Below are 122152 nucleotides of genomic sequence, written 5' to 3'. Positions count from 1 at the left end.
TATAGGATGGGTACCCACTGCCGAGCTATGCTCCTTCATAGTTAGCGCAGATGACTGTGGCGATGAGAGACTGGACGCTGTTTGATGCAAACAAATGTCAATTTATTGTACAGAAGCACGAGTTTATATATACTTTCAGAAGCTGCGCATTTTAAACAGACTGGTTCTTGAAGCTAAGCATTGCATACTAGGCAATCCCTGATTGGTGGTTAACTACCAGCAATTAACAGCAAGGTGTTACCTCGCCACCCTTGCCGCCATCCATCCCCCACTCCCCTATCCTCTCTCAGCATGACTCATCATGTTAATTGCTGTGTCTATTCACACTCCTTGTCCTCCCAGCGTTCGTGACCTACAAGCTCGAGCACATTCCCCTCAGCTAACCGATTGCCACGCATGGTCCTAATTTCCAGCCCGCTCCTGTAGGTGACTAGCTCCAGAGCCTGACTTATTTCTTTAAAAAAATCCCAACCAATTAAACCACACCTCTTCTCTGACAGTGGTGGAGAAGCATGCACAAAATTCAGCTGGAGACAGCTATGATCTAGGTACTGAAGCAGCTAGCGCCTTCTCTACACAAACAGAAAGCGCTCTATGTAGAGTTGCTCTTATTTCCGCACCAAGATTGATCGTCATATTCCTTTGGTACCAGCTGGGAATCACAAATTAATTACTACTTGTTTCAAGTATTATGGAAGTCAGTCAAGGCTTGGGAAGGTTATTTTTAAAAGAATGCCCATGTGTTTCCAAATAATAGATTATGTGTGACCATATGAAGGCACACGCACTGTATTTATGAAAGTACAACATAACAGGAGATACTAGCATATCTTTCCATGAAAATACTTAAGATCACTCTGTGAAGATGGTGCTGCTTCACTTTGTGATGATGCATCAGGTTAGAGCTACAGCTTTTCCTCGGTCTGAAATTGAAACTTGTGTGTTGCTTTGAGAAGTGGGTACTTAATAGTTCTTCACTGTATCTCACTTTGCCATGCAAAGATGAAGCAAAACAGTTCTGCTGGTGTTATCAGTGCTGTAACTCATGACACCTTTAAGCATGAGCCTCAATAAGCTTTCTGCAGCACAGATAAACACCCATGCTAGCTACTTCATCAATCCCACAAAGGATACCAAAAGACACATTTACTAAACTAAAAGCTATCTATCTGGTCAAAACTTACCAACCTTTGGCCAAAGGTTTAGAGTGCTGCACTGCACTGCAGCAGAGTATGCTTTCTGTAACTGCCAAACAGGAGATAATTAACAGGGATTGATAAACCTTTCACGCTAATAAGCCAGTTGCATTTGACTGAAATTCAATTCTTTTCTTCATGCAACTGGTCTATAGCCACACTGTTTCAAAGACACAAGGAAACATTAAGAACATCAACATCAGAAGTCTTCACTTATGTCTGATGCAAGACAGACAGACAGACAAACTCTCTGCCTAGTTCAAAACCATGATATTTCAGGACATGAGATGATGTGATGTGACAGGATTTCTGCATTCACAAAGGCCTAGATGGTGCCCAAGTTGTTCTTTCTATGTAGTCATTCTTCTTGAATAGCACTTTTTTTTTTTAAAATAAACATTCACATATTCACCATACATAGGAAAAGGGTGGGGAAAGAGCTGGAAATGTGTACTTTCTACTCCTTGTATAGGTAAAGCCCTAAATACATCAGATCTGCCAAAACAGTCTTGTTAACAGTAGCATGATCTTCACACAGAATCCTCACCACTCCTAGCATTAAAGCAGGGGTCCTCAAACTTTTTAACCAGGGGCCCAGCGTGCGGGTGAAGTGGCAGGAAGCCATCTGCGGCTGCTTGGTTTCCCCCCAACCCCCGGCAGGGCAGGGGGGTCTGTAAATACCGGGGGCCGGATTGAGGACCCTGGGGGGCTGTATCCAGCCCGCGGGCCGTAGTTCGAGGACCCCTGCATTACAGGAACAAGGAAATTAACCACAGAGAACTGCTGAGCTGCTAAATGCCTTGTTTTGCACGCAACTATCAAGAATGCGAGAAATTAAGGGAATGGTAGGTAAATACGAGCAAACTGTGAGAAAGCAGTTGAGTGAGAAAAGGTCTTTAATACTGATGTAAAACTTCATCTCTGCAAGTCAGCTGCTCTTTGGAAGAATACATTTTGAACGAAAGCTATTCAAAGTGTTCTAGTGGGAAGATAATTCTTCACTGCTGCAGAGAGATAGCTAGCTTTAGCTGCTCCACAGGAATAGAGTATCCAACAGTCCTAGACACACAGGCTTTCATTGCAATAATTTAAAAAAAAAAGAAAAAAAGCAGTTCTCAGATTCCAGGTAGTGTTACAAGCCTCTGCACTGCTAGCACTGGAAGTGACAACGCTGGAGATCTGGAAGACCAGCATCCTGAAATTCACTTGCATGGTTAGACTGAGCCCTTTTAGTGTGATCATGCTAAGCACTTCCTGAGACTTTAAATAAAAAAGCAGCAACAGATTGAGAAATGGGCTGTATCAAACACAAATTCACACTGAATCAGCTCTCCACTCTGCACAACTATCAATATAAATACATTAATTCTCCATATTGGCAATTCAGAAAGTTTTAAAACACGAAAAACAATTTTAATGAGCCTCTTGACATGCACAGTTCTTCCATATAAAGTCCTCCTTTAGGTTAGTACTTGGAAGATTTTACCTAGGTTAACTTTTATCCAGAAAATGTTAAAGGTTTGTTACTATCTAGGAGCCACTGTACATTTTCCATTTTTCTATCAGCAACTATTTAACTGAGCAGAACCTAGCCATAGAACAGACATCCATCCAACAGGCACACACAATAACAGCAGTATGGGAATTCAGCCATGTCTGTAAATTCTGGCTGCAATCCCCGACAACCTCAACCTGGACTTTTCTGACAAGGTCTCACAAAGCTGTATGCATTGTCATTAATAAAAGCCATTCCATTAATTATATCTAAAAATTTACTTTAAACCCTGAGGACTGTCAGATGGCATTCTAGCAAAATACTGAGACTTTACTATTTTTATATGCTACTTACTTTGAAAGCATAAGCATCATGTTAACACCACGCCAACGTGCCAGAGTGTACTTACTGAAAGTTTCATTTGTTTCCCAGCCTCCAGCTGTGAGAGGTGACGGTGCTTTTGATTTGACCTAAACCTCTAAGTGATCCTTAGCACTAATTCATGATTTCAGTTGAGAGTTCAGATTCTAATATTGCCACAGTGAAATACATTTTAGTTGTTATTTACAAGTGGAAACTTACTGTCTGCTTGTGCCTTACCTGCACTTTAAATGCAGTCAGCTTTTCTCACGTTTCAAAAAGTTTCTCTAAAAGTTCTTAAAAAAATGAAATAAGTTAGATAAATAACACTGCTTTTTAAACTATCTCAAAAATTATATCTATAAACTAGACTGTAAAATTATATACACCTTGCAGAAGATATCCCACATGTACAACTAAATCCCAAATATTGGAATAATTGTGTTGATTCCAGCTATCTGTTCCATACATCTTGGTGATCAAGTTCCCAGCCTAACAGCTGTTAGTCCTGACTACAACTAAGAAGGTAAAAAAGGGAGGTGAAATTCCTGACCAATAATATTCATTACATATGAAGATAACCCTAAAGCTTAATAAATTATGATAGAGGATAAACAACTAAGTAGCCAATAGTTTTCACAACAGCTGCAGGAGATAATGTGCAATTTCTAAAGCTTAAACACATTAAAAGTTTTCCAGTTCACAGGTTTTTATTCAAACCTCACTTCACTCTACCATCATCATCGGGAGAAAAAGAACTACCAACTCAACTATCCAGTGCTTAAATGACAGAGAAAATAAGGTGGTGTCATGGCTGTTTCTGTAACATACCTCTGACTCACCACAGCAGCAAAGCTAGTCCCTAATTATTTCTGATCAAGCAAATGCTTTATACTTAGATATCCTAGTGACTGACTGATGATAATAAAAACCTCAGTGTTCAGTGCAACTCCCAACTTGTGCTGTGGAAAGGTGTACACAGCACAACCATCCACTGTAAGGAAATAGCGTTAGGAAGTACCAAAAGGAGCAGCTGAAGAAACAGTGTTTGCTGTGACAAACCTCCAGAGCCATTTGCTTTTTCCTCTTTGAAAGTCATCATTTGCTACAGTGTTTATAATTTGGTGAGGGCAGAAAGGCTCAACCACACCAAACATCATCTCTCTCATGAAGACAAACTTTTATTGTTGAAAGTGTTAACTCAGCTCTCTGATAGGTTTTCCACTTTCTCCATATTGCAGTATTTCCCAAAGAACAGTCTTAGTGCAGATAACCAATTCCAGCTCTCTTGACTTCAAGGGAGCTGTGACAACACACCTAGTCAAGACCTGCCCCCCTATGCTTCCATGTTGAAACCGATGTAAGATAGCTGCTCTGACACATCAGCACCACTGTTTAGAAGACAGCACCAACCCCACGATAAAGCAGCTCGTCTGCTTTTAAGTGGGAGTTTAAACCTTTTAGATGGATTAAATCTCACATGTAGATAGCAAGTATGAAATTCATTTTTGAGAATTAAGTAACATATGAAATGGATCTGAGATGTTCTTAGAACACCAGGAGTACAATAAAATGGCAATTGCCCCATTTTTTGCACTCTTCTATAAGCAGCGCCTAATTTGCACATAGTGACCATTTGTTAGGTCCACCATTCTTCTTGCTTTCTTCAGTTTCCCACAAATCAATACTAATCTAGTCTTTAAGGTAAGGACTGTACTGGACATTCCATCTCATGGAGTGACCACCCTCCTTTGAGCAAACAGCTTTGAAGAAAACAGGAGCAGATGAAACACAAATCCAGTTTGTCTTCAGTGCAAAGCCACTGATTCTCACCATTTGTTTTAATTAAGGCTTCACCAAAAAGAAATATATAGTACCATCTTTAATAGCTGAAAATTAGCACACTCCTTTCAGAACAAATGGTCCGGGAGCGACTTTTGTGTCTCTACCATCAATTGTCTTCCTGAACAAAGTAGTATCTCACTGGCGGCCCTGGCAAATCTTCCTCTCCATCTGTTTCTGGAGCAAACGATACTGTCAAATCCACATACTTCTTATCAGCTGATGGTTTCACAAGCTTTTGCATCCTACAAGAAAATGAAGAACAGTTTGTTAACGTACCAGAAGGAGAGTTGGCAGTGAGAATTCAGGGCCAGAGTAGAATGAGCTTCACTGCCAGCAATGAAGCCCAACATACTAGAAACCAGCATGGAGAATAAGCCACCTTTTAATTTTGACACAAAAGCTGTTCTTCAACCATACAGCAAATGGTATGTCCTTTTCTTGATAGTCTTAGCCCATTAGTGAGGTATTACATTGTTCATTAACAAGTGCTCGGTACAAAAAAGAAGAGAAAATGACCAGTTTTTGATGGGATTCCTCAATGATGTAATTTCTTTTTGGCATCCTACTGAGGTACAAGGCAAAGTTACCTTTCTATGCAGAATTTTGGTCCATGAGGTAGAGTAAGTTCTCAGTCTACCAATAACATCTGGCTTTAATATATTATTAGGGAGAACCACTCCAGTGCAGACACTAGATAACAGTTCTGATGGAAAGTAGTTCTACTGGAGTTAAGACTTGTTGAGTTCTTGAATTTCAAAGGCGAATAGCAATAAGGGGGGAAAAACAGCCAGGGTCCGGGACTTCTTCCTTCATGACCACAAAGTAAATTTAAACTAGGTAAGCATGTCATGCCTTAGTGCAACTTCCTCACCTTTGCTCTCCACAGCCTCAAAAGCTACAGCTATTGCTGGAAGTTGCACAATAAATTACTGAAGTAGAAGGTCAAGCAACTTCACTTTAATTACGTATCTTTGGATATCAAAATTATTTTCTTGCCAGCTCTGAGCCCTAGTTCATGAAGCCAGCTCAAAAGCTAGGAGGCTGGGGGACAGTCCCTCATTTCTATTCCTCACAGATCACTCAGCCAGAAGGGAAATTCTCCTCTAAAAGCCGCCTTCCCCAAAGTACTTGTTCCCTTGGAAGAATACAAAGCATAGCCTCTTCTCAGTAGAGATACTGAGGTCATACCCATTTGCATAAGGAAGCCCCAAGGTACAGAGGAAGGCAGATAAATATGTCTCTAAAACTTGCTTTAAAGGAGTATGTTACCAGTCAATGCTGTAATTCTGAAATGAAGAGTCTTGCAATTTTTGTCATATTACAGCAAGAGAAAGAATTTTAAAACCTTAAGAAAAACCACAAAAGCAGGACCAGAGTTTGCTGTGCAAGTATCTTGTAAAGCTTTTGGAACTGTCTGTAACAGAACCCCAAGTTGCTGTAATTACATGGAAAGCTTGAACTGAGTCTCAGGGTAATACGAAAACCTGATATTCTCAAGAAGGCAGCTTCACACCATGTCTTTGACTTCATTACACACCCTACTCATTGAAAATTATTTATAGAGCTGTAAGAGAAGGAACGTAAACAACTTATTCTGAGACAGGCTGTAAATTCACATCTTAGTATGCCAGACACTCACAACGCAGTACCAACTTAAGAGGCTCTTCTCTCCCTGGAAGTTTGAAGTAGCTTGCCCACAACATAAACTACTTTGCCTGACATCACCTACTGGCAGATCCTTGAAAGAGTACTGATCAAATGCGTCTACTTGCTCTAGCAAAGCCTGTGAGCACTGACCAGCATATACTTCATCGGAGCTGTGAGGAACAAATTTTGAGTTAAAGGAGTTCAATCAACATATAAGGTAGAATTAAACCACACGAGACCTGACTGTTACTTTGCAAAGGCCCATCAGTCAAAAACCAATGCCCTGCCCCTACACCCTCCCACACTTCCACTTTGTTATACCCCAACCTCCTGTCACAAAGCACTACTGCAAAGCCTTGTGAATGTCATTTCTAAAAGGGCTAAAGTGAGCTAGAATCTCAAGGAATTACTATGAACTAAACAGACTTCCAGAAATCTCAATCTGCAACCAATACATTAAGTCCTTCCCAAGTAAGTGTTCTCATTCGTTCAGAGCTAAGTTGCTAAATATCACCATTAGTCTTAAACCAGATTAAAAAGGTTCGATTAGCCTTGTTCTGCTTGAACCAAGGTACATTCTTTCCCCCCCCAAAAAAACTTACTGTCAGACCTCTTTGGGTTTCTCATTCTGGCATTCATCAGTGAGAGCAGCATTTTGCAAGTCTCCTGTCCTCACCGCAGAAGTTAATTCACTTTGTCCCCCCACACCCCATCCCCCCAAAGGAAGATATTGCCTTTTTTCTTCCCCAAATATTAATGGCTAGCAACCACTTCAAAAGAGAACACTGCTGTCAGACACACGACCTTATGCCACAACCTGTGAACATCATTCATACACGCACTTGCCTCTGTCCATTTTCCAGTTATACTTACGTCAGCTTTAGTCTTTTAATATGGCCAGGCATCACAGGAACATACAGCATTTTGACTCCCTGTACAACCATAGTTGGCTCAATTCCATATTTCTCCTAGAATTCACAAATTAAAACTTACTAAACAACTAGGAGAGCTGCACAAGCGAGCAGTTGCTCCTAATACTACAAATAATTATTCAAAACCACAGGATTCCAACCAAAAAGATTGCTAATGCATGGACATTGGCAGAATTTTATTTTATTACAATACATTTGAGTTAATTGAATTAACAGTTTGAAAATAGGCTTGGACACATTTACGTAGAGACATTCCCATTGACACTAATTCTTTCTAGAATTACTCTGGTTTGAGCAATAACTTGATTAACAAAGCCCCAAACCAACAACCCAAACCAATAAAAACCTTTCCTCTCATCTTGTATTAACCCAGTACAGCAGATAACTTACTCTGACAGCATTTATGAAGTCCAACAGAGTAAAATCCTCTTTCCCATAAATTGTCCATCTGTCCCAGATTGTAAATGATATCCCATTTCTGTTTTAAATAAAGAAAGGTTGTTTGTTACTTTAGAATGTGAACTCAGACACTTCCTTTAAACATGTACTGGAGAACTACTATGTCTCATAGCAATTTGCTGGTTCACCTTGAGCAAAAATCTCTTTCCTCTCTGCTGCCATTTCCCCAGCCCTCTGACCTGGCTAAGCACACAACACAGGAAGAACTGTGAGCAAACACGGTATCTGGCAGTGAACTTACTGAGTTTTCAGACCTGCTGAAAAATAGCTCTGTATTGACTAAGATGCAGAAGTGTCTCCAGTCCGTGCTGACAGGATGTTTATTAATAACCATGCTGCACGTCTAACATCTAGATTTTTAAAGTCTCCCTAGCAACAGCTTCCACTGAAAACAAAAGCAAGCCCTTAAAACCACTATTTTTAAAATTAGGACAGAAAAGTATGTGCTGCATTCTCCAAACAGGAAGTTCTTGAGCAATGCATTATGGGACACCCTTGGCAGTAGTAAGAATATCACTTACATCTTTAGCAGTACATAGTAAATAGATAATACAGTTTGATAACAAGCATTAAGCGACTCATGATCTTCCAAGTTTAAAGAACAAAAAGAAAAAACAACCTCGAAAATCTGTAACGTTTAATTGGAGTACAACCATGAACTGTGTTTCCATCATAGTTCTGCTACGCAAGCACACAAGGCCTTCATCTGGTTATCTGGATTTAGTAACTGTACAGACTTCACACTTCTTGTAATGGCTCACCAAGTTCTGATTTCCAAGTACTGCCCTTCTGCTACTGTCCTTCCTACCTGATTTCCGTTCTTCTTACTTCAGCAGTTTCTGTAAAGACCATTATGGGTATGGCTAGGTTCAGAAAACAGTTCTTGTACGCCTCAGCTGGGTAACCACCCACAACTTTGATGAGTTCTAGTGCAACCTGCAGTAAATAAGATACCCACACTTCCATGAGACCAAACACAGGTTTTAGGTACTATGCTATCAACACTCATTTAGTTAAGAGGCCAGCAGCTAGAGAGTATCTCATTAATGAGATCAGCCTTTGTCCAATTGGCAGAGTAAATCACAGCTGGAAATGCAAGCCAATATGCCACAGAAATAAATTCTGTTGCTGCTAATGGGAATATTTAAAAAACTCAAAAGTGTTCCTAATGTAGGACTCTTCCAATATTGTTTAATTCAAGAAACCTCCACAAAGCATGCAGTATTGTTGAGATGCATGGATGTGAACTAATACAGAACAGATCCTTTGCACTGTTGGCAGGGCACTCTGACAGAAGTCATTATTAATTGCAGAAAACAAACCAAAATGTTTATCTTTCTAACTCCTCTTTCTGGTCAGCAAATGAGGAATAAAAGCAGCAAGGGCTTACGACATCTAGAACCAAGAGCAAACTTTTGCACTAGTACCTGAGAAGAGAAGATTATTAAGTTTGAAATAAACCCATTTGTTTAACAAGGCTCTGTCAGGGTAGTGTTAATCAGTATCTAGACAACAGTGGTTTTAGGCAAGGAACTGTAAGAGAAAGAAATATGAATTTTAAGCATCTTTAAAAGCATACTCACCAGGCCTGATACTGCAGCAGTAGCTGTTGCAATTGCAGGAATAATCTTTCCAGCAATGCGCTTTGTTTTGAACCGATCTGCTGGCTCGATGTTGTACATCTTGGCTCTCAAGTTTGATGCTGCTGTTACGAAATCTATATGCCCATTACTATCATCATCTTTTTCAAAGGAGATGGGCTTCATTTGCAAGTCACCTGCTCATAAAGAAAAAAAAAATAGCAAAAATTATTATTAGAAAATTTAAGATGTCCTACACATAAGCTATTAGGAACTAGAAACTTAAATTAAAAATTTCACATTCTGGAGCTTGGTGCCTTACTTACAACTTGTTTTCCCATGCTAGAAGCAGAAATGCTCCTATCAATACCAGTTGTTAAAGTAAGGAAATATCAACTGAGCTCCTTAACTTTACCTTCCTTGCAACACCAGGAATAGATTTTGAACAGTCCCGTAGATGTTTCTTACCCCACCTTGCTCTAGCTCTGTCCTGTGAGAATCCCCTCCATGAGCTTTATCTGTAGTCATTTCACTAGGGGCTCATTAGCATGGGAGACAGAAGTTAGGGCTGACACTCCATGGGATGGATTAGAGCTAAACTCATCTTTCTCTCCTGTGTTCATGGGCTAAAAATGCGTACATGTAGTTGTTGCCCAATGACCTCTTCATGTGGCCAGGCACAAAAATGGGATTTGATCACCCTCATTTTAACATATCTAAAAGATACTGAAGAAGATTCTAATAGCCTTCACAATTTAGGATAATTTCAGATTGATTCCTGTAAGTAGAACTCTGTCATGGTTTAACCCCAGCCGGCAACCAAGTACCACACAGCTGCTCACTCACTCCCTCCCTCAGCTGAGGGGATGGGGAGGAGAACTGGCAAAAAGTAAAACCCATGGGTTGAGATAAGAACAGTTTAATAATTAAAGTAAAATATAATAATTGTAATGAAAAGGGAGATTACAAAAAGAGAGAGAAAAATAAAACTGAAGAAAAACAAGTGATGCACAATACAATTGCTCACCACCCACCGACTGGTGTCCAGCCAGTCCCCAGCAGCGATTGGTGGCCCCCAGCCAACTCCCCCCAGTTTATATACTCAGCGTGATGTCCTATGGTACAGAATATCCCTTTGGCCAGTTTGGGTCAGCTGTCCTGACTCTGCTCCCTCCCAGCTTCTTGTGCACCTCCTCGCTGACTGAGCACAGGAAACTGAAAAGTCCTTGACTTGGGTAAGTACTACTTCGCAACAACTAAAACATCAGTGCGTTTTCCACATTCCCTCACACTAAATCCAAAACACAGCACATTACCAGCTACTAGGAGGAAAAATTCACTATTCCAGCTGAAACACGGATAAACTCTCAACCTTCTTATACGAGAATCATTTTAATTCCATCTGGGATGTAGCCAGCACCCTTTCCCTTAAGAGTTCAGTGCCCTGCTGCCAGCTCACCGTCATCAAGGTTGTACTTACATGCAAGTGTAACAGAAAACCCTAGAACTTGCAGGAATCTCAGAAATACAGAAGCATAGGGTAACGTCAGGCAATAAGGACAGTTATCTGCATGGCATTTCAGATAGCTTTAGATATCAGCCATCTGCTTCTTGCAGAATTGCAGAACCGCTTTACCCAAAGACCTGAATGCCACAGTACTGGCAGCGCTATTGCAAAATGTTACTAAGCTATGAAGCTAGTTTGCACTACTCACTTTCCAGAGCTTCATTGGATAGTATAGACTTCTCCAGCTGGAAAATAGCATTCCTTTCATCCTCACTGCTGACTGGAATATGATCAGGTTTTCTTGCAGTTTCATCAGTCTGTACAACCTGCAAGTGTGTGCAATGCTTGAGCAATAAAATAAACGAACTTTGTACAGCACAAGTGTGAAGTGCATTAGATTTCCTGTCTTCCTTGCACTCGTTCCTCCCCAGTTCAAGAGAGACATAGACTTACTCAAGCAAGTCCAGCCAAGGGCCACAAAATCATTAAAGGACTGGAGCATCTCTCGTATGAGAAGAAGCTGGGAGAGCTGGGATGGTTCAGCAGGGAGAAGAGAAGGCTCAGTGGGATCTTACCCATGCATATAAATATCTCATGGGGAGAAAGTACAGAAGGCAGAGGAAGATTCTTTTCACTGGTTTCCAGTGACAGAACAAGGGGGTATGGGCACAAACTGAAGCACATAAAACTCCATAAGAAACATACAAAAATACTTTAAAGAAAAAACAAACAAAAACCCTAACCAAAACTGTGAGGATGGCTGAACACTGGCACAGGTAGCAGAGAGAAGCTGTGGGGTCTCCATCCTCAGAGATATTAAAAACCTGATTGGACACAGTCCTTGCCCCTGCTTGAGCAAGGGGATTGGACTAGGCGGTCTCCAGAGGTCTCTTCCAACCTCAACCATTCTGTGATTCCGAGTTAAAATATTAGTTTTGTCTCACAAGTCAAGCATTCATGAGACAAGTGCTAACCCTGGGGAAGAAGATATGAAAACACCCTGGAATATTTGTTAATTTTAAACACTGACAAATACTAGCCGCTGCACAGTAACACTTCACTTAACTTTTGAAGGTAACACTTTTAAACTAAACATAATAATGACACTTCCTGTATATCACCTAGAAAGGAATAACAAATAGACACTAGTCTTGGATTACTTTAAAGTTGATGAGTAAAATATTGTTTTTTTATTAAAATAGTATAGATTAATAAATTTTAAAAAAAGCTTGCAGACTTACAGTCACACTCATGCATGGAAAATCATCTGCAAAAGGCAAAAAATCCCCACATCTTGCATTTAGCATCTGGTACATAGATACCTTTGCTATTATCAAGTTAAAACAGTCCTGGATGCCACACTCTTGTTTCCCCAAAACACATTTTAATTTGTGTTTATTACTCATCAGCATCAATGCAAGAATTAGTTGGAGATGTGGGACACTGCTTGCGGATTATTTTTTCTCTTTAAACTGAGTACCACACTTACTTTGTTTGAAGGTCTGAACTCTGGTACCTTCACAGCAGAAATAATCTTCAAAATAGTTTCCTCTGACAAATCCTGTTACAGTTTTCAAGAAAAACAATTTAAATTCACATCAACTTATAAAGGCCCCCATAAAAAGACTGGGTTAGGGATTTAAATAAGGAAGACTAAATGTAAGCAGCTGCTGAATAACCAGCACTGAAGGATTTATTGCTTTAAGAATCATTTTAATCAGTTCTTGGAAAGAATTGGCAACTGAACATCAGGCCAAAACTGAACACATAAATCAAGTTATGTGATAGGAACACTGCTGCAGTATGGATTACCTTTTCTGTGAAAGGAACACAGAACACCGTTGCAAAGAGTTTTGCTGCACTCACAATGAAACTGTAATGCCTGAAGAAAGAGGAAGATAATTATTTTTGTTTAGTTGTTCTCTTACTTCAGTTGCCCAAAGGTTTGTAATCATATCCAAAGAGATCATGAAAACACAGAGAAACAGAATTTCCACCCTTCAGCGCACACAGCACAAAACAGATGACAGATTTTGAGTGACTCAGAAGCCCTCCTCAAAACTAAGCAAAATTTGTTGAGTGAATTTATTTAACGAAAACCATATTTTCTCAACTTCTGCAGTCAAGAAAACAACTACAAACACATGACATCAATATGATAATAAAAAGCTTCACCTCAGAAATGTTTTGATATTTATCATGATCTCAGTTTTCATCCAAACTAAAAACAGCAATCCAAACAGTTTCTCAAAGCAGATGTAGATACGCAGCAGATAAAGGCTTTTCAATCCTTCAACCACATACATTTTTTAAATTATCTGTAATACCAAAGCCATCTAGATCAGACCCAAATTGTGATGAAGAAGAAAAGGGAGTCCCTCCACTAGGTTATTTTAGGTAGTCAATTTAATCTGGCACATCCTGCATTTCATGATGTGGGCTGATGGGGGCAGGGTGTATGACAGCAACAACTCAGTAATTCTGTAATCACACAATAAATGAAATGGGTTGTTTCAAGCCACCCTCCAATCCCACATCAGTGAAAGTTAAATAACCTGCAGTGGAAGCATGAGACAGCTCACTGAATTTACCACAGTGTAAGACTATGCACTAGTACCTATCAAGTACCAGTCCAGCTTCCAGGGCTATAAAGCCATTGCCTTGCACTTTCTGCTGTAGGGTGAGTTTTATAGGACACTAGAAAAGGCATCAGTGGCAGTACCATACTTACAAAGGATCGTTAAATTCAAACTTCACTGGGAAAGGTGGCCTCTTTGGTGACTGCCAAAACAAACCTGGTAAGAAGACAGACTTAAGATGAAATCCCAAGGAATCAGGAACAGCAACGCATGACGTACACCATGAATTCACAACAGGCACAAAAGGGCATTTGTACTTACTTCCGTCTTTTAATCGTGTATCAAGAGGAAATGAATGAAGGAGCTGAAGAGCCTAGAGGAAAAGCCAGAGTAGCTTTAGTAATTTGTCATATTCGGATTGACATGACCACACTAAATCAAGCCTTCTTTTTAGTAATGATTTGTGATGTTTTGATACAGTTTTTAAAACACTTAGATATGTAGTTGAAGTAACCTGGAGTTGGAAAAATCTAAGATGCCTGTGTATAGTGGGTTTGCGTGGCAAGGTTTTGGTAGCAGGGAGGCTACAGGGGTGGCTTCTGTAAAAAGATGCCAGAAGCCACAGACCTGCTGCTGGCCAAGGCAGAGCTAATCAGTAACAGTAGTAGCACCTCTGTGATAGCACATTAAGAAGGAGGAAAAAAAGTATCTGCAGAAGAGAGGAGTGAGAGTATGAGAGAGCAACAAGTCTGCAGACACCCAGGTTAATGAACAGGGAGGGGGGAGGAGGTGCCCCAGGCACCGGAGCAGATTCCCCTGCAGCCCGTGGTGAAGACCATGGTGAGGCAGGCTGTCCCCTGCAGCCCATGGAGCTTAATGGTGGAGCAGACACCCACCTGCAGCCCCATAGAAGACGACACACTGGAGCAGGTTTGCTGGCAGGACTTGTGACCCCGCAGGGGACCCAGGCTGGAGCAGTCTGCTCCTGAAGGGCTGCACCCCGTGGAAGGTATCCACACTGGAGCAGTTTGTGAAGAACTGCAGCCCATGGGAAGGACTCACATTGGAGAAGTTAATGGAGAACTGTCTCCTGTGGGAGGGAACCCACACTGGAGCAGGGGAAGAGTGTGAGGAGTTCTGCCTCTGTAGAGGAAGGAGCAGCACAGATAATGTGTGATGGACTGATCTTACGTTGTATCCCTGTGCCACTTGTGGGGAGGAGGCAGAGAAACTGGAAATTAAGTTAAGCCTGAGAAGAAGGGACGGCTGGGGAGGTGTTTTTTTCCAATTTGCATAGTATTAAACTAATTTCCCCAAGTTGAATCTACTTTGCCCATGATGGTAATTGCTCAGTGATCTCCCTGCCCTCATCTCGACCCACAAGTCTTTCGTTACATTTTCTCTTCCCTGCCCAGTTGAGAAAGGGAATGATAAAGCAGCTTTGGTGGGCATCTGGCATTCAGCCAGGGTCAACCCACCACACTACATCACGATGGAGAGCATAAAGACACAAGTACTGCTAGACAAGAGTGACTTGTCCATTTATTCACAAGACAAAGATGACAATGTCACCTCATCTGTCCAAAGTCCAAGCAAGATACTTAATGCAACAAGCGAACCGTTCCCCCCACCCTGTTGTCACTTTAGGATTCTTGCATACTGATTCACAATTGGGAACACAATGTTTTCTCAATGTGACAACTACCATCAGGGCTTCCATACACACAGATTTATGTTCACTAATACACATCATCGTGATCAAATCTTTCCCATAAAATTACACACACACTTTAAGCAACACTGTGGACTATATCTCAGAATGACTGGCTTTTATTTCAGCCAGCCTTTCCGTGACATCTTTGAGAAAATCAGGGATATGAAGATGAGTTCAGTGACAAAAGTTTAGTTGGAGAAACAAAAAGCCACTGTCCTTTAGGAAAGATATCTGATAATCCTGCTGCTCTGAAAAAAACACAATACCTAGTTAGCTGGAAAAATGCCAAGAAAACTGCGTGGAGACTACTAACAGAGCTACCAAGAGTGAGTTGCAACATTTTAAAGTTTCAAGTACAGTTCATTATTTTAAAGAGATGGAAGTGAGTGAAAAGACCCGGACACCTAGTTCATAGGGCTACCAAAAACTTTTGGCATTTAGGATTTTCTAAAATCCTCATCAGTCTAGCACCATCACATTTCCAGGTCTTACCTACCTTATGGCTAAAATACTTCTCAAATTTTACTCTTGATAGTTCCACACATTGAGTCCAGCTTCGGGGTCTCCTACTGAGCGTTTTAATAACATGAAAACAGCCTTCTAAGCTCTCCCCTGATTTTATTCTCTAGACAGAGAAGTAAATACAAAAAAGTTAAAACAGACAAGACTCCTCCCAATCCTGTCAAATAGTAAATATGTTTTTAGTAAATTAAAGGCAAAAGGAAAAAGAAGGTCACTTTGTAAAATACTATCCTTTATGTGACCCTGTCTACCGGGTTTTCCCCCAGGTGCTGTGGTCTGCTTGATTTACTTCCACCCAGCCCTATAGACATAGGCAATTATAGACTCACAAGAAAAAGTATTAAGCAATTTAGTCTTATTTATTACATAGTTGAATTCACTTGAAACTACATCTTCCCTTCATTTTTTCCAGCTGGTCGCACATCAGTGTAACATCTACTATACCCTTGCTAGCACTGCCTCAGTATTTCTGATATTTTTATATTATGTACAGAGCACGCATGAGCTAGAAAAAGCAGCGCACGCATGAGGCTTTGGCTCTTAAATTATGAGACACACCAGAAATACTGTTCTTATGCCAGACCAACTAATGACCTGGCGAAATAAGTCTTCAGGCTTTCTGAATAATGTCAGAAAATAACCCAAATCTCACTGAAATTAAATAGAAACAAAATCCATAAAGCATTAGTTTAAATCCTGCATATTACCCTGGCAACATTCCCCTACCTGTAAAACTTCTTCTGCAGACGGATAGGTTTGCCAGAATTTGTTAAACAGTGAAGGCTTGTGAGAAAATGAACTTTCAAACTAGAAAATAAAAAGAACAAATATGGCATTTTGCAAGAAGTATATCAGATCCCTGACCCTTCCAAATACACATTAAGTTATGCTGAACACCAGTAAGCTTATTCCCTTACCTTATCTCTTGCCCACTGTATCGTATGCTCAATGGCAGCTGGGAAAGACTTCAAGGTGCAAAAAGGTATTTCTTCTTCTGGTGGATCCCGCTGTAATTAAGGAGACTTGCATATAAATGCAGGCTTATTAAGGTTTATTGCTAATAATAGTACCAAGAATTTCTAGACTCTACAAGTTTAAAACTCCACTGTTTTAAAATACAAAGCGGCTTATTTATGCTTAGAACAGAATTTGTTTTATGAACACTAACATGTAACTTCCTGTTTATGAAGAATAGTCTAAACTCAACACCGGAAAGCAAAACTGAACTCTGAAACAACAGAAAAAGTTGCCAGCCAGCTTTTTCAAGATGTGCAGTTCGCATTCACATACACTCTCAACATGAAATATGCCCTTTCACTCAAGGCCAGAAAGATTCTTTGTGGACCCTAGCAAGGCTGTTAGGATGCTCAAAATCCTGTCTGTGTCCACATGACCATTTCATGGTGTTCTCAACCACTGAGTTTCTACCTTGTAAAGGCAGTTTCACAAGAACTTAAACAAGAAGGATACTGCAAGAGTTTGAAGGTTCATTTCCTCCATCCCCATTTAAACATAACTGTTATGTATGCTTGTAGAAACTGGCAGACTAATTCCTATCACATGGGCTTGTGTTTCTCCTACTTGCCTGTGGAGGTGATAGTCACCACGAACAGAATGAGCAAGCAGAATGCAGTTCCATGAAAGAAACCCACAAGTAGAAAACCAGTTTGCAATGCTATTGGGGGACTAGTTTCTTACTTAAAGGGAGTTTTCAAGGAACAAAAAAGTCAGTCCCTTGGAAATGCTTTAGAATTAGGACTTTTTCCAAAGTTTATGTTTCACGATTCATGCAGTAGTCACCTATCTGATGATTATACCTAGGCAACAAACATGGTATCTCCAGTCTGCTCAAATTTTATTTCCTGTGAGCTTTTCTTGAGAAACCAAGGAAGTAATTATTTCCTAGTAGTACTGTTCTTCAACTCAAATAGACCACTTATTTTAGATATGTAGAGGGCATTTTGAGACTAACTTCAGAAGGTAAGCATTGGTCTTAAAACACTTACGTGACTGTTATAGGACTCTGTCAGATGGGGCACAATAACTTCCGTGTGTCCTTTTGTTCCCATAGTTCCAGAGTCTATAAGAGGACGCAGGTTTGCTACACAACGACTGACATGGAAAAAGACACAGACTATCAGAATACAGCATAATCCCTACATTCTGGCCTTGCAGACATTACCAGTGTGTAACCAGAACTGACTCTAGGCTTTTTCAGAAGAGTGGAACACTTACACCAAACTCAGGAAAAGATTAAATAAGAAGAGCTATTTCAGGTTATATCAGGATACCATAAACCTGAACCTACCTGGATTAGGGGCATCAGTAATTCTTTTAAATGTAAACATTCCTACTTACTAATTTACATACATATTCCTACTCAACAATTCAACCTTAAGACTGCCACAGTATTCTCCCCCTCATACTTTGACAGTTGACAGCTATTAATTTCCAAGAACTTGCTCCAAGGCAGAATTTCTGCCACGTGAACAGTAGCAGCCACACAACAAGAGTTGGTTTCCACCACAAATACTAACCCCTTCATCCACCCAGCCAGCATTCCTATAAAGGAGCAAGATAAATCTGAGCAGCTGGCTATCAGATCTTGTAAGCAGTTGCAGATGAGGAAGATTATGAATAGAAAAACAGAGTTTACATACAAACATGAAAAGCAGCTCTTGCTTCATTTCCACAACCTACCTATCAATGTATCTCCTTGCCTCAACATTGTCCAAAGCGGTCACAATTACATCTTGCTTGGTATAGAATTCATCGCTGTAAGTGTTCTCAGTGGCTGGACAAACTTTATTAATGTATGAGTCAATCTTTAAGTAAGGATTGATGTTCAGGGTTGCTTCTGCTGCAGTATAGCTCTTAGGTTTCTGAAAGTATAAATACATATAGATAGATATCTCAACAATATTTAGATAAAGAACATCTGGGACACAAGTATTGACTTCATTTGCTGATCAGACAACAATTCACTGACAGAAATGTTAGTAAGCAAAACATAAAATAAAGGAATTTCTTTAATCATATACCTCCCTCACTAATTAAATATCTTATTAATCTAGTTTTATTTTTTATTTTACTTAAAGTAGTGCCTCAGAAACCACAAGATGAAAGTGCTTAAATGGTCAGAAGTGTATCGAGTTAACTGAAACCAATGCCATGTACTGCCTGTCATGCTCTCAAAATGATGTAAGAGAGGAGCAGTTCATGACTGTCAGAGGATAAGCCCATAAGTTACTGTGACTATATCTATGCAGCATAGGCAAGCACCTGTGAATAATCACATTACTGCAAGGCATTCCACACAAAGCCAATTTCAGAAGCTGAACTGAAATAGAGTTCTTAACCTACCTGACACTTCTAGCCATACTACATTCAATTATCTAGGGATCAGCACTTAGATCAGCAGAACTGAAGACTGTGGCTTCTGAAAGCTTGCAGAGTTCACCTTCCATTTATCTATCCATCCAAAATGTAATCTGTTCCCAGATTTGCTAGACATAAACATGAGGCAGAAAATTCAGCTGCTGCTTTTTGGGCAGGGGATTCCCTTTTCCCCACTGCTGTCAAGATCTGAACCACATCTATTTATTTTATGCTGCGTTTGCAAGTACAGGGATATTCTCTCTGCTGCTAAGGAATTAACAGTTTATGTACAACGCATTACTGAATGTACGGGTTTTTTGCCAAGCTATTTACCAGCTTAATGAAGACTGAATTAAGTCAGAAGACGGCAACTTTGGTCAAGTTCTATTAGCAGTGGCACTTCTGTTGAGAACACTTCTGCTACTGCTGTCCATTTTTTGTTGTTCTGTTTTGCTCTTCCCAAATTTCAATAGTATAGTAATGCATTTCTGGCATATTAACCCATGGCAGCTTCTTATACAACATAGCATTCCTCATCCAATTCTCAAGTTCCAGAGATTCCATTAGTCAAAGACACCAGCATAAATCAAGATCAGACCAGCCAATTGTACTCAACTGATACTAGTGATAAGTGGGATGCCAATGTAGTTCTAGGTATTGTTTTAAGAAATATTTCATTTTTCGAATATTCTGGATTTCATAACAGACTTTCAGTCTTTTCTGGACAGAACTACATACACACACAAGTTCAGCTATTGGTAGAGACACAGGATACAGAACAAGAAGTTTAATGAACAAGGAAGTCTACCTGTATGTGATGAGGTCGAAAAAGAAACTGTCTGTTCAGGTTTGACTTCTCTATCAAGTCTGGATCTGTAATTGTAACCTAAGTCAGAAGGGGCAAAAGCAACAGCTGGAGTTACAATTCAAGTATAGCACTGAGCAATAATCTTGATGAAATCTCTACAGAAACTTGTCAAAACAAAGCACTCCTGTTAGCATCCACTGTGGCTAACAGCTCTGCCTATACTGTCTGATGAAATTTTGTTTGAAAATCAAAATACAGCAAGACTGCTCCAAACATGTTCTGCTGCTAATTGCACTCTACTTCCACTCTATGCTGAGGCCATTTTACCCTCTGTGCAAAGATCAACCTGAAATAAGGCTTAGACTTTTAACATTTTTAAGCAGTCTATTGCAATATTCCTTCTCACATTACTTTTTGATAAGCAAAGTGAGGTTAACAGGTGACTTACCAATCCTTTGTTTCGCCCAGTGCCAACACCAAGAAGTGCAAAGTTTTTTAGCATTTCACAGCCTATCGCTCCACAGCCAACCTAAAGAAAATGACATTTTTAGTCAGAAATGTAAGTGAAAACCAGGAAGACAGTTATAATAGACAAGTCCCATTACAATTCTGGACCATTTACTCTGCAGTGGCATCAGGGCTGCTATCATTATTTTGAAGACAGCGGATGTTAGCTGTATCGACAAAACATTTGAAAAGTGTAACAGTGTCAGTCATACTCACCAAAAAAACATTCAAATCATGCAGTTTCTGGCACAAAGAGTCTCCAATACAAGCCCTCAAGGCATCATACCGATCTCCCCTATGCAGGCATAGGACACAAAAACAGAAGACTAGTAAGTTACCATTTATCATCGTAGTATCACTGATGCCAAACTGCACTTTGACATGCACTAAAAAAAATCAGACCAAGTCCCCAACAATTCCCATTCCTCCCATTCTCAGATAGGACACACATTCTCAACTCCAAACGTGTCCCTCCAGCAAACAGCACTGAACTAACTTCAAAAGATATCTTCTGTGTCTGCTTGAGACTCAGATGTGAACAGTACATGAAAGAGCAGATTGTAGTTATATTTACCGTGGGAGAAATTCTTCAGAGCCCATTTTTTCTAGAGGTGTTACAATGTCTAACATATCTATATAAAGCTGTAAAAAAAACAAAAACAAGAACAAAAAAAAAAAAACACAAAACCGAAAACCACACAATTAAAAGCTGTGGAAAAAATTAATGTTATTTTCATTTAAAAAACAAAGTAAGTATTTTTACGTACAACAGAGCATAGAAATTTAGAAGCACTAAATTTTTACTGTCAGTGGAAGATTATACAGCATTCAGTTCCCTACAGTTCAGCATTTTAGTGGACAGGAAAAAGCACCTGGACACTGGGGGGAAAAAAGCTCACTGAAACTTGTGCCGCAAGCTTTTTATTTCTAACAGGCATGTTACCACTCCAAATTAGGCTGTGAAGTTTTTAAATCTAACTTTCTTCTGCCATTGATCCTGAGAGTCTGAAAGCACTGCTCTTATGTACAGTAGCTTACACCGGCACCTGGACTATATATATCACACCTTTGCAGCCATGCTCTGAAAGGCCAACGCTCTCCTTGCTTGTGGGAAAAAAAATGCGATGTCTGAACCCCAAATAGGGGAAATTTTAAATAAAACTGGCTGCATTTCTATTGTACACACAAAACCATATTTTTTTTAAAATTCAGTCTCAAGTCTTCCCTCCTCCTCCGTTATGGAAGTTGCTCAGGCTATTTTGATCATACAGCATTTACACACAACCATACATTCCTAACATCACTGTCAAATACCCAAAACCAAAGACATCCTTACCCACTGTTGCAATGGAGAAAATTTTCCTGTTACTGCTTTCAAGACTTCTTGGCTAGCAACACCACCCACTGCTGCAGCCAGAGGAGCTAGAAATCCCTGAGCAGTCCTGGACAGCCATTTCACTATATCTCCATTCACCTGAGGCTGAAAAATAAGACATAGTAACAACAGATTTATCCTTTCAATCATGAAGTCAGTGCTTGACAGGTTCATAGATTATTGTTCTTCAATAAAAGACAAATTATTTCACTCTGACTAGCAAAAAGGTTTCCAGCCAAAACAGAGCCACTGTATAACCTGTACTTCTAATATTCATTTATCTAAAAAGTGGGTTCACATAGCCACAGGATTCAGCCTTTGTGTCAGGTGAACGTTTGGTTGCACCCATGCTGAAACACCATTCTGTTTCCTCACATGGCCTTCAGAAAGCTAGCTGATCCATCTAAAGGTGGATACGAAGACCAGAACAAGGACCAACAACTAATGCATGACCTTTAGGCAAGTAAACTAGTGCATCAAAAATGACTCATAATGACAATGATTCCTTACTTACCTTGTTTTCCAGTGTTTCACTTATGGACATGGCTATTTTCAGCATTTCCTCAGCATCTTGAAGGCATCTAGACACCAGGGTAGAAACAATATTGATCACTTAAACATTTCAGAGTCCTTCTAGAAACACAATCAACAGGAGAAAAAGCACTGGATACAGTAGGAAGAGTTTAGAAATTTATATTGGCTTTAACACTGAGCATTAAAGATGCATTTCTAAATGTTAGTTAGCTCAAGAGCAGGAGTCCCAGTGAAACAGCCCATGTGCAAGTCCAGTCCTAAGATTTATATTTTGTAGTAGTTTTGTCTTGTTTAACTCAAAATTATGGACATGAAGAACTACAGCTGAAAAAAAATACTGGAAGTGAAAAACAAATCCTTCAGAATTTTTTTTTTTAAATCCATAAACTACAGGATAATTCAGGAACCACTGAAACAACTTTCCCCTATTAACCCCACAATGTGAAAAAAAATGGAACAGAGAAGAACTTCCTCCAGAAGCATTTTCTATCTATCTGGGCCCAGAAAGTGCCATTGCTGTATTGGGAAAGCCCTGTTACAGACCCAGACATGCATTAGGTAACGTTTTTCATCTAGATTTCAACTTTTAATTTCTATGTCATCTATTAAGTACCAGACAGACAAAGTACCCTGCTGCAATCAAACCAGCAACTACAATAAAAGGAGAGATCTGTCTGATTCAAGGCTTAGCAAACACAAGACTGCTGCATTACCCGATGTTGGGTCCGCGACCAAAGTTCTCCTGGAAGTGGTTCAAGGCAAGCATGGCAATATGGATCTGCAAAGGGGCCTGTTAAGACAGCAATAGCTGTTGAGCAGTTACAAACATGAGAAAACTGAAGAACACAAAAGCAACTATTTGAACTCTTCTGTTTTCATTTCACTTCCTTGACTCTTAACAATACCACTCAAGAAAAAAATTTAAATAGCGTTAAAAAGTGAATTTGAAATACTTCACAATTCCAGTTTGTAGAAACACTGAAGTATTACTCAGTAATAATACCCTTCACACATATTCAGCACCCACTTCAATGAAGTCCAACTGAAGAGACTCCACAAGAATTTAATGCCGAAATTGGAAAATGCAATAATCTTCTTTTAACTAGAGATTAGAATGCCTTGCATTTTGCCAAACATCCTGAAGCCCAGCACTAAGGGTCACAAGTAGAAAATTACCTTACGTTATAAAACAAATAAAATTTTTCATTTAGTGACTTTTTTTAAGTTTTAAGATTTTACTGAGCCTGAGGCTTACATGCCTCACTTGTCCATAATATTTACCTAAAACTGTGTTGAGGCAAATACTACTAGCTTCCTCTCAGATTTTAAAAATACCTCTGAAAATTTTTTTCAAAGAAAAACTCTTAACTCGGGTTTTCCAACCTATGAGCACCTTTTTATTACTATTCCAGCTGTGATGTCAGTGTGATTTTTATCAATCAAGTATCATTGAATACAGGAAAAATCCTTGTGTCACTTACAAAATTTACACTCCTGTGAATTAAAGACTTAGCAAAACCTGGTATTTTAAACAGCAGAGGTGGCCGAGCTATGCATTTACAATATACTTGGTGCATATCATGGATAACAAGCCTCTAAAGTGATCTAAACCATAATGTATATTCTGTGTGACCACACAAAGTGATACCTCACTCTCACTTCATACTTTAAACTCATATTTAACTACTACAGAATAGTTAGGAAATCATACTGTTCTACACATAAAGCTGCAGATTACATTCAATGCAGTGTAACCATTAAAGCACTTACGCCCAAATCCCCACATGCTAATTACCTCAGGCTTGCTAAAATCTGCCACAAGGCATAATGGATTTGTTATCTGCTTCTCCAAACGTTCCTGGAAAAACAGATTTCATGAAAACAACACACCCAGTTAAGGACATGACAGTCACTGCTACTTGACAAAACAATAATCTTCCTGGAGAGACTAAGAACCAAATACCCTTTCTTACTAGCATTGCTATTACACTCTCCATTATCAATGCCACAAAAGATGCATAAAATAACCATCTACTGCAAGTTTTGACAATCAAAACTGGTCCAGGAGATGTTTCACATCATAGTGGCGAGACCCATCTCTTAACTGCTCTGAGGTCAGCTACCAGAGATTTTATAGGCAACTGGCTGCTTGCTTGTAGAACTTCCCCACTCAGGAAGAACAGGAAGCTACTGCTTCACAGAGACAATACTGAGCTGTGCACTCTCATATCAGAAGCAGCTAGTCCTTGCTCCCAGCTTTTTGGAAGAAAGTTTGAGGACAGTCAGGATCTACTTTCTGCAGGCCCAAAAATGTACACAGCATCATGTAGCTTGCAATCCCTCTTATACAAACTCATCCAACTGTCTCTTATTCTCAGAAGGCCCCCCAAGAAAGTACATATTTGCAGACGTTCATGAACTCCCCAGCAGTACAGGGATATAGGCTGCCCATAGATTTTTCTCCGTATTGGCAGGTGACTTGGAAGTATTTCCTGTTTTCTACAGTTTAGTAAATCAGTATCATTAATCTTATTGAATAAGATGAGTGTAAATCCAAATCACAGGTAAACAAATAACGTATCTGCTGAATTCTGCTTCGAGTGCTCAGACCACTAACATCAAGAACCTGGTTATGTCAAGCACACACTTACAAAATAAAACATCTTGGGTGTCTTCACTTGGACAGCTATGCCTCCATGTAAGTAAGGCTCCATATCTGATGTATCACCAATGCTGAAGGAATAAGGTGACACCACTGAAAAGAGAAGACAATAAACAGTAACTGATAATTAGAAGCGTCACTGGATACTACAATTCCGTATGCAATAAATAGGGGTTTTGCTAATGCCTTTTATGCTGTAATTTACTAGTGTGCAACCTTGCATAAACACAGCGGATTCTCCTACTAACAGGATTGTCCCCCTCTGTCAGTTTCTGAGCTAAAGTATTAGTTTCACAGTATTTGTTATGAAATATTTTTGAAGTGGCAGCAGATTTAACAAGAATTCTGATGACTGCAGCTTTAACAAAAATGAAGTCACTCTCAGTTTTATTTAGACAGTGCACAACCATGTCCAGTATACTGCTCCGGGCAGGATTTTAGCCCCATGACTAGAACAACAGGCAGTCAGAAAGGGTAGCTGGAGTATATAAGTCGCATTTCCTCTCATACCACTTGGTGTATCATTCAGATAAATCAAGATGACACAGAAGTTGTTAATTCATTGAAAACTCAATCCAAAAGCTGAGCCGTGATTAAGATACTGAACACAGTATCAGCACTAGCAAAAGGGTCCAGAGGAATCATGTTTCAAGGGTACTGTTTTTGTCTTAGACCACAAAATTAGTCAAACCACCCACACTCACCCACTCTTCTGCTCCAAACAGGCAGTCAGACCTGGGAATTGGGCAAGTTCCTGGTATCCAAAAGGAACCAAGTAGGATGCCTTGAGACATGCATGATGCAGACCAAAGCCGGGTAAACATGAATCATAAGAATCACTTCAAAAGCATGCTTAGTGATGTCAGTGCATCCCTGCACTTACACTGTTACCCAAAAAACTACAAGGCAAACAGTGACACACCATGTGGTGTTAATTTAGTCCAAAACTTTGACAAAAGCACAGGGACCCTCCAAAAAACGGAACAGTTTTGTCAGCAAACTAATGACAGTAACCTCAGAGGTTGTCAGCTCCTTTCTACTAGCTGAAGCGTTTCTACTGCACCTTAAGCAGCAAGATGAGTTTGGAAAGACTTTACTAAATGGAATTGGAGTCAAGACAACACTAGGATGACCTCTGGACCAGAACACAATTTTTTTGGTGTGAGCTCACGGGAGGTCTGCACAGCCCAGTACTCCTATGGTTACAGTAACTAACAGTACAGTGAACTAAAACAGGACAAAAAATAAACACCTTACAAATGAGTCAACAACAGTTTACCTGTTACTTGGTGTGTGGATCCATTTAAGCATGACATTCCATTAACTTCCCGAAAGGTTAAGAACTGTCCCGTTTCAAGCCTGTGTGGATGATTTTCGAGGCAAGTGACAATACCAGGATTTGACTGAAAGCAAAAACGGCCAAGTTAGCAAGGAGGAAAGTATCTTCTGTGAAGAAGCTATGTGTCTACAATAGCATGACTTTCCGCCTATTGAAACTGCAGCCTCTAACACTTCTAGCACCTCAGTTCTGCCATAACAAGGGAGTTGTCTGTGTTAATTTTTCCAGTCCTGTTATTTTCAGTTTATCAGTGTTCTCATAACACAGGCTTTCTCGTTTTTACCTTTTACAGTTTTCAGCACATTAGTAAACTCTATTTGTTAGTTCTTAGCAGTCGAATTCATTGTTCTGTTCTGAAGTAGTAACAAATTTATCTCCTTATTCCAAAGCAAAAATAGATTATATGTACAAAGAAATTTTCACAGACGTTAAGGAATTAAATCTTGCAAATGGCCCGTATTACTCCATGCTTCCTTTCCAACTGATCTCCTTAAAAAAAGACACCCCAAACTCATTCTTGAAAGTTAGGAAGCTTACAAAGTTGGACATCCTTAAATACAGTAAAACCACAGCCTCAAGTGGATTCACAAACAAACAAGCTTGAAATTCCAAGAATCTCAGACAACATCTCATCCTGTTACAGGACATCTTGCCAACCTCCCATGCACAGAGACCCCTCTGCTGTCTGTGGACAACTCATTAACACCTTGTGGTGCAGCTCAGGTTGTAACATAGTGGATTTGCAAGCAAGCTTGGCCTGTAAAATCTACTGCCATCCCTTCCTGAGCTCCCAGTATTAGAAAGATTTCAGTAAAGTAGCATAAAACTTAGAGTGGACTACATTATCTGTGGCATAGACAATTCAAATGAGTTGACCAGAGAAAATTCTTCTCTGATTTAAAGACAGAAGGCCACCTCAACCCTGTCCACAGGACAAGAACAGCCATTTGATGGTGGTTTTAGTATTGAGTTGTAATTCCAATCAGTTTTACACTTCAGAGAGTGGAAACAAGATACAACTCAAGTACCAGATTATGAATCACAGGAGATATATACAGATATATATTCATCCCTTGACTTGGCAGACAATCAGCACAAGTCATGAAACATAACTGTGTACTCTTTATGTAATTAATGAGAACAATCAAGTCACCCATTCCCTTTTAAAGATACCAAAGGACAGGCTACCCAAATCATCGTATCATGAGTTTTAATTCACCTCAAACCCAATCTGCTATACAAACCCTCCAGCTAGAAAGTTTGGTTACTATTACATCTAGACTGGAGGTATGACAAAAAAATTGCTACTGGATGAGTGAGGTTATAGTCTGGACTTCCAGAGTTGAGAGGAGAAGCTAAAGTTGTTTTCATTTATAAAACAATAATAAAATCAAATGGACATCTTTTCTAACATTCTGCACTGGAAATATTAGCAATAATATCCTCTTCTTGTAGCCTCTGTTTTGGTAGGTTAAAACAAACCCTTATATTTTCTTTTCAAAACAGGCTCTCGATCCCCTTGATCCTTGTAGTCCTCCTCTATATGTGTTGCAGTTTCTCATAAAAAAGGGCTATTTTCATGCCCATTTTGGGGTTTCCTTAGAAGACTTACCGATTCCCACACCAAGGCTATGTCCTTTTCTCCCCTACATCTCAATGTTATGACGTTACATTATAAGTAATGACCTGGAGGCATCAGTACACTCTACAATGTTAGCATGTCATCACTGACTGGTTTTGATGGAGACATCAGAACAAAGTAACTCTATTTGCCTCTGCTGTACTGCCAATTTGCAACGGCTTAGCAGGCTGCTGAAGTGAAACACTCTGTTTGGTCACATACTCAATAACAACTCATCATAAAGAAAAAAAAAAAAGAAAAGTTTAAGCAGCACAACAACTTCTATCCCTTACTTGTGTTATATTTGAAATGAAGATCTCCTTTGGTTCTTCTCCTGTTGTATCCAGCACTTCAAATTCATCACCAAAGTCACAAAACAAACGTGAGCATATTCCATATACATCTGCACTGATGAACTACAGAAGAAAGTAAAAGTTATGAGTATCCCTAAAACAGCACAAGCCAAAGGAATGATCTCTGACATTCAACCTTGTTCGAGGCTAGCAGGTTTAACTTCTATGGTGGAAACCTGCCATGTGCACCCAGGCCACTGACTATATAGCACAGCACTCATGACAGGCTTTGAACCCACATAAGCATTTCTGAAACCCAACACAAAAACCAGGGATCACCCCAGTACACAGTGAAATACTGCCATTCCTACTACTGTTACATTCAGTCCAAGTATGTTTTTTTCAGAACAATTATGAGTTAACAGTGAAAACTATTTCTTTAACAGATTATTTTTAAAACCAATCTATGGTTATCTGGGCTGGTATCCAGAAAACACCAGACACAGGTACAGACTAGCAGCATCATACTTCCAAAACTCACACTGCTCCATCAACATGCTGTCTGCATAGAACTATAAACCTCAACCAGCTTTCTCCATTTCCGGATAGAACATGTAGGTCCAAACGTTCACTGTACGAATTAATCAAGTGTTTAATTTTTTCTGTTACCTTAATAGGTGGCTGCTGAGTATGACAGAAGTCGTTAATCTTCTTCTGCAGCAACAGACTAACTTCTGTCAATATGACACACTGTGAACAAGAACAGAAATAAATTTAAGACACTCAAAGCAATCAACATCTTCAGGAGATGGAAAAAGTAGTACTAACAGTAAGTTACTCAGGTGTCCCGATTCCTTTCTGACACACATCACAGATGTGTTTTGAGTCAGTCTTCTCATTACACATTAGAACAGATGGGTTACCGTTTCACAGGTTCTGGAAACAAGATGAACAAGAGCAGGAACAGCAAATTCTCACTTTTTTTTTTTTAACTGCAGCTGTGAAACTCAAAACCTAATTGGAATATACTTATGAAAATAGTTATGGATAAACTCAGAGAAAATGTGGATCATTAATTCTAAGATTCAAGTTAACAAAACAAATACAAATGATACTCATCAGTGTGCACAAAGAAGTCTGCACAAGTCTTAAGTACTGGTGCTCAGCAAATTGAAGGCATAAAATTTCTGCAAGCATTCTTTTAAAGTTTAGGATAGTATTGGGTTATAAAGCATATGCACTGTATGCCATTCAGTTATACATGGCTTGTTATACCTGAGGCATTCAGAAACTTGGTGAGCTTGGGTATAACCGATACCCCACAGTAAAAGTTCCCAATTCAGACTGAGCCATGCACACAGGCAGCAGACAGGTGACTGAACAACTGAAAACATCCTCATTTCACCACAGAGGAGTTTATGTTTCATTAGATACATACAGAAATGATGTTTCTAATCATATAGCCCGAGTTTCTACTGCCTGGAATACTGCACACAAAATACATGTAGAACATATGTGGTATGTAGCTGCAACAAAAAGTGACAGGTTCACCTTCAAACAAACAAATAAAAAAATTGTATAGCAACCTCACTTAGCTATTTATTGTCATAGTAAATTCCATAGTAAATCTCATACGAAAGTGCTAGGAACACAAAACCACCATTTCAGTCTTGAAAAAAGCAAGCACCATTTCATTAGTCCAAACACAAGACCTACTTCCTTCTTTACATCATCTCAAAATGTACTGTAACGTTTGTTTTCAATTTATTTACTTATATTTAAAAAAAATAATAATTCAAGTTGTTTACTCTGAGCAAAATACCACATACAACTGCTTTAAGAGTGACATACCTGGTACTGCTTTAGAAAAGATAGATCTGTGGTTTCATCCAGCGGCACAGTTGATGCTGCTACATGGACATATGGATTGAGTTCTGCAATACGATGAAGTGTGGCCTCAGCCCTGAAAGAACAACAACTTGCAAGTTTTTTTATGCATCTACAAAATTGTATTTTCAATACAGAATTTCACACATGCCCTACAAAAGTCCCTCAGGAAGTCTCCTGGCAACAACCACCAACTCATTTATTCACACTTAAATTCAAGCAGGTCTGAGGAAAAAAAGCTCTGTCCAATACACAACAGGACTTACTGATAGTCTGGTGTCAGGACTGTTTTCTAGTCTCACACAGATGGCTGAAAAAACCCAAGGAAGAAAGGCACCCTGGCCACCACTATTAAATTTATATTACAAGCCCCCAGCTGCAAGAAGTCAGATGTTTGACTCAGAACTCCAGTCCAGACCTAGACTTCCCCTAATACTATCTGGGCATTGCACTCAAAGCAAATAATTCCAGAGAAAGGGTTTAACAACTATTTGAGATGTATTAGCAGCTCTTGAACAATGAACTGTTATTTTTGCTGCTGGTGAAACTGTTACTCCTAGTCAAGTACAGTTCTCCCTTTCCACAAAGACTTCACCAACCTGTTCCTTTGACTGGTAATATCATCTTCGTGGATGAAGAAGTTGATACCCAAATCCCATTTCGTGCACTGCTTGGTGTCATGAACTGTAAGAGCCTAAGAAAGTTCAGCAAAAAACTTGTTACTGGAAAAAGTGTACATGGTCATAGCACACAAAAATACAGACTAAGCCCCACATAAAATGCTGGAGGACCGCAGAAGATTTAGTTGTACCACATAAAAGAACAAGTTCCTCCAACCCCCTTTCCAAGAAAACGTTTACTGCTTGAGAGATAGAAAAGCATCTGCCATATACATTTCATTAAGCATTTTCCTCCCATCTTGCAGTGATGAGAGGATGACTTTTGCCACACTGCGATTAAGGGACAATTGTGAACTGTAAATTAATGCACTCCCGAAATTATAAACAAAGGTTTTTCTAATGGGAAGAAAAGAGTTTTTAAATATTTCTCCCCAGTAGAATTAATCCTAGCAGCACAAGGATTAAAACAGTCAACCATTCCAATGTCTACACAAAAGGATTCTGATGAATGACAGATTACGATAACATATTTTGAATAGTTTGGCTTTTGAGTTTATACCACTTCACTTAGGAGAGCCCACTTTGCACAAAAGGATTCAATGTCTGATCAGCAGCTGGCTAAAATATTACATGAGGTATTTCAGAGTGCAGTGGACATTAACGTGAGACTCCAACCATATCACTAGAACACCCAGATTATTAAGAGTTTTCACCCCCAGGTCCTCAAATGCTTTGTGATCCTTCTGCTGAAAGACAGCTTAAGAAACTTTAGATTAGCTATCTAGTAGCGTTGTCCCTTTTTCTCCTGCTCACCCAAGAATACCCAACAACAGAACTGTTTTACATACCTTAACCCCAGCCAGAATTATATTTTTGGCTGAAAAACAAAACAAAACAAAGAGAGAGGGACCGTTGCAGGTTTCTTGCAAATCTGTAATTGAATAGTTATGTGGGCGGACAAGAACAGTATGTCATTGCTAAGAACTTCCCAGCTTAAGGGTTTGTTCTCTTACATTTGGCTCAAGCATTCTACAGCACCACTGAAAGCAGAGTAACATGAGCAAGGTTAAAAAGGCTCCCTACGTTTGTCAGCTGTTCAACTCACAACTGTGATTACAGAGACACTAATGACAATAAACTGCAAAACCCCATGACTCTGTTGTGGGATCTGGTGCAGAGTACCATTAAAACCAACTGAAAGGGTAACACCCCAGGTAAGAACCAGCCAGCACAAGCCTTGCTCGCAGAGTAAGGGGAATTGTTAAGGAGTGTCTTGCACCAGGGCAGTTGTGCAATTGAGTGGAAGATGCATGTTTTCTACCCGTCCCTCCCCCATTTCCTACATCGGGATAATTCAGGCTATAGCTGTTCCTATATTACGTTGATTCTGATGCCTAAAGGAATACCTTTGATTATCCACCCTCAGCCTTCACCTAAGAAGCAATCTGGCCCATGGAAGCACATTTTAAAGTAAAATTTGAAATGTTGTTCTAGTAAAAAGCTTACTAACAAAAGTCCAGGATATTTTCTGTACCTGTGATGTTACTCATACACATCATACAAATACAAATTCACTCAGATACTTCGGACATGCTTATCACATCTAAAATAAGCTTTAAAAGTATTCTGGGACAGTATGTTTATACACACTTGTGCCTGCTTAAATAAATTACCTAACTTACCAATCTCCACACCAAGACCACCCATACCACTCAGGAATACGTGGGACTGAGCCATCTTCTGCATTGCTGTGTCTCCAAGAACATACCTCTGGCGGCTATAGTAAAGGTAAATCCCAATCAAAACAAGATACATATAAAAGCAACTGAAAAATTCCATTATTTCCAAAAAAGTTAACATATTTTCAGTTATTCTTTCAACCCAATCAGTTTCTAATCCTCAATACCACGTCCTGCAGGTGAGTGTGTGTCTCGTTAAATATGCACAGTTATATTTACCAGCCCCCCATTCAACAAACAACTGAGGACATAACATTCATGTATCTGAACTGCACAGCACTTTAGGAAATAAATATCCATTGAATGTAATACTTGCATTTACAATCCATAGTGAAACGCATTTAGTACAGACCTTTTAAGTGCCAGGTTTTAGAGAAGAGAAATAATTTTAAATCGGTGTAAAACCTATTCAGGATACTAGGAATTTTGGAACTAACTATTGAAACCAGAAGCATGCCAAAGAATTTCATTGTTATCAAAAATGTTCAAACCAGAGGGAGCAGCAGCTTTTGTAGTCAGATCTTGAGCTCTGAAACACTCTGTTTCCAACTATACAATTAAACCGTTCTAAATAATACCTTTTCCACTAAGGAAAAGTACAACTTTCATAAGACTAGTGCCAAAAAGTAAAGTGATACATACAACACAGGAAGCATTGCACTGAATTAAAAAGGCGGCTTTTATTTGTTTATCAAACAGGTGATTTATTTATTTTTAATATATAAAGAAGCTTTTCACTCCACCACGTTTTTCCAGGGACTATACTATTTGTTCCAGTACAGCCTCTGTGAATTATTGCTATGCCAAGTGATTTCAAGCCACTCCCACTAACAAATTAAAATCCAAAAAATAAAAAAATATTTTTAAAGAAAATCTACCAAACCCCCGACACCTTGAAGTCTGTAGGATAACAGAGATACTGGTGATGTTCATGAGGACAGAGAAGTATGGCAAAGACTGAGGAATAAATGAAATTATGAAGGAGATATATTACATAATATTGAGAAGAAAGGCAAAAAAGAAGGCAGTGAAAGAAGAGGAAGAGCAAGAAAGAGAGGAATAAATACTTTGTCAAAGGGGAAACCAGCTAAAGGCAGAAAGGAAATCCATATTATAAACCGAGGAAGTATTATCCTTCTTTTCCAAGAAAGCACACATTATTGATACTACTGGAATTTTGTACAACTCCATAGTATTTGCCTATGCTTTTTACTGGTGTAATACTAACATGGTCAGAAAATACCTGTTCTGAGACCAATAAAGTAACAGTTTTACAGCAAGAGGGATTGTATCTTCAATTCAACCAGTTGTCACTGTTAACTTTGTGGGTTCTCTTTCACTTGCTGAACCGTTTGGGGGTTTGCCTTACAAAAGGAGAGTCACAGCAGCGCAAGTACACACATCTTTACCTAACCAGCAATGCCTAAAAATCAGGTATTCTTACCTATACAAAGCATCGTCAATTTCCATAGAGTCTGCCGCCATGGTGCAATGTGTTTTGTTTATACTAGAAAGGCTACAAAAAGAAATAATCTGGTTACATTGTATGTAATTTCACAGTTGTCCCCCCCTGCCCACCCCATTCAACTCTTCAACGGAAGAACTGGAAAACAGAAAAAGTGATGTCACACAGCAATCACTTTGAACATTAAGCAGCCTATAGAACACCACAGCATCTAGGTAATTAAAACACATAGGAACCAGAAGACAAGGACCCCCAAACCTTTAATAAATGTTTTCAAAATACAGACATACTAATTTCCCTGCGGAGGAGAAGCAAGAATTTTGTATTTGCCACAGTTAGATTTGCTAAAAGTACAATTTCATTTTATATTAACAGCTCCAAGCTGTTTGAGTTGCATCTACCCGATTGCTGCTTTTTTTTGAAGAGAAGACAGGAGAACCCTGAATGACTAGGAATGGTTATTTACACTGTATTATTTCCATGTTAATTGAAAATCCTTAGGAGACAAGTTACTCTTTTAGCTAACCAAAGAAATCAATACCCAAAGATCCAAATTAATGCAACATTTAACTAAGTTAAAGTTAAACAGTTCAATAGGATTTTAAGAAAAAAACTAATTTATGCTATTAAGGCCTTAAATCATTAGCAAAGACTTTTTCATTGTTCAGTTACTTTAGTGATAACTAAGCACTAGGATTAGGAACAAACTGCCACTGGGCACCTTGTTTCTAGTTAGGCAGGCTGGGAACCGGTGCATCCTGGACCAGGCAGGTGACCGCAACCAAATACAGGATGAGCAAAACAGACTCCGTGTCTGACCCAGAACATCAGTTCTCATTACTACTAGGAAGGTGCATCTCTTATTTCAACTCCCTACAAACTGCCTTGGAAACCAGACATAGGTGACAACCCTTTCTCCTAAGAGACTTAAACGTAAAGGCTCTGACATACTAAAGACTTTTTTCTCTGACAGCATTGATATACCCTAAAACAGCTTTCAAGGCAATCTTGCCAAAAGGTTAACCCCTATTTACTGTTCAGATGGTTTTGGCAAACATTTTAACATTTCTGAACAGTGGCACCTGCAGCCTGTCATAACTTGGAGGCTATAACATTCTGACCTGAAATTTGTCCTTTTGATTTTTTAGGCTGAATTAGAAAGTGAAGTAGCACAAAAAGGGACAGTTACACTGAAAACAAGCCACAAATCTCACCAGTTAAGCTCTTCCTCAGTGTGGATACTAGCTCCTACACATAAACTAGCACACAAGACAATCAACATGAGGCACCTCCATCACAATCTACACCATCAGTCACTTCAGTGCAGCTCCTGTGCCTTCACACAAGGGCTGAAGACAAGCAATTCCTATGTTATTAGATCATCATAGGACCCAGATCTCAAGCCAGAGAGCAACACATCTCAGCTGTGAGCCATGGGCTTCAGTCCCCTGCTTAGGTAAAATCCTTCATTTCAGCCATCACCTGGGATGCAAGACTGGAAGTTCCCCTCAAAGCAAGCCAGTGCCATCTCGTAACAGCCCTGAACTATTCCCAAGCAGTTCCATTCCTCCACAAACAGCACAGACACTCTGGGACTGTCCAACATAAACAGATTGTGGTACTAAGGTAGGCAAGGTGATTCACTCCTGGATAAAAACACCCAGCTTTCTCTGCTGTGGTTGCTGACAGCCATCTCAAATCAGCATGCTCTCCAAAACAGCCTTTTGTAAACATGGATGTGTGATCAACCCACAGGAGAACCCTCTCCACCTGTATCACACAGACCCATTTGACAATCGTTCTTTCCAATATATTTATCAATTCCCTGTTCTCCTCCTGCATTCTCCGTTACAGCTGAGCTGCTGCCAGCACACTCATCAGGTACAGCAAAACACCTCCTTCCAAGAGTACTTAGTGCTACACTATTGTCAAGTGGCTCTAGGGCTAAGTTTTGTCAATGTATTCCCGCATCCAAGCTGTATTTCTCATTTTAGTTCAATTAGTATTGAATCTGTCTCAAAGAAAGGCAAGTAATACCGGGGGGAGGGGGCGGGGGGAGAAGCCATTCCCACATTTATGTTCTAGTTCTTGCCAGATGCTTGACGTTTATACACTTGCCTGTTTCCTTTTAAAAGCCAATGTCACCAGTTTTAATGTCAGGCTTCTATTTAACTGTGTAAGTAACATCCTTCATTTTCTAAAGCCTTAGCTGCTTGTAGGACATAACCTAGGGATAAACTGAGAAATGACGTGTTACCACCACGAAGGACTGAGATGCTCTGAAGGGCAGCGAAGGCACAGGAGCTGCAGCAGTGGGCAGGTTTCACAGCGTTTCTTACCTCCGAGCCAGCACAGGCTGAAGCAGTATTAATTACTTGCTGTTCAGCAGGACGGGATGGCAGGGAGGCCCGGATTCATCCCACCGACCCAGGGTTTCCAGAGGCGGATCCCAGTCGACGCAGGCTCGGCGGAGGGAGAGAGAGGGCGCCGAGACCCGCCGCTGACTGCCCGGCCGGGCTGAGGGGGAAACCGGCACCTGGGACCCACAGCGGGGAGCCGAAACAGAGCCGACCGGCGCCGACACCAACCCCACCGGCCCCAGCAGAACCAGACCGGCTGCAGCTCCCCACCTTGCCGCCGCGGCTCTCGGGGTGCTCCGGGGGCGGCCAGCCGGCAGCCCGGCCTACCACCGCGGGACCCGCCGCCCGCCCTCCCCGGCCCTGCGGCAGCCCGCCCTCACCACCGCGGCGGCCTGGCGTTGGAGCGAGGCCTGTGCGCGGCCGGCGGGGACGGGGGAAGAGGCAGGAAGGGGGTGGGAAACGGCAGCGCCGGTGCCGCGGCGCTTCCCCGCCTGCGCCGACGCGAGGGGCCGGGCTAAGGCCGCCCGCCGCGGCCCGCCTCTTCCCGCGGGGCGGCGTGGTGGCGGCTGCCGGCCCTTCGTCGGTACTCTGCGGGAGGCGAGTAAGCCGTTAAAAAACCCAGAACTTTCTGCCCAAGTAGTAACACACCCTGTCGTTACTAAATAAATAAATAAATCCCCGTTGGGTTCAAGCATTACCCGTTCAGACGCTCAAGGCCACTTCTGAGCCCAGCTCCTGAGGTAACTTGTCTCCACATCTTGCCAGGAGAGTGCCAACAAAATGTCACCTACCTCAAAAATAGGCAAAATTTCATTAAAAGGGGCTACAAAGTGAAGTCGCCAAATGCTAGAGAGCATTCAAAGCTGTAGAGGAGTAGAGATTTGGGAAGAAGTGGTGAAAAAGCAAGCCTTTTCTCTGTCCTGACCGGGGTTTGGGGAACTTGCAAGGGCAAGAGGACCCAAGTTTTTTCTTCTTCGTGAACACCCAATGCATTATTTTAGCATTTATCTCTAACAGCGATGGAGCAACCCTCCACGTCTTCCTCAAGATTTACACCTCAGTCCAACACGCAGCTTTTGTACGGAATTAGTAACAAAGTCTAAAAGTAGGTGGACAGCATTGCGTTGGTTCAAACGTGAGCTATAGTTCGGCAGGGTCAGGGTGAGAGTGCCTCTCTGCCCCACAGCTTTTGTCGCACACAGAAAGATGTGGTTAAATTTCAAAGAACCACTAGAGGCCACTAGACGTCTGAAATGCTGGGCTGAGAGAAGGGAGAAAGAGAGAAAGCAGTTCAGTTCTTCAGGATGCCCAAAGCAATCCTTACCAGTAAAGGAGTTGGCATTTAAGGCTGGTATTCGCTTGGTAGCTTTTTCACGTAATACATAAAAATCAGAAAATGCAAAATTCAAATTACTTCCATTATTTCAATAAAGTCATTCCAAAGAGCAGTGTGTGTACCCGATGAACAGAACTAACAGGAGTCCCAGCTATAAAGGGGGGGTGGGGGAACTGGAGAGTTTAAAGACAGCAAAAAATGTCAGCTTCAGTTTTGCCACTTTGCTAGTTTTTAGTTCTGCCAGTTATTTTTACCTTTAATTTTGTTTTTTCTTTCCTTAAAAATGAGCCTTTTTTTAAAAAACAGGTTAAACTAACAATTCTTATTTTTAAGAATTTACCAGTCAAATGCGTTGTGAAATATATATATAAAAAAATCTGCTACCTACCATCTTTCTGTTGTGGTCATTGCATTTTTTAGGATACCAGTCACTTTGATATGCAGTCATCTCACATGAAACAGATTTTGCATAGTAATAGTGAACACTGATAAGCCTTTTGTCTAAATGGAGAAACAGCAAGATTGGATTAATTCTCATAGAACAGTTTAGCAGTAATTAAGCAAATACTAACCATCAGTGAAACTGTGAATATGGGCATTCTAAGATAAATTGCCAAATAAAAATGGACAGATTCTGTTTACCCCAGAAGCCAAAGAACCTTGTTCCCAAATGCATTAATTAGTAGGTGTACTCAGGAGCCTTCCACGTTGCTGGTACCAAATAAAAAAAATATATGGGTTTCTCTCGTATTTCCCAAGACTGCAGAATTTGAAACATTTGGAGTCATTTGACTTTTCTTTTTCCCCATAGACTTCTCTTTTAAAAATTTATACGTAACTGTAGAATCTTAGTAAAATTGGTTAAATAAATTAATTTTAAATGAAATCCAAACTCCATATTTGTACCATGTTGAAGTCAGCTATGGCTTTTGAGATTGGCAAAAGCTGTGACACAAGGCTGTCAGTTTACTGACTTGCTGAAGCAATGAGTGATATGTGGCTGTGGTCAGGAGAAGACCACTACCTCTGGACTTGAGCCTACCCATGCCCAAAATCTCTGACTTCAGTTTATGTGCACTACTGTAGATTCATTCCACACACAGGTATTGAATACATCTTTAAACCCAATATTCTCAAAAGGAGCTGAAGCTGATAGAGCTGTAAATCTCCTTTCCATCTGCCGGGAATACCCCACCACTTGCACTTTTTAGTCTTCTATATTTCCTGATTCCCAGACACAATTTCACATTCTTAATGGGGGGTACAAAGTAGGGATGTGATGGATTTGTTTCCCTGATCTATTTAGTTAATAAGCAATTTAGCAGACAAAACTCTATGTAGTTTTCTCTCTAAAAATGTGTTATTTGAAAGACTAAGACCAACACAATTCCATAGCGCACAGGCCAGTGCAGAAATGACCATAAATCCACACCGACATCTTTCAGTGGGTTTCCAAACATCCTGCCATGGGCTATGGCTTGCCACCAGCTCTCACGGGAGCGAGGTGCTGGCTGGCAAGGCTTTGTCTCCTCTTTCTGGCACAACATGCGGTGTAGGAGTGCTTTGCTGGCTTGTTTAAAAGGACTCCAGCTTCCCAGTGGGGTGGGCCAAAGGATCTTATCACTTAAGGCTGCTCTAGCAAGCAACAGCTTCCTAGAAACCATGTTAATAATGTTGTTAAAATCCCAATCCAGATAAACAAGGGCACCAATTACCCAAGCTGAATCCACGCTGACGTGCAGGAATGCATTTCCAAAAGCAAGAGCCAGCTTTTCCGTGCTCGTGCATCTCTAACACAGGCTATGAGTTGCCAGATAAATATTCATTGGGTTAAATAACAACTTTTGGCTCTCGGTCTTTCTAATTGGTTAACAGGAACGGCAGATAGGGAACTGGAGTTTCTACAAGCTTTACTTACATAAGGAATCCTGGTGACAGATTGCTGTCATTCAATCAGATGTCCTCATATGATCAGGCCTTGTACAATCAGCCTCTTATTTCTTTCCTATTTATGCTCCAGGCTGAAAATTAGCATTGGGCAAGCTTCAAACAACCCAATTTGAATAACCAGAAGCCTAAAAGATGTTTCTCGATGCTTTAAATCTGCTTGAGAAATCTCAGGAGATATCAAGAGAAATCTCAGAGATAGGTCAGCTGAGTAGACCTCACTACAGCCAATTTCCAAGAATGCCATGTTACAAGGATAAGTTTTTCCAAGGCCAGAAGCAAGGCGCTGGATTCTTGGATGAAGCTCCAGATCCATTCTCAAATTTGCATAGTGCTAGCTTAACTGAAATTCATCTTTGAGTATTTTAAAAAAGAATATGTCCTACCTTGTCTTTGCTGAAATATCTGTAAAGCTCCAACTATTGTTAAAGGCAAAATTCCTAGGATGGGGAGTAAACAGAGAGCACTGCAGTTTTAGAATAGTCTTATATCAAAAAAGGAAGATTAGTCTATTTTGCATCATATACAATTTTTAGCTTGGTTATTATTATGCAAAAAAAAGGACAAAAAAGGAGCAATTGTTTTTAAATACATTTAATGTATTGAAACATATTACCTTTATATTGTTTAAACCCTTGCTAGATCTTATCATCAACAATAATAAAATGTTTCTAAAAATCTTTTATTTAATCATACAATGTTCTCTTATTCTAGGGCAGAAGACAGAGTCTTCATAAATAAAACACTGACATGGAGTATAAGACAAACCCAGGCCAGACAGTTTGCGAAAAAATTTGTGAAAAGTGCTTCTGGCTGGCTCAGGACTCCCTGAGTAAGGTAGACATTCTCCCACACACCTCTTAGTATTTGGCCTCTCACAAGAAAATCTGAAATAAAGGCTGCCTTTCTCATTTTAAATGCATTGTATATATACATGTCACTTACAGTGTGAGGTAGGAACCAGTTTATAGTGGTTGTATCTAATCCGGGCCTCACCCCCTCATCATTGCCCCTCCATTTGCTAGGCAAAAAAAAACCAGATATAAGTGCAAAACAAAGCCTTAGCTATCTATGACAGTAAACTACTGTTTCCTTTTGATTGCAATTCATCAGCTGGTTATAACGAAGGACACTTGTCATGGTTTTCACCTTCAAAGCAGTAAGAGGCACAAAAAACTAGATGTATTTTTTTTCCCAAAGGATGGCTTCAAAAAAGGGGGACCTGGACACTACAAGAAAACAGTGTTTCCAGGTGACCTAATCCAAAACTCCATGAAGTTTCTATTTTGTAACTGAACCTGGCCCAGAGTAAATTCTTAGTTGAAAAATAGCAGCAACTCAATAGTGCATAAATGACAAACTTCGTCAATAAATTAAGGAAACTGATTTGCTGCACTTAACTATCCTCCTAACTGTCCCAAGATCCTTTTCATTTTATAATGCACATGGACAATCAGAATAAAGTTTCTACTATTCCAAAATTAAAATTAATCTAAAACCTTCAATACACTTATTTCTTAGATAAGGCATCTTGTCTTTTACTGAAATTCATAGATATATAGAAAGACTGAAAGGAGCATAATAATAAGACTACCCCCTCCACCACCAAGGCTTCTATCCATAGGTAGACTTGTAATTGAGGGTGTGAGTTTTCAAGAAATACCGAGCATCTCATTCCCAGGGATGCTGATTATTGGACAGCTTGCACAGTAGGAAGGCTGAGGAGGGACCCAGTTCTGAGCAGAAGGGCAGGCAGGATGCTTCAGAGAAATTTTCAGCTGTAGTAGGTTCAGCTGTGGGGCTTGCAGCTTCTTTCGTGTCTCATACAGACTCCTGTGAGTTCTGCATTCACAGCCTAAGCAGTCCAGTGGCCGTTCAAAGACTGCAGGAGACAGTACTGGAGTGACATTTTGGATCCTCATATTGAAGACCTGGGCTCTAAGGAACAGTAGTAGTCACTGCACTGGACTCCCTTCCATCAGCATTCCATGAGATGTCATGCACAGAGGTAGGTAAAGTGCTCAGTTGGTGTATAAGGATTGCATTTACTCTGAAGTTCTTATCGGGACTGTTATTTAATATGAAATTACTCTTCAGCCTCATAAGACAGGACCATATTCATTCATGGCAGAGACAAATTCATCAGTGAAGCAAGACAGTATCACTAATCGCTTTCTTTGCAGTGAGGTGGTTTCCACTGGCTGGCATGACCTTAGAAAAGCACTCTATTTCTTGAATGAAGAAGGTAATTCCCAGTTTATTTGTGGTGAATATTTATTTTTCCTTTAGCACAAATTTCAATGCTGGGTTTTCTTCCAGGGACGTTGTTTGTGAGGACACACTTATTTTACAAACAAATTCGAGCAAAGCTCGTGTTTCTATATCATAAGTATATTGTGAGCGGAGCAAAGTAGATCTAGAAGGCAACTGGTACAGAGGTAGCAGCACAGTATTGTGATAAAGCACTTCAACAATAGCACTTTCAAGTAACTTGAACTTCACAGAATCCACAAAAAAAAATTCCTGTTACGAATGTGCTTCGAAATAAGATCAGGCTTTTCTCATTTCCCTTCCAACTTACTGCAAGCACAGAAATCCTCCTTTTCCTTAGCTAAGACCTACCCTCAGTCCTGGCTGACCCACTGTTAGCTCTCAAGGCTACTGAGCAGGGTGAGCATGCAGGGTCTCGGCTGCGGTCAGTACAGATGACAGTCTCTAACAAGAATAATAATCAAGGGTTCGCTTTGTTACAAACACAGCTGTGACAGCATTTGCTTCACTGGAGGAAGAAGGTTCAGCTTCAGACCTCAGCCATGGCTGAAGAAAAAATTATTATTTTTTTCTTTCCTGGAAAATGTTTGTATTTATAAACCAGGTAAATTGGTAGCTTTAAAATTTTTAAGTTTAATTATGTCAGTTCATAATTCCTGATAAGTGAGAACGTTTCAAGGCTCAAAGATGAGGCAAGCAATCTCCTGTGTTTAGTATAAATTCACAAGGGGTTAGGATCTCTGACTGCAAAGATAGCACTTGCTGCAGGCAAAGGTTGCTTCAATCAAAACTACATAGGAATATATATACTAAAAAAATAACCTTTCAGAATTACAGACAAATATGAGATACGTGTAGTTTATGTAGTTAAATTAATTTTTGATTTTGGAATTAGATGCCAGTTTTTGAGGTAATCCAGTCACGGAAATAAGTCACTCGTGTGTAAACTCCAGGTTTATTTGGTTTGGCACATTCGTCTCCCCAGCTCACTATTCCCACGAGGTACCACATCAGTCTAGAGTCTGGAGTAACCAGTGGTCCCCCAGAGTCCCCCTAGAGAAAGAGGAGAGGGAGAAAAAAAAAAAAAAAGAAAAAAGATTTCATGGATCAGAAGGGAAAAATACAATTCTCTTCATAGACAAGAGGGTGTGTCCAATAAGAGAAGAAAAGAAGTGGTGTTTCAAGAGCTGCCATTTGTGCAGAAACCAGGTTGTTCCTGAAACTTGAGTCTGAAGTCTGTGGCTTTTTCCTGTCTGCCATGAGACCTCCTGACCTGTCTCTGTGGCTGTACAGTTAAAAAACAAAACAAACAAGCAAACCCAAAAAAAATCCCCAAAACACTTCTGTTTTGTGACATGCTGCTTCCCAAGTGCCTCGTCTTCCTCCTTGTACAAAGTTGAGAAACACAAATACATGCAGCAATCTGACCCAACAAGAACTTTTTCTTTTTAGAGTAACCACTATTCTTTCAACAAATTTTTAGTCACTTGCAGCAACAACATTTCAACAAGGATTTAATCAGGAACTTCTAATTAGATGCTATCTCCTGAAGATGTTAGCCACTTTCAAAGGCTGAATTCAGACACTGTTAGTAGTATGACATAGTAATAACAGTTAAACTGGAAACCTTACAGGCTGAAAGGCAATCCTCACACAACAGAACAAATTCCCCATCTTCTGCCAAAATACTTTACTGAAACAAACAGCAGTTGCACCCTTGTCTTCAGGTCTGTCAATGCTGAGCCAGACAGGAACAGAGAAATTGAGCCTCCGCAACTTACTCTGCAGAGAGTTTTGCTTTGGGCCTAAATCTGTAGGACTGGAATTCTAGAAAGGGTCTGTTTACAACAGCACTTAGGAGAACATTCTTTGCAAACAGTATAAACAGAATTTACCTTTTAAAAGTTATCATTATGGGAATATTTTTTTTTTTTAACACAAGCGTTTCCTTGCAACATTTGCAAACCTGCACAACACAGGTATCCTTACCATTCCAATTACAGCTATCTTCCTTATAGTTCTCTTCTGACAGTTTTCCTTCAACTGATCCAAGTCTATCACCAAAGATCATATCACAACAGATCTGTTCTGAGATGATCCAGTCCAGAACTTAATTTCAATGAGTCATAGTGCATTTTTGCTGGCAACTTAACTGCTACATTCTTAAACTTTTTCCTTCCCAACTGCACAAATGTCTGGTCTTGGCTACTTGAGACATTTAATTTTTATCTCATATTTACTATTTCAGCTTTTATTATCTCTGTCAATGTCTTGTCATACCACTTTGCAAGCAAATTGTTAAGATTTACACACAAGAAATCATGAGAAGCAAATGGTCTTGTAGTGGCTATTCTGAGTTATAGAATAAGAATGTCATTTCATGCTATGAAAGATTTAAATTCTAAATATTATACTAATTTAGCTCTCTTAGTATGGGTTTTATGTGCTAAATTATATGTACTAAATGCTATTTCATTTTACAACATAATTCCTGTTTGAATGGAGCCTGTTTAAGGACTAATACACCATCAGTTAAGATCTGGTCAATCAGATACTGGAGATTATAAAGTTTTCCTTTCTAATTTTCAGCTACAGTTACCTGACAAGCATCTACTCCTCCTTCCAAGTATCCAGCACACAACATCCTGGGTGTTATGTCCCCATCGTACACTTCTTTTTTGTTGCAAGTGTTTGAGTCAATAAGTTTCACTGTTGCTTCCTGAAGAGCATTTGGAGTTGGACCTGAGGGAAAATACAGCTTGGATATCAACAGAAATAGGATACAGGTAAAACATTTAAGGTTCTCTTTATGGAGGACCAGCTTGACTTGGTTTAACGTGGAGGTTTTTTCTTATTGATCTGTCTAGATTAGGCCCTTGAGGAAAACACGTACTCATAGTCTCACTTAGGAACTGTACCATTAAGACAGAAGTAACGATTGCATGGGATGTAGTGCCTTAAGTGTAAACCCATATGTTTTATACATGTTCCATATAATACCGTGGAACACAAATTACCTAGCATTTGAGCAGATGATACAAAATGAAGACATCTTGGTTCATTGCTAAATCTGCTCTTAGCATGGCCTGATAAGAGTGCAAACTTGGGTAAGTCACCATCTGCAGCTCACTCTGCACATTTATCTGAAAGGCCACAGAGTTATCTGTAGCTTCTGGTTAGGGCTGGGAGAATATTTTTTTAGGTGCTATATAAACACATGCATGGCTGGACTGTCTGTCTTAAGAATTTACAATATGACATGAAAAGGCTGGAAAAAGGGAACAGTCTTCCTGTTTTCTGCTTCAGTGGATTGTAGCTCTGTCTGTCCAGTCTAATTTTAGAACAAGAAATGGCTGCTTATGATTAAACAGACCTATTGCTTATAGACAATGCATTAGGCTTGCTGCCATACAACATATGGCTACAGAAGTGATATCAATTCAGTAGCAGATCAGAGCCACTGTTTATGTAACATACAGGTCACCTGGTAGACTCAGGACTCACCATCATTGGTAAGTGCTCCCCAGCCAGTGATGACAGCATAAATATTGTACGGAAAAGTCTCAGATGGCTCAGGCAGACAAACACGGTGTATGCTACTTGTAAACTCAACTCGTTTAGAGAGCTGTACAAGTGCGATGTCATAATCATGTTCTGGGTACCGGTACTTTTCATGAATGATAATAGTCTTGACTGATCGTTTCAAGCTTGGTGGCTTCAAAAGAGCTCCAAAAGTAGCAGTCCACTTCTGAGGGTGACTCATACTGGAAAAGGTAAGAGGGCTGTAAGTATTTAGCTGTAAATATAAGTGTTCAAAACTTTAAACTTGGTAAGCACCTTTATTGTAAAGCTCCTTCAAGCCAGCTCCCTATTAGATTCTTAAGGCATCCATCACTTTCCATAACACTGTGTCCCATGTAATTGTGGGCTGCTGATAGAAGAGGGAAATGCTGCATTCCCTCCTCAACCATGGTCTCATACTCCTCCCCTGCTCCTTGCCCCTGATCTGGCCATTGTATGGCCACAGTGTAATCAAACCAAAAAGCTCCGCTGCTAGAAAACTCATCATCTCCATTAGTCTTTTTGCATTTTAATAATCTGTTCAATCAGCTGTTTCATCTTACATGCCCTGTAGCTTCACAATTGCCATGCTTGAAATAAAAAAGTGCTGGGAGTGCATGGCTGAATGGAACGGTAGGTATGTGGGATTATGCTTCTGGTAGCAGCCTGCAGTGGCGGCAACCTAATTGTAACATGAAGGAGCACCTTTAGAAACATTTAGTGCAACAGGAAACAAATACTCTGCCGTTTCAGTCACATTACCTTTTCTGCACTTCTTTGCTCAACATGCCAAATGACTATTGATTTCCACTCATACAATTGCTTGTTCTGCTGCAAAGAGTCAGTCTTTAATTTCTCTTTGAAACATTCAAGTGACAGGTCAGCTTAACCCTGGCTTTTGTCCTCCAAGGCAGAAAATTGTTCCCCTGGAAAGAGTCAGGGGAGCGATACAAATCCGGAAAGCCACATAACTTGATACACATGAGACACATTCTGCTGCAGATTCTAAGATGAGAACTTACTCTCTGAAGCAGTGAGCTGCAGATACAAGCCACGTATTGCTGATGAGTGTTGCACCACAGCGATGGACGTTATTGTATTGCAAACTAGCTTGCCACGGCCAGTCCCCAGTCTCTGCAGAAGAGAGTCCACCAACTATTCGCAATGATGATGATTTCGCCATTGACTTGACTGATCTATTCTGCCGTAACCCACAAACTGTCAAAGGAGAAAGAGTGTATTAGCTAGTTTTCTGTTTAGTAAATATGGCTGTGGAAAACATATGTAAAATTACACACCACATCAGTTTTCTAACAGTATTAACATCAATAAGAAATCATACCTTCCACCAGCCACCCAAATCAGAGATCTTCATGCACAACCCATTCTGTTAGAAGCCTGAATGAACAACTGACTATTATGGAAAGCCATGATGGCCAGCCATTCAGGTTTAGCTGTGTGATCAGCCCAAATTGGGAATCAAAACCTTCACCACACACCCAGGACATTTTCCTAATACAGGGATTGTCAACTTTGATGTCCCAGGTAATTTGTCATTAGGAAAAAACACAAACAAGGCAAAATCTAAGATGGGAATGATCAAAGCCATGGGTTTTTACCATGCATGCATGCATGCAGGTAACATCAGCAAGATGTCACCTGAAAACAGGCAACTGTGGGTTGTACAAATGCAAGTGAACCTGGAGCGAAACTTCAGGCAAAGAGATCACACTAACCCAAGCTGGAAATGACAAAGGCATGGATAACTCCAGCATGGTGAGCATCCATGACAAAAAGTATTATCCTCCAACCCCCCAGAGAAATGAAAATATCCATGATTTCAGCCACTAAACTCAGGATATTCAAGAGTAGCTGAAGCTCCCCTGTAGCTTTAGAAGCTTCCTCAATGGACAGAGCTGCTTCAGCTGTCTTCTCTCATGCAAACAGCACCAAATCCATCTTACCTGGACCAAGACCCACTAGTTTTCATCCAGGCCCTGATTTCAGCTAGACATTAGGAAAGTTGAGACAGGACTATCCCAATTCATTGAAAAAGAGACAGAGCTAAAAATTATTTACATAGTGACAACACAATCCAAACCATTGCACTGCCTGTCTCACACAGACAGTGACCCAGAGGGGGACAAAGCAGAAATCAATAGTATGTCACTGAAGAGCTGCCAGCCTCAGGGCCCTTGAAGTCCTCAGATGCAAAACACTAGAGCCACCCAGTGTAGCCTCTGCCCCTTTCTGCTGGGGTCTGCACAAGGTTATGTGAACAGTACCTCACAGTCAAAAGCAGCAGCAATAACACAGCAGATTGAAAGCTGTTCATAAATTTGAAAATAGAAGACAAAAAAAAGTCATACAATATTGAGAAGCTCAATTGCTCAGTGCAGAGTCTGCCCTGTTCTGAGATTTAAAGCCACAATGATGGAAATCAGCCTAATCTAAATCTACTTGTCCAAAACTTTCTGTGTGAAAGGAAAACTGGAGAATATACACTAATTAATAATATTGTCTGCACTAGTATGTTTCCCTCTGGAAAGCTATTGGTAATCCTCAACTACTGGTCCTAAAATTGCACAATCCTATCAACCACCTGAACAGTCAATGTTCAAAACTGGGGGAAAACTCACAGTTCCATCAGTGCCCCAGAACATCAGCACCTAAAACAGACCCCAAACCTGATGATATTTAATCTTCTATTACTTGACGGCCTGCTGCTAAGGAATGGACCAAACCTTCCCAGAGTTAAAAGAAACCCAACTCATAAGCAAAGATTTTTGTAATGATTGTTAAATCTCCAAATAAGCTGACTTCCTCCTCTGAAAGGAGGAAATCTCTAACCCAAACTACCTCAACCTAACCCCCACAGCAATACCTTGAGGAGACTAATCACATTGCCTTATATTTCCAGAAGGAACAATTTTGTGCTACCAGCCATTCCAAAATCGAGAATATTTTCATTGTAATCACAGGCTGATATCTATGCATTTCCTTATGGTCCTTCCTTCCTTCCTTCCAATGCATCCTGAGGAAAATGACATCTTCCTAATGTCTGTGAGCACACAGAAAGACATTACTCCAAACTTCTGCATGTGCGTAATTCTACCAGCTTTTGGGACACTTCTCACAGGCTGTGTTACAGGTCTCTGCTAGGCTGCCAGCCTTAAAGCACCAGTTGAATAACATGCTGGTGCATGTTCAGGTGTAAATCTCATCACTTAACGTGTGTATAGGAAAATAACAGGTAGCAAGGTGGAGATGAACTGTTGCACATCCGCACATATCCAAGTACAAGAATCCAGTGTCCAAGACAAGCATATATGAAACAGATTCTGCAGTCACTGCTTCAAGATGCAGTTCTAATGCTTCACTACAGGGATACAGAGGACAGGATGTCTGCCCTGTGCAGACAGGATTAGACTTGACAGAATATTCTATTTAAGCATATGTTTTAATCAATTTATAATAGAGATTTCTTCTATCTATAATCTGCTCAAATATAAAATGCACTCAAATCCATGATAAGGATTCTCCTGCCTTTAGCACATTATAGTACACCTTTCAGCTAGCTGTCTGGTCAACTAGCAGTCAACTAGACCAAGCAATTAAGTTCCTTTATTTATTGGAACTCCTCCTTGCTCACTCAGTTTTACTACGTACACCTAGGAGTCCCGTGAAATGTCTTAGCTTTCATCTAGAAACAATGGCTTAGCCTCTGCATGTCCAAATGCACGATGAAGCTGATGCAGTGTAAAAGCTCCCACTGGTACCAACAGCAGCTCCATCAGGGTAGTAAGTAAGTGTGTCCTGAACACTACAGTGCTCTGCCCTCTCTAAGTCCTCAGCTTCTTAGACGACATTTAAGATGCACCCTCCACCTTCCACACCAGGACTGCTGGAGGCAGAAGCACGCTATAGGCACTTACATAGCAGGACCTGCGAGTCTCCTCTCTGCCCAACTCTAGGGATTTCTATAGAGCCCTCAGCACTTGCTCCTTTCTTTCTCATAGAATTGCTGATAATAATAATAATAATAATAATAATTTACAGAAGGAATTTCTCACTGCAAAAAACTGAACGGGAAACTCAGTAGTGGGTGTAGACTTTTTCTAGAACTGATTTTAACCCCATTACCGCTATTTTCAAGCTAGTCTTCACAAGTATCCCAGAAGACACTAACAAAAAAGGCTTCCTTGTGACTGAGCAGGATCTCCATAAACACGTGGCTCATCTGTGTGAAGTACAAGGTCACATTCATTAGACAGAAGGATGAGAAAAAAGGCTTCTAAGGGCCAGGAAAAGTGCTCAGAGCCTATTAATGCTAATTAAAACAAACAGAGATTTCCTAGGTTTAAAAAGCCTTCACTTACTGTCATTGAAGAGGGCTTCTGCTCTTTTTGTGTCCATATCTGAAACAAACAAACAGTCAGGGTAAGGCCAGGAGAGACAAAAGGTTTCCCATCTGCATGGTTGTCCCACCCAACAGCTATTTGAGCCCAGGGCACTGCAGGAGGTATGGCTGAGGGGCCTGCTAGAGAAACCAGCGTAGCTCATGCATGGTCATGTTCTTGTGCTGGCTATTGCACACCTCTCTGCCATGCTGCTTATTGCTCTTCGGCCAGCCAATATCCTCCGAGGACCAGGCACAGGGTCTCCTCCATGCTGCTGAACCCTGATGTTTCTGGAGGGTAGTACAGACAAAACAAGTCTTGTATTACTGAACATCCACAATTTTGTTGGGGGGGGAATTTTAGAGTGGAAAGTTTTTAAGTTCCTTTTTTGTAAACAATAAACTGGCTACATTTTACAGCAGAGTGAGATCTGGTACTCACTCTGTGCTCTCTTCCAGATCAGAAAGCACAGACTTTACTGCAGCAATGTCAGATTAGAATAACAGTGGTTCATTCTATCTTATTGAGTAACAGAGTGTCTCGTACACTATAAATACTAAAATAGATAGTTAATAGCAATTTATTGCACGGCACAGCGGGTTCCAGCAATACATTCCCTCCTTTAATATGCATGTTGTATGTTTATGGACAATACAGTATGCTCATGCTGACAGTAGCAAGCACTGGCTCATGGTATAAGCCTGTTCCCCTTCTTCCAGAATGCTATTTTCACCAGAGCTATCATTTTAGTTGCCAGCAGTCAAAACAAATCTAAAAAATAATCACAAAAAATAATTATCACACTTTCAATACAATTTTTAAATTATGTAGTGATTCTTGTACAGCATCCACAACTTCACATTTTGCAGCTACATAGCCTTTCTCAGCAGACTCTTGTCCTTACCCACTTATTTAATTTCTCTTTTCCCTTTGCAGCTACACAGAATAATACCCTAGTTTTGGATCAAAACCACACTAAACCAGGAGGAGTCTCTTGAATGCGAAGGGCTCTGGCTCATCCTTGTCACCTGTTGTGTTTGTATCACTTGCATTTTTCTTGTGAGATTGACACTCCTCCTGGTATGCAGGGTGAATTGCATGTTTGCAATCCACTATTACTAGACATGTACTCATTCATTTTCTTAATATGATATTAAGCAGATTATGACAGAAAAATGAAACAAACAGAACTCCTGTGTACATACAGCTTGACTTCAGGGGATGTACAGAGCAAAGGCAGTGCTAGGGCTGCTGTATGTGCTTGTAGTCACTGCATCACTTTGTAAGAATGAAACCTGAGTTATAGTTGGACATTTATACAGCAACACAGTCTTATTCGCTATAAACAGGAACTGTTCACATAATAAAGATAATCGTTTTACTGCTGAGGAACAGCTTGCAAGGTCTCCTTTCAGTAAAAATGCTCACTTGAGCATTACTTTCTCAATTCCTATGAAAGAAGGAGGAAAACCCTAAAGTACAGGTACTTCTGCATTTGAGGAATGTCAGTTATATTCTGTGAGTTTCCATGGATAATACAGCAGGTTGCTGCCAAGATCCCTTACATCAAAATGTAGTAATACCAGACAGTAAAAGCTAGGCCAGCAGAGGTGGTGTAAACATCACTGTTTGCTAAGTTACGAAGGGAGGGGGAAAAAAATGTGTGCTGAGCTGTGCTAAGAATTTGGCTTCTTTACCTATATCTTTGTATCGGCAAGAAGTATTTGAAAAATCTGGCCCTGCTTGTTTATTTCAACTATGACGAGCATCCAATGTTTTCCTAGAAATTCATACAACTAGCTCACCATTGGAGTCACTCTAACATTTTGTAGCTGGAAACTGGTAAGAAACCAACAAACATAAATAACAATTAAAAAGCACCTTTTGCCTTCAAGTGCAATATTGATAATAATGTTTTTTTAGCTCCTCTCTGGGTGGAGAGACATTTACCTCATAATGCCTAATTATAAAGCCTGCAGTCAATTATTAACACTTACATTATGTTGCAAAGCTCATTGAGAAGACAAAAGGAGCAACCAACTTGTTCAAGCACAGTGCCGGAAGCAATTCAGTTGGCATGTTCTCACTGCACTGAGTTTTGCTGTGAGTCACACAGCTGTTCTGCAAGGCACCTGTCTATATCTCTGTTTGCCTTTTTACAAGGCACCTAGAAAAAAAGTACAAAACCCAAGTGGGCAAAATTTTATCCATTGCTTCCAGTTGAACCAACCTGCATATACATGGAGAAAGTCTTCTGCACCCACACTGCAAGTCCTCAATAGTATGTCTATACAGCTTTGAATTTTAGCATATTTTATAAAATATCATGACTATGCAGCCGATGTACTCTCCCACCCACCCACTGCTGAACGAAAAAGGTCAGTGACACCTGTCAATAAATTCAGTGTTGTATTCACCAGGGTAGGGGCACTGCTTTGCTTTAAGATCTGCCAGATATGGTGCCCTGACCATGTGTTCCACACCGTGAGCTGAAACACAAGTACTAAAGAAAAAAATGACAGCAATGGAGAAAACTTCAAAATAAAGGGAATTTTTAAGAACAGAAAGCAGGTCTGTCTGGCAACAGACCCGGGAACCCATCATGCAGATCAAGACAGGTGAGATTAAGTGCACAATAACCAGGACTCAAAACCAAGATCCCAAATCCAGAGCACACGTGTTTGTAAACCTGAACTAACCGACACTATTTTCAGATAAGCTGAGCCCACAGCAGATCCCATCAAAAAGAGGAAGCACTTTGGGTTACACGGTACTGCTGAAAATCAGGCTGCTTACTGGTTTACCTCGTTAGGGGCTTCCCTTCGTTTCTTACTAGCTTGACATTTTGGCCTGGTCAATAGCATAGCTGTTCACATTGTGCCAGCCAACATGTTGCAAGCCCTGCCTTGAAGCAATCTCTTGAAAGGCACGAGAGACAATTTCGCTGCCCTGCTCATTTACTAGTTGCCCTAGTTGTTTGCACTACCAAGAAAAAGCATCAATTAGTAACAATTAAATTGTCATATCTTGTCCCAGCCACATACAGCTGCAAAAATAGTTGTTTGTGCCACATTTAGGAAAACAGTGTTCAGGCTTCCACTGTAAACAAGAACAAGTTCAACTTGAACATGTGTTGCCTACCTGTAAAATGAAAGTTGCTATTTAATTGAAGTTCACCTAACTTAAAAGAGAAAACTAATATTTAAATTAAAATCACAGCAATCGAGGTTTAGGGACTCCATCTTTCAGAAGAAGGCTCTGTTCTCCAACTGGACAAGCATTTTTGCTAATAAAGTTATTTTGTATATTTGGAAAATGGAGTATCCTTAAAACATACTTAAATCATGGGTCTTAATTTCTGACTAATGAGAATAGTGACTTGCAGTTACTATTTAAGATTGACAATCTATCTAAATTTTTTTACTCCTCAACACATGTTTGAGGAAATGTGGAAAGAAAGGAAGAGTAAGCAAGAGCAGGAAAGCATCTGTTTTGGTAGTTGTTTATATGCAAGAGCCAGTTAAGGCCAGGATTTCTAAGGGAGTCCAGTGCCCAAAGCCCATGGATCTATTTGGCAACCATCTGAACATTTGTAGGTTCACAGTTAACTGCAGAGTGAATGTGACCACTTACCTCTGAGGGATTCAGAGATTCCTACAGAAAAAATGTGTTTGCTTTGCCATGTCTCTAAATAATATCAGTGCCACTGTATCAGAAGATCTAATCTTGCATCCACCACCTCATTTCATTTTAGCCACAGAGATCAGTGTGTATATTAAAAAGAAATTAACAGGTAGAACTCTCAGTGACATAAATGGACCAGACATCATATTGAAGTAGTACAAGCAAAGCAAGCAAGTGCATTATTAGGGGATATTATGCATTTTCAGTGTGGAAAGGGCCAGAGATGGCTGCAAAAATTAAAGATGAGAAATCCATTTTAAAAATCTGATACAGCTTTACCCAATTACGTAGTTTTTTGCAGGTGTTGATTCCCACAAGAAACTCAATTTTCTCTAAAGGGTTCCACCCTTGATTTTCTATATGTCATAATATAACTGCTAGCTTCAAAAACAAACTGCATGTTCTATCTTCTATTATATCAAGTTCCTACAGCATGCTTGTATAAGGGTTTTTTTTCCACTGAGAGAAGGCACAATAGACATTATCTTAAAAGGGGTATTAAGGGAGGAGATGATTTAAACATTAAAAAAAATTGGAAAAGTATGTGCTTCAGTATTAATAATACATTCTTGGATATGCATTTGAAGCACAGCTTTGTGAAATGCACCAGGGAGCAGAGGAAGCATTTTTCCCACTGCCTTTTTTTAACATTTTAATAACAACTTGCTCAAAAAGAGAGAGAATTACAAAATTCTCAGCTGCATCAGAAAACAGGGGGCTCACCTAGTTCAGTGTTATTTAGGGTAACAACAATGCATGCAGGCAAAACAAGGATCTCTGGCAAGTTCCAGTAGGTCACCAGTCTGGACACCTGAGAGGAATGTCACAGAGTGTATCTGTCCTGCAGTGCAGGCAGAGGTGGGGATAACGGCTCTACTCTGATACTCTTATTACATTAAAGACCATGAAGGCCTGAGGTACTGGGGTGATATGGGAATGAGAGCAGCAAAGAGCAGACTCAGTCATGTTCCATAAACTGTAGCCAAAAGGAAATGCAGGAGTTTCCTGAAAGATGGCAGAACATGAGCTTTGGGCTCAGCAGGAAAGTTATGCTCTTGTGTCGTTATGTAGTACACACAACCCAAAATGTCTCTCCACTAACCTTCCAACATTCTCACCGCTCTCCCAACAGGAATTACCTCCCTAGAGTTATGTACCCTTGTAGAAAGGAGTAGCAAAACATGGCTTAGATACAGGTGATGCAATTCTCATTCCTTCAGCAGGGGAGAGTAACCTGGTAGAGACAAGACAAAGGCTTTGTACCTCTAATTGCCCCTGCTGCCCAGCCCTTCCCTGCCTACTTATGTCCACTGGACCTGTCCTCACATCCCTGACTTCACCCTCCACCATCAACCACATCTTAATTCTGTCCATGAGGACAGGCAGAGATGCAGACTCCACTGCATACTTACAGCAACTCCATCTGGGCATCCTGCAGCCCAAAGAGGGCTCTGTGTGAGGAACTATGTACCAGTTGTGTAGCATGTATCCTAGCTGACACAGTTTTTATTTTCCTCCTGACCTACACTCATGACCTGCAATCAAGGTGTTACTACAGTAGGGGCAGCCCAAATCACTTGTAGCCTCTGCAGACAAGGCAGAGAAAGGGAAAAACAAGAATTGAGTGATGAAATTAATTAAATCAACTTATCTGGGTCATCTAAGAAGTCAGGCCAGAATGATTTCCTGCTTAATTCCTTCGTCACAAGCATGTCCTTGCAAAATATTAATTTAAAAATACATTTCAGTTCCTCCCATTTCAGTCAGCCTCTCTAGACTGTTGCAAATGCTGAAATGTACCATCTTGTGCCAAACTAATGTCCTCAAAGTGGAGGAACCTCAGATCTCTAGTGTATTTCCCAATGTACAGATGCATGTCCTGTTCCACTACCCCAAGCTGCTGTTGTAGCTGGTAAAGTACAAAAAAACCCAGACTGCTAAGTACATTTATTCCAGATGAAACGTTCCTCAGTCATCCAGGTCAGACATTCATCTACAAGTCTCCCACAGGAGACTCGATAAAGAAACAAGAATGTGTCTCCCAGGTTCTGCACTTTGTACTTGTAAGAGCTTTAGCAAGACCCAGATGCCAGATAAATAGAAACAGTAACAGTTGACTTGTTGACTCATTGCTCATGGTCAAAACCCTTGGCAGTGCAACAGGTGGGAGTACTTCCTACTCACTTTGAACAGTGCCAGTAATCTTGCAACCAGTTTCTTTCTGACATCAGAAGTATATTCCCAAAAATACATTTTGGGAAACTTCCAACTTACCTGATAAAGGCAAATAGTCTGGCAAGCTGCTCTACACTTTGCTTAATAGGGATCCAGGCTGTGAGGTGACTGTGTTTCTAACCAAGAACCCCTGCGGAAAAAAATTCAGCCTTGTAGATCTCTTCGGTGCCAGAACTACACAAAGGACAAACTGTGACACCTTCTTCTTTCAGTGCCAGTAGAAGAGCAAGTCCTAACGTGGGTGTTTCCAAGTCACACAACTTTGATATCTCATTTTGCTGGCCCTTGCACTGCTGTTCAGAGAAAACAGGACTTAGTTTGCTTGATTCTCCACAAAAAATATTTGGGCTTTCAGTGGCATTTGTACACAAGTGCAGAGACCTCTGTCATTCCTATTTTCAATCAAAGCTATAGCAGATGCCTGAAGATTCCACTGTCCTTGACCAGGGGACTATGAAGTCTAACTAAATAAGAAAGCAGAGACTTCAGTAATAACACATCTGAAGATACCCCGATACAAATGTATTTTTACAGCCCTATGTAAAGAACATCTACTGTTTAGCAATGATACAAAGCAAAGACTGTATTATTTTGTTTTCCTTTGAGTTTTGCACACTTGCTATTTTTTCACACCTGTATGATCAAGCTTCTCTTTTTGGGGAAAAAAAAAAAAAACCCCAAACCAACCACCAAAACCAAAAACAAATTGAAGCAATGAAACATTGTTAGTTAATATTTTATCCCCTATCCTCAGAATGAAGAGGCAAAGCAAGTTCTACCCCTGACCTGGCAGACTACTTGGTTTTGTACTGCTGCCCTAAACTGCAGCTGAAGATCCTAAATGTTGCACCCAATTTGCAGGAATTTGTTGGAGCTGATCCTCAAAGCAAATACTTTTGAGTGAAGTGCAAGCCGAGACATGGTGTTGAACAAGATGATTACATCCAGGGAGGAAGACTTAAGGAGATTCTCCTTATCAGACCCTGCTAACATGCAAATAAGTAAATGTAAGTAAGCACATGACTTGGATTTGTTCAACTAGTTAGCTATGCTTACTTATTAGCTAAACTAAGCTATACAGTGCCCCCAGATTAGAATCTTTCAATAAGGTGATTACAATGAACAGGTTAATGATTTTACAAGCCATTATAAAAATGTTCTCAGTTTGCCTCCAGATAAACAAGGTTTCCAGCTGGCAAAACCATCAAAGCTACAATGAAGCAAGATTTAGAAAGGTGCTGCAGAGCATGGGAAAAATCTAGTGCTTCGTAGCTTTCCTTGGTTTAAACACTAATGTTGGATAGGCTATTCCAGTACGAGAGACAAGTGGGAAATGCAAAACCTAGAAACTTCTCTGGACTTCCAGGATCTGTTGAAAATTGTCACTTCTCCTGGATGTGAGGAAGACGAGCTTTATAAATTGAGACCAGCATCTCCTCTAAAAGCACAGGAGTGCTCTGTTCTACACTCTTCACTTGAGTCAACCTAGTTTTCTTAAATAGCAGCACCAACGGGAGCTTGCCTAAGCATTATAGCACTGCTGAAATCCTATTTGCAAAGAAAGATCTAAATGGAACCTTTTATTGTTGTCTCCTAGAAATGGCAAGGTATTGTTTATGCTCCTTTGTGTCACTTCTAATGGTTGCACAATGCTAGTCCTGTAGTAAGTAGTAGACCTGTGTAGTCAGTGTTTTATGGTTAGGCTGGGAGAGCCAAGGAAAGCAACACCAAGTTTATCATGCAACTTCGATAAAGTAACACAGAGATGTCATCTTTTACTGAGACCAAATATTTAATGAAAAAATTGTGACCAATTATATCACTGATTTTTTTATTATTTTTTTTTTTTAAAGCTAGCAACTAGTGCATTACAGTAACAGTCCTGGTGCAGTTCAAGGTCAACTAAAACAGAGTTTTACCATACATTTACCAGACCGAATAAAAGCAGCTAATCAGGTAACTCAATGAGAAGATCACAGTCCTTTTCTAACAAGCATTTTTATATGGCTTCCAATTTTATCCTTTATGTAAGGCACCAAAGTAAACTGAAGCTTCAAAATTCATTAAATCATGACCTGAATGTCTTTAAAAAGAAACCCCCAAAATTCTTTGGATTTCTCTAGTTGATGCCCACATACTATTTCCATCTGGAAAAAATGACATATGCACTTTGCTGAACAGGAACTACTGGCATATGAAAAACACCACCGAGCAATGGTGATTCTTTGCCCAAAGGGATGTCACCTGTCACCCTGAGCCATTCCAATGGGGAAGACTGGTTGGCCCATCAAGAAACAATGGGTGTGTGACAGCTCATATTTTGAGTTTCACTGCATTGTTGCAATGCAGTGTGCCCAGTTCAAGCACCACAAGGCAGAACAAGAGGTTGCTCCTGGTCATTTCTGAGTGGGATGAGGTCTGGATCCATCCAGCATGGAATCTGGCCCAGGCTTCCTGTTCTTTCAACACAGCTGTCTGGCCTCTGCAGATCTCTGCTGGCTTGAGTAGTTGTGTGGAACAGCAACCAGCAAGTACCCACCCATATGCTGTACCATCACCCTTGTGCTTAGGAGTAAGCGGAAGGTTTGCAAAAAAAAAAAAAAAACAAAACAGAGCAAGTAACTGCCTCTTCCTTTCAACTAGCAAAACATTCTTGAAAAGTCTGACACCCAGACAAAATGCTGAATATCTATGACTGAAGCCAAATCAGAGACAAGAGCCTAAGCCTGCACAAAAATTCTCTAAACAGATCACAAACGTAGAAAAGGAGGAAAATTCACCTTTCAGTGCCTGTTTGGTAATTCACTAAATCAAAAAGATAGTGCTGTTAATTTTCATATCCTGCATATGCAGGTCTGCTTTGCAAAGAAGGGGCTGGAACCCCAAGCTGAGAAGTCACGTAAGTAAGAACTTTTTCCCTTGCTTTCCCCTTTTCCCTGGGGAATTTTCAAGCATTTTGATCATCCCACCAAATATTATTTTTTCAGTGCACTGGCTGTTTCCCCGCTGTCATTCAAGCATCATTTCTGTACTTTCAGGTTCCTCAGAGAAGCAAACATCTAGGGAATATATTTGTGTCACTGTATATTGAATCACTGTAGTGAGGCTCCTACTCTTTATCCTGATAGTAGCATAAGGTTACTACTGTAGTTTGGAGGGAGGCTAAGGCTGTACTGTGAGGCCACAGAGCAACTGCTCCTGTTCAGCCATACTTAAGACATATTTAAAAGACTTAGGTGGGGTTTACACATTGCCACTGATTTTGTTCTAACTTAATGAGCAGGAGAGACCATCATTCAGTTACAGCCATCATAAGAAGGGAAAAACCAAGTCCCATCAATCAGAAAAAGACAAAAACTACCTTTAAGAGAGATGTAATATACTTACTTGAGATGACAGAAGATCTGACATTTATTCGCAGGGGCCCTGTGTATTTTTTCAGGCCCCTCCGTAAGATCCTTTCAATTCTTTCTCGCAATGCTTCTCTAGAATCCGTGGAGGAGAACCAGAATGTGAGCAAAGCCTCTGCCATCACACCATCAGCATCTGGGCTACAAACCAACGAAACAGCCTGGTTACCTTCAGCCCATTTCTGCATTTCTTAGTTTCTATCTTAGCTCCTCTAGCAAGGACTATGTAACATAAAGGATTAGATACATTTTTGAACATTTTGTACATATTTGAGAGAAGGAATTGCCAAAAGAAATCCAAGCAAATGCTGAGTGATTAAACACGTCTTGGGCCAGAGGAAGGCATGGTGCTTTCTGTGAACAAACGGGCAGACCAGTATTGTAACGGAGTCTAAAAAGCAGTCACTGATGACATGCTTGGGACACAAGAACAGGAGGGAATGAACTGCTCTGAATGCAATGAAAAACTAGATATACAGCACTTTAGAAACAGGCAGATGGTTAATGGTATCTAGAGCAGGGGTCCTCAAACTACGGCCCGCGGGCCGGATACAGCCCCCCAGGGTCCTCAATCCGGCCCCCGGTATTTACAGAACCCCCCCGCCCCCCCCCCCCGCCGGGGGTCTGGGGAGGGAAACCAAGCAGCCGCAGATGACTGCCTGCCACTTCATCCGCATGCCGGCCCCCTGTTTAAAACGTTTGAGGACCCCTGATCTAGATAGAGACTTTTCAGGGCCCTGTACATACAAAGAATAAAAAATTCCAATCATCATCAAAAAGGTACTTGAGCAAAGGGGAGAGACCACACAACCCAATTCCACCACTGCAACCTCTTGGGAGAATGTGACTAATAACCTCACATTATGCAACAATAAATGAAACTCGGCAGCATATCCACAATCTACTTATCACAGTCCAAGAGATGGACCACAAAAGGGGCCTTTAACATCCCACTGAAAAGTACAAGCAGCAACCAGTCTGGGACATAAAATTCCACAGTTCTGATGTAAGATCAAAGGAAAGAAAAGGAAGAAAAATCTTCTAACAGGCTGAAGTTACACGTAGTAGTATTTATTTTTCCTGAAAGCATCACAGTGCAAGAGACTGAATGCTAAATGGCAAACACCTACAACTACAGAAGTGGCTAACCTGGCATAGTAAATCTTGCTCTGTGCTTGCAGATGGCTTATCCCTGGTCATTACAGAGGGAAGATAAGAGAACTGAGAACCTTCTCTCCTGTGCCTCCTCCTACCTGAGCCAAGAAACACTGGCACAACCCACAACAGTTGGAATCACAGTTACTTCATACAGGGAGGAGATAAAAGCAGGTTGCTCTGTCTTAAGCATCATCCTGATAGGAAAGGAAAAGAGAAGATCTTCCAGTTATATCTCACTGTCTTCGGAATTTTTTAATTATATAGAGGAAAAATAAGAAAATTAAAAAGAGGAGGCAAGTAGCTTACACAGGACTCATGCCATCAGGCTCTGATCTTCGAAAGGGACATGCACCAGTATGAAAGAGACATTCCTGCTATCATCAGTGGAGGGCAAATAAAAAGCCATGCGTTATGAGCACACCAAGGCATGCTGAGTGTTTCGTAGCTGAGCGGAAAGACACGTTCCTTGCCTGAAGGATCTCATAATTAAGACTGAGTAGCTAGACGTAAAGTTTCCAACAGGCTGTTTTTTCCCTCTGTGCCAACTTCAGCATGATTGCTACTCTGTTTATTTTCCAGATATTATCTGATCCATCTGTGGGTGTTGCTCTGCATTTCTGAGGTGTTCCCTCACCTCTCCCCCCACTCCTCTTCCTGTGCTGTGCCACACTGGAATTAACATCTCAACTCTTGCAAGCACACCACACCTCTTGAAACCCTCAGGTAAGTACAGCCCACCTTGAATCACTCACTATATAGAAAAGGTCCAGAACCAAAGACTCTAGTCGAGATTTGTTTTGTCTTTCTTATTAAGCAGTGGGCATTAATACTAATGTATTCAAGTGCATTAATAGTAAATAATTGTTTATATTGAGCCAAAAAATATGCACAGTACTTTCCAAGCAAATTCACAACATCGACCCTGCTTAAAAGAGTTTGCAGCCTGAGCATTGAAAGAAGCATAAAACTTGTATATTTGAAAAAGCAAACAAGCTTCGGTGCATACAAATCTTGCATTCAATGCTGCAAACATCACAGCAAATACCTCAGTCTGTCCTTGGGAACAAGAAGTAATGATCGGCCCCTCAGATCCTTGAATCACCTTATCTACACCTACAACGCTCCAGTCAGTATCAAAAAAAGTATTCCTAAAGCTACATTCAAATAACTACTTGTAAATGGGATTAAGCTAAAGTAGAGCAGGAGGCAGGATGTCACAAACTGTAGAAGAACAAGAAATACATTCACAAGAATAAGATCTTGAGGTTGCTATCATTAGTTTTGCAGCTTTAGCACATGATTATTAAGACTTTCAAGATTTACTTACAACGCTATGGGCTCTGTCACTTAGGAACAAGACCTTAGTGTTACAACAGACACTTCTATAAAAAAAGTAATTTTCAGCACTCAATGGTGGTCAAAAATCAAACTTTAAGTATTACTGGCAAATGAACAGAGAATAAAAGAGGGGAAAAAATTTGCTCAATGATAATCCCAACCACAAGTCTGACCCCTTCATCTCAAACAGCAAGGACAACAGACCCAAAAGAGACATGGAACAGGGTGACAATGTGACAAGGAAGTTTCTGCAAAGAATGCCTGAGCAGGCTGGGACTTGCAACTGAAAAAAAGAGCAGCACTCATGCAGTACAGGAGAGAAAAGGGATAAGATGGGAGTGTCTGACACCTCTAATTGCATGCAAAGGAGGGATAGAGGTCAACTTTTCACCACCTCTTCCAGCACAAGAACTAGGGTCCATTCAATAATCCAAAGAAGGTGGCTCTTCACAAGTAACTCCCTACACTAAAGGACTGAGGTGCATGAATTTCAGGAGTCCAGGGGAGACTGGACAAGTCCTTGGAAAATAACTCCGCTGGAGGCTGCTGCAACCGCTCCAGGAAATCCCAAGTGGTAAACAGCTGGAGGTAGGGAGCATACCAAGAAGCAGTTATCATACACATCTCTTGTGCTGCTACTGTTCCCTAGGCACCTACTTGTGCCCATTCTTAGAGGTGCAACAGTGACAAGTGGGATCTTCTGAATGAGCACAGCCATGATTCAGTTTTACTTTAAAAGCACAGTAGCAATACTAGAAGTAAAATGACATCTGCATTACAGTGAAGGAAATAGTTTTGAAAAAGGTTGGGTGTTTTTTTTTTTAGATAACTCAAATTATATCTGCTTTATTAGCTAAAGCTTGCTCCAGATCTGAACGCAAACTTGTATAGAATTTGGGCTAACTGAAGTTTATCTTCTGCATCAAGATCCAAAGAAGGTCATGGTTCACAATAAGATTATGGTCAGGTGGGGATTATGCTCCAGTTTTACACAAAATACACTTTACTGAATCAGATCAAATGGCGCTCTAGCTGGGCTTGGTGTACATTTCATCTGAGCTGTGTGCATTTATTATAATCTCACATACCTCACTCTGATTAAGCGTGAACGGATGTATTTTTTCCTTAAAATGGAATTGTAAAATGTCTTGTCGATCTGTTGAAAAAAGAAAAATATAAGATAACAACAAAAAAGGAGGGAAACTGATATATTGCTCGATGGAGCATTCAGAAAAAAGCATTCAGTTATAAACTCACAGCTACAGAGCCAAGAAATGTAATCCAGCCCAGCCTCTGGATAACATTTGCCACAGAACTCTCCTAAACTGTTTCCTAGTTGGCCTAAGGCACATCATAAAAAATTAACTCATTTTTCTAAATGTCCTATGACTACATCAGTGTGCCACTATAGCGCTGTCCTGTCCACTCCCAGGTGTAATGAGGGATATTTATAAGCATCCTTGAAACACACTGCTGCAATCCTCCAAAGCACAGCCTCCTAAAGATGGCCTACAGAAAGGGTATAGCGTGCTGTGCTCTGCACTGCACTGCACCTCCTGTTTTAAGTGTCCTTTCTGATACGGCACTTATCCTTGTTCTACAGAAATTTATAGCAAAACTACTAGTGATTTCAAATTATAACACCTCAGACACCCTTGTGATTTGCCACGTGTTGAGGGAATTGTCAAGCAACTCTCATCAGAAATCTAGGACTCATATGGAATCAATCCCCAAATGGCATCTTTGCTAATGCCTGCTTAACCACATCCTGCTTTAGGCTGAATGTTGTCTCAGGATTGCATGATGAGTCTGAGACAGCACAGTGTGATATAACATGGCATGAAATTCTGCCAGGAATCACTCAGGATCACTGAAGTATTGAGAAATGGCAAACTCACTAGTGAGTTATGCAGTTCCTCCTATCAGCAAGACCTAGTAAAATGAATGCATCCTGTAAACATCAAACACATGACAGGAAAAACTACATAGAAATGCTCTACAAAATCCTGCAAGTTGCCTTTTTTTGCAGTTTTCAGTCCATAAAGGCTGTCTGATTTAGCCGTCTCCAGATTTTCTGTCTTCCAAAGGAAAGAAAAAAAAAAAAAAAAAAGATTCTCAAGCATCTAGTACATTGAAATCTTTCAGATACAGAAGCAAACATGTAGGAATGAAATCTGGGGGTGATTCCTCCCAAAGAACACAAAGCCCCTCTTTCCAGCCTGTCATAAGGTGAAGCCTCATGTCATTACCCATTGTTACTGAAACAGAAATAATTTCAAGATGAGAACTGCACATTTTATTATTTTAAGCATACATTAGTAAGGAAAAAGAAAAGTTTTAATGGTGATGCATTTTACCTTGCTGTTACTGGCAGTTACCTGGAATTACTTAGGCCTTTGGAACAGACAAAATTCTATGGAATAGAAATATATCAACTGCAACAAGCTACTGTATATATGCAGAATGGGCTTTATCCTGTCACTTTGCAGATTGCCAGCTGCTACCACTGCATTTTACAAGGCATACAGTTAGAAATCAGGAATAAAGCATTTTGTTTCCTATAACTCTGCAGCCTGTTCCACCACCACCTTCCTTGTTTATTGGAAATATTTGTCCTCAGACAAAAAGTTGGGTGTTTTTTGGCTTTGGTGGGTTTCTTTTGTTTTTCTTTTTAATGGTAACGTTTGCTCATAGAGTTTGTCACAGTGTTAACTGCTTCACTGATGATTGTGTAAGTAGAAGCATGTAGTTAAGCAGCACTGCCAGATTTGTGGCATGCAATGGCATGTGCTGGCTTTCGTTGCACTGCCGCTGAGAACTTTTGAGATCTTCGGGACAGGGACTTCTTTGCAGAGTACTTTGCAAATAAAAGAGAGCCTTGAGCTGGGCTGAGGTACACCTCAAGCTTCTACATTGCTAAGAAGTAAAGCAAAAGCAAGCTGACTTTAAGTTTGGGACTGAAGAGGGCAAGAATTCACAATCCCTTGCAAGGGAGACTTAGGTTAATATGACATTCGTCAATCCTTTATCTCCTCCTAGCAGCTGTGTTTTCAAGCTATCTGCACTGTCTCAGCTCAGAGATTGCCAGTGGTTTTGCCACACTTTCCATCTGCATTTCTGTACCATATACAGGGATCCTTAATTCTGTCACCCATTCTCTTCTGTCTTTGCTACAGCCTGAGCAGCTCATGTGGTTATTTGTCTGTACTCCCAACATGTTCAGCTTTCTCCTTTTCTCCTCACCCTGGACCACTTCTTAGATATTCTGTACAGTCTGATAAAGAACACCACACGCTGCAGCAAAGACAAGTATTTCCAGTGTCATCTGACAAAACACAATGCTTCTTTTAAAAATAATCTAAAGAGTGCAAATGCAACTGAACTATCAGCAAAAGAAATTGTTTTCAGAAAATTTGATCCAAAAGGGATGTTAGTTATTTTTATGGAGATAACAGTAAGCATATGATTTAAAATCATACCAAAACTACTGGATTTCTGTCTTCCATTCTCTTTCAGGATTTTATATCTGAATGAGAAAGTAGCCACTTTTCTCTTTCTGTTGCACGCTGTCAATAACTTACTATTATCTGCCTTACTATTATCAATAGACAAAACAACAACAGGAGAGTGGTTTTGTTTCCTGTGATCCTTGCAGGGCCTTTAATGCCTTCAAACTTGACCTAGTATTTTTTACTTTTGTAATCTGCTGTATCTTATCAGTGAAGACTTGCTAGGCAAACTTCTGCACTGCAGCCCCTATCTCTCACCTGCTGATGAATTTGTTTGGTAGATATGAATCTGTCCTAAATCTCCTCTTTCCTTCGACAATGACTTTGGTAACCTGGATTATTACCAGTAATCTTTATATTCATATGGAGTTTATGTAAGAGAAAAAGATGTAGCAAGATGCCTTCAGATAATAACTTTCAAAGATTAATGTTCTGTCTCATATTTTTACTGTTTGTCTTCTCATTGGCCTTCCTACATGACCCGTGACACAACCTACTAAAATATTCATAATTTCAGAATGACCCAATATTCCTTGCTTCCCTGGGACCCAAAAAACCCCCAAGCTCTGGAAGTAGGTCACATGCAACAGGTGCATTGCTCCGATGTAGGATGGGGCTGACATGAGCTACGCTTGCCCAGATGTGTAGCTGGGTTGCCTGTGTCAGCCCTTGCTTTCTCCCACCACGCACTGCTTTGCCACTCCATGCAGGGTAACACGATTTATCAAAAAGGTTATCTTAAATCTAGTTTGACAGAATGTTCTTCTGGAATATTTGCTGAACTTACTGCATTACTTGCGTGGGATGTTCAAAAGCATTCAGTAGGTTTAGGAGCACAAATCCTCTTGTTGCTCAATACTATTGCTCTTTTGACTGCTGCCAGTTTAGTCCTTCAGCAGCTATCCTCATACTACATTCTTCTTCTTGCCTCACTAGCTCCTTTGGCTCTAAAGCCTATCATTAGTGATTTTTTAAAGCTTTTTGACTAAATATTAGTTGGAACATGCCACCTGGGTTAGCAACTCTCTCCAGTTTTGCAGTAATCATATCAAATGAATTACTACTAACAGAATTGTGTTAATTCTGTACCTAGCACCCAACTTGCTGGCCAATTTGCAGCTCAACCTGCTGAGACTCCCAGAGCTGACCATAATGCAAATCCAGTAGCAGCTCCCTTGAGAACCTGGGATATCTACTCCCCAGGTTTCAGCTGAGGGGTTAGTTAGGGGTTAGAGGGAGAGAGGGCAGGATAAAGACAGGGACAACAAAAAGTGAACCTGGCATGGTCACAAACCAGGATGTTAACATCATGCTCCCCTTAGAAACAGAGATAACAATTACTCACAGCAGCAAGAGCCCTATAGTCATGGTGCTTGCCCAAGGTGAAGAAAATGGACCTGAAGGAAAGTGAGTGTAATGATCCATGGGCCTCCAGCAAACCAGAAGATCAGAAACTTTCCCATCAGAAACCACAAATACCCAAAGACTGCATGTGTCACAGCAGGCAAGAGCAGTGTGATCCCAAATGGTATCACAAACTTCACAGAGTTTGAACTAACTGGACTGCTACAGCTGGGAGGTGAGTAAGCACTATCTGACTTTGCACTAACATAAGGAGCTCAGCTGGGTGGTTCTTGGAGGTGCTGGCTGCAAAAGCGAAATAACTGACTTTGTACAGTAGTTCCTAAAAAGATTGCTCTTTCGCATAAAAGAAATTAAGAGGACTAATACATGGGATAATGTCAGGATTTAAAGTACTACACTTATGCCTAGTGCAACCAATTTCAAAGACATGTAATGGCATGAGTTTCATTATAGCCATGTAATAGTGACAGCTGGAATTAAGGTCACCTAAGTATTCCCATTCCTACTCCCTGCTTTAAATTGTCCATAATTAGCTTCCTAAAACTTTCACACTACCATTGAAATTTTGTCTGCTTAGGGAGATTTTCTAACTTTTGGAGAGAAAATCAAGTTTACAGAGAAAAATCACCTGGGCTAATATCCAGAGAAAGGCTTTTGTGTATTTTATTTTCCAAAAAAAAAGTATGCTTTTCCCAGGAAAATTACTCTGTGCTTCTTATTCTTAAGCAATACTTAAAGGTAAGGAGCTGAAATACAGGAGAGAATAGCTCTTAAGAAAAGAATAGCTTTATGAAATCTAAGGAAGATCAATGGTGATGTATTCAGGTTATAAGTGTCCAAATGCCATCAGCCACCCAAGTTCAGTACTGAATTTTGATTCTTCCTTTTGACAACACCATGTTTTAAACAGCCACTCTCTTGACCAGCCAGATTTTGATCTCAGTGACACCAGTTCACATCTTGAATCACTTCATTGATTTAATTACCTGTAAACAACGCAGTAATTCTGGATTGTGGGTCTATAATTAAGATAAGATTCTACCCTTAATCACACACGATATCTATAACTGCCCTTTATTTCATTGTGAATTCCTTTTTCCAGCTCAGGCATCCATTTTCTTTGTGCACATTTTATAGCTTTTCTTGCCACACACTGGATCTGGATTACAGTCACTTATTTGGGGGTAGGGGTTGTGTCATCTTATGATTTTTCTGGCTTTGTATGTGCTTATTAGACCTTCTGCCATGATGAATCAAGAAAAAATAAAAAAGAAACATCAGCTTATACTTGAGAAAATTACATTGAATTAATAAGTCAAAGAATCAATGTTGTTGAAGGATCATTGAATTTAAGTTAGAGAAAAAAGTCAGATATTAGGCACATTGTTGATTACTAACAATTTCATCCTGGAAATGCATACTATTTAGGTAGAGCACACTGACAACACTACAATGCATCGACTTGCACTAGCATTTAGAAGTACTTTGTATTCTCCTGAATATATTTTTAGTTCCCTGTGCTACTGTGACTTGTGGAAACAGGAAAAAAACTGGAAACAAAAGTCAAAACAAGAACATACCTCAGTTTTTAAATCAATGCAGTCTATGACTATGCCAGTGGCCTTTTTCTTCTTTTGATTTCAAAAGGAATTTCTGAAAAAAGCATCACAAGTGCGATGCAAGTGCTTTCTGCAATTATTTCCTCTCTCTGTGTACAGCATTTCACGTATATCTTTAAGGCCACACCTGTATATATACATACTGACAGTCGAGTGCGTTGTCGAGTGCGTTGTCGAGCTCTAATTCCAGAGCCAAATAAGTCACCACACTGTCATCTTGGCCACTGTTACGCTGCCCTGTTTCCCAGTTGGCTGAATTACCGTGGAAAGATGCTTTCTGCTTTGTTTCTAGTCCCAGTCACCCATAGAGGGCACCCTCATTGTACCATACCCGTCCAGAGACAATGCTTCCTATCGTGAGAACCATTCCCTTAAAACAAAGATTTTAAAGCAGAAGTTGTCAAATGCTTACACTTATTTGAGGATTTTTTTTTCAAAATGCTCCTTAATCCTAAAGATCTTTTCTTTACATTGATAAAAGATGTGGGGTTTTTTTTCATTTTACAATATTATTTTGCAGAACAAGAGAAAAGGGAGAATATTATTTAAAAGTCTCTAAATATCTTTGTTTAAAAGGCTTCATTTCTCTGGCTTTTGTACTATTATAAATAAAACTGCCTTCAGTAAAGAACAAGAAAAAATTTCAATGAAAGTTCTGCTCTTTCACCTCATATCGGTACTGAGCAAGCACTTGAGGGAGCACATACAGAGCCTAGGAATCCTCCGGTTTAAATAAGGGTTGTGCTGGTTTTGGCCAGGGCAGTGTTAATTTTCTTCATAGTAGCTGGTATGGGGCCATGTTTTGGATTTGTGCTGGAAAGAGCATTGATAGTACAGAGATGTTTTCAGTATTACCGAGCAGCGCTTGCACAGAGCCAAGGCCTTTTCTGCTTCTCACCCCAGCAGCAAGCAGGCTGGGGGTGCGCAAGAACCTGGGAGGGGACACAGCTGGGACAGCTGGCCCCAACTGACCAAAGGGATATACATATGGTGTCACACTTAGCAACAAAAAGCTGAGGGAAGGAGGAAGGGGGAGACGTTCAGAATGATTGCATTTGTCTTCCCAAGTAACTTGTGCATGATGGAGCCCTGCCTTCCCGGAGATGTCTGAGCATCTGCCTGCTGATAGGAAGTGGTGAATGAATTCCTTGGTTTGCTTTGCTTGCGCACATGGCTTTTGCTTTAATTATTATACTTTCTTTGTCCTAACCCATGAATTTTCTTCTGATTCTATCCTCGGTCCTGACACAGGGGAGTGAGCAAGCAGCTGTGTGGTGCTTAGTTGCTGGCTGGAGTTAAACCACAACAAGGACTTAGGTTATAAACTTTGGTATCTGTATCTGAAAACACTACCAAATATCTCTTGAAGCTTATTACAACCAGGAACTTTCTTCATCAGTTTGGTCTGGGTGCTACAAGACTCTGAAAAGTCCTTGGAAATAAATATTGGGCTGCTGCAGGTACTGTAATTTTTCTTTCTGTGATCTGTCCAATTTATCTTCCATTTTCTTTTATTTCAGGGGTTGAGAGAAGAGGTATTTTAGGGGGGGTGGGAGGGAACAGCACACATACAGTAAATGAAGCTACATGATACTTGTAGATATTTGTACTTTTCAACTTGCTTTAAAAAAAAAAAGTCACATAAGACACCCTTGATCTTTAGCACACTCCCATTACTTGGGGCATATTCAGTTTTCATCTCTAAATTAGTCCTCACAGTCTGGTCTCCCAGAGAAAATAGTCTTTAGGAGTGTTTCAAAAACCTGCTGCCTTGGGGATCCTCTCCTACAAAACAAACCTCCTGACCCAAGGACCATAAGGCACTCATCAAGCAAGCCACATGCTTCTGAGTTTTACCTTAACACCCACATGGAAAGTGCGACAAACATACCTCATGTATAGTTCAAGCCAGCTTTGCAGATAGCTCTTTGCTCTGAAGTGATTTTGTATTTCACCTCACTCTCTCTCCCAAACACACACATGCACAGTTCTGTTTCCCAGGAAGACCTGAGTCATGTCTGACCCTAAAGAGGCCAAGTGTCATAAAACAGCGGTCTCATCTACTCACTCACTGCTGCCAGTCTTCAGCTAGGCTTCCTTTGAGTTCAGCTCAGATGGAAACCTTAGCCAGTACTTCACGCTTTGGCCTCGAAGATGTGGCAGTAAGCTATTCACAACTCAAATGATACGAGGTACTTACTGATACAGGGATCACTGCAAGCGTATCACTGGGTAGAAAGCAGTGCTTCAGTTACAAGCATCCTGTTGAAGGTTAACTCATCCACCAAACAAGGTTATCAGGTGTTAAAGCTCTGCTTCCCATGGAAGCACAAGTGTCTACATGAGCGTTAAGAGAGAACAAACACAAAGTAACTGAAGCGATGAGGATGAATAAAACCTGAGTGTGCCAGAGGAACTAAGTGGGTCCTTTCCTGATTACCACAGGCACTTAAAAAATTCTTTCCTGTCTCTAGGGATCTCTTTTTAGCTGCTAAATTGGCTTTATTGATTTGGCCTTTCACCTCTCTCCAGCTCAGCTCCCTGTCTGCACAGAGGAGACACCAGCGCCCAGCAGCTGGGAAACTGCAGGGCGCCTTGTTCATAACTGAATTGTGCTGAAGCAGCTGCAAATCTGCACCACTGAGAATGCAGGGCAAAGTGAGATCCCATTGCACCCCACTGGTGTCCTTCAAGGTGGTGGCACAGAAGGCACCTAAGCAGAGGCATTGGATACAGCTAACAAGCCCTGTTGGTGAGCCACAAAGCGGCAGGGACGGTGCAGAGCTGCAGAGAAGTACTGAGTGCCAAATACTGCACTTGACAGTCCTTGGGACCCTCACTTACCTTAGCAGCACAGAGAACAGGAGGTGTGTGTGGGGAGGGACATGCATGGCACCTGCTTGCCTTTCTGCTTCTCCCCCCTCGCAGTGAGAGAAATGTGTTAACAACCTTTAAAATCATCATCTCCCAAGGGACAAAACTGCCTACTTCATTAACAGCTCCAGTACAGGGACTCAGCAATAAGTCCTTAAACTGACTAAGAACAGAAACAGTCATCAGAACCATTCTGCAGTATTTTCCTGTGGTATCACAACTGCTTCTGCAATACTCAGTAGAGAAACTATTTCTAAATTAAACCAACACTAATTCAATTCTATCAGACAGGAAAGACTTCAAGAGCTGTATTCATTAAAAACTTTCCCCAACATCTGTACTTAAGGACACAGAAAATTCTCTTATTATTCAAAGTCACTGGAGCAAGATGTCTGTTTCTAAAAGAGAAGTCCTGACACACAGTACTGAGTCCTGAGGCAAGGATTACTTGATGACATTCCATCTCTTCAATAGAAATACTGGGATAGGCAGTAGTTACCCAGGGGATGTACCCAGGTAGCCTCTTAGTAGAACCCCCAAACACTCTGCCCAGATCCAGCCAGATAGTTTTGTGTTGGTTTCAGATGGTGGAAGGACGGGGGAGAGCCCAGATGCCTTGCAGATAGTGAGATGACAGGGGAAATCCATGCCCAGTCCATTCCATGGCTCAAGACACCCATGGAGGGAAAACAAACATCTCGCCTCTCCCCCAGCCACCCAATTAGCGAAGGAGGGAGCCATGCTACACTCATTACCTGAGAAGCATCCATCCACCCAACCCACAGCCTGGCTTACCGTCACACGGGAGCAGGAGAGAGTAGGGGATAATGGATGGGGCACAGCCCCAGAAGCAGAGGAGGGTACAGTGTCTAACGCAAGAGTCCACAAAGACACGTGGACTAGGACAGGGAGAAGCAGCCCAAGAGCAGGGCTGGGAACAGCTCTGGCCAGAGGAGGAGACAGGGAGATACTAGGTGCCTGGGAAAGGAGGAGGGTGGCATAAGCTGTCCTTGAAGAGGGGAAAGCTCGCAACATGTAGGAGAAAGTATCAGAAAGTTATTGTGGTGTGGTAAAAAGAGCAGAAAGGTACATTTGCAAATCACTGGTGGACAGAGTAAAGGCTGGTGTCTGTTTCTGTTGAGCAACCAGCCACGTACTGAAGGGGTCACATGCTGCAGCTACTTGGTATCCACTATTCCCACAGCTCGACGCTTGCCAGCCTTGAAGCTGAGACAATTCTCTTTAAGATGGACTTGATGAAGTACTCATTTCAAGCTCTCTTGAATGCATACCTCCTCCCCTTGAAGTCAAAGATGACTTTCCACACTAGACACAAAGCCCTTCCACCCTCCTCCTGCACACAGGGCAATTAGTGCTACTGCCCAGAGCAGGCAACTGAGATCATTTTAGTCACTCAGGTCTATCTAGACCCAGCTATCTCAGCTCCTTCCACGCTTTGGGGTGCCAGAGGGGCTGAAGAAGCAAAGTTTAAAGCAAGGCCTTGGAAATCTTTCCTGGAATGCTGTAGTAAGAAGGTAGTTAGAGCCTCCAAGATTCCTGGGAAATCCAAAAGAATTAATACATTTTTGGGGGGAAAAAAAACCCCAACCAAAACAAAAAAAAAAATCAAGTCTGGTGTAGGAGTTGCAGAAAACTAGTCAGTAAAAGTTGTGCAGATCAGCCAAGCATTATATGAACCCACTATAAAAGAGAGGCTCCCTGAAGAAGAAGCCATTAAGGCTGTGACTGTGCCCTTTTAATCCAGTGCAAGAGGGGACAGCCTGGCATGGTCCATTTTAGTTGAACAAGAGAAGAACAGGGTCTCGCCAGAAAAATGAGGAGGCTCTGGTGAGCTGAACATCTCTTTCCACAGAGGCATTCAATCAGGTCTGCTTTTTCAAGAGAGCACAAAGGGAACCCTCACAGACACTCGCAGGAAGCAAGGCAAGGAGAAAAGACCTTTCATCATCTATCTCAGTCCCCCCAGCTCCACCCCACAAGACATTTTCCAGACTTTCCAGTCAGCCCTGAGATGTTGACTGGTGCACCAGCTTCATCAGCTCTCTGGCACGATCTCCCTGCATTCCCTCCCACCTTCAATGAGATAAGAGAGTCAGGAATGTTGTTCACAAGATGGGTGTTACTACTCAACTCTGAAACCAAAGCAAACATCAGGACATCTTCTGCCAGTTCTAAGGAGGACATGAGATGACTTCTCTATGGGAGCAAAAACATTTTTCCTGATGAAACATCAGCTCTGAAAAGAGGTCCTTTCAGGGTTGTTCTGGGGAGAAACAAAGGAGGCTTCATCAGGGAGGGATCAGAGAAGGGAGCACTTGGCAGGGAGTTGCACTAACTCAGGTAATTTGAATGCTTCTGATTATCAGAGATGATTCACTTCTGTTCACTTTGCACCAAGTATTGTGAAAGACATTGCATTTATCTGCACTGACACTGACTCACTGTTTCACAATATGAGCTTAAGGTATTGTTACTACTATGACAATGGGAAGGCTTGGACATCCAAAACCCTATACAACAGCTGGGGAAAGACTACAGAGGATTTTGGTAAATCCAGACCAAGCAGAAAATGTGATTAAAAACTCCACTCTTTTCTCCTCTATTAAAAGAGATGGTGTGAAAACTCTAAAAATAAAAATGCAGATGTTCTGAGACAGCTGTCAAGAAGTCAAGAGGATAATTCTGTCTCTAGAGAGATTGCTTTGATTTTTATCACTACAAGCTGAGTTTTGCCTGTAGACAATCAGATTTACAAAGAACATACTGTTAGTCATTAGTGTATAGAGTCACTTTAAATAAGCTTATGGACAATTCTTAATCTCATACATCCTTATGAGACGGAACACCTGGAACTAAACCCGCAGAAAGTCAAAGTTTATGGCATGGACCATTTATATCAGCTGACCTAAAATTACAGCAAAGAACTCACAAAATTTGAGTGAGAGGTAGCAGTTAATGGCTGAATTAAAGACAGCTTTTAAGAAAAGTCACAGGAACAAAGGAAAGGTAACACAGTTCTCTGTATGTTTGTTATGGTGTTACTTATCAAGTACAATTAACTGCTCCGAAATAATGGTTCTCACTGCTCAACCAACGCTGGTATTTACTGTCACTACTGTCAGAAGTGCTTAGCACCCATAGAGGAGACAGGGTTTCTAAAGCATTGGCTTCCGTTCAAGCATCTAAATTAATAGCCATGCTCAGAGGAAATCTGACAGCATTGGACACTGTCTGAAAGAACTTCTTAGCTAAAACCAAATTTCTTGCCAAAGGAGCCACACTTTTAAAAAATGAAGAGGGAACGAGTGGAAGAAAGGGATACAACTTTACTCAATGAAGCGTTATACCTCAGACTTCTCCCCAGCCCTTGCCTTCCTCCTGTCTCAGCAATACACAATGTCTTCTTGGTCAGGTAGAACATTCCCTCTCCAAGGTCCTATATCACAAGGTTTAAAGCCTGCAATTATTAAGTAATAGTTGTCAAGTAGTAGCACCTAAGTAAATGCACCTTATGTAAGACTCTATACATACAGATATGCACCAGGAGCAAATCTTGGGAAATATGGTACGGTCCCCAGTAGGTAAAGAGGGCAGAAAGGAAACAAGTATAGAAAAAAAAAATAAAATACTAACATCTCCAAGGTCCTCAGCAGTGAAGCCAGAAAGAGATGCTAGCACTGCCAAATCCCTATATAGCACCCTGCTTCTCCAGAACAATATTCACCACAGCTCACATTTTGTTGTGGACAAATGGCACGGCCCTAAATTAAATCACAGTGGGGAGCAAAGCATTGATTGTCCTATTAACTGAGTATCTGTGCAAGGTTGCTAAACAGGTGGTAAGAGATACACATCAAACTCTGATGAATGAAGCACAAAAAGATACAAGTACAATCACATGCTTATTGCTGTAAAGAGCTGAACTCTGTAATTATCATCTGTGGGGAAGTGTCTCAAAGAGAAAACAAGAAAGGAAATTGCAGTGTGTCTATTTATTTCCATAGCTACTGTATGACTGAGAGCCACTCAGCAGCCTCTGCTATTTGTAGGAGTGTTTCCCAACAAAACATACCAAAGGTGCAGGAAAAGGGCTTGTGTATTGTTTTGTCAACACACGGCAACAGCCTGCCAGGTAGAGTTCCCCACCCCATAAACGAGAGGGTGTACAAGAATGCTTTCCTTAGAGACAGTGGGGCATAAATCATAAAATCAGGCTCAGGGCAGGGAAAGAGAAGACACACACAACTGACTAGTGATATAGGAGAAAGCTGAGATTATTGTCGATGTCTGCTTCGCCACTGCAGGGACAAAGAGAGGTGACAAGCTAGAACAAGCAGACTGGCACGTGCAAGACATCTGCCAGGTATGATCGTGACTCCCCATTTCCCAGGTCTGCTAACCATAGGGGATCAGGGTACACCAGTCACCTGTGGTCTAAAAGTGTGCTGCTCACATTAATGACTCTTCTATCACACAATCCTTAACAGCAAGGCACAATGATCAAAACTTACCAGTCTCTCAACCCTCTCACTCAGGTCTCTAAACCTTCCCGAGGACTGTCTGGACAATTCATTACTGTACTGGATGTTGGTGATTTTTACGTTGGCACTGTAATAGAACAGCTTCTGATCTGTAAGAGAAATAAGAGAAACAGGTAATACTGAAAGCACGAAGACGAATGAACTTTTGATATACACCTAGAGCTGACTGATATCTAGATGTCTAGGGGGTGGATGATCCTTCACCCGTATCCAACCCATTCAAATACAGCTTCCAAAAGCTAGAAACCCAGGAGCAAGAACTCAATTGAGTTAGGTGATCTAAGCCAAGTGGTGACAAAAAGCTCAGTTTCCCCAACAGTTACAATGCTGGCCAATAGCACTTTGGGCTCGCACAGGATCACGAGCTGCATCCTACTGGTCAGCCACCTTCCTTCCTGGCCTGTGTGCCCACTCAACGCCGAGCCCTGGCAGGTGATTGCTGGTGGTCAAGGCGAGGGAACAGTGAAACATCACAAGTCGAGACAAGCAGAAGGTTCTGTCACTCATGTAAGGGAGACCAGAAAGCTGTGTTGACCTCATCACAGATGTAAATCATGAGGAAGATGTGAAAGGAATGAAAGCAAGTGAAAGCCAACAGAAACCACAGCCATAAACCTCCCTGCAGGAAACGTTGCTAAGAGATCAGCAAAGATGCTAAATGAGGAACAAAAGAGCTCTAGAAAAGCCAGTGGGTTTTCCCCAAAAGAGCTTTAAACGGACTGATAAAAAGCAAACTCCCAGCATTGTGCAGCACAACAAGCACAAAGAAAATACACTAAACATAGGAACAGTGATTTGTTATGTGAAACTTACCATATGCCAGAAAATAAACTAAGAGACCGATGGTGATAGCTGCTGCCGCTGCTGTTCCAATAACAATTAGAGCTATTTTCCAGGGCTCAAGATGTCTTATTTTGATGGCTGGCTGATGAATTCTGGGGGAAAGGAAGAACAAAGGGATAAGATTAATGAGAGACACTTTTCTAATTATCCCTCCCAAAAATGAAGCTAAAGTTTTCTCTCTCAACATCAGCTGATTCTTCCCAGCTGTATTAATTGACTTCTCACCCAACACCCTTGAAAATGAAACCATGACTCAAGACTATTTTGAAATAGATGTTGGGATATGCCAAATTAAGTAGGAGTCCCACTATGCACTTTCTTACATGACCTCTGACTGGAAATCTGCAAGAATAAAACTTATTTTTTAGCTGGGTGAATTTTTATACAGCAGCATAGGCAGTTTTCAATTGGTTAAAAAAATCAGTCATCACAGACACTCTAGCACCTTTGCTCCCAAAAATGCTTTGTGCAATAAAATTGGGAAAAAGCATCCCATGCTTTGTGTAGTACATATCTACACATTTTCCAAGCTGCTCCATCCATTTCTGTCTGCAAACCAGAGCTGGACAAGAAACAGATTTCAGCCAGCCAGCCTATGCTTCCTGTTTTACTCAGGCTAAGTCTAAAAGCAAAAGACAAGCACTGCTTTAAGTAGTATTTTCTGAAGGGATGAAATGACAGGGCAAGGGCAAGGACATGTGAGTGGACCAGGGGACATGAGTAGGAAGTCTCACCAGTACTTCTCTCTGCCATGCTCTTAATTACACAGGTGCTAATCCACATTAACTCAAGGAAAGTCAGTAGTCTGCAGGTCAGTATTTATAGTTAGACAAAAACCTGCCTGAAAAACGTTACTCACAGCAAATTCTAACTCTACCTATACACTCAAAGACATCTGAAGATCCTCAAAGCCACTTTTCTATTATGTTATCAGCCATTACAAAATACAGAACAGGAAGCCAGAATTTGTGGCAAAGAGTCTTTCATTCTAGAACCAGCTATCTCATTTGTGCAGATATGCACACCTTCAGGTTAAGGTACAGCCTCCCCCAGCAAAGCAGGCTCCCAGGATCTCCTCCTGAGGGTATGAGGCATCTCAGTGAGTTCCCACATTCATAACAAAGTACATACAGCTCACTTCCAGAACACCTACCTCATGAGCCATAAGTTTAAATACATTAAAATAAGTTTAAAATAATTTGCAGCTGTGTGCAGGAATAAGACAGCAAGCACACTGTGCACAGTACATAAATATTGAAGCAGGTTCTGATATTTCATTCTAATGTCATTGTAATGCCTTACAGTTATGGCCTTATTATTTCAGCTTGGAAAACAACTGACTCAGGCTAAATATCGTGACATTTGATTGAGTGAAAATGGGAATACTCATTTGTCACTCATACCTGTTCTGACTTGTACTGGATCTCCTAGCTAGTGTCTCCTTCACTCCTGTTATCCTCTAAACTATTAATCTCTCATCTCCTGTGGTTTGCTTCAAAATGCATCTGTGAATCCACAGCAGAAAAGAGGAGGGGGGAAAAAAAAAAAAAAAAAAAAAAAAAGAAGATAGGAATTAAACAGTCCTGTTAAGAGATTAGCAGCTCCAAAGCTATTTCTGAGACTACTGTAGGAAGTTGCCTTAAAACTTTAACTGGAGAAATGAAAAAGATGCAGCTATAATGAGTCAGGACTCTGCCTCATTAAGAAGACTATTTCTAAATAGTAACTGTTAGCTGAAACCATAAAGTCAGTGGCGAGTTCAGCTTTAATTCGTCATGTGGGTCTGTTGGGGTGGGTTTTCTGCCACTCCAACTAGCAGTCCTTTGCATGTCTTGTACGTTTTGTAAATGTTTCTCTTACATTTGAAGTGAGACTAAGCTGCATGAAAAACCAACAAAACACACACACACTTAACTTGACACAACCTACTCGCATTCATTCTTGTAGATACTCTCATTTAAAAAGCAGTTGTCTCAATTAATCTACACAGAAGGAAAAACACTTAGAAGGTCTTTCAGCTATAATGAACCTGGGCTGGCACAGCCCCAGACCAAAATGCTGGGTCGGAGAAGCCCATTTGAAAGGCTGAATGCCACCTTTTACACCGCAGTCAGTGAGTGTGAAGAAATTACTACCTATCATATCAGTGAAAGAGCGGTTTCAGATCAGAAGTAACGTGGTCAGGATACAGTTAAATATAAAGTACCATATAAACTGAAACCTTTTCAGAATTCTTTTGTACATAGTATATAACATTTTTTTAATAATTCTTATTCTTTATTTCTTCTCTTTCAAGTTTCATATTACCATTTAGCAAACAGAACGCCCAGTCCACAATAGTTACTCACACATGTAATTTTACTCACACACATGACTTTCACTTAATTCATGAAACCTGTTTGAAAGCATCGTCTGAAAGAGGTACAAAGCAGACATCAGCTTTTAAACTGAATTTCCCCAGACAATAAACTGTTTGAGAAGTATCTGTTAGAAAGTCACTTAAGGAGAGAGGGGTGGGACTGTTTTGGGACCTGGGATGTCTTTTTTTTTTCCTTCTGTTTTTTCTGAATAACTGTCCCCCTTCCTTATAAATAATAGCACAGAATGACTGTTAAGGTTCACTCTCCTCTCCTAATTAATTTTTAAAACAAAAATTGGTTTTAAAAACATAAGGTATTTTTGAGTAAAATGTCCTTGGTTAGGTTGTTCCACCTGGATACTTCTCCATTTGAATAGATGTGCAAACTGAGCACACCAGGATGATTTCAAATCCAGGTTTTCAAAAATACCTGTGAGATAAAAACACAGATTGCTGGGCTGAACCTTTTCCATTCCCATTAACTTTGAGCTTTGCTGCTGCTTTGCTCTGTCTCCTAAGGTTCATTCCTCAAAGATCAATTATTTCATCTAATAACACATCCCATTGTGTAAAGCTGGACAGTACTTACAGGGATTCAATACACACAAGAGGAGTAACTATCCCAGAATTGAAACAGCTTTGATCCACATGATGACCCACCAGAGCCTGAAATACTCTGCAGAGAGCTGATACAAGTTCAACAGTGGGAATTTACTGTCACAGATAAAGAGTCCAGCAGTCCCTTACAACTCCTTGGGAACTATCTGCTCAACAGAGAGGGAACTGGGAGAGTAACCAAGAAAGGCATAGCAGGATTAAAAACACTCCAGGTGACAGGGTCACTGAAATCGTCCAGAGCAGAAATGGAGATTTTAAGCCTGAACAAAATACTAGCTGAAAGCCTTCCACTGACTTCAGCGGGCTTTCTGTCAGGGTCCCTTCTGCCTACACCCTAAGTGGTCCTCCCCTCTACCCCAGAGGCTCTGCTCTTTCCCAGACAACCATGCCTGTGCAGTAATTTTAAATACACTGCAATCAGGGACTGGATTTCATCTTTCTACAGAAGACTGTCAAGTCCCAGAGTAAGATTTGTCTGATTAGGAAGAGGACTGAAATATTTGCTGACAAAGAGAAATGACAAAAACTGATACAAATTGCCCACACTGACAACAATTTTACTTGGTTGTCCTCTCTTTCTTTCCTAATAATTTCTAACACTGTCTTTGCTTTTTCAATTGGCATTCAGCTGGAATTTTCCTAGAAATACCCTCTGAGACCTTTCCTGAGTGGTGCTAGGTGATTTGGAGCCCTACATTCTGTACTTGGGTTCCCCCCTCCATCATGAGCACAAAGAAGCCCGCCAGGAACAATTCCTCAAGAAGCAGCTCACATCAATAAACACAAAGCCAGAAAGATCCCTCCCCTTAAGCATTTTACAAGGTAGAAATAAGGAGGACATGGTTAGTTACGTCTATTGGCTTTTAGTAGCAGAGGAGCACTGGGGGAAAAAAAGCCAGTCTCAAAGAAAAATTAAAAATCTTACCTAATACCCAAACTTTTTTTTAAGGGTGCCATTCAATAAACAGATCATAAACTTCACATTAAATAAATCATGCATGCACTTGCCTCACTGCAGCCTGAAACTGTTAGTTTACAAAATAAATAAGAGTGTCTTTTACCTATTGGAATTTTGATTCACGTCTTGCAAAGAAGCAGAATTAAAACTGCCTTCTACGAGTCACACCACCTTCAGAGGAAAAGCCTCAAAGGTCTTCCTCACCAGGGCAGAAAACACACTCTGACACCTGTGGGAACTCTTCCATCACCTGCACTGAGCTTCATATCACAGACAGTGTGTAGCTAAGTCAGCATGAACCATGAAACAGAACACAGGACAGGCTCTGCTTTGGCATGCACGTACTGACAGTGTCTGGTCAAGAAAGGTGCTGACAGGACAGCATGACAGCCAAACCCAAAACAGTCACCTAGAGATGATCTCTTGTGGGCTATTAAATGTCCTTATTATTATTAAATGTTTTTAGTCCTGTAACAGAGACATGCTTAGACAAACAATTTTTTTCCATGATTTTAGAATGCATGCAGTACTTCTGTCTTGAGGTGCTTTGAGAAAAAAAATCGATAAAAAATACTATCAGCCTTAGCAGTTTACATTTCTGGCTGGATAATAAGTTTTTATGTATTTTATACATAATAAACAGTTGCTAGGTTGGGTAGATAAATATTGAGATGCTGTAATCTAGCAATGTATTTTCACTGAACAGCGATGGACAAATTTCTTCATGGGAGAAATGCTGCTGAAATTAGAGAAGGTTCCTCAGACAAGAGGTTCAGCTGAGACTCTGAAACCCCAGGCAATTTTCCAATGGCAGAGAAACTGGACAATTCCCATTTTAATTTCTGTATAAAATCTGTCTCCCCGTTACCACTAAAACATGAAGTTTTCAGATTGTCTTGTATCAGAAGCATGTAAAATTAAGCCATCCCAAGCTTTGTGTTAGCTTGACTTCATTCAGAATGAAGACCTCTAAGTAACCAGAAATATAGACATAGAAGGAGTACGTGATGGAAACAGAATTATTTGATTTTCAAAACTTACGCTGACACAAAAAGCCCAATCATAAAACTGTCTGTGAATAATAAAGACAGGCATTTCTGCAACACCGTCCAACAGGATAGCAAAGTCCATAAAAGCTGCTGCGTTTACACTGGAGCTCACTCAGTCAGTGAAGACAACCAGATTTTACGGCTTAGGAGGAGATCCTTTCTTACTCTGATTTTCCTGTCTAAAATGGTCAGAAACTGAGTGAAGGTGACACGGAAACACAAATGGTACCAATCCATACGAGTCAAATGAGGTGTGGTGTATACCAGAATCAAAAGTATTTCACTAGGGTTTCCTGGAATCAGGATCTGCTCTGGGACAAACAGCAGAACAGGTTTCTGTTTGGTACCATGCAGGAACCACATCTGCCTCCTGCAGTAATGAAGGTTAACTCCCACTAATGCCAATGGGACACGAGTGTCCTTGCACCAGGGCTGGCATCCATTTCCTGATACACCTCAGCAGTCTGTAATCTACACTCATTTTGCCCACCTACCGCATGACAAATTGGTGCAAGTGGCACTGCATTTCCACCTACATATTCACTTTTAGACTCGCATATGCACCACCAGCTACTCTGTAGCCCACCCTGCCAGGGCACAAGATCTTCACAAGGAAGTTGTGGGTAGGACACTGCATTTGCTTCCCAGACTGCAGGACACAGCACAACAGAGGAGGGACAAGACTAGCAAAGCTGTCTACTCCACCCAGTTTTCCTTAGCGGCTTTGCTTCCTGAAGGATTTTATGGAGCACACATTCCATAGTTTCAACTTAGCTTGAAATGTTGTGAAAAAAGGCATCCTAGAACTGGAAAAACCTAATACTGAAGCCCCACTCCTGCAAGAGACTGAGGCACAGCATGATGAGCTCAAACAGCAAGGCTTACAGCTCCACGCTCAGATCTACATGCCTGCCCAGCAAAGAGCTCCGGACATTTAACAGGTTACGCAGGGCCTTTGATTAAGACCAGGAAGTCCCCATCCTTTCAGAAATGTGTAAATATTTAATTATCCAACACAGATTTCCCCTAATGTACCTTAGATTTTATAATAACCTAAACAACTATTTAAACAACTAAATCCTTTCCTAACTAGAAGGCAACTAAACTCATCTCAGATGCTATTTAACTATCCTCTAGCACGCTTATTATTTAGACCACTATTGATATCAACAAGACGTGTTAACTAGATTTACCTCTAAGAAGAAAAAGGAATGGCTTTTCAATTCTGCTAGGCAGAGAACTCTCAAAAACTAAGTTTTCCCTCTTTATGTAACACATGCAAACTGGTATTCACAACTGATGGGGATTTATCCGTCACCTGACAGAGCAGCGTAGCTTTTAAGGTAAGGATATTAAACAGGGCAGAGACTCTTTGGGTATTGAACAGGGTACCACTAAAGAAGCACAGAACCAAAAACTGAATTCAGTCTTCTCCTGACAAAGTCAACACTGTATTGACTAAAAATGACATTGTCCTCATGAAATGTGGGAATAAAGAGTAAGTTTTATCAATTTAGAAACAATGTTTCTATTTCAGCATGTCCAGCAATTATTAAAAAATACCCAACTTCTAGAAATACTGAGGATGGAAAAAATAAGTAATATCTTGCAATCATCCACAGCCATCTACCCAAAGCAATGCCAGAGAGGAGACTAAGATTGTAGTATTTAGCAATTACACATAAAAATTTAGCCATCCAGTCAAATCATTAGGGTATTAAAAAAAAATATTTCAGATTCTTTTGGATTTTTCTGAGGTCTTACTTTTTAGCTTCAATTGCTGAGGCAACGATAAAAAACACATTCAAGGAAGACTGAGCATCTCTTATTGCCACATGAAGCCAGGAGCCAGAGCATCAAACAGAAATAACAAATTCCAGGAGGCTTGCTGTACATTTATGACCAGATCCCTGCTCTGACTCAAGAGAATATAGTAGACTATCACAGCAGCTAGGAGACTTATTTTTGTAAAAATACCCTGAACTTTGCAGCACCATCTCAAATACTGTTACAGTAAAACGAAGCTAAGTATATTCAGCATCTCTGACTGCACAAAAATGCTTTCAGACACAAAACATCTTGCCATTACTCCCTAGGAATCATGGCTTCTCTGTAGTGTTCTCCTTACGTAGTTATGCTGCCATCACCGATTTAACTGGGACTTTTTGCAGGGTTTGGGGGAAATAATATTGCAACTAGACCTGACTAAAATCCATGGTTTACAAAAATTGTGTTATTAACATTTGATTTTGACACAAAAGAGCTTCCTGGATTCTCCACTGCTGCAATAAAAGCCTGCTGGGGGCAGGACAAGACAATCACAGGAAGGAAAGGTGTCAACCTAAGACATCATATCATTTCTAAAGAGAAAGAAAATCTTTGTGCTCCTGGCCATGCTAGGAAAGGATTTCCTTCTGCATTTCTCACTCAAGCCACGTGTTATTCTTTTCATCCAGACCACAGTCTCCAAACCCTCCCTTTCAGCCTGCAACTTCCCTCCTGTCTATTGCCCCTTTTCAGGCTGCGCATTTCAGACCGATCCATGATGTACCCTAGATTTAAAAGGACAAAAAGAGCAGGGATAGAGCAATGGGGTCCAAGGTCAGGCAAGAGAAGATTTCTCTTCTGGATCTACATATGTCCTTGAAGTCCTAAAACTGTCCCATAAACAGTATCCTTTACTACCATAACACCTCCAAATCAGACTCACAGAGTTAAAAAATGCCACCTACTTTTGAAGATCCCATGGTAGGTCCCGGTAGGTCTGGTAGCCTTTCTGACCGCCAACCAAGGCTTGACTAAAGTCTGGACTGCGTAGTGAATGCTGCTGGAAAACACAGGAGTTGCATTGACTGGTGTGACGGGAAGGGAAAGGTGTTGAATGAAGATCCTTCATTGAGGCACAGCTGGCGCAACACCCAGCACCCTGTGGGTTATTGCAAAACGGGGGAGCGAACTTCAGAATAAAAACAAACAGAGGTAAGCATGGAGTTGATAAGGAGACCGTAACCGTCGGATCAGCTCTGCATCAAAGAGCTCCCCAGGCAGAGATGGACAGAGCAGATAAATTGGCACAGGCAAGAAGACTTGTTCTTCACCACAGCAGAACAGGAAGTACGTGAGATTTCCCTTTTCCAGCACTCCCTTTCTGTCCAGCTTGTATCCCTGCAGCAGGCCTTCTCCTCAGCAGCAGCACCTTCTACCATACACTTACTGTAAAACTCACATGGGAGAGGCTCCACACTGTCCGCAATGCTAAGTCGCTTGCCTCCCGAGATAGCTGACAGAAAGGCCGAACACAAAAACAAATACAGATATAAATTGCTTGGTCAGCCAAGCCTGATCTCCCTCGGTGCTCACTGCTCCACAGCTGTCCTGAAGTCTCTTGGCATCAGGGACATGACAACTATAAGTATCCAGCCTCCTAATTACACGTTAGTCATTTAATGGCTAGCGTAACCCCGCCTGTGGAAAATGCTTACTCTGTGAAAAGGGCCACCAACCTCCTTGGAATTCCCTTCTCCCAGCACAAACGTGATTCTTCAGAGCCAACTGAAAAGGGGAAAATGGCTATTCTCTAGTGAGAAATTGTGTACTTGCATCTCAAAACCCAAGGCAAAAAAGGAAAATTACCAGAAACCAAACTTCTGGTCTCTAGTCTTTGATATGCTTGGATTTTTTTGCCAAAAAGTTTGAAGCATTTGGTTTTCCAGTGCAGTCTCAAGATTTCACAACTTTATGGGAACACATGTTATCTTCCAGAAAGAACCTCAGCAACAGAGGGTAACAACCCCCCCCCCCCCCCCAAAAAAAAAAAAAACAAAAAACAGCAAAAAGAAAATTTCACCTAATTATACCAAGTCCTTTTCCTTCTCTCACTAATGATGCCTATTCACAGGCATTTCAATGCAATTACAGAAGCAAGTGTCTGGACATCCCATTGTTAGGACAGTGGGAAAAGCTGAGCACTGCTGCATGGCATCTATTTCTCTAACATTGATTTCTTCCTTTGCTTTGATCAAGTCAATTGCTGCTTTTTTTTTTTTTTTTTTTTTTTTTTGGCTTCTGTTGCAGTTACCTGCCTTACGTGGGGGTTTACTGATTGAATACACAGTTACCTCTTGAGTACTAATATCCTCCCTGGGCACCCCCCTCCCCTTCCCCCCTCAGCCCTGTCATCTTCTTTTTCAAGATTAATAAAACTCAAAATTAAGTTTGTGCACAACAGAAATCCCTGCTCCACCCAGAAACACACTCACACCCACAGGAACTCCAGCACTCAATGCAGTGCCGGAGATCGATTACAAACCAATTCAATCCAGGAGTCAAGAAATACCTTAGAATTCCTCAGGTTTTTTATTTGGTTTTTAATATTGTGTTCACAAAATCTGTCATCCTTACAAAACACGCTCCTAGAATAGAAAAAGCTTAATTAAGTTTGGGATGTAATGCAAAGAAGGACATAGCATTTCTGCCCATAATGGTTAGGCTGAGGCTATGCATAGTGGTCTGCCCACAGAGATAAAAGTTGGCAGCACTGTTAGTGGGTTACTAACATTAACTTCTTCATTAGTTATTAGAGACTGCTAATCAGATGCCCTAAGTACCCAGGCCAAGCTCACTGGGAAAAGGCAACCCTTGAAGTGTTTACCCTGTAAGTTGTACAGAATTTTCTCTGATGTGCTCAGAAGTTCAAAGGCCAGCTCTACCCTCCTGGGTCAGGTAAAAAACATATTCCAGCAGAATTAGGTTTTAGCAGGCAGCTAGAGTTTGAGACAAAAGTTACCTGAGATCTTGGGCTCTATAACAAGATTTCAAAGGGTCTTAGTAAGTAGCACTAAAGGAAGGGGCTTGGACAGTAAACTAACAAGCTTCTGGTAACTTTCAGAGCACACTAGGACAGGTCTTCCTGTTGTTTTTGTAATATCTCTGTTCATGCTCTGAAGTAATATGATTTTATTTCCTTACAATCAAGATTTTTTTGTGATCCTCCTAACAAAAATTGAAGTAAGTTGCTTTTGTTTTCAAATTAGTTAACCATTGAAGTGAACTATCCTGGAAGACAGTGGAAAATAAGGAAATGACACTTCTCTGTGTCAGATTATGCAAAATCAGTTTACACGTACCTGTCCCCCAGGAACAATGGTACAGACAGGCCAAGAAAAGACAATCATTACGGAACAATTTTCAACACAATAAATTAGCAAGTTGCAAAGTCCTTGGTATTACGGGGTTATTCGGTAAGCTAAGGCAGTTACTAATCTTTTTGTTTAACACTAGGGAAGCAGTATGGAAACTAGCTATCAAAGTGTGTGGTGGAAATCCAAGAACGTGGGTCCCCAGGATTTTGTGAAAGAAAGTGTAAGAAGATGTAATGACCATTCTTTCCATTTAACCCTGCAGTCAGCCCAGCTGGTCATACAGACTCCTTGCTTAAGAATGGTAATAATAGGCTACCTTGGTTTATGTTTGCATACTTACATAGGCTCCCTGGCTGTAGAGATGAAGAACACCTTTAGAGAAGACCATTGGCTAGCCCCACAGCAATAACATCTTTGGAATTTACAAGCAAAGATGTTTTACATAATTGTCTATCAGTTGCCCAACCTGGGCCACAAATTTTAGACCAAACACAGCAGTCAGTCATTACTTTTAAACTGAGAAGCCAATGTTCTTGCCAAAGATATTTAACAGAACTGACAGAAGCACTGTTAAAGAGCACAGCCTTAAACAACCTGAACTAATTAGACCTGCTTTGAGCAAGGGGTTTGATAAGATGACCTCCGTACATCCCTTCCAATCTAAATTACTCTGTGACTCTGTGAGCATCTGATAAGACCAAACTGGTATACTGCGATGAAATCCTTCTCTAGGACAAGTGCACTCATTTTCCATCAGCACACCTTGATAGGTCAGTTATGGCTTCAGGCTTCCCAGTCCTGAAAAACACAAAAGCATCTTGCATTTGGCCTTCAAAACTCAGTGGAAGCTCTAGATGATCTGCATTTCTTCACACTTTTTAACTTCAGCTGTGGAGATGCTATACAACTTCACCCTTTTGACAAAAAATGTCACTAGTTTATTATCCCATGCTTTCCTTTGCCATATGAAATTCCCAGCCATGGCTCTTAATAACTGATAAGTAGACAAACAAAACCAGAAAATCCACTAAAAGGATAGAACAGTTCTCCAGAGCCAATGTCAGGGCTGGGAGAGAAGCCAAGTCCTCTATCTTGAGCCCTGAAAAAGTCACTCAGGGCCATATTTTATTACATGCCCCTGCAGCTTTGAGATACTGAATGTGCAGAGGCTCTCGGAGAAAATAACAATGGCCTCAAGCTGAAGTATGCTAGATCCTGCCCTGGTTGGTTTCCAAATAGTCCCTCTTTGCAGGCCCTTATAACAGAAACTGCTACACCCGAGTTGCAGCCGGATAGGCCAGCCCAGAATACTGACAACGCCCTTAGACAACAGAAGTCCCCCACTGGCCAGAGTCATTAAAGAAGAATTCATAGCCCGTCACCCCATTCGAGGCAAAAAGGTAGCACAGATGTACCTGTTCTCTGCAGCTGTTCAGCCAGAGCTGCTACTTGGTACAGTTAAACAGGCCAGCCTGCATTTTCTTCCAGGTGTTACCCAGCAATCAGGCTAACAAGCGACTCTCTACATCCACTACACAAACCCTTGGCTCCCAGTCAAGATACACAGCATCTCTACAGAGACAGGAGATCTTTATGTAAATTGGACTAGGCCAACAAAGAAATAAGGCACATTAAGATAAAAATAAATCCTTTACAGGCACAGTACAAATTAAACAAAAGAACAGCAGCAATGTTCGCACATCAGAAGTGACAGAGAGACATCCTGGGAGCATTAACAGCAAGCTCTGCGGAAGACAACGCATTCAAAACAAAACCTTTCCTACATCTCTGTGTCCCCAGAAAACACTTACCTTGGGTTTGATTTAATATCATTTGTTAGCAGCTAACTTGCCTGGTGGAAGCCAAATGAAGTTTGGCTCTTTGAGATGCTTTCTGCCACAGCTATTATCTGTTCCACTTTGCTCTGCAGCAGCACGCAAGATCCTAAATGTGATTCTTGTAAGCCTGATATATCAGACCCAGTGTTAACATTCAAGGCTTCAGAGACTAAATTAGACATTATGAAAATCAAGCCCAAGACTTCCACCCTGCAGCTGTTTCAACTCTGGCTGTCCTTTCAGGCACAGTTCAGGAGCTAAGTCACTCTGACAGTAAAATGCAGCATGCTTCAGGCAGGACTACTCTGAACCAAACGAGGGTCCCACTTGGTTCGCTGCTTCCCTGTGAGACCTTCTGGCTGAGCTCAGAGCTCACTCTTGGGTAACCTGCTTCCCACCTAGGTGGCGCAGAAAGGATTGTTTTCCCTTCCGTGCCCTGCTATTTTCATTGATTACTCAATCAATGGCAACAGTGCCAGGCATGCTTGGGACAACAGCACTGGGTACTGCATCTAAGGGTCAAGCATGAAGACAACCGGGTGTCAGTCTTCCTTAGGCTGTCTGCCAGAGCATGCACCTGTCACCGAATCAGCTGAGAAGCCGTCAGCTCATCTGAGCCAGTACCCACTGCATAGCCACGGCCATGGGTCTTCCTCTGAAGCTGCTAGACACTTTGGGAGAACAGCATCAGAGAGTAGCTGAGGTGGGAAGGGAACTCTGGAGATGGTCTAGCCCAAAATCCCTACTCAAAACAAGGGCAACCAGACCAGGGTGGTCAGGATCACATTCGGCTGGGCTTTGCGTATCTCCAAGGATGAAGACTGCATAACTTCTCCTGATGACCTTTCAGTGTTTAACCACTCTCACAGTAAAAAAAGCTTTTATGTTCTCACCACCCTCTAGCATGGGAGACACTATTTCCTAGTACAGTCTCTCCATCTAATCTGTCCACTGGAAAAGTGATGATGCCAGTAACAGCTCCCCTTGGTATGCAAATCATTTCTGCCGGCCTGGAGAACAGTGCCAGATTGTCTGGGTCACAAGTCCAAAGGCTACAAACCACAGGTGATCCCAGGATTCTGGGGAAGGTCAGAGATGTGTGATAACTTCAGGCAGCTGACTATTCACTTACAAAGAATGACCTGTGGCTAAAACAAGCTCTGGATGCTAGGCTGATGGCAAGTCCTTCCTCAAGGAAGGGACTGCCCAGTGGCACAGCTGGAAGATGGAAAGCACAGGAGCCATAGCAAGTACAACCTTTCAGGTTTACTGGAGGGAGGAAGGAATGAATGCAGTAGCTAATCAAGAGAATCAGAGACATGCCACCTATTTCTTGGACCTATTCAAGCTTACATAAAAGAAAATAATTGCATTTTTGAATAACAAGTTCCCAAAAGCCTTTTCTCTGTCTTTATGGAAAGAATTTACTTACGTCTGAGAAAAAGCCACCAGCAATGAATAGCAAACAAAATATTTGTCAAAGGAAGCATAATTTAAGAATGAGTTAAATGAAAAATAAAACTTAGCCCTAAGATAAAGGCTCTTACACAATACGATTCACCCTCTAGTGGCTGACACAAGACCTGTTTGCCTGCACACAAATTTGTGTAACCTCTGGCTGGGTGGGTAAATTCTGTCCAAGGCTGGATGGCATTTTGCTCATCTAACAATTATGCTCTTCTTCCAGTTATGTTCTTCTAACAAGACAATGAAACCAAGTGGTTACAACTACATGAAGGCCAGTACATAAACACATGGCATAGGATCAGTGTAACACATTCTAAAACAAAGTACCCATCAGTTTCTTACTGTGACACAGGAAATTAACAAGTACATTAAACAGAAGGCAATTTTTTAACATGTTTTATTAGATTTACATATAAATTAAATTCCTGTGTAACGTGTGATTGTATAGTTCAATACATCCCATTCTGCCTTGAGATAATTCCTTTGAAAACATGGCTGAGAGAAGATGAAGCTTGTGGCTTCACAAACTACGCTACAGTCTCACCTAAAGACATACAGATCTGCTAAGCCACCTAAACAAAACAAAATATTTTGGCTGCCTACATTGCTTCAGGTTTCAGTAACTTCCCTCAGGAAAAGCCAGACAATGCTGACATCAGTCTAGTTTTGCAATGAGTAAGGGATTCAAACCCATCACATCCATCCACACCAATATTCCCAGTGGTTGAGGGGAGTGCTCTTCTTGACAGTCCCCATTTATGCTGCTTTGCATCACCAAGAGGCCTCAATGCAAGCTACATTGCTTCCAGAAGAAACAGAATCAGAAGACTTGCTCCAGATGCTATCAGGAAAACTACACAAGGCTTCAAAATAAAGGCTCCCAAAACATACATCATGTAGATGTCAAGCCCTCTTCAGCCCCCTCCTCCTGGCCACACTGTGCTGGCACTCAGCATTAAGGTAGATCTAGTACTGTATCTCTCCAAGTAGATGCTCAGAACTGGTAGCTCCTTAAGCAAATGATCAGTTCACTTTTTTAGCCTTGTGTGCACCACTTTGGAGAATTACTATTTACTGCAGCCCTTGATACAGAGCAACATGCTTAAGGATTTCTAATTTTGTACCCAAAATAAACACAACTGGAAAGTTCACAGATGCAAAATAATTCTTTTGGACATCTGTTTACCTGTTTTGTGGAACCAGTGAGATAGCTGAGATCTGCAAGCCTAAAAATAGATCCCCCAGATCTAACTATGAACATGCTAAAGTTTCCAATTTACGATTAAATCCAGCAGGATGGGGAAACCATTATGCCCTTTGAAAACCCAAGTCTGAAGTGCTTTGGGAATTGGAAATCCATGGTATCTTGTAATTATGCTTTTCTTCATGAAGATCAAATATTATTGACTGTCCTAGTAAGACAATCACTACCAGCAAGAAAAAAAAAATCATATATACTTGTCATATATAATTTTTAAGCTTCCTCTACAAGCCATATACTTCATTTTGGCTATGTTGGGCTTAAGGGACTAAAATTAGATTTGTTGAGCTCCGACCTACGGAACCAGTCTTGACACTTTTTAATCCCTATGTAGAAATTAAGCCACTAAGTTTTGCTTCTGAAGCTCACAATGTTTACCAAGAAAAGCTCCCTGAGGGAAATTTTTTTAAGTGCCAGATTTCCACATATACACAAGTACAGAACTCAAAACAGCTGCAGACCCTTGTCTTTCATGCAAACCTTCTCTGGACATCCAAATATTCCAGTACTTCCAGTGAAGCTCTAGAAAAGCATGGTTCTCTGTCCTGGCAAGCAGCCAGATCACAGGATGAATAATGAAAATACTTCTCACTCAATGGACTGCTGCTCTGTTTGGGAGCATTTGCAGCAAGTTGCATAGTCCAGAAAAGAATCCTTAAACTGCCATTGCCTATGTCAGCTGATTTGTACTCAATTTGGACAATACTTTGATCCTAAGACTGTAATCACTGAGGGCCTGCTTCCCCCAGATCTAACTATAAACATGCCAAAAGACTGCTGGCTTGACTTTTCTAGCCTGGCATAAGATTTTTGCTTGCTTGCCATGCTAGACCAGCTCTGAGTCTTGTCACTGTGGCTGGTATCTCCTTTGCAGGGTTCATTCTCTTCTGACCATAGAGGCAAAAGGAGCAACCGAGTAGCTCATTATCTTGCAACTAAGACGACAGCACTTGCTATTGTCAGGATCAGCATCCACAAAGTGTTGGAAAGAGTCTGCAGACACACCAAGGAAAGCATCCTCACCAGGAATAGGTGTGTTCTGTTCTGCTCCTGGGGTGTAGTATTTGATACCTACCTGGAAGACAGAAACATTGGCTCCTGAAAACACAAAGTCAGAGAGAATATGAAGTTTGTGTGCTTGAGTTAACTATGGGCTAGCAATGAAACACAGACAATTCTTATTACCTGACAGAACAGAGATCTTTACGTAAGATCACTGGGTCAGTCAGAAGCTCTGCCCTGCTCTGAAAGAGGCAGGTATTTCCACCCTAACACAAAAGCTTTTTTTATTTTTTTTAGGATGCAGCTGAAGGTGCCCTTAAATTATAAAGACTTGAGAACAGCATTCACAAGAATAAGCAGTTTGAGAAGGTATTTTTGGCAATGGTCATACTGAGATTGTTACAATCCTCCATCCTGCACAAAAAGCCAAAGACTTTTATTCAGAGCAATACAATTTGGAAAGTTAAAAATGGAAATTAATTCAGCCAAATACTCTGATATGACAAAAGACTGGTATGAATGTAAAGTGGTTTTTGGTCTTAAGTCCAGCAATCACTGTTACTGCAAACGCTGTGGTAGTGGTCGTTCACATGGAGCGATGAGCGAGCATACATACGCTTGTCCAAAGAAGGCAGACACAAGCCAGTGTTATCCACTTGATTCCTTTTTCAGGAAAACACAGCAAGAAAAAATTCTCCGTTCATCTAAGTAACAGTCCGACATGATTAGGAACCAGGACTTCTCTAAGTCATCCCCCATTCTTCTTTAGAGTACACTCCCTGGAACGATGCAGGAAAAAGTTCAAGAATTCAGAAGCACAGCAGCCCTGGAATCAGGGGCTGGGTTGCAGCTGGTCTACAGCTAGATGGGGCCTTGGGAGCACACAGGAAATGGACAGGCCATGTTTTAGTTATAACTTGTCTTGGATGCCGATAAATGATAATTTGGGCTCAAACGCTTTGCCTGGGTAAGTTGGGGCCAAGACATTTGGCCACAGAGTATCGTGGCCACAGAGAAAAAAGGGTCAGTATATTGCATCTAGATGAAGGCAGTTGTTCCTTTGACAGACTACTTCCTGAGCAAACAGCTGTCACATGGATCAAGTCCATTTCTGTCTGGCTGTAGGCCAAACCAATTTCAAGTCCTAGACTACTCTGAGCTTGCTGGCACTTGATACATGACCACAAGCTAAGCCAGCAGCTGTTTAGAGGGTAACCACAGAGCAGAACATGTCAGAGGAATAGCTGTACACAGCCCACAAAAGTTAACCTGCTGCAGGTTTCAGATGCCCGTTTTGGAGTGGATCCAGTTTCGATAATAAGTCACTCGTGTGTACACTCCTGGTTTATTTGGCTTGCCACATTCGTCTCCCCAGCTCACTATTCCCACAAGATACCAGATTCCTCTGGAGTTCGCATGCACCAGTGGCCCACCAGAATCACCCTAAGGAGAAAAATGTCAACAGGCAGGAACAAAGCAAACAGCATTCACCTCACTAATGCAGCAACCCTCAAATTGTTCTGTTACAGCTGACAGATATTTGTCTCTAGATCGCAGCTGTAACTCAACCTCCACACAGTTTACAAGACAGAGGCTGGGAGCCTATGCCTAATTCAACCTCTCCAACTCCACACCCTCACATTTGTATTCTTTCACATGTGCATTACATATAAACCCCAAGGACCTAACTGCAGACTTCATCCCATGAGCCATGAAGCTCTTCATTTATATCTGTCAAGATACTGAACCCATAAACTTAATAAAGATTCCCCAAAGGACATTTTAGTTTTAGGAAACCTCACCTCCCATCCCACCTGTTTCCTTCTTACTATTACCTGTGAAGAGACTTACCTGGCAGGCATCCACCTGCCCCTCCAGGTATCCAGCACACAACATTCCAGGTGTTATAGCTCCACCATACACTTGTCTTCTATTACAAGTTGCAGTACTTATAATTTTCACTTCCGCTTGCCGAAGCTGATTAACACTAGAGCCTAGAAGAAGTGGCATTAGAATTTGCGGACAGCATATGCAACCTAAAACACTCAAGGATTAGAGTAGCCAGATTTTCCTACAGCTTTTTTGCTATTACAGGCAATGAAGGGAGGTACCCAGACAACATCTCAGGAAGCAGAAAGCTCCCGTCCTCCTCAAAGTCCTTCACTTGTTCCCAAACATAACCCTTCTCCACCTTGCATCCTCAACCAGGTGCTCTTTAACATAATGGACAAAGGGATTTTTGTACATATTTCAGTGTTAAATTCAACTGTAGGCTACAAGATATGTCCTCATTATCATTGGAAAAAACTGTTTGGTTAACTGCAATGTAGCTTTGGACAATCAGCACACACCCCAAGAATCTACCATGAAACATAACCTATATAGTTTAATAGCTCTCATAAGCAGATTTATAGTCCCATCATCTCTAACCTCACAGACATGGACTGATTTGAATGAAGCTCACTCAAGTCATTGGATGAAGCCTAATTTATGGCCAAAGAGAGAATAACTGATGAAAGCTGTCCTAATACATCTATGACAAAGCTGAATGGCTAAAGAACTCACGTCAGAGCTAAACCTAGAGGGACTGGGCCAATGGGAACAGAGAACAAAATGTATTCACCTAGAACAATGCCTGCAGCAACAGAAAAAACCTGCTCTTACTCCTGTAAGGCTAACCTGTATGGTCTTCCCCCCATATAACAACCTACTGACCAAGCCAGAAAAAAAGCAGCAAAGTCCACAAGTGTTTCATTAGCACATCAAACACCAAATCTAAGGAACAAAAAATAAACAAATCCCCATAAACCTGATAGCAGTCTTCTCAGCTACATGTGCGACAAGGCACAGGAAAGCAAGAGACACTCACCATCATTCTGCAAAGCTCCCCAGCCTGTGACAAAACAGGAAGTATTCACTGGGAAATTGTGAGATGCTTCAGGAAGACAGACACTGTGCACATCACTCGTGAACTCAATAGGAGAGGCAAGTTCCACAACAGCCACATCATATTCATGATCAAGGACGAAGTCACCGTATCTTTCATGAATGATAATTCTTCGAACAAGTTTTTTCTGTTTTGGAGGTCTCAGCAGAATTCCAAAGCTAGCAGTCCACCTCCGAGGATCTTTTCCTCTGTAAGATATCTGAGGTTATGTCACAGCCACACAAAACAAGATCCCCAAAGAAGCTTAGCTCTCCATTTAAGCATCAAAATGCAATGCGGCCAGGTCTGCCTAAGGGACAGAGAAGAGCCAAACTTCATTAGCTTTCAGCAGATACAGATGCTGGTGGGCCACTAAAGGTCAGAGCACTTAAGAGTCCTAAGGCCTGTAGGATCAGAAAGGTGCTGATTACTTACCCTCTAAAGCAGTGGGCTGCGGTCACTAGCCAGGTATTACTGATCACTGATGCACCACAGCGATGGGTCCCATCAAGCTGAATACTAGCCTGCCACGGCCATTCCCCATCCTGTGCACGCTGCCCACCAATTATTCTCTCCACTCCTGTGAAGGAGAACGCCTGTTTTCGTATTCCACAGCCTGTCAAAGAAAAGGCAGCTGACTGAGGGAATGGCCCTCATGTCTGCAGGCACAGATGTAACAGGGCATGGATGTTAAGAGACAGCCTTCATCTAAAGCAGTGCCTCCAATAGCAGGGAAGCCAAGTGTCATGGCGACAAGCATCTCAGGATAGATGCTGGGTAAACAAGGTTTGGTAGAAGAGTCCCTACTTTTTCATTAAGCCACTTTCCAAACACCCAAGGCCACATGTACTCCCATGGGAACTGAAGCCTGTACATCTGCAACACTTTCCCCAGTTGTAAATATTGATCTAGTTAAAAAAATACTGCCTCTACAAACCTTGCTTTGTTTGATATTTGACAAGAGCTGTACAGAGGAAAAGGTAACATACATAGCCATGAGTATGTCTGTGCATACAGGTACACACAGAGATTCTTAGGCACAAAGACCTGCACCAATAATTAACCTAAGCATTTACATTCATATAATTTTCATAATAACAGCATGTAAGATTAATCTAAAGACTAAATCTCCATTAATACTCTATGGAAAAAACATCCTTCGTTTGTTTTTGGTTTTTTTAAAAGACTTCTTATAAATTGAGTACAAAAATACTGAGGGACCCCCATGTAAACAACCACCACACCAGGGCAACTTTAAGCTTTAATACATACATCACCACCAAAACATGCACAAGACAGACACTGCACATCACTTGTGAACTCAATGGAGGCAATCTTTCTCATCTGAATAGCAAAGGCAAGACCAGCATAGTCAGCACAACTTTAAGCATCACAGAATCACTAAGACTAGTTTGTAAAAAAAACCACAAAACCAAACAAAAAGCCCACCCACAAGCTAAATAAAGAAAGCATTTTGTCAGGTCACTTCCAGGTCAGCCTTGATAACAGCAACAAAAAAAAAATAGCGTCCTCTTTCTCCAACAGTTTACTTAAAGCCACTGTGCCAACAAGCATAGTCATGCATTCCTCAGCCAGAAAAAAAAATTTAGATCCAAGTCAGTTACTTCTCAGAATCCATTTAAAGATGGAAAGCTAACATGCAAAGGCTCCAAGACCATGCAGGGGACTGAGGTAGTCCCCTGGGAACGGACTTACCTCTCTCCCTGTTTCCAGAGATGCTTTAGGACCTCATGGAGGAGCACAGAACAGGAGAGGGACTAAGAACCTGTGCCTCTCCAGGGCTGTGCCACTACCTTGCTCTCACCACCGGCAGCTCTTCTCCCTCTCACTCTCTTACCTTTCCCTGTATATTGTAAAGTTTAGCTCAGATCTGACAGACATCTATTGCTAAACTCTTCTGCTGGGAGGAGGGGGCAGGAGGGAAAATGTTTTTGGAAGGATTCCAGCAAGAATCTTGGTCCACAGCAACTGCAGTCCTGGCGCAAAGCTCACTAACAGCAGCTCATTGACATGCCCCTACTTCTCACAACCAACATTAAAAGTGTTTCCCACCACGAAGTCAGAAAGCCTGATTCTGCAAACACTATAGAGCCAGCCTGACTGCAATAAAATGAGCTGAAATCTTTCCTGGCTCATGTGCTGTCTACTGCTCTAGTATCCCCTAACAACTTATTTTTTTCAACTTGCATCTCAAAAGCATAAGAATCTTGTGAACACAGAACCTATAGCACCATATCTCTGGAGCTTTTCTGTAAAGCATTTGTACTTACAGTTGTTTAAAAGGTTATCTCCCTTTTCCTTATTCAACTCTGAAATTAAAAGCAAACACCACAGTGAGTATATCTCATACTGTTATGTGATCTAGCATAGTCTCCCTCCCTGCACCCAGCAAACACACGGCCTGCATTGATGCATGGAGTGACAGTACAGTAAAAGGAGTAATTTGCTCTGTTGGAGAAGTTCAGTTAAGCCTCTGTTCCTCACTGAAAGTGTGAGGCTAAAGGATACACCTTTCCTGCCTTAGCTCAAAGCTAACAAAACCAGCAGATAACTGCAAATAGGTCCAAGTAACATCTACATGTATATTGTGCACAGACACCAGCAAACACTTATATGCATTTGTTCAAGTTCAGCATGGCAAGGCAGTCAAAACACTCTTCAGAAATCTTCAGAGCTGGAATTGGGTGGACTTAAACTGTAACATTACTAATTTCTTTCCTACAAAAAACCCTCTGCCAGACTCCGACGGTAACCAGCAACAGACTGGGAGAGGATTACTGTCCAGGGAACTGCAGGGTTTTGTTGTGAACACTTGCTACAGTAATCTGTCAAATAAGCAAGGGAAATGGCAGGAGGTGGAAAAGGGAACCATCTCAGCCTTGCATTTTTTTAATAGCTTGAGGACTCTACATTTCAGTACCTGGTGATTACAGGTTCTTGTACAATTCACTGTGTGTCTTAAAGTAATCTGTGAATCCATGGTCACAAAGTTGGGGCTTTTTTTAATAAATTGCAGGGGGACTATCTCATTCAACAAAGCTAGGTCATACAGAGAGACCTTCCGATGCACCAAGGATAGCTCACACTCACAAATCAGTGCCAGTATGCTTTAGTTCTTTTCATGCTAATTCCTTCAAGTTCCCAGGCTGTCAGCCGTAACACACAATTTTGAGAAGGCAAAAGAAGAAAACAAGAACAGCCCATATTTACATACTAAAGTGAAACTCATTACACTAAGAACAGCAAAGTATGAGGAACAAATTCCAAGCTAAAACCACAAACCTAAGGCACCTACCTGTGAGTCTAAGGGTAGACAGGTCAACATGCAAGAAAGCGGAGCTTGTTTTGAGCCTTCTGCGTAACACACGGTTGACATGACCCCAGCTTGTTGCCTTACTGTCAGTCGATGGAAATTTAAATACCAGAACAACAGATGCAAGCACTCCACCAGGATCTGGGCTGCAAACCAACAAAAACAAAGTGGTATCATTCCCTCTTTTCTCACTAATCCTCTTTGTTCTGCTTTGCACTCTCTGCCTTCTTTATACAAGAACAGGTCTGGTCTGTACAGATGTATAGAACATAGCATAACTGTGCACAAGTAAAGGAAGATGATGACATGTCAGCAGGCAAAAGGCTTGGTTCTTGCTATAACAATGATCAGAGGGAATTTCCTGGGAACTGTTATAAGCAGCACAGCTGAGAAGGAGAGGAGGGATCACTCCCTTTGGCCTCCATGCACATCATAGTCAGTAGGACATGGATGGCAGTAGAACCACCACAGCAAGTTAAAAACCCTTCAACAGAGAGCCAACAGGCCATTCTTAACAGCCATTCAAAAGACCCAGTTTAGAGCCACAGAAGTTAAAAAGGTCTTTTGGTATTTTTTTTCCCACTTAAGTCCCTTTTCCATTTATTGACCACTTAATTCCATTTTATCTGGAGACAAAAATCTCAATAGCTTGAGTAACCAGAGCAAGGCACGATCACTTACTGTCAGTATAAAATATTGGGCCCAATATTTTAGACTAGCAGTCTAAAGGAAAACCAACTGAAGCCCAGAGGGAAAAACAGCAAAGATACAGCTAAGCTGGTCCAGTGCCTAGCTGCACAACAACTGTATCTGTACTGAAAACAAGCTTGAAACAGACACACCATTTTGTCAACCCAAAAGGTTGGTTGAAGTCCAGCTCCCAGTTTCTGTAATTTCAGTTGATACATGGTATGGGAGGCTTGTGGAAGAAACCAGCAGCAGAAAACAATGTAGAACAGTTTAAGGAAATTACCCCTTCCATCTAGTGACAGGTAAAGGCAAGAAAGCCCAGAAATGCTGTGAAGAAGGACATTTATGGGAAGTTTAGCATTGTCTGCTGTCTAGGGAAAAATATTCCACAGCAGAATTGAGCCTTATAGAAATGCAACTCCAAACCAAAGTAATGTGAAGTAGAGGGAAGGGATGGCTCTTATTACAGAGTGAGAGAAGAAACACTTAAAAGCTCTCACACAGGACCTTTATACCTGTATGTCACACTTGCCTCCTCCCCTTAGCTCTGTATCCAGGTATCTCACAGTGGAATGACTCATTCCTTCAGACATTTTCAGAGATGGAGGAGACTAGTCACCTCCTGTTACACACCATGCAGAGGTGTACACACCAGCCTGAGTTTCCACAGGAAGCATTAAGTGGAATAAAGAGTTGACTGCATGTCTCAAGCCCTTAACTAGCAGTGAAGATGGGATCACCTAGTAGTTCAGTTACTGCATCACAGCCAAACAACTGGTGTTCAGGTAATCAATCTGCAGAATTATAAGGCTAAATTTCTCTTCCTTGCCGACCCCCCGAAGGTAACTGAGCCCTCAGTGTCGTAAGCACTGAAGGATACTGACAACCAGCCAAGACTTAGTCATCCTGCTGGTACAATCCAAGCATAAACGACCAAGCATGCTCCATCTGGTCAAGCGGTAGTAAGAAAGGTCACTTATCACATCCCTGCTTATTCCTGACCTTCACATTACTTACCTCAGACTGACAACATGGGACCTGATGTACCTTTTACTTAGGAAGGACCCCCTGAATACTGCAGATATCTGTTAAAGGAAAAGAGTGTTAAAATACATCTGTAACATGTACATACTGCCAAGATGTAACAGTCTCATGAGTCTCTAAAACACAAGAAAATGCCTTATCTCCACCTCTACACCAAAGCTACCACCACCAGAGGATGCAAAACTAAAATAAACAGTGAGGCTGGCTGATTTTGCTGTCCCTTCTGTTCTGTGTGCACCTGTTCCGCCACAAGGCTGCTGGAACAGACAGCACCTGTTCTTACCATCTGCTTGCACACAGTCAGCAATGCATCTTTAACCCAATACAGCAAGGTTTGAAAGGTAGGGCTAGCCACATAAGGATGAGGCAGAATCACCTCTGACTCCTTATTTCCAATCACACAGTCACAGGACTGTTCACCATAGGTTGAGAAGAAACAGAGAAACAGCTTAGCTTACCATGTTTTCAATCTCTTGACTCAAGTGCCTGAACTCTTCTGTGGTTTGCCTTTCGTACTGACTGTTGTACTTGACATTGGTGATTAGGAAAGATGCATTGTAATATCGGTCCTGATCTACAAAGGATAAGAAAAGGAAAGGTGGCTGATCTCCTTCAGTACAATTCAGACATACACAGTACCTCACAGAACATGGCACAAGTAAGGCTCCCAGGCTCTGGCTGTGACCCTGTTAGCTGTGGAATTACAGCTTTAGTAGCATTCTGGGAAAAGGGGGGTCTGGACCATCTTGTTGCTGTAGGGACTCATTTCTACTTTGAGGACCATCCCAAGTAGCTCTAAATTACACCCATTACAACATTTCTCTGGGGACCATCTCCTCATCAGCCTGAGGTAAGCACAGCACAAGACACACCACACCACATGTCCCTTCTGACTGAGTAGATGCACTCACTCCTCTCTGCCTGCACTCCAGCATGTCCCTGGTCCCTCTGAGAGGCAGGTAGTCCAGAGCTGTTCACATCCATTCAGCAGTTGGGTTAAGCTTAAATCTGGCTCTCAGATGAATGGCAGAGAGGGACCCCACAATGCAGAGTTCGCAAAAACCAAAGCTAAGCTTTAGCTCTGCCACTGCTCTGTGTAGTGCCCTAATGCAAGCAACTGCCTCATTGACTCTGTGAGCTGAGACAGCAGCGCTATTAGTGCCATCTGAGAAGAAAGGCATTTCAAAACCCTTCACACTGGTGTCTCAGATTGGGAATAGAATGGCCTAGCCTCATCCACCTGCTACCAAACTGGGCCCTTGGCAACAATGACTGACTCCTGGGCTCCAAAAAGCTTAAATCTCTGCCCTCTTTTTCTGGAATATCCTTGGCTAGAGGTGCCAGCTTCAGTTTCTGCAAAAAGCCTGTTCAAGACCAAGCTTACTACCCATAGCCTGAATACTAGGCACACCCTTGGTTTACACAGAAAACTGCTAGCCTTTGGTTAATTGTGAATGCCAGTGGAGGCACCAGGGCAAGACAATTCAACAAAGAGAGGGACAAAACTTAAATCCTTGCTTCAAGTAAATTATATTTTAGGTATTCTTGCAGGTTTTCTAATCAATTCAGATCTTTAATAGGGTCTAGTAAGTTCTCATGTGGATTCTATACAAGAGATGAATTGTATACGTAAGTCACCAGACAAGACCACAGCAGCAAGTGAAATACAACAGAATCCTGAAGACTTGTGACAAGAAGAGTGTTGCACTTACCATGGCACAAAAAAAATGTAATCAAGCCAATGACAAAGGCTAAGCCTACTATCACTGACACAACGATGATTGCTATCTTCCATGGTTCTATGTGCTTCGTTGCTCTGTCCATCTGGATCACTCTCTGCATGGAAGAAAACACGGAAAAACGCAACTCTATTATTAAGACAATAGTGCATCCTGAGCCAAATCACCTGGCACAGCTTAGCTCAGCTCACAAACCTCACAATGAGGTAGGCTGGGAAGGATCTCTGGACCCTGCAGGTCTGATGACCTTCTGCTCAAACCTGGTTCCACTACAGCAGCTTGCTCCAGGGTTTGTCCAGTCAAGTTTCTAGCATCTCAGGGACAGATATCTCCCAGCTTCTCAGGAGTCCTGGCCCAGTTTCTGAGCACCCTCATGGAACCAGCTTTTTCTTTATATTTAGTCAGAATTTCACATGTTCTAAATTGCCTCCATTGTCTCACATGCACCCCTGAGAAAAGCCTAGAGTTGTGCTGGTATTACTAGTAGAGACAATTTCTCATCAAGAAATACTACAGTTTTCAAGTGCAGCTGATTGCCCATGCAGGTGCTTAAACTAAACATAAATGTAGTAATTCATGACTGATGGAGTAACTTTTGCACCGAGGATACTCTAGGCTACCAGAGATGCCTTATAACATACAGCTTTGAGTTATTTTTAGTTGGTATGAGTAGTAACGTTTATTGATCCCCTACAGGGTTTGGGTTTTATTGCACCAAACCCACACATGTTGTAAGAGACTGCATCCTGTTTCCTGATAGACAGTCTGTCAAATGGGAAATAAATAGCTACTCCCATAAAATGGCAACAAGACCCACATTTAGCCAACAGCAGACCCGTAAAGGAGTTGGGAACTTGACTGACATGGACAAAGGCACATAAGCTTTTCTCCTCCACTTATATCCCCCTGTGCAGCATTACGCAAGAGAACATTAGGAAAACTGCATTTTTGCACATGTCCTCAGTAGCTTTGTTGTAGGATGATGCAAAGCCTTAAGCACAATCGCTTCAGATTTCCAGTAATTCCACAGCACACAATTGCTACGTAGTCATGCCCTGCATTGAGTCTCTACATCACGGTCAGCATTAGTGCAAGGTATCAGAAAAAACACATGGGATAACCTCTCAAAGGTACCTGGAGTGGCAAATGGCAGCAGCCAGGTCTGAGGAAGAGGAACACAGGTGGCTAGTCATCATGCTGGTTTACACCCACTGATCCACATTTGTCTTGCTGTAGACCAGATACTAAATGCTATTTTCTCCTTTTTGGGCCTATGGCACAGCCATTTCTGAGCAATGTCTGAGAAAACAGGGGCAGAAAGGCAGGCAGAGAGAGTAAATATTTCCAGGTTTTCTGACTACAAGGTGGCAAAGAAGAAATCAGTGAAAGCACAGCAGGATACCAGTAGAGGTTCCATCCGTAGAAATGAGCTGAGGGAGCAGATAAACAGTGAAGGCAAGGGTATGATGAACAAATCCAAGACAGCAAAAGACAGTGAAGTGGTAGAAAAGCAGAATGGGGTTATACACTCTGCCTTGAGGGCAAGAAAGCTGAGCAAAGCTACAAGGAAGAGATGGTAAGCAAGGCAAACCAGGAAAAAAACCCAACAGAACAGAGCCACAGAGGAAGCAACTGAGAGGTCTGCAACACAGTGAGGGTGTACCCAGCAAGTGACAGAGAAGGTGGAAGCAACTCAGAGTTTGATCTCCTCACAGAAAAGCTTGGTTTTGGCTAGTGAGCGCTGGCAGGTATCCCAGTCCATTGCTTAAGGGAAGCAGGCAGGTTTTTACCTACTCAAACAGGTGGCATATGGGAAAGAAAAAGTTAAACAGCTCCAGCCAGCACCACAACTGCAGGTGGTCACAAGCAACAGCTTAGTGTTACCAAAATACACAGGACAGGTGACCAAGATCAAGCCTTCTGTTTCAGAGTCACGTGCTATGGAGAAGCCTAGTACCTGTCCTTCTGTTGTGCCTGCTTTATTGGGGCCGAGTTATGTTCTGGAAATGCACAGTCTGAGTCTTCCCCAAAGCTAGCTGTCTCCCCACTAGACTGGATCACTTCTGGAATGGCAAGGCTATGGAAAAAAGACTGTAGGAGCCTAAACAGCTGAGAGGAGCCTAAAAGCCCAGGCTGGCCAAGATTACTTTCTTCGGCAACTGCAAGTTGCAATAAGCACATAATACACACACTAGACCTCAACTGGTTCCATGGAGGCCTTGACTTCTCGCTATCTAGATCTTCACTGTGTACACTATCCATTACCCCTGAGGGTTTAACAGATGCAGAGATTCAGATAAAAACCTAAGACCAGCAGGACTGTCCTTCTTCAGTTTCTTTAACATGCTGCAGCCTCCCATGGAACATTCCTATTCTCATCTCACAGCTTGTGGTCTTTCACAGTCCCAGCTCATGGAATTGCAGCATACTTCATGGACAGTCAATTACTGCCCTTGAGAGCAAGCCCCTTGGCTAACCAGAACAGCCCACAGCATGCCTCTTCCCCTCCTTAGCTAGCCACCTGTTGTTTTAAAGATTCTGCTTTAGCATCTAACTTTGCTCTCCTCACTGGAGAGCTTTTGCTCTCCAACCTGAGCCCCTTCTGTCACCAGTCTCGGACTTGTCCTGTGTGCTTCAGCTCTCCCCACCCCAGCGTGGGGTGCCATCTGAATGGCAATCAGAGCAACATTCCTCCATTGCTTTTTATACAGAGAACAAATGGCACAGCCCCGATAGCATACGGCTAACTGGAGATATTGAGGCAACAGTACTTGTTTCGTAACTGCTGGCTTTCTTGAACTGTATACAGACAGATTTCCTCAAGACATGGTCTTATGCCTAAAATAAAAGCTTAAGAGTCACACCTGAGAAACGAGCATCTCTGCCTGTGAGACTTGTGCTCTGACAGGCAGCACTGCCCTTTATTTTAATCTATTTCCTCTTCATGCAAATGCCAGCTACACTGACAAACACTAGTGGCACAGACCCCCTTCTCCTCCAACATTTCAGGACTGCTTGCTCTCCACAGGTCACACAGACTTGCAAGGGGAGACATACCTTAGGAACTGCTGCAGTTGTGGGGGAAATGAAAACGCTGGAGATAAGGAATAAAAATCTCTACTTCTGATAGCAATTTCCCTTTAAATTTTCAAGAAAACAGTTTAAAGGAAGCACTTCCATGTATTTCTACATTCATACAGGTAACTGATTTGTATATGCAATACACAAATACTGAAGCAGAAATATGTCTTCAAATCCAAAACAGTTTCCTCCCTTTAGTGGGATACTCATGACTTTCATCTTGCTAGAGTAAGCACCAGAACAGGAAAAAAATCTCTTGTACAACGGAAGCACCAGCTCTCATCACCTCCCACAGCATACAATTGCCGATATGTACCCTTCAACTCTGATGCCTGTGTGCAGGATCCAGCTCGGCAGCCTCCCTTTTTTTGTCTATTTTATCAGCAAACATGCTAGTCAGCAGTTGTGCAGAAGGACTGGGAAAGAAAAACTCTCCTGGTTTTAGCTTTTTAGGAAATATCTAATCTTTTGCTACCCTTTTCAGGAATCAGTATGAATGCAGGGAACAGAGGGCCTTGTTTGGCCCCAAATCAGCTATCCTTTACTCTTTGAAGAACAGCTGAAGTGTGTATTGCCTGTATTAGAGCAGCATATATTTCCAGTAGTGCCCAGGAGTTCTAGCCTTTGACACTGTCATGCTAGGGTCATATTCACAAAACAAAACACACTCACAACTATGTCAGGTTTTGAGCCTGCCTCTGCTGAGAGCTAACAGGATTTTTAGTGAAAGACAGTTCTTGTTCAGGCTATGCCCACTCAATGGATTCAGTCATTAATCACGCGCATTACGCCTCCAGTTAGCTGCTTTGCCCCCATAGCCTTTTTGCTATTATGCCACAGAGGGCAGGATTGTCACGCTCTACCAGAATAACCACCTGAGAGAGACTCCTCTGCCTGGGACATCCATCTCTGTAGTTAAATAGTTCAGTGGAAGGTAGATCACCCTGTTTAGGAATCAGACCTCTGCATGGTCTTCTCTGCATTCTAGTAACTAAAGAAAACCGCTCCACCCAGCAACAATCACTGGCCAGAGAAACACTGATACTCTGCAGTGCTGATGAGTGCAGAGGCAGAGATGATCTCACTGCCTTCAACCACAGATACATCCTTTCTTCTTGTGGCAAAGAGGCACTGCTTAACAGATAGATATTCTCCTCAGAAGACCCCCCAATACCACAGCTGTCTATGTAGATACCTTCCAGTCAGGTGTTTTGTATAGCCTCACATTTCTTGCTTCCTCATACCATACACTTTCATATTTTTACTGCCCAAACTCCACTAAGGTGCAAATTAACTCTCAGGGGGCAGACAGGGGAATTTAGGTAACACCAATTCATTAGGTAACACATATTCATCCTCCAGCATGAGGGTAACTTTCATTCTTCAAGAGCAAACCTTAACAAGAGATCAGAAGACAGACTTCACTGGGAGACTTTGAAGGCCAAGTCCTCTCTGCTCTGCAAACCTCATGGTCTGATGTCTGGCAGCTTTCCATCTGCAGTGAATTAGCAAGTTTCAAACCCAAGATCTTTTAGTTCACTGCAACTCTTCTTCCTAACGAGCCAATAACTATTAATGTAGCTTGGTCTTCCTCGTGAAACCAAGGAAAAACAGATAGGATTTCAGGTTGGATTTCTGATCAACCCCTGTTTAATTCTTTACCTTCCTATTTGGAAAACTTACCCAAATGCAAAAGACAAACACAATACACAGGTGAGAAGCTATTTTTCCTCTCTAATCCGATACCAAACTCCCTAAAAGCTTACTATGTTCACTCACAAAGCAAGTGATGAAAGTTCAGTTCCCACCTCTGCTGACAGGATTTGATTCACTATATTGAGCTTATCTATCTCTTCCGGTTGAGGTACTGTGTGTTATCAAAAGCCTCAGTAAGAACACCACCAGAAAATTTCCCAGAGAAATGTCTGTTCAGACAGGAAAAGGAAGTGTAACTATCATCTGTGTCCTAAGAAAAGGTCTAGTCTCTGAGCTGCTGGATAAGCAGGGAAGAGCTACCCTGCTCTGTTTTACAGATCTGTCCTTGACATTTTTTGACTTAACCTAAAGCCTCACAGTACCCCAACCTAGATTTCCTCTTAGATGAATCTAAACCATGTTTTCTGGCACAAGCTGTTTAAAGAAGGTGTTTTGTCATGCTCTGCATAGAAGAAAACATGCAACCTCTTCTATCCGATGTGCTGCTGTGTTTCTATAAAAAAATGTATTATATTTTTTATTATACCACTGCTCACTGATATTCCAATACTCAGAAAAGCCAGTGGCAGAGCTTGGGTGGCACATCTGTTGATGAGGGTCTCTCCCCATTTATAGCTATGACCAGTTTTTCCCATTCAAAGATGGATTCAGGCACATCCCTACAATCACTCTTCTTAGAAATGGGACCTTTCACAAGACAACTGAACAGACTAATCTGCTGGCCTAGTGAGTGCAATTTCAAAATCCTGACTAGGTCCCTGAAGCTATCTACCTTGGTAGGGTGGCTGGGAATGGCAGCAACTGAAAAACATTTGGCTTAGTCCGGAAGTGCTGTAGCAAAAGCACAGGACGACAAAGCAAGACACGCTAATTCCACTCCCACCTTTGCCACAAGCAATCATACCACCTAATGCTTCTCCTCTGCTCTTGTGGCATACTCAGGACACACACTTTAAAAGAATGGGACAACCACCTCTACTACTTCAGGCACTGAAATAGAGGAAGCGAGTGCCTGTTGAACTACTGCAAGACCTTTGTTTGGATGAGGTCAGTTACCCATCAGCCTCAATCACTCAATGTTTGGTATCTCCCAATGCAATTCTGGTACAATGGAAGACTTCCAAACATTGAAGGGATTTGCTGAGGGAAACAAGATATATGTTCTTCTATGCGTCACGCTGAATCAACTTGATCTCCCCACACCCTTGAACATCCCACAAAAACAGTAGGTGCTGCATGCCACCCCTCTGCAGTCAGATAAAGCATCGCTAATGTACTTGCTACTTACTAACTGAGCTCCTCCCATTAACCACCCAATTCTACCAAGGTCTTGCTGCTTCCCAAGAGCACATTTCAGATGGACAAAGACAACACCTCCAAATACTGTTCTTGTCATTTGCATCAAGATTCAAGGGCAGCATTAAGTCTCTGGGATGTGTTAACTCAGAGCTTACCAATAACTATATCCATGATACCAGAATACTGCTCATACAGGCTTCCCTGGTTACTTGATCACCTTTGCAATCAGCACAAAAGGTTTGTTGTTCCTTACTCTCTCATCCATTTTGCATACAGCTTTTTGGAGGTTACAAGCTCTTTAACTGTTGGGATAGAACTAGCCTCCTGTACTACTGTAACAGTCTGTGGGACATAACTGTAACGCTGACAGTTGAAATATCCTTGATCAAGAACACATCTTCTACAGTTGACTGCCACAGCCAACATCTTAAGAAAGACTCACATGTTCTGAAATAACCTTTAGTAGAACTAGGAGGGCTACTTACTACGTAAGTACTTTACAGTTGGTATGAACATGAGAGGCCATCCCAGTGCAAAGAAAATGTTAAGTACATGGCCACTGACCGCAATCAGTTTAGCATAAAGTTCTGCAACTTCTCCGTCATCATTACCTCTCGGATTTCCACTTGCAGCTACATTGGTCATAGACAAGTATCTTATTCTGTTTGGCAGAACCAGAATATAGCAGTAGATCTCCGCTTTTCAGCTTTTGAAAATAGCCCTGGCTGCCTCCCTTTGTTCTGCTTTGACTGGGTGAATCTGCTCCAGAAGCAAGACACCAAACAAGTAGTTATAGTCTTTGTGGGTTTTCAGTTTGATTTTCATTCCCAGGCAGAGTTGGTGAAATGGTCTGGTGCCAGACTTGGTGCATTTCCAAGCTGATTCTGCACAGATTAACACTTCACTGGCTGCATACAAAGCCCAAGAAAATAAACAAGAGCACAGGAAGCTACTTTCGCCTACTTTACTCTGCTCACCCTCTTGTACCAGGCTATTAGCTCCACAGTTGTGACTGCAACACATTCTAAACGCACTGGCACAAACAGCAAATCAGAGTTGGGGTGCAGTGAGATGACTCTCACCTGCTCCACTGCCAAAAACTTTGGTGGCCATAGGCCACCTTGATTTGTCAGTATACCACACTGTAGAGGAGCTGGGAAATTCTTGGAAAACAAATGCATTTTGGGTGAGAAGAAAGGGTGAAATATCAGAAGGCTTACCGATGCATGGAAGGCAGCTCAAATCAGAGTAAGCTCAGAGCTAGCACCATTCCCCCCACACCATTTGTCAAAGCTCTAACTGCCCCATAAATCTATGCATGATATAGCCATTCTTCCCAGACTACCAAGGAGCAAGTCAGAAGGCTGTGGCACTCACCTCTGGGTACCACTGAGATGTCAGCAAGAAGCTCTTCTTTCGGGGAAGTGCACTGTCCTGAACACCACAATGCACTGTGCAGCATCTCAGCATATACTTGAGGCTTTATCTCCTCAATTAGGAAAGAAAGGAGTCATAGGCAAGTCAGAACAAACAAGTCCAGCAAGTCTCAGTGACATAGGCTTACCCAGTAGCATGATTCCTCCCCTAAAACAATAACAATATGTTTCTTTCATCACACCTTTCATCCAGGAATCTCAAAGCCTTTCAAGAGCATTAACTACACCCTGCAACACCTCAAATCAGAAGAGCCATGAAAATTTTGCAAGGATTCAGAGTTTATTTCCTTCTTCGGTATAATTAAAAACAATTCAAAAATTATGGGCAGGACCAACACAGAAAATTTGCATGTTCTAAAGAGACAATGTTCAGTCCTAGGCCAGATACAGAGCTGACAAACTGATGTAGATTCAGTGGCATGTGCCTCTTAACTCCCTTGAACTTCCTTGAAACTGGTTATTTGCCCAGACAAAAACTTGCCCCCATAACAGCAGCTGCATTCAAGTTTGTCATTTTTCTTTAACTCCTTAGACGTTAATTTTAATTGTGGCCACCTAGCCACATACACATTTCTGTCCTGGAAAAATTCTTCTAGATCATAAATGTTTGTGATATAAATATTTGCAGGTTGTCTAGATAAGCATTTCTACTTGTGCTAGTTACAGCAAGTTAATCAGCAAGTCAATTAACACAAGCACAAACTTTAACCTAAAGTAGCATTTCTCAATCTTTTTGGGGGAAAGCTTTTTTTTCCAATTTTAAGTTTTCTCAGTTCCACCAAACTTACTAGAAGATTTATACACCCACATTGCCTTCTGAGACAACACTGTGGGTAAGGCTAATAAAGACAGAATATCACAACAAGATATGTGTGTGGCACATTTTCTTTGCTTTGCTGCAATAAAGCTTCTAGCATCTAGGGACTCTTTTTCTCCACCTTAATGACTTTAATTTGACCCCTCTACAGCTGAGGAAACACCACCTTAGTAACACACTAATGCAAGTACGTCTTACATGGCTGTAGGTCTTCCTTCCACCGTAAGCAAGTCCATAGCCGAGTAACAGGAAGACTGCCTTTCTGGGAAGACCAACTTCTTTTGAATGAAAGACAGGCTAAAGATAAGCCTCAGCTTCTCATAATTTGGATTCAGTCAACATCTCAGCATAATTTGTTATGAAACAATGAATACAGTTGCTAATGATACACATAATTGCTTCTCAATACTTTAACTGGAAGCTGTATTGCCATCTCATATAGGAACAATTTAAATGAGTCAGTCCAAATGTGCAAGTGAATGCAGTCAGAAGCCTACCTAGAGGGTGACAATTTCCAAGGGTAAAGTATCAAATGTCATATGATTACCTGACCCCTGTGTAAGTGCTGAAGACATATTCATTCCAGGCAGCCCATGATCCTCAGAGACAGAGCCCTTTCTTGTGACTTGATCATGGCATACATGGAAGAACATACAACACAGAGGCTTCATGACAACTTTTGAACAGTCTCACCTGCAGGCAAAAAACCTATTGCTGCTCAAGGAAAGAGGTTAACTAAGGGGTCTTTTGGGGGCACTGAAAAGCTCTTCCAGCCCTAGTTTCATGGCAGGAAGGCACCAAACTGTTTAAGAATGTAATAATCCTGGTCAACGGTCCCCTCTCTTCACAAGGTGTCTGTCTATCTTCTTGTACTAACAATACTTCCCTGGGGCAGAAAGCCCAGATGAGAAAAAGGGACAGGCAAGAGCCATCAGTGGTTCAGTCACCAGGTACCTAACAGGTTTGGCTCCTGATTCCAGAGACAGCATATGGGAAACACTGGGAGGCAGGGGTTGTGGTCCACCTGGGTACCACATAAAAAAAAAAAAAAAGAAAAAGATATTCTGGAGGCAGAACACAGGATGCTAAAGACAAGGGTCCCCATCATAACCCAGCTGGTGAGGAGGCAAAGTCTCAATGCATGACTAGAGCAATGGAGTAAGGAAGAGAGGCTCACATTCATCAGGGACTGGGGAAGCTTCTAGAGTAGATTAAGCCTAGAAAAGGATGACCAGATTTCCACCTGAACTGAGAGGGAAACAGAATCTGCACTTTACATCAGGAAGATCATACAGAAATTTCAAACTGACAAATAGGAGAAAGGAGACTGGTGCACACAAGATGCACTGTTCTGAATCCTATGGGAGACACCACAAACAAATGAAGAATAGGACAGAAGTTAACAAAAGTCAGACAGTAAACAGAAGTAGTAGAAAAAAAGTCTGATAAGGAAAGGATACAGTGACAGAAAGCCAACATCAATGCTTTCCATGTTTCACAGCAGACCCACAATGCTGACCTTTGGACATAGACACAGCAGGTATAAAGGAAACATGGCAGCAGGAAGGCAATGGAACATTGAAGTACAAGGGAACTATTATTTCCAATTACTTTAATTACTCTGCAGCAAAACATGAAATATTTACATTGACCACTCGAATAACACTAGATTTCTAGATGCTGTGAACAACTGTTTCAGGAACAGGCAGCTAGGAAACCCACAAAATGGGAAGCAACTCTTGATTCAGCCCTGACCAGTACACATAATTGGTTTATCATATTTCTCCCATGTACCTGAACTATATCAAGCATCAGATTCAGCATTTCTACAGACCCTCAAAGCCAGATGATCAAGTATTGTCATGCTCACTAAATATAACGGTATTTAAAAAACCCAAAAATAACACCAAACCATTGGGAGCAAGAAAGCATACTTCAGAAAAGCTGAAAAAAAGGAAAGGATTATAAACTCAGGTATAAACTGCAAAAAAAGAAAAAAAGAAATAACCAACCCAAAAATTAGGCAGAAGCATACCAGAATCCTCTAGCTGATATTTCTCAGGAACAAAGAATCAGTATAAGAAACTAAGGGAAAAGCCAACAACAACGTGATGAAGAATAGGTAGCACTCAACCAGGGTGAAGGATGGAAGAATTGTATTATCGATGATGGTACACAGCCTCTCACCCAACACTACTTTATTGCCAGAATACAGAGGGAAATATTTCCAAAAGGAGCATTTTAAAGCAAGCATGGGGAACCTTTAACAGTGTCATATGATATACAAAAATGGCCATATAACACAGGCAAATATGCAATAAAAGTAGCAAGTATTTCTAGAAATAGGCTGTATGGGGTATAATCATCACAGCTTTTTGTAAAGCAGTCTTGCAAACCTACCTCAGTTCCTGGGCAGGCTAACAGCTAGTACATGACGCACATCTAATTGATAGTGTCTGCTTGGATTTCCAAAATAATTTAAATAAGATCTCTCACAAAAACCTCTTAAAAGATCTGAGCTGCCATGGGATATGAAGGCTTAAGATGGAAAACCACTTAAGAGAGGAAACAGGCATTAAATGATAATACTTTTTTGTGAAGCTAGATCACTATCTCCCAGGAATCTCTGCTATATTCCTAAATGGTCTCAATAAAGGAAATACTGAGATGGCATTCATCAATGATAACTATGTCTACTGTTTACTCATGACAGTAAAGAAAATTGCAGAAACATCTCATAATATTGAGATACTATAGTAAATCAACAGATGAACTTCAGAATGAAAAAGTATAAAGTGACATACGTACAGAAAAAACAGCCCTAACTTTACCTACTAAGTGTCAGATGTTGAGTTGGTTATTCTTTTCAGAAATAAGATTGAAGCTGAGTCTCCTATGAGAATATCAACACAGAAGCAGTCAAAAAAACACCAGAGAAATGCTGGAAACTACTTGTAAAGAGAACAGAAAAGCAAAAAAGGAACAAGCTTATAACCACAACATAAATCCACATTATGCCTGTATCCTGAATACTGCACTAAATTATGGCCCATTTGCCCATCTTAAAGTTGATACAGAAGAACCATAAAACATCCCGAAAGAAGCAGCACATGCTGATCAAAGGACAAAGCAGTTTCTACATGCAGGATGCCTGAATAGACCAGGGTTCTGAAAAAAATATGGAGAAAGGGATGGGGGTCTAGAGAGTAATGTGTGAAGTAGTGGAAGTGAATAGGAAAACACTACTAACCGTTTCTTCTCATAAAATAACTAGGAAACTTCAATTAAGAGCAGCAGGTTTAAAACAAGCACAAGAAGATACTGTCATATAATACACACATAAGTCACGTGACTCCTTGCTGCAAGGTATGTAAAATGTCAAATATTTTGCACATTTAAAGGGAATAATCACTTTTCTGGGAAAAAAATTCCACATAGAGCTCTTAATTATAACGATTTCACCTTTGTGATCCAATAATTTCCCGACTCAAATCACCAGAAGTTTAAAAAACACTCTCAGGAAGCACCATAATCTGACTGCTGTATTCTAATCTTCCCAAGGTATCCTCCACTGACTACTCCGCAAGTCTCTAGTTCAATTAGCTGCCAGGTATTCCTTCATCAAAATAACAACAAAGTATTATAAATCCTGTGGTAGAACTGGCCAGCTTGGGACCAATGTTTTCCCCATCTGCTAAGCAAAATGTGATCTGACCTGTCTAGCTAGATCACTAGCCACAGGAATAATGTATTGGTGTCTTCGCTCTTAGACAGTTAAGGAACCATGGCAGCCCTCAATAGTTCAGTTGGAAGGATCCTAAATTGACTGTCTAGTCCAGCTGCCAGCAAACTATGGGCACCGTGTTTCTCAGCATTCAACAGTGCATTAGGCTCAAGCTACAGAGGAAGCTAGTGCTTTGCAGCAGCATGCATTCCTGGCTACAGATCACCCTATCCATATGGTATCAGTATCTGTATCTGATGACACATCATATTCCAGAAAGGGACTGTGCCCCTCCCGGGTAAGCTGAATGGTATTCCTCTGATCTGAGAGCCTAAAGAGGTGTCACAAAAGCAACAGCACCTCATGCCTTGCACATGACCAAAATCTGGCACTGTCTTTTTTGGAAATTAATTTCAGACATGCACTGTCATTTTCCTAGACTCCTCCAAAGCTTGGCAAGTGAGCTGGCACTTACCTGAAGTCAAGGCAGAAAATTACTTTTCATGTGTGGACACTGGGACATCAGTTCATCAGTGATTGATGAAGCAAGCATGTTCATCTTGTCTCCTATAAAAGTATCAGGTTACCAAAGTACCTGCCAAGGAAACAAAACTCACTTTACTCATAACAATCTTAAATTAATATTAGGATAGAAAACTTCTGAGAAGATATTTGCATTTACAAAAGTTCTTGCCAGACAAATTGCTTAGTTCTTTTGTTGAGACAATAGCTCTTCCTTCAAGAAAAATCAATACTGACCCAGCGCTGCCACCCCAAATACAGCTCTTGAGGCAGGCAGCTACCAGGCAGCCTTCCTGAATAGAAAAGGTGAAAGAAACTCAGGCTACATCTTAGTAGCCACAAATTTAAGAGAATGCAGTCCCCAGTGCAGGACACTGCAACTCTTTCACAGTTGCTATCTGCAGACACATTTGGGAACAAAAGGAAGGCTGCCTACAGGCTGTGCAAATTGAAATGGAAAAAACCTAGGCCTGTATAATTATAGTCACAAAAAAGTTTGCAGAGCAGCTCTGTTACCCATTACAAATGCAAGTCCAAATCTCATCGCTTATGCTTTTCCTCATAGGTACACAGAAGTATCTTCCAATATATTAGTAACACTTTAAACTTTCAGCATGAATGTTTTTTAAAATAGTTCTTTCAAAGTATTCAGGAAAGGCATATTCAAACTTTTCTATGAGTAAAATGCACAATATACAGCCAACACACCTTACAGCTTTGCTTGTCCCGAAGTTTGAATGTCCCTTCCCACAAAATGCATGTGGCTCAAGTGTACCTGCTACTGGATTTCAGTCACATTCATTTGCCTTTAAAAACACCAATTATAAGACTGCACAACTGGCACACAGTTTATCTTGGCTCATCTCTAGACAAGTCTGTTTCTGAAGAGAAAATCTGCATATTCAAGTAAACCCAAAATTTCCTAACAAAGGACTCAAAACCAGGGTTCCAGACCATCAGTCTTGAAACCAGATATTTAAGAGCTTGAAACTTTTAAAGATGTGGAATTTCCCAAGATAAACTCCAGTTAGACAAACTCTACTGAACACAAAATGGCAGCCAAGAACACAGTGTGCCTGCAGCCTCACACTGACCAGCACTTGGGTTCCTCTGCCCAGGCTAGCAATTAGGCCATGTGAGTACAATGCCTTTGCATGGCAGGTGCTGAACTACCCCAGTACAGACCTGTCTGTGCTTCTCTAAGACCTAGCTCCAAATCCTTATCTAGTAGCTAAAGCTCCTGAAAAACAAAATTAAGTCACTTTTCTGGAAGCCATCAACAACCCTTATCAGGCCCACACAAAGAATAGCTATTAAACCTTCACTTTGCTTTCTAATTTTATTAAGGGAGTATCTTTCATTACAAAACTTCAGGAAATGAAACATTTTCAATACACAAGGACCTTCATATGCTTTTTGCTTCTCTTGGTAGCACTGCTGCAGCTTAGAGTCAGAGCGGCTGTGTTGGGTGGTTGCCAGAGAATTTGCTGTTGATTTGTTTTAGTAATAGTCTGTTTAATTAAACTCAAAATATGGTTGGTACTTGAAGCCTTCAGTCCAACTTTGGAGACTGCTCTAGCCTGACACTTGGTCTACCCAGTATATTCAAACTAGACCATCTTGCTAATATTACATCTCCCTGAACATGAGAATCCAAGTAATACTCAGGCATAGTAACTGCAGGAACTGAAGCTGGAAGAGGAAGCTAGACACAAAGCTAGACTTTTTTTAATGATGTTTGAACAAACACACCCTATGGCAGTAAGACATGTATGTCAATTAACCCTGGTTCTGTTACTAAAAAGAAAGAAAAAAAAAATCCATGAGGGTGTAGACATGTAACTGACTCCCTGAGTATGTTCATAGCTTCATCTTCAACACTGAAGTTTCATACATGGCACACAAGGAGTACGGATTTTCCCCACAAAGAGCTCACCATCCCATCTGGTACACAAATGAACTGGTACCTTTGGTGTCACCCAAATAATCCCAACATCCTATGCCTTCGTTCTCATTCCTTGCATAAAGGATGCAGTAAGAAGTCAAAGGCAAACAAAGGTAAGTGCTGTTTCAGCCTTTGGAAAAACATTTGCTACCTACCTCCTTTCAGCACACTGCTTTGACTTGTCAGTAACAAACACCAGCAGGATTAGGTTGCTCTGCTACAACTGTATCAGCACAAGCTACAGAATATCTAGGATTCTGTTTAGCAGCAACCAGTCTAAATAGCTTGTGTAAAGGCTGGAAATTACAGCAGAGCTTACTGAACAAACTTAAGTCTTCAGCGGTCCTTTTCTATTGCTGCAGTACGAACCTAATTGAACTCACACGTATTGCAGGCAGATGGAGGAAAAGATCCAAAGCCAGTGGATAGAGGTAAACATTTTTTGTGACTGTGACCCTTCACTTTTTTTTCCCCATCTTGCTGTGCTTCCTGTGCTCTTAAGAGTTTCACTTAGGGCTCTCAGTCAAGCACATTTACTGTCTCTCACTTAGGATAATCCTAAAAAATCCCTTACTAAACTGCTTCAAAGAAATCTGGTTGGAGCCTCCTGCTACCTTGTCAATCTCTTCCCTAATTGAGAAACGTACATTATCCAGAACTGCCTCGACTTGCAGTGTGCTTTAGAATTGCCTTAAACACTCAGCCATTAATGAGATTTTGCTATATTAATATGTCATCAGAACTGATTCAACAACCCTTGTGACTCTCCCCATCATGTTTGCCATGACAGCTCTTGTTTTCTTCCTTAAATGATAATGAGACATATACATGCCTACAGTACATGCTATCACCATAATATTTAACCTCTCCTTGGGCAGTTCTTCTTGAAACACAGAGAAGCCAGAACAATCAGCTGTTGTTGTAATGAATTGCCCATGTAGAAGTCCGTGCAAAAATAGAAACTGATATGCAGGCCTAGGTCTAGGGCTGACTCAAATCATCTTCACTGGCTTACTCAATACTGAGCTGTGCTAATACCCAGTAGCTCAAGATTTCTTTCCATTTCTTCAAGGATGGCTATTCAGGTATAGACAATCATGCATGTGCTTGGAGACTAAGCTACAAGTTTTGTTAAAGGCAAAGTTTAAAAGGGGAGAAGGAACAGAAACTAAGAAAAATATTTCTCCTTATAAATTGTTTTTGGATTTATGTTCATCTCTAGGGGATGAAAAACTACTCCAAGAAGTAATTTTATATTTATAATACTCCAAGAAGTAATTTTATATATACAAACATAAAATTGTTAAACAAATACTGTTTTCTGTTTAACACAATTGTTCTACAAATATAGTATTAAGACGAAAAAAAATGTAATTACTTTATTGCTATAGTGAAGGATGAAATTAACAGCATATCAGTGGCAGGACAAAATATTTCCAGGTTATCATTAGTCTATATGAAGAAAGAGACTCAAGGAAATAGAAGTACACATGCTTTTGAGCACAGCTCTGGTTTCTAAATCAGGAAAGGGAAGGGAAGGTGGGAGAAGGTAGTGGCTGGTGAGGACTAGTAAGAAAAGAATAAAAAATAGTGCAAATCAGACCTTGTAGCATTTGCCCATGAAGACTGAGGCTGCCACAAATGACAAGAATCTAAACTCAGCTAAGTAGAAGGAAAAAAAATTTAGAAATTTGTGTCATTCTCATGCCCACTCTTAGCCCCCAGAAAGGAATCAGGAAAAACTTGAGGGTATAGTAACAAATAAAGCAATATCAATGTTTGAAGTGCTGGACAACAAAAAGGAACAGTTATTCAATACTAGCCCAGCAGACCCTGGAGTCTCATGGATCCAGACATCTTCCTGGCAAACTGAGGCCATGTCACAGTCACGCTACTGAGATACCAGCCTCAGGAATACAGGGCAAAGACAACATACAAGTAGCTACCAGCATGTGAGGGACGCCACTCATGACCTGTTGCATTTCACCACTCCTGTCCATGCTGGGCAGAGGTGCACTAGAGGATCACCAGCAAGAACACAGTGTTGCCCCTGGCTGTACACAACTGCCTGTGCCTCCCAGCTCCAGGACTGAGAGGGCTTACTCTTGCAGACTGGCCCAAATTACTTCCTGTGCCCAAAGTCACCCAGCAGCAAAGACTAGTAGCAACCACAGGTGACTCCTCCAGTAAGTCTGGAGCTTCATCCCCTACAGCAAATGGAGCAAAGTACAGACCCTGCTTAGGGTACCCTCAAACACTCAATGCTATAGATAGATAGTGCACACAGTGGTGGGAGACAATCTTTCCATAAACAGCAGTATTCCACTGCACACATTGAGACTCAGTGCTTCAAGATTTTTACTAGGTGGAACACGGCATTTTAAGGATATATTTTTTCTTTCAAATATAAGAGGACTGCTCCCATCCTGGTGCCAGTACTTCCACATATTTACGCTAAACCAGAAGGACACATACCTGTGGAATGCTTGGCTATAACAGGGCTTCAATAACACAGTAACATCTTTGTGCTGTGCATATGGGTGATGTCCCTGCAGACAGGCAGAGTTCTCGAGATGTTCCACCCTTCCTGCTTGCTGAGACTGGGTGGGCTGGACCCTGGTCTGGGTTGCTAAAAAAAGAGAAGGCTGGTGCAGGCAGACAGGCTTACAAAGCATTTGGGTGGGGAGACAGAACCAGTGCTGGTGACAGCTGAGTTTCTCAGGCTGCCTCAGCATGCTACAGTCTGGGTACCTCCCTTACTTGTGGAGATATGAGGCTCTTGGACTGAAGTGGAAGGAGCCTCCATCTCTCCCAAATCAACTCTGCTATGCACAGACACTGACATGCAGTGCGCACTCAGGGAGCCAGGCCAGCAGCACAGCAACTACAAGGGAAGAAGTTTTGATAGTGATAAGCCGGCTCCTGTGCTGGACCGGTGCAGGGACAAATCAGCAAGATCATTTCCAAGACCATCCAGGTAAGGCTGGAGAGCTTGGTGAAACAGTACTCTGACATTTGCAAGGGATGCAGGGACAACAGCTCTGAGCCAAATAGGCACAAGTCATCCCTCTCTTCTCTGCTCCAGGTTGACACAGGAGCAAAGTGGGACTGACCAGATAGGCAAGGACCTGCTGAAGGGCCTGTTGCTGCTGCAATCATTAATCCACATCCTCCACCGACAGTGAGCAAAGACTGTATGCACAGTGTGAGAGACGCTGAACACACCCTCTCTTCTGGAGGCACAGCCCTCAGTCATCTGCTTGTAATCAAACATCCTAAAGATCTTAAAGGGGTGATACACCTAACTGTATGGCCTTATCAAAATAGTTACTACAAGTAAGGACAAAGGAGGAAAATAAGTCAGCTTTGAAAGCTGTCAGACTACAGTGAGAGTACACAGACTGAAGTGGCTCCTAAGTATTTGAAAACAAATGAGGATTTAATTAAGAAGTAAATCAAGTAACAGATACAATCACATGCAATAAGGTGAAGCACAAACACTTGTAAACTAAGCAACAGCTCTCAAATTCTGAAACCCACTGAAAAAAAGCAGAAATAATTGACCACGCTGTAGGCAATCCAGAAATTACTTGGAGCCAAAATTGTGATTCAGCCGTCAAAAAGGATAATAAACATCTAGTCAGTATTGCAGATTACCTACTCTGAGACAGAAGTAGTACACCACGCACAGCAACACAGACTCCCTCTGGAGCAGCATGTACAATTCTACTGCCACAGATGAACTACAACTACAGCAGACACAAAGAGGGTTGTCAAGAGAATGAAAGCTCTGAAAAGCTATTCTTAGAAGAGAGGAGTAAATAAATAGACAAGATGGAGCTCAAAGTCTGTTTTAAAAGGACATGGAGGACAAGAGCTAGACAATCAAAATCTGCTTCAGCTGTTATTCTACTATGAGACTTGGCTGGAATTAGAAACAGCTTCAGTGTTGTAAACACCAAGCCACCCAGTGGAATAACAGCCATGAATTACATGGCAAGCCACACTTTTTTCCTGGGAACAGACACACTTTGACATTGCACCAGACGCAATCATTTTGTTTATGACACTAAATGCTCTTTTCATGGCATTACTCACATTTTGAAAGAAAAGAGTCTTCAGTGGTGGGGGAAGAAAACACTCCTTGGCTGGTTTCAGGGAATTAGAGGGAAAGGCAGTATCTTAATGTTCTTTCTGGATAGTAGCTAATCCTCAAGTAGTCAGCTCCTTCTTGACTAGTCTTTCTTCCCAAAACTCTCTGGGCTTTAGTAGAGAGAGCAGAAGCAGCAGAGGAAAAGAACTGCAAGTGGAAGGGAACAGAAATGGATACATGATGTTTAAAGAAAATTGACTGCATGGTTTCTAATTATGTAAACTATCTTCCAGTACACAGCCATTAGCTTGAAGCCACAGGGCAAGAAGAAATCACCCCATATAAAACTGCCTCAGCTTATTCAGCAGTTTTCATTACTGGGCCACCAACAGAAGTGTTTTGAGCTTTGCCAGACTAACTACAGTGCTTTTGAGAGGAAAACACACACAAAGGGCAACTTTTCACCCTTCACCTGTAGGCTGCCTCTCTAAAAGGCTGGCTTCCCTGTAAGATGGCACACAGAACAAGTACATTTTGCTGCAAGGTGAGCTCAGGCCATCACATGGCCTCAGTCGTCTGATCAATGGGAACACTTGTTAAGCCCTCTCAAAAGCTTTTACACAGCAAGTTAGAATCTCAAGGTGAACATAAAGGATTTGTCAGGGTCAGTGCATAATATTCATTAGAAACTGGTCTTGCACTCATTCTAGAAGAAATGCTTAGTAAGAACAAGTGTTGCAAGGCATGTTACTGAATGATGCTCAGTAAAGACAGCCAGCATCATTACAACTCTGTGCTTGATCCAAAGTGCATCTAACAGGCATTAGCACTAGCAGAATGCAGAAGTCTAGAAGTTTGCATGATTTTTAGTCCAGGAAGTCAGTAAGACTCACTGACAAGAGTCCACAAAAACGCTTTGCAATGATGGTGACTCTACAAGGGTTTGGCAGTTGACTTTGCACGGACTAATGCTCATTCACTGTAAACAGTGTTTTAGTTCAAATACTCAAGAACTCCTCCAGGCCAAACTCTTTGGAAGCACTTGGCAACCCTAAACCTTATGCTGGGGGTGAGGAACATATTCAAGATGTTCACCCATACATGACATTCCCACAGGAATCAGCAAGACATGGGTTTTGGAGACAGAAAAGCCTTCAATTAAAAAATTACAACTTTTCAAAGATATCTTAACTCAAGTTGTTTCTGCCACCAGCAAGACCAGAATGAGTGCTAATCCATTTGAAAAGAGAAAATGAAATTTCCAACGTCACCGGCTGCAGAGGAAGGGAGAAACTCTCTATTAGCCATACCTCAAACATTGAGGCACTCATAGTAAAACTACATGTAGCTGACACAAGTATCAACTCCCCCTCACTCATGGTAAAACTACACATAGCTGACGCAAGTATCAACTCCCCCTCCCTCCACCTGCCCCCTTAGCCTAGCAGTCAGGTGGACTGGCTTTTCTGCCTCTTTCTTCAAGACAAAGGAACCAACAGCAGACAGGCTCTATGCCTGTGCTGACATCTGCATGACGCACAGGGCTCCAGCTGCTGC

General features: G+C 41.2%; 3 protein-coding genes across 4 annotated transcripts; all 3 read right to left on the bottom strand.

The window, feature by feature from the left end:
* Nucleotides 1-4214: 4214 nt before the first annotated feature.
* Nucleotides 4215-36897, bottom strand: UBA6 (ubiquitin like modifier activating enzyme 6). 2 transcript variants are annotated; one of them, XM_037381599.1, is made up of 34 exons: nucleotides 36404-36896; nucleotides 36183-36302; nucleotides 34044-34115; nucleotides 32543-32637; nucleotides 31709-31737; nucleotides 30840-30934; nucleotides 30205-30316; nucleotides 29023-29103; nucleotides 28354-28476; nucleotides 26380-26503; nucleotides 25090-25193; nucleotides 24234-24296; nucleotides 23152-23228; nucleotides 22419-22485; nucleotides 21866-22009; nucleotides 21104-21171; nucleotides 20746-20824; nucleotides 20471-20551; nucleotides 20023-20100; nucleotides 18537-18718; nucleotides 17843-17948; nucleotides 16754-16843; nucleotides 16563-16643; nucleotides 15811-15939; nucleotides 13922-13973; nucleotides 13753-13816; nucleotides 12834-12903; nucleotides 12511-12582; nucleotides 11230-11347; nucleotides 9518-9711; nucleotides 8743-8870; nucleotides 7866-7953; nucleotides 7417-7511; nucleotides 4215-5138 (listed from the first exon to the last, which is right to left on the bottom strand). In XM_037381599.1, the coding sequence occupies exons 3-34, from the start codon at nucleotides 34082-34084 to the stop codon at nucleotides 5003-5005; spliced, it is 3066 nt and encodes a 1021-aa protein (XP_037237496.1). In that variant the 5' UTR covers nucleotides 34085-34115; nucleotides 36183-36302; nucleotides 36404-36896; the 3' UTR covers nucleotides 4215-5002. The 2 variants fall into 2 exon arrangements, with proteins under 2 accessions (XP_037237496.1, XP_037237488.1); XM_037381591.1 differs by lacking the exon at nucleotides 36183-36302 and having other exon boundaries at nucleotides 5003-5138; nucleotides 36404-36897.
* A 5972-nt stretch (nucleotides 36898-42869) lies between these two features.
* Nucleotides 42870-84416, bottom strand: LOC119154243 (transmembrane protease serine 11E-like). Its single transcript, XM_037401562.1, has 10 exons — nucleotides 84253-84416; nucleotides 76507-76628; nucleotides 75664-75782; nucleotides 62853-62920; nucleotides 59246-59409; nucleotides 49919-49957; nucleotides 46562-46757; nucleotides 45483-45742; nucleotides 44578-44720; nucleotides 42870-43031 (listed from the first exon to the last, which is right to left on the bottom strand). Exons 1-10 carry the CDS (start codon nucleotides 84414-84416, stop codon nucleotides 42870-42872), a joined length of 1437 nt encoding a protein of 478 aa, XP_037257459.1.
* An 8040-nt stretch (nucleotides 84417-92456) lies between these two features.
* Nucleotides 92457-109531, bottom strand: LOC119153811 (transmembrane protease serine 11E-like). Its single transcript, XM_037400703.1, has 10 exons — nucleotides 109432-109531; nucleotides 101936-102055; nucleotides 100682-100797; nucleotides 100197-100264; nucleotides 98472-98635; nucleotides 97447-97485; nucleotides 95591-95771; nucleotides 95099-95364; nucleotides 94081-94223; nucleotides 92457-93672 (listed from the first exon to the last, which is right to left on the bottom strand). Exons 1-10 carry the CDS (start codon nucleotides 109526-109528, stop codon nucleotides 93511-93513), a joined length of 1356 nt encoding a protein of 451 aa, XP_037256600.1. The 5' UTR covers nucleotides 109529-109531; the 3' UTR covers nucleotides 92457-93510.
* Nucleotides 109532-122152: the final 12621 nt, after the last annotated feature.

Source organism: Falco rusticolus, chromosome 1 (assembly GCF_015220075.1).
Source record: "Falco rusticolus isolate bFalRus1 chromosome 1, bFalRus1.pri, whole genome shotgun sequence".
In the NCBI taxonomy this organism is placed as follows: Eukaryota; Metazoa; Chordata; class Aves; order Falconiformes; family Falconidae; genus Falco; species Falco rusticolus.
Note: the sequence above shows the minus strand (reverse complement) of the source record. Positions and strands in the feature narration are given on the sequence as shown.

Coding starts and splice junctions, on each gene's coding strand:
- UBA6 (XM_037381591.1), bottom strand. CDS start 34,084: ATGGCGGCAGACTCTATGGAAATTGACGATGCTTTGTATAG. Junction 30,935..31,708: donor TAATTCTGGCTGGGGTTAAG/GTATGTAAAACA, acceptor GAACTTTCTTAG/GCTCTTACAGTTCATGACAC. Junction 20,101..20,470: donor CTGGGCGAAACAAAGGATTG/GTAAGTCACCTG, acceptor CTTCTGACTTAG/GTTACAATTACAGATCCAGA.
- LOC119154243 (XM_037401562.1), bottom strand. CDS start 84,416: ATGAAGGATCTTCATTCAACACCTTTCCCTTCCCGTCACACCAGTCAA. Junction 49,958..59,245: donor CAGATCTTCTGTCATCTCAA/GTAAGTATATTA, acceptor TGTTTGTTTCAG/ATATGGACACAAAAAGAGCA. Junction 46,758..49,918: donor AGAAGCCCTCTTCAATGACA/GTAAGTGAAGGC, acceptor CTCCTTTGACAG/TTTGTGGGTTACGGCAGAAT.
- LOC119153811 (XM_037400703.1), bottom strand. CDS start 109,528: ATGCTGAGATGCTGCACAGTGCATTGTGGTGTTCAGGACAGTGCACTT. Junction 102,056..109,431: donor TCAGTGGTACCCAGAGGTGA/GTGCCACAGCCT, acceptor CCATGCAGAGAG/TGATCCAGATGGACAGAGCA. Junction 97,486..98,471: donor GTCTACCCTTAGACTCACAG/GTAGGTGCCTTA, acceptor TTTTAATTTCAG/AGTTGAATAAGGAAAAGGGA.